Source organism: Panthera leo, chromosome D4 (assembly GCF_018350215.1).
Source record: "Panthera leo isolate Ple1 chromosome D4, P.leo_Ple1_pat1.1, whole genome shotgun sequence".
Classification (NCBI taxonomy): domain Eukaryota; kingdom Metazoa; phylum Chordata; class Mammalia; order Carnivora; family Felidae; genus Panthera; species Panthera leo.
Genome location: NC_056691.1, coordinates 50612621 through 50756799, shown reverse-complemented (window position 1 = coordinate 50756799; position 144179 = coordinate 50612621). Strand labels below are relative to the sequence as shown.

Below are 144179 nucleotides of genomic sequence, written 5' to 3'. Positions count from 1 at the left end.
AATCTCCCAGGCATAGCTTATAGAGCTAAACATTTTGGAGAAAATCCTAAAGCATGAACCATTTTTAAAGTTCTACCTTCTTTATTAACTCCTATGGCACCTTCTTCAGACTGGAGCATCTCTATCCTCTCCTTCTAGCTGAGACAATACTGTAAGAGAGGAAAATTAGTCCTCAGGAGTCTTGATTGCAACTGCCACCTTGCAGCATATTCCCTCCTCCAATGCCCCCCCTTTCAGGGCTGAAGAATATTCCATTTCCCCATTTCCCTCCCTCATAACCTACCTCAGAGAGATGTGCCTTCACTTTAACCTAGATGACATTCCAGAGTCATTTGCATTGAGGGGCACCTGGGTGACTCAGTCGGTTAAGCGTCTGACTTCAGCTCAGGTCATGATCTCCCAGTTCGTGGGTTTAAGCCCCACGTCGGGCTCTGTGCTGACTGCTTGGAGCCTGGAGCCTGCTTCCAATTCTGTGCTTCCCTCTCTCTCTGTCCCTCCCCCACTGGCACTCTGTCTCTCTCTCAAAAATAAATACACATTAAAAAAAGAATTTAAAAAAAAGTGTCATTTGCGTTGAACACTTGAAGCCCTGGATGTACAGTGTACAATGAAGGCTTCTTCCCCATAAAAAATTTGAGCTCCTGGAAAGCAGGGAAGAGGAAGATTTCTGTAAAGAGCTTTCCAGAGCCTCAAGGCATTACCCCAAGGACAATAAGGTGCTGACCCCACCTTCCAGCCTCTATCACTCTTGTCATGCACATGGCTTTGTGTGCACCTGTTCCTTCTAGGCCAGTCCAGCCGTATTGCCCAGAGGCCCTGCTTCTCTCTTCCGCCCCAGAATAGGAACGCCTGCCTCCATTACAGAAACTGCATCCCACCAGAGCTGTGAGACATTCCCGGCCCTGTTGCTTTGATCCTCTCCTTATAGTCTGCATAAATGCCTGAGAACACCTCTGCCCTATAGGGCTGTACTGAGCAATAGCATCTCAGCCTTGTCTGTTGAACGTGAAATCACAGAATGTGGGGAGAGGATGAGGAGAATGTTCTCCACACACCTACTCCAGGTTACTGCAGAGCACCCCAGGGGCCAGCTTCATTCATTCACTCAGTCAACCATTCTAGCCAAGCACTTAGCTAGATGGGGCATAAAATATGATATCCACCTTCAAGACCTTTGGATACTTAGACTGTTAATGTAAGGAGGACCTTCGAGGCCATCTGCTCGAATTCTTACCTATATCAGAAACCATCCTTCCAATATGCTGGACAGGCATTGGAAGAGAGGCAGCCAACTTCCCCCGTTGACAAGCCCAGTTCTTAGAAATTATCTTTCTGCAGTAAACCAAAGTCTGCCCATATGCCAGTCTACTTCTAATGTCTAGACAAACCCTATTCTCCATGGAAAGTCCCTTCAAATGTTTGCATGGGTCCTTCTTGACTGTTCTCACAGGCCACACCCACCTGCTGGTTCCCTCTTTCCCTACCAAGAACTATTTCTGAGCTCTTTCCCATCTCAGCCGTAATGCTAGGGACAGGCTGTGGTGTTTCAGGGCAAATACGACACACGGCAACCAGGCCTGCAGATGATTCTCTGGAAGTGGGGTACAAAGTCATCCCAGTGCACAGAGGGGCTTCTGCTGTCCCTGAGCTGCTACTAAGCTTTCATCCTTGTGCCAAGACAGGCAGGGACATAAATGGCTAAGAGAGGCAGGGCTGTGTACTGGATTAGATAACAAGGGCTCTGGACTCAGACTGACCCAGGTTCCAATAACCACTGTGTCAGTTACTAGCTGCGTGACCTTGAACAACTTCCAGAATCTCCCTAGTCCCCATTAGTCAAGTGTGAAGTTGAGATAATGCCTTCCTTATCCGGTTATTGTGAAAATTATATGAGATACTACATGTAAAAAGCATTGCACACATTAAGAGAGTCATTACTGGGAGCTATTATTGTTGTCAGTACTACACAAGTGTCCACAAAGTCCAGATTAGACTGGAAAACAAAGGTCTGTGTTGCTTTGTATGGTTTTCTGTTGGTCTCTTCTTTCCAGCAGAGTCCTAACCACCTGCACTTAAAGCTGTTCTTTTTGCTCCCTTGCTGATGAGACAGGGAAATAAATAGCATCCCTCTGGTGTGTTGGATTTATAGCCTTGGGAGAGCTCAGTACCTGCCAGTTTCTGACAGGTACGGAGACTCCCTCTGTCTACAGCCAGGATCCCAGCCGCACTCAGGAGCAGGACAACCAATCCGCAATGTTCCTCCTCCAACTGTTCCACATCCATAGCCCCTTTGTCCTATGTGTCCTATTCATAGATGATGTCACATCATGGCGTACCCTAGTGGTATGAACAGAAGTCCCACTGCTTACCTTGAGCCACTTATCCCTAGTCCATAAGCTTCTGCTAAACACTCAAATGTCAGAAGTGATGCTAGAAATGGTTTCCTGGAACCGAGAGCAGTCACTGAGATAGTGAGAAACATCACAGGCAGGTTGTCCTGAAGTGATCCACTCCCTGAGACTCTGTGCCCTCACCCGGAATTTGGGGCAAGATACAAAAAGGCCAAGAAACATAAGCAACCAAAGAAGGTCCCTTGTTCGTATTTGTCTGTCTGTCTGTCTAGAACTTTGGGAAAGAGGGAAGACATTTATTCATTCAGCACCTTCAAGTTTCTCATGAATACATTATTTTGGAGGAAATGTTCGCCCCAGAGGAGAATGATCTCCAAGTTGCTCTTCCTTCATTCTGGAACAAACCCACCTCCCTCTTGACAACACCTGTCTCTCTAGCCTCTCTCTCTCTCTCTCTCTCTCTCTCTCTCTGTCTCAGGTCAGGGCCTTGTATTTCACACCTGCTTTTCTGCCATGGCTCCTAACAGTACCATCTGCCTCTAGCTGTCCTGTGCCTCTGTCCTCAGCCTCCGACCCACTGCTCATCCCGTTCAGTGGGCTGATGCCACAGCGGTCCACGCTGACTCCCCGATAAAGTCTGAGTGCTTCCTCAAAGTGCACAAGGCCCTTTGTGCTAAGCACCAGAAGCTGTTCTCATTTCATGAGCCCATTCTGCTTTCTCATTCCTGCTGTCAAAACTGGCTTCCTAGAACCTGCCCCTCCACTGTGCCAACAGCCATCTCGGTACTGCCCTGACCAAGCAAAGACTCGCCTTTCACCGCTCCAGGCCTTCTGGGGCTTTCACCATGTCTGCGGCTCACCTTTGCACAATGCCATCCCACAGCCCAACTCAGGCTATGGAAATCCAGCCACCCAGGGCCCCTGTTCCCTGGCTCCACATTCCCAACAGAAGGCCTGCTCCTCTCGCCTGCATTCATGCTGGCCTCCTGCCTACAGTTGATCCTGGTCCCATCTGTGATTGTTTCCACCAAAAGAACAAATGGGGGCAAGGCTAAGAATAAAAAAAGAGGAAAGAAGAAAGAAAAAAGAAAGAGGAGTGTGGTGTGGGGTGGGGAGAGAAGGGGAGAGGAGAGGAGGGGAGAGGAGAGGAGAGGAGTCTTCCTTAAAGGAGTCAAAGGGGGCCAAGCCCTATTTCTGAAAACCAGTACACACCACCTTGGGTCCCAGAGGAACCCCAGACCCTAGGAGGTCAGATGAACAGCGAGAATCTTCAGGATTATATGCCAGACCACCTGGGCTGATCTTGATGTACCACTGATAGGGATGCTTGCTTATCATTTCCAACCCCACTTTCCCTAAACCTGAGCCATCAGCATTTCAGCCTTTATACTTGCAGTAGGGCCCTGATTCTGTCGCACCCTCATCCCACACTCACCACACCCAACTCCTCTCTTACCCCTTCTCCCCAGCTCACTCGGCTGCCTCCCACACCTCTAGCCTGCTTCATCCGGGGATAACACAGATCTCCATGTCCCATTCTGTCTCAAGCCCTGGCCCAATCATATCCCAGTACAATAGACCTCTGGCCAGTCTTCCTGAAACCACATTTTTAATCCAAAACCACAACTAAAGATGCCAGTCCTTACTTGTGGCTGTCAGGCTGGCACTGAAGTCTGACAGAGGCAAGCGGTCACTGGACTAGGAGTTGAGGATTTCCTTTCCTGGGACCCAACACAGCAAGAGAAAGGGCTTCTTCTCTTGTCTTTTTTTTTTTTTTGTCTTTGACTAAAAGTTCAGTTTCTTTTAAGAAGCAAAGGTGTTAAGCTGTTAAACTAGACGATCTCTAATTATCCCCTCCTTTTGGTTCCCCTAATGGGCACACCCAGTAAACCACACAAAGGGGAAGGGGTCCATCTAAATAAAGGTACATTCATGTATGTGCAGGCTGTGCACAGGTGAGCACTTGTGATATGGGAGACCCTGGAGGAGCAGCTCACAGATGTCAGGCCCTGGGTTCTCCATCAGTTCTGTGTTGCCTCGAGTGCATTGTGTGCCCTCAGGAAATACAGTAATTACACCACACCCACCCCACCCCCATGAGTGGCTTCACCCCACACCAAGGGGCCTGAGTTCTTACCAAATCCTTCTTCCTAAACATGGACCAACTCTGTCCATCCCCAGTTACACTTGCTTGAATGAAGGGGACCATTGTTCCAGGAAAGTTTCTCTCACCTTCTCTCCTTCTAGTTGTTTCTATTGTTGACAACAACTCGTGGTTGGACTGGGAACCAACCTTTCATGGATAGGTTCCTTAATGCCTAGTCTTGTCCCTGAGCTGGTATACTCTTTTAGCTCAGAGATATATCTGGCCATGACTCTCCACTAACGGGGATAACAAGATTTGTAAAATCTCCAGAGAAATCTCCACTTACATCAACCAGAGGTAGCCTTTAGTCTCAGTGCATTCGCAAGGACAGTCAAGGTCAAACACTGCAACCTTATCAATTATACTGTCCCCAGATAAAGCTGACATCTAGCAGACCATGGTATTCTCATTGACATCTCTAAGAACAAGAACAAACTTTCCCTCTGGAAAATTGCTCCTTGACCCACATTCAGTGTCTTTTTTGCAGCAATTGCATTTAAACACAAATGTTTTCTTCACTTTCCAAGAGGTTTTGTTTCTAACTCTCTGGAATTCCCCCAATAACTGGCCCCAGCCTCTTTTAAAAGATCATGGAGTTACTGACTAAACAAAATCTCAATTGGGTTGCCCTGATTAAGGAACGAGAATCACTAAAACCTTTTATTCACATATCTAACCCCTACTTTCTCCTTAGCATAGTCAAAAAAAAAAAAAAATTATAGTTGCACAGCCATTAAAGGACATTAAAGACAGAAACCAGAAAATCACCTACATTCCCATAACACACACTAAGCTGCTACTTTCGTTTTTCTAATCCTTGCGTATACAGAAAAATAAATTCTACACAGCTGGACACAACTTTGATACAGTATTTGTAGGTTTCTTTCACTGTGTGTTACAAATATTTTTTCCACTATTGCTACAAAGCCCTCAGTTATAACTCATTAGGGTTACAGGACAGTCCACTGATTACATAAGATTATTTCATGCTTTCCTAATATTGGACTTTCAGGCAATTCTCAGATTTTCTCCAAAACAGACAATGCTACAGTGAATGTGATTGTGCATAAAGCTTTGTCCCTTTATCGGATTATTTCTTTAAAAGCAATTCCCAGGAGGGAAATCCCCATGTCAAAAGCATAAACATTTTATGGCTCTTAAAATATTTTGTACTATCCCCTTCCAAGCAGGAGATGTTCTTGTTCCCTGCTGCAGTTTATAAGTATGTTGCTGGGAGAATGTCTGTGAACTTGTAAAACAGATGAAAGAACGATTTCTTTCTCCAAAGTAGTAACCAAAGATTCAAACCTAAGCTCTACAACCAAAGGCATTTTCAAACAATGTCCCTCAGTCTTCTTCCTATCCTTCCTGATGCCAGGTAATGTCTTCTCAACATTATAGCCCACGGGTCACTTTCCCTTCATGACCCAACATTAGAAAGGCAGAGGCCAGTTGCCCTTGTCACCGGCTGCATCTCTAAGACCGGCACTCTGAAGGCAATCTTCTCTGGGTCTGGGTCTCTTCTGCCCAGACTTCTCATGCTTCCAGTGTTCTCCCTTCCACTAGCATCAGTGTATTCCTCTCCTTCTTGGTCAAGCAGAGCTTCTCTTTCTCACCGCCCCGTCCATGCCATCACCTCACCAGGCTCCTGATGTCCCGAAATGGAAACTGCTCTCTTTCTCGCTTCCCTACCTTCATGCCCCAGTGCCTCCTCCCTCACCATTCATTCATAGTCTTAACACCCAGGGGGGAAAAATGAATCTTTTCCAAAGGAAACAGAGGAGGGGACTGAAGGTATTATTCAAACTCTAACTAAAAATAGAAAGCAAGAAAGGTCTTGAAGGAACAGTAACAGTGAGATTAATATCCTCCCAAGCCCCCAGCCGGGAAAAAGAAATGCCTTGCCTTCCTTCAGCAAAACTGGTATGTTTGAATATTAGGTTTCTATTTAGTAAATGTAGGTTCACATGCAGCTGAGGCAACCATTAACCAGCGATGCTTGCCAGATGCCAGAAGTCCCAGGAAGCCGACAGCCCTGGAGAGTTGGCTGAAAACATCAAGGTCACGTGAATTGAGATTCTCCACAGGTATTCTACTATATCCTAGCTGCGGGACACTCACAACATCAAAAGCTTGGAGATGTGGGAGAAGATGTCTGTCAGCTCCAAACACAAGTCAGTGCTTAGGCAGTACTCAGGATGAGGCAAAAGTCAAGACAGGCTTCTAGATGATTCCATGTCCTGGACAACACATCACCTAACTTTCAAACCTCTGGACTGCAGCTATTCAGGCGATTAAGAAAAGAAAAGACAAAGAAAGAAACCCTGATGATTATCGGTCTGTTTATTTTTACTTTTCAATTTATCGATATTAAAGATAACTACAGAAATGCATGTGCTAGGACTGAAGAGCAAAGTAAGACGATGCAAATGCAGACTTCACTAAAAAAAAAAAAAAAAAAAAAAAAAAAAAAGGCAATCTCCATTTAGGCATTTACTACCATCCTTGAGCATTTATCTCACAATCACTACTCACTGGACAAAAACACAGGTCAAGGTCAAATCTCTGCCCTCTCTGAGCATGAGTTCAATCCGCCTGACATTATATGGACACTGATCCCTTTAATTGAAGGGATCCACTTCAAGCCTAGAAATTTACAGTAGTATTTGAGGAATTTCAGAAATTTAGAAGTGAGTTTGGTTAGAAAAGGAACTGAGGAAGTAAAGGAAGAAGGAATGGGCCGTGGGGCATGAGGGGAGCAGTATTACTCTCCACCATTTTCAGTTTAATTGTCTCACTAAAAGGAAGGTGTTAGTTTCGCCATTAGCAAATAAGAAAACCAGAATGTTGGAGAAGTGAGATTTAAAGCCATGCAGGAATCGGTGGCCAAGCCACCTTTGAATTTGGGATTGGTGTTCCTCTCAACCCACATGGTGAGATTCCCATACCGGAAGTCCCCTGACATCAACTTGTGAGGTAAGCGTGGAAATTCTAGAACATAAACTCCACAGAGGAACAAAAGCATCGCAAGAGCAGGGGCTACACGCACATGCTCAGGAAATGTTGGGCTATCATTATTAACTTAATATACTGAGTTAGCACATGAAGAAATTGATTCCCAACTAATTTCACCTCATTAGAATAATAACTGCTGTTTATTTCTTTGTGTGCTCTGTGTCAGGTACTACAGTAAGTGCTTTAAATTATTTACCTTATTTAATTTCCACAACATTTCTCTGAGGCAGAATTTATTATCCCCATTTTCAAAATGGGGAAACTGGGGCTAAGAAAGAGGAAAAACTTGACTGAAGTTAGAAAACTAACCTGTGACAGAAGCGGACTTCAAACCCAGACCTCCACCACCAAGGTCTGGGCTCTTAATCATTCCACTGTCCTGCCTCCCCACCGTCCCACCCCCATGGAGCTTTGTCTACAACCTACAAAGCAGAACAGATTGTTTAAAAGAGAGTGGGGGTTGGGCACCTGGGTAGCTTAGTTGGTTAAGCATCCCACTTCAGCTCAGGTCATGATCTTGCAGTTCATGAGTTCAAGCCTCCTGTTGGGCTCTGTGCTGACAGCTCAGAGTCTGAAGCCTGCTTCAGATTCTGTGTCTCCCCTGCTCTCTCTCTCTCTCTCTCTCTCAAAAATAAATAAATTAATTAATTAATTAAAAAAAAAACCAACAGAGAGTGGGGATGGGAGTGTTACCCCATGGACCGGGATTCCCACATGAAGTTGCTCTGACAAGGTCTCAGGGGTGGGAGAGAGAACAGATATGGACTTTCAAGTCAGGCAGACCACATAGCACAGCTTGGGGTTCAAACATGTTGCTATTGATTAGAGCATAAGCCTGAGCTTGTGGGATCCTCTGGTTCAAAGGCAATGGGAGCTTGGAAAGCCTGTAGTCCGTGCAGCCAGAGATGAAGAGGGATTTGCCAAACCTGAAGGCCGGAAGCAAGCTGATTTCAAAACCATACCCTCTCATGGAAGTTTAAGGTCCACGTAAAAGGTGAACCCTTAGTCTCAAAGAAACGAAGTCTGAGTCCCACTGACCAGACAGCTTCAAAACAGATGGCTGGCCTTAAAAGTGTTAAGAATCCCAAGTTCCCAGAAAGGCAGCTTAGAAGTGAGAAGTACTCCCATGCAGGGGAGAGGGCAGGCGGGAAGGATGGGAGGAAAGGCATTCTGCAATCTCAGCGAGAACAGGACCATCTATACCACCCCGTAGTCTGGATGTCAAATATAAACACCGGCCTCCCCCAACCAAGACCTGAGCCAACAGAACAGGAAGAACATTTCAAAAGTGACAGGATGCGGACCGAATAGGCAGGGTACTCGGGCACCCCTGAAGGGTTTGCTGGAATAGCAACTGGGCTCAGGAGAGATGTGACAGCAGCGTCACTATCATCTGGCAAGAACGGGGACCCGGAAAAGCAATATTAGAAGAAGGACAGAGAGCAATGTCACAAGAGTGCCTCTGACAGGTGGTGTCCTCGGGGAAGGCAGAGAGGCCAAAGGATAAAGCATATGCTGTGGCTTAATGCCACTTGCCTCGTGCCCCATAATCACAACATCGCACCAAGGGAAGATAAAAATGCACGAAGTTTTCAGTACGGTCACTCCTCCGTTTCGCAAGCAAGCTGAGGCATTTGCCTAAAATATATAGATATATATGCTAAAAAATGTAGCAGGCCGTGACATTTAAATTTATTAGCTGACAAACACTGTGTTGCACCATCTGCTACTCTGTACTAAACTTCCTGTAACTAAAGATGTGCAAACCCTGGAGAATAAGCATTAGGTAAAATAGATTCATTTTATATAATTGAACATAATCGTGCATGTAATGTTTTAACGTAATATTACTCGACAGCTGTGCAAATAATGGAAGGGTTATTCACCACAGACCATATGCTGGCAATGAGATATGAAGGCAGTCCTCTAACCGACCAGTGAACCCACAACCTCACTGGGATGACGTGAGGGCCTGTCTCAGAAGAACATTCAGGTGAAAGGCAGGAGCGAAAACAGAGCAGCACGGAACTCAAAAGCAAAGGGGCGATGCTATCCCCTGACTCCCACGCAGACAGAGGGCAGTGGCCTTGTGTGTTTGTTAGCCTTTGCTCTTCCTTGGTTTTCTGCATGGCCTTTCTTCCTTTCCACAATTTTTGCGACACTTTCAACATTCTTTTTTTTATTTTTTATTTTTTATTTTTTATTTTATTTTTGAGAGAGAGAGAGTGAACGAGCAGGGGAGGGGCAAGAGAGAGGGAGACAGAATCCGAAGCAGGCTCCAGGCTCAGAGCTGTCAGCACAGAGCCCGACATGGGGCTTGAACTCACGGACTGCGAGATCATGACCTGAGCTGAAGTCAGATGCCCAACCGACTGAGCCACCCAGGTGCCCCTCAACGTTCTTCTTTTACAACCATATATTGACTAACCACAAGCGGACATATCCTCTCTTGCTTTACATTCTGTTTTAAAACAAACTCCCTCTCCCTATGCCCATTCCCTACCCATACTCTCTACCTCTCTCCGTCTCAAAAATAAAAGAACATTAAAAAAAAAATTTTTTTAAGTGTTGGGGGTGGGAGGTGGCGGGTGCCTGGCTCAGTCAGTTGAGCGTCCAACTTCAGCTCAGGTCTATGATCTCATGGTTCATAGGTGGGTTCAAGCCCTGAGTCAGGCTCTGTGCTGACAGATCAGAGCTGGGAGCTGCTTCAGATTCTGTGTCTCCCTCTCTCTCTGCCCCTTCCCTGCTCGTGCTCTCTCTCTCTCTCTCTCTCTCTCAAAAATAAATGAACATTTAAAAAATCTAAAAAATAAAATAGAAAAGCACGGCAAGTGAACACTAGAACCAGAATTCTAAATCCTTAAATGACTCATCTGCCCTGTCATTAAATTTTTCCAACAATCTTCATGTAAATCATAAATTTTCCCCACTCTATGGGTAGATTTTATTATTCCAATTTTAGAGATGCAAAAATCGAGGCTTGATGTTTCAGTCAATGAACAAGTGTTTACTGAGTACCTAGTATGTACCAAATTCACATAAGCCACGTGGCCAAAAGTGATACAAGTACATAATGGCAAAGTTAAGGATTAGGACATATCACTTTGTTTTTAATACTAGTTCCTGTAGTGGTTTACTACTAAGTCACTCTGAACAAGGTATTTAATATGTCACCAACTCATGTTCAACGTTTAGCAAAGAGGAACCAAAAAAATCAACTAATTGGAATGTATCCATCTATACTTTTATCAGACACAAAAATTTTTAACCTCTCACTAAACTGAGACCATAACCATTACATCAGTGTATTCCATTTTAGCCCCTGATGCTATTAATTCTATTCCACCTTCTCTTTAAAGCTTATATAGCAACCATTTTTTTTTCAAATCTGCCTTGTTACAGTAGCCATTTCAAGTCTATAGAATGAAATGAGATATATTTTTTCCGATGTATTATGCTAAGAAGTGTCTTACCTGCAGGCTAACTATTGTAAATTGCCTCAACATCCACTGTATTATTATACATTTCACATTGTTCTGCCTATAATATTAAAGCTTGGTCTCTTGGAAAATATTATAAGGGAATTTAACTGTACATAAATATTAATAGATGCAATAAAATAAGAACAGCATAAAAGTATTTCAGTACTAAAAGTTAAATGTGTTGGAGCCTGAGGAGAATCTTTTACTCTTTTCCTTTTTGTAAATGACTTTAAACTCATCTAAGATGATGAAATTATAAAAATGAAAATAACAAAATACAAAAAAAAAAATTACAATATCTTAAGGAGAGGAGCTAGTGGCTTAGAAAGCCCCAACATGACAAAGAAAAGTATAATATTCCAGAATTGAAACAAGTGATCACAATTTCTCAAATACCCTTCTCCACCATAGTGTAATGACTTTTTCACTAACACTCAGACAGATAAAATAATCTTAAAATATTTTAAGGTTGAAAGAAGGTTATGAGAAAGAGTTACTAAAGCCAATAAATATCAAACTTGGAGCTGACATTTGGTCTCAATTCCCCAGTGTTTGCAAGAATTTCGGCACAGGTGGTAAGTACAATCACCGTATGCTCAAACTAGAGACATCTGCAGAATCAGAACCAAGAGACTGTCAACTTAAATGCTTGTTCTTTTGGGTACAGAAAGTAGTTATTTTAAGTTATAGTGAGGATAATTTAGCTTAATCCCAAATCATTTGAAAAACTGAAGATTAACCCCATCTGTTAAGTGGAGTTCTGATCACCGAGTTTCTTTGCTAAATACACTCCTAAAGAATCGGTGCAGTTTGGATGAGAGATTATGGTTAAAAGCATAATTAAATTTAAAAAAGGTATTTCATAAGCCCTTCATCTCTGTGATCTTAAGTTCTCCTTTCATGAATTCAGAAAGTGGAAGTCAAATTGTATCTCTACAGCCATTCTATAATTATTTGAAAATCGTGAAAGTCCAGATAGAATGTGACCCTTCCAAGGCAGTGTTCACATCCACTTAGAAATGAATATATTGGCTTTAAAAGTAAAATCTTAGCTCTCTTACCCAGTTTCAGGAGCCCACTACAGAAGCAACTCAAATCAGCTTTCAGAAATATCCAAAATCTTACCACTTCTTTCCACCTCCACCACTGTTGTACCGACCCAAATTACAGAAATGAGCAGATAGGATAGTATTCTAATCATTTTCCATGTCTCCATTATCACTTCTTACAGCTCATTCTTTATATAGTGCCAGAAAAATCCTGGCTGTAACAGACTTTTGGAGGTGACTGCCACCCATGACTCTCTGTCTTCCATTGTACTCCTTCCTCTCTGGGCATAGTTGATTGGACCCTTGATCCAAGTTGGGTCAATGAGATTCTGTATCCCTGGAACATGCATTAGGGTTCATGGCCCCAAGTCATTCTCTGCTGGACACTTAATATAAAATCTATAAATTTGGTAGCTATAAAAGTGTTCATCTTCCACTAAAGGGACAAAAGAGAAAAGTCATCCTTTGAAAAGAGAAGATGTAACAGATGCTCACAGAGAAGCAGAGACAAAAGACCATGCTCAGAGAGAAAAGGAGAGATGGGAAGGGAAGAGAGAAGGGAGAAAGAGATGGAGAGAGACACAGAGAGAGAGAGAGAGAGAGAGAGAGACAGCAAGAGAATGCACCAGCACGTTGGTCCCTGATGACCTGCTGACTGCTGATTCCAAGCACTTGTTGGGGCCCAAAGTTCCATATGACATCTCTGTATCATTGTAATAAATGCCCTTCAGTTACTAACAGTGACTTCAAGCCCATCATTAGAGATGCAGAGGCAACAGCCTTTCTTAGACTTCACCAACTCTCACAATTGACAAAGATCTAATCTCTACAATAAATTATCTATTTCATGTCACTTGTAGTTAAGGTACTCTTGCTTCCCTGATAAAATACAACTGATACATAAAGGGTCTACAAATTAGGCCACCTGTTTTTTGTACTCACTAGCGGTGTGTCCTCAAAGAAGTCAGTTCTCTAAGCTTCAGTTTTATCATCTGTAAAGTGGGGACAGTAAATCCTTCCTCGCAGGACTCCTTAGGGTACTAAAGGAGTTACATGTAAAACACTTAGCTTATAACATCGTAGGTGCCTTTATGATCATCATCATCATTCAAACAAGGCTGTATTATAAATCTACAGTGTGTTACAAGTTGAACTTATTAATGAGAAGTTTTAATCGCCGGTATGTTCTTCCAGAGGGCACACTAGAAAACAGCCTAGCTCCTATTGTTTTTGCTTTACCTTAATTCAGACTCAGCCATAAACTGGCAAGAGACGATAGGACATTCTAACAGTATATCTTTTTACCACTTGCAAAGTCCTCTTTCGAAGTCCTGGAGAGTTAATATCCTAATGGTAACTGTGTTATGCTGTGACTTCCATCCCATTTTATTTATTATCCATTATTTGTTTTTGCTTATTCTTCCTTAATGTTTCTCTTATCAGGACACCACTGTGGCATCTGAACCAAAGGAAGCCAATGCAGTAACAATAAAAAGTGCTGATGTGACATTCTTGTGTCTAAAGCAACAGCAACAAGCCCAGGATTTAAAGAGTTCAGGCAAAGGGCAATGTTCAGCCCAGGAAGTATGCTAATCGGTGGCCAAAACTTCAGTGCCAGCACCAGATGAACCAGTGGTCTTAGCCATCGGCCCCCGAGGGAGTCCAGAGTGTATACTGAATTGCTGCCAGCAGCTAGACAGCTTTTGTGCAGCCCCTTTTTGAAGAAAGCCTGACTCTGGCATGGCTGCAACTCCACTGAGGATGTCCTCTATTTTTAAACTCATGAATTTCACTTTCTTAACCTGACAAAAGGTTCTGTATCAGATGACACATGGATGTGGGATGATTACACGGGAACCATCAGAGAGACAAGACTGTCTGCTCTTATTAGATTTGATGGCCAGGCAAGACATATGCTGCTTATCTATAAAAGCTAGGAGGACAAGAAAGCTTTAAATTGGGTTAAGGTGACTTAAGGCAGAATTTGAGATGTGAGTTGCTTCAAAAAGGAAATTGGGCTGACACTCACTCCAAAGTTACCTCCAAGGAAAGAAGGAGGGCAGGTGCTTGGACCACAAAGACATACCACACCATCATATCTGAAGACCACACAGTAACTGGAAGCCAGTGTGAAGGGAAGGAAAGGAATGACGAGGGTGAGCAAAAGGTGAAGCCTATACTCCCCAAAGAGGAAGGGAACCTAAACAGTCACCCCACTGATGGTAAAGCCACAAAGTCACTTCAGACAATCTCCACGGAAGGGTCCAATATGCTGCTACTAGGAAGACAGGAAGAAAGAAATCAGGGGTTTGTTTATTTCATTTAACAAACCTTTATTCGGGTCTTACTGTGAGTCGAGTGCTGAGTTCAGCCTTGTTGGTACCAATATGATTAAAACTCTCACATTCAAGTGTGTCCCAAAGGGATCCAAAACAAGAGTCAAAGTCGTGCCCAAAGAAGAAACCTTGAATCTGTTCTGGCAAGAAATAGAGATTCTAGAGTGTGTGCCATGCAACACAAAAGGGCTAATCTAGATCTGAAAGCACAAAGAGAATGCTTTAGAAATATACCATTTCTATCATAGGAAGTTAGTCTGGCCCTTGTCACATTATTATTCAAATAACTTACTGGTATTATAAATCTACCATGTGTTATAGGTTGAACTTATTAATGAGAAGTTTTAACTGGTGGTAAATTCTTCTGGAAAACATATTAGAAAACAGAACTTAAGTGCCATTGTGTTTGTTTTATCCCAGTGCAGATCAGCCATATCCTGGCAAGAGGTGATACAACATTTCAACATGGCATCTTTTTAACATTTGACTTTAGTTAACCTTGTATCCCTGAAGCTTTCTGAGGCTACTGAATACTTTAGCTGGAGAAGTTTGACCCTAGCTTCTTTTTCCACAATTCACATAAGCCACTCACAGCCTCGACTGAGCTCTCTGTACCTCAACAATGTGGTGCGTCCATGAGCAGTCAGCTCTGTCTGTTTTCTTCTTATCTTGCCGCCAATGGGACGTGGATCCATTAGCTTGGTGACTGTGAACCAGCTAAGACTAGCACAGTTTCGGAACACTCTCAGAAAACACTTTGGTGTTATAAGCACACATCAAATGGAAGCAGCAATTCAGCATGATTATGAGTTAAAGCATTTCTCCATAATCTATGATAAACTGTATGACGCTAAGTAAATAAATTTATGGCCTCCTTGGAGCAGTCTTGAAGGGGATTCCTTTCTTTCCAAGGCTTCTCTCTTAACTGTTGATTCTACTTTAAAAAAAAAAAAAGAGTTTGTGTTTTCACAGTTAAAATATGATCATTTGTTGCATGTGATTTTCCACAGTTGTTAAAGTTTTTCACGTATGTTTTATATATATATATATATATATATATATATATATATATATATATATGATATTTATGCATTTACATTTACAAATATTTCTAAATATTAAATAAATAATTTATATTTACATATTTTATATATATTTATATATACATATAATTTATATTTTCATTTACCATTAGATAAGTAATTGACCTTGCTCTCACATAACCTTCGTTTGTATCATTTGAAGTGCAAAACACTTCATCACTATTGTCCATTTAGAGAACTCCAGAAGTCATTACAAAGAGGGTTTTGTCTCCCTCTCTCTTTCCTCTTCCTTTTTCCTCTCCCTCCTCTCTTTTAACAACTCCCATTATTCTGTGGAGAAAGCAACCACTGTTGTGAGCCTCTGGGACAGCGTAGTTGAAACTCAGGTTCAAGGCTAAGGAGTTCTGTGATTAAAAACACAAAAACGCTTCAACCTTTCATCATGTTGGAGAAATAAACATGGATAGCTCCAATATTAAATGTTTCCTTGAGCCATGGTGTCACAGTGAGGTGACAGATGTCATTTACATTCAAGCACAGCACTCTAACATCGGCAATATACTTTGTAGGGACACAGAGATAATTTTCTCTCTGAAGTATATCATTATCACTGCAAGATAGAATTAATCTTTCCCCCCTGAGTGTTTTAACTAAACTTTGTTGTTAGCCATCCATCATTCACCTTATTCTACTCAGTTCTACCACTATTTGTGTATAGGTGATAATAATGACCTTGAGTAGAGTCATTCATTCATCCATAGAAGTACAGTTCACTTGACCATACTGACTTTATGTATGAGACATGGTGTCTGATCAGAGTAAGCAACCAATACATTTTTAAACTGTCAATAAACAAATGCTCATTAGGTGCCTACTATATACTAGGTACTAGGTTAGGTACTAGAATTAAGTCACATTTTACTCTTCCTCAGAAAAACATAGAATTGGCCCTCACCAAATACAGGTAACAGACGTGAGCTTAAAAACCCAGTGGATATACTTTATGCAGGAAGAAAACACCTACTTCAATGCTTTCTCTAACTTGGTATCTGTGTCTAATAGAGCCAATAAATTAAGCCCTGTTGGTAAGGTAAAATATCTTGAGCAAAATTCAGACCAGGGAGGTACTATTAAACAGCAAGCCATAAAATAACTGTAAACCTGTTTATGAAGTACCTTGAAAGTAATTTCAGGATAGTAGAGAAGGAGCTGATTACTAAGAACAATAGCTGCCAGGACCTTTTACACTAGTTCCTTATAAATGGGAGTCACCTTAGCAATCTTCACCAGCCTCCCACGAAGAAGAAAAGTAACTTGTATTTAAAGATTTATAATACCTACTTAAAGGTGACCTGGGATGGAATTTGCTACTTTTTTTAACACCCAACATCTCTAGGTCCATAATCACTGTCACACAGTGAATTCTACCAAGTAATCTTAAGTTGCTTTATAGGCTGTATCAATAAATGGTCTTTCAGTTTTCGAGGCCAATTCTAGTGAAAAAAAACAAAAAACAAACAAACAAACAAAAACCACTGGCCCCTGCCCTCAATAACAAGGTTTAGAAGGTTTCTAAGACACACTCCCAGTCCCTAAACATTTAGTTCACCATTTCAATGTTAATATGAAAAAGGTCTCAGCTGCATACACACCAATGCAGTGGGCCTGATGGCTAGTGAACAGCTGGGACATTCCTCGGTTAAGACAGCAGGATGGCACTACTACAGCAGTGACTTCTCCATAGGAGCCGACGTGGGTATTAATGGTTCCTTCTCAATCTCACTAACTGTAGCAAGAAAGGAGGGCAAAATCCTCTGATGGCATCCATAGCCACCATTTCCAAGACCTCTCCAGGTGGAAAAATACCCTCCAAGATTCAGATGGTCTACAGCTAATGGTAGCTTATAGCTAATTAGTGTTTCTTCAGGATTCAACAAGATATACTATTCAATCAGACATGTTGTTGATTGGGTTTTCTTTTTGTTTATAATCATGGTAGAAAGTCAAAAATACCTGTTTTATAAATTATCTAAGATAAATACACCATGATCATGCTCTAATACAGAGCAAATCACTGAGATTTCAAACTTCTGTGTTAAAATAGACATAGGACAGTTTTCTGAGAAGATTCTAGTCCTGACTATAGTCTGAAGCCCACTAAATCTATAGGATATGAGGACCCATTCAAGTGCATACCTTGGATTCCTGTTGGGGTGGATGGTGGCCATATTTCTACAGGATCTTGATTCTATCTGCTGCCCCATTGGTTGTCCAAGCACATGGATCTGCCAAACATAGTAATCACTATATCCAAGGTGCTTGTAGCACTGATGACCTTTGAACTCTGCTCTTGCTCTCTTCCAAAAAGCTTAGCTACCCAAATTCATGTTTGCTAAAGATCCTAAAGCATATTTATGTATCCATTGCTCCAAATATTCTAAAATTTGTCCTAAAGCCAATAGCTCTCTATCTTTTTAAAATGCATTTCAGAGTTGTGTCTTAAATAAATAAATACGGGAAAGGAAAATTAAATGGAGCCTGTCACTGCTAATTATGGACATCTGCTGACTTTAACATCTAGGGATCAATCCAGGCTACTCTGGCATTACATAAACCTCAATTGTTAGAAATGGCTCTAGTGGGTAAGCAGTGAAAACAACAAAAATATACACCTTAAAGTGCTCTGCCACACCACAGCTAGAATTAGTGGTAAGTTTACCCATAATGTCCCCAATGATACATAAATGGCTGATCGAATAATTGAATAACTGAATAAAAGGAATGAGTTAGGGTATTAACATTAACAGAAACATTAAGTAATGATAACTGCTCTTATTATTTTAGTATTACAAAATTATGGCCATTTGGCATACCATCTTACAAAAAATTTAGTGGTTTTGTTACTTGCTAAAATAATATGCAGATCATTTGGAACATGATGATCAAATTCACCTGTATAACAGTTATGCATTTCAGAATTCTTCAGACTGTCTTGGAAAAGTATTTTCTTTTGTATTAATATCTCTTATATATAAAAAATAACTTACAAGACCAAGTTAAATCTTGTAAAAAAGTCAGGTAAAAAAATTACATAAGATAAGTCACTGGCTATATATGTATATTTTTAATATGTATTTATTGTATTTATTTTTCTACAATAATATATTTTATGGTACATTATATATCATATAATATGTGTATTATATACAATATAATTATATTTAAATATAAATGTATTTATGTATAAATACATATTTATTGTTACTAGTTATTTATATGTTATGCAAATATACTTCCTATTGAAACATGACATTTCTACAACAAAATATTTACAGTGTTTATTCCATATAATCGAATTCTTTTCCTATTGCATTTATCTCCACTGCCTTTTCTTCTAGTAACTATCAAGGATTACTTATGCATTTAAATTAGTAAAATGATAAATAAAAGGCACTTGTTAATTCAATTTTAAAATTGTTCAAAAGACTAATTTAGCATGCATTTAGAATTCATAAAATACTCCTTTATCAGAGCATCTTTCTTTCTTTTCATTTATTTGGAAAATAAGGTTAACACAACCATACAGTCTTGGGGGCATTTATTTCCTCACCCTGTTCTCACATACTTTTTAAAAAGCAAAAACACTACCACTTAAAAACAACATTTCATTTTGATAAAGACACTGGATACATGTGGAAAGAGTCCTATTCACTTGGATCTCAGGAGAATAGGACTTATTCTCTGCAACTGTGTTTTTATATACATCTCAAATCAGCAATAATCAATTGGGCTAGGGAATACCAGTGGATTGTTACCCCCATGACCTAAGACAAAGTTCATACCACCCCTATGTCTAAAATCTAGCTCCAACCACACTATTTCTCTGAAAATGGACTGATAATCAAATGAAAAACTGCTTCCTGGCTTCCTGGAAACACACTCAACACACCGACTCAAGAAAACCATTTAGTAGTAGGAGTACTGGTAGATAATCTCTCACTGAGTACTTACCATCTGACAGAGACATGATTAGCTGGTTTAATCCTCATAAAAACTCCTGTTTTGTAGATACAGTTAATATCTCCATTTGCAGATAAGGAAAGGTGAGGCCAGAAACAGAAGTGAGTGGCCCAATGTCACACAATTAGTGATGGCATCAGGATTAGAAAGGAAATGTTGACTCTGTAACTTGCACTCTTGAGTGCTACCCTCTACTACGTCCCAACTTTACTGAAACCAACTTCACTGAAAATACAAATTACCTACGAAAGATTACCAAAGTTTCTATATACCACCAAAAATGTTTATTTTGCTTGAAAATGAGTGTTTTATATGTATACTCAACATGGTTATTTTGATGGGATATCATAAAATCTTAATATGTGACTGTTTCTCCCTAGATTTTTCTCTTTCTCTTTCAATTTGGTAACTGTTCTACCTCCTCACTTTAGAGAAGATAAAAGGTACAAGTTCTTTTAAAAGATTAAGCCTTGGGGGAGTTGGCAGATATAACACCAGATGCCCAGTTTAACTTGAATTTTAGATAAATGACAAAACATTTTTTAATATAAATATGTTCCATATTTTGCATGGGATATACTTATGCTAGAAAATGATTTGCTGTTTGTCTGAAATTCAAATTTAACTGAGCAGCCTTTATTTTTATATGGTAAACCTGGCAACTGTACCCTTGGGAAAACTTGGATAGTTTACAAAGGAAGTAAAAGGAAAGAAAATCCACACAACAGGCAGAATATCTCAGAAGACATAGGAGGGAGGATATCTAGGCAGAAGAAACCATAAGCAGCCTAGAAAAAGACTCCAATGTCCAAAGAAGGAGAAGGCTGCCAGCCCCAAAGGCTATGAGGACAGATGGCCCAGGGCCTGAGCACCTGGGTGGCTCAGTCAGTTGAGCGTCTGTGGCACAGGTCACGATTCCAGGGTTGTAGGATCACGCTAAGCATAAAGCCTACTTGAGATTCTCTCTCTCTCTCTCTCTCTCTCTCTCTCTCTCTCTCTCCCCCACTGGTGCTCTCTCTGTCTAAAATTAAAGCAAAGGAACAAACAAAACTAAGATACAACTGAGAAGCCCAAATCAGAAGGCTGGGCCAAAATGAAGGCATTGTCGACAGAGGAAAAGCTATTACATAGGAAAAAATATGGATACTCAGTGGTTTGTATTGAAGAAAATTAATACTACACTTATAAGGACTGGAACAGCTTAAGAATCCTTTTCTTCATATATGACCATCCCAGAAGCTGAAGCAGAATTACACCTGCAGGTAAAGGCTTTTATCAGACCAAATTCTGAACAATAAATTTGAAATGCTAATTGACTGCTATGTGCCCTGCCCTGTACTACAATCCAGGGATACTGAGATCAGAAGCACACAGGTCTGCCTTTCAGGCACCTATGGGCTGGTGAGCAAAAGCAACAGGTCAAGAAGTAATTTCAACACTGGAGTTTTCTATACATAACGCAAGCTGTCAGAGGAGGACAACATTAACTGTCTAGGAAATGACAGGGGAAGCTTCACAAAGGAAATGGCTCCAGAGAGAGATCTTTAAAGAACAAGCTGGTATTTGCAAAGAGGGCCATGTTGAGAAGGATAGTCCCTCTGAGGTATGTTTGATATTTCTGGAACATGCAATGGCCAGGAGAAGAAAGGAAGCAAAGAAGGCTGAAGCCAACTTGTAAGAGACATATGACACACAAGTGCTTCCCAAACTTTATTGTATGCTCCAATAATCTAGGGAACTTGTTAAAATGCAGGTTTCTAGTTTAATAGGTATGAAGTGCAGCCTCTAAGATTCTACATTTCTAACAAGCTGTCATGTGAGGTAAATGCTGCTGGTGGGAGAATCGTCCTTGGAGTCGTAAGCCTGAATGTCATGCTTTGGATCTTGAACCTTTTCTTGCAGACAACAGAGAGCCATCTTGTGGCTTCTCTAGATGAAACTGACTAGAATTCAAAAGAGCTACAAGCAGGCATGAGACTATTCCTGCAGGCCAGGACAGAAATGCCTAATCTGAAGACACTCAAGAGAAAAAGAAGAGGATGAGTTTAGTAACCTTGGAAAGCTAAAATGAACATGCATTGCTACTCAGTGTAGGTTCAGAAAAAGGAAACAGACAGAAGATGATGACTCAGCTACACCTTTTTTTCAAAGTTATAGGATATTATTTGAGGTAACACTGCCTTAGCATTTGGGATGTCCTACCATGATTAATTGTAGCACCCTTTTAAACACCAGATATGACTTTAAATGAGGAGTTAAGTTTAAAATGTATTTTGTGGATTCAGCCACGTTATTGTAAGATCACTCCTGATATATGTCCAGTCTTCCCAGGTAGAGTGTAAATACCCCCTGAGACAGGCACTGGCTTCTTTGTGCCCCCCCCCCCAACCCCAGCACAGAACATGTGCCTGGTAAATGAAGCTTCCGTTTGACTGTGTTCTATTGATATGCAGACATCCCATTCCTGATCAAACACTTTACTTTACAAATATGAAAACATGGGAAAATTCCAAAGCACTGGTCCCCAAAGAGTTTCCTCATTTATTTTCCCTCATCTCTCTTTTAAAACCTGAAATAATAAGAGATTTCAGTGCCAATACTGAAACTAAGAGCTCATTCATTTCTCAAGTTCTGGAATAACATCCTGAGGTAGAGATCCCAGTGGGCCTTCCTAATAACTGATTAGAGTTCTTTTCTCTACCTCCTACTGATGATTACTTGTTTTGATATCACAGATTGTTCGGCACATTGGCTTAGCACCTGCACTAATTGTTTTCTTCTGTTAGACTCTGATTTTCAATGTGTTAAAATGTTAAGCCAGTGGTTCTCAGCCCTGGCTACACATTAGAATCACCTGGGATCTTTTCTAAATGTCCAGGCTCCACCCACAGGGATTATAATTTAACTGGACTGATGTGGACTCCAAGCACTGGTAAGAGCTGAAAGCTTCCCGGGTGGTTCTAATGTACAGCCAAGGCTGAGAGCTACTGACTTAAGCAAACCTAAATGGGGACTTTGTTCCCATAATTCAGGATCCAAACCTGCCTCCCCAAACCATAGTCCATCCAAGAAAAAAATAAATGAAACTTTTGGTAACATTCACCTAAGTCTATCTAAAACAACTCACCTATCAGAAACACCAATAAGAATGTGGAAGGAGTTCAAACAAGGTAGTATGAAGTCAATACAGAGAGGTGCTAAAAGAGAGCCTACACTTGATGGCCAAAAACAATACAAAACAAAAAAGGACTGTATTATTCCACTGGTTACATAACAGTGCAGAAGTTATTGTCTGCATCTCAGTTTTCTCATCTATTAGTGTACATATATCTTCCTCATGAAGTTGTTAAATAGATTTAGTGAAAGCCCTATATTCATATGCTTACAAAAGAGTTTGCTCATGGTTCAACTCCCTTTGAGATTTTTAAAATTTTTTTAAGTTTATTTATTTTGAGAGAGAGAGAGACAGAGAGGGAGGGGCAGAGAAAGGAGAGAGAGAGAGAATCCAAGCAGGCTCCACACTGTCAGCGCAGAGCAGGACACAGGGCTCGAACTCACCAACCGCGAGACCATGACCTGACCAGAAATCAAGAGTCAGACGCTCAACCAACTGAGCCACCCAGGTGCCTCTCAATTCCCTTTGAGATTTTTACATCACTCTGAGTGATGCTGTTTTTCTTTTTTGCCACATTCTTAGCATTTGAAAGATTAGTTTAACCAGTTACTCTAAAATATTTGCAACTTTATTTTTCTAATGAGTACTCAGCAAACGTGTAGCATGGTATGAATGATGGCATTATTCTGTACCTTTGTGGGTATCTTTATCTCATGTATATATTTTAAATAGTTTTTTGGAGTGTGTGTGTGTGTGTGTGTGTGTGTGTGTGTGTGTGTTTGCAGCGTGTCTACATCAATGAGGAATTGCTAACCAACAAAAGAATATCCAACACATCTAACATTAGTGCCCACTTTTATGGGCCACTAATCACCAAGAGTCATTGTGCAGGCTGATCATTTGGCAAAGTGGCCTGATTACTCAGCTTTGTCCCTGAGGCAGCCAGCACCTTGCTTGAGACCCACCTGACACAGTTAGCCAGCACTCAAGTGCCTGAGCCAAGAGGCTGATCTTACAGGGCAGCTGGGTAGGGACAGCCCAATGTCCAATGGTAATGGTCAGGTCTAGTTCTCAAGAGGCCCAGGAGGGTTCTAATTAGGTGAGGGAATACAATAATTCCTCACCACCAACAACAATAACCAAGTTGTGAAATAACGTGCCTTTGTGTTTTTCTATAAAATCATTAATCCCATTCTTTGAAAATTCTTTTCAGTTCCATCCTCTTACAAACATAGGAGGTGGGTGTGATTTTGGTAGCCACAAGCTCAGATCTGCAAATACAGAACTTTTTATTTATAACTAAAATAATTTCTTTTTTAAAAAATGTTTATTATTTTTGAGAGAGAGAGAGACAGACAGACAGACAGACATAACGTGAGTGGGGGAGGGGCAAGAAAGGGAGTACACAGAACTCAAAATGGGCTCCGAGTTCTGAGCTGTCAGCATGGAGCCCTATGCGGGGCTCAAGCTCATAAACTGTAAGATCATGAACTGAGCTGAAGTCAGATGCTTAACCAACTGAGCCACCCAGGCGGCCCTTTATAACTGAAATAATTTCTATTATAAGCCCTTCATGTTTCCTGATAAATTGAATCTGGTCACTTCTAAGTAAATTCAACAACTTCAATAATTTCTTGGTATTTCATTATAATACTCAAGGGGCACCTGGGTGGCTCACTCAGTTAAGCGTTTGACTCTTGATTTCAGCTCGGGTCATGATCTTATGGTTCTTGAGATGGAGCCCCCCAGAGGGTTCTGCACTGACAGTGAGGAGCCTGCTTGGGATTCTCCCTCTCCCTCTCTCACTCTCCCTCCTTCCCTCTCTCCTCCTCCCCTGCTTGCAAGCACATGCTCTCCCCCTCTCTCTCTCAAAATACATAAACATTTAAAAAATAATAATGAGCAAATTATGGATTTGTCTCTTCTCTCAACAGTTGATTCTAACTCAAGTGTTTACATAGTAACGTAGTATCTATAAGAAAGCATCTCTGTGGATGTTCAGAGTTGACATCCACTGATATATACAATCATAAATATCTGGTCCTTAGTGCTGTCACCCTCCAAAATGTGATTCTACTCATCTGGTCTCAGACTGAATAATCCAAGCTGCCGCTTACAGTTACCTCCCTTGTTATGAGCTTGAGAACCCTTTGGGTATTTAGATTTCTCTCTTGCTAAGACATGTATCCTTGCTTGGGACATAAGAAAGGTTCAGTTGCTCCCTCACATCTCCCCTGGGACAATGGTACAGTTAGGATCGTCATCAAGCCTTCCCATGCTGAACTGCATGATAATCTTTGTAATATCTCTTCCTTCCAGCCATCCAGATGGGAAAAAGAAGACTTATCCTATTTGATACGGTAAGTCATGCTGTAGTAATAAATTACACCCAAAAGATCAACAAAATTTCATTCCTAACTCATATAAAATCCATCAAAAGTCCAGAATACTCTTCATGACATCTGTCTTTCATGTGATGGCTCAGGGTTCCAGATTATCACTAAAAAAAGCAGGCTGGAAAGTCCTGCACCAGCAATTAGGTGCTTCAATGATAAAATGATCTATATCACTTCCATTAACAATTTGTTGGCCAAAGCAAGTCACAGGGTCATGCTTATCTTCAAGGGACAGAGATAGTACAATGCTCCATACGCCCAAAGAAGAGCAGGGCACAATACCGGTGAACTATAGCAATGTCTTCTACAGCACTGGTTCCCTCTATCCTAACACTTATCTGGGGGCCTTATAGGATCCTAGTCTATTATTTGATTCATTACTTGGGACTTGACCCAAAATAGAGACTTAGTTCTAAAACCAGTGTCTATCTCTCTTTATTATATTTTAACTTTCTTCCCTCTCTCCAGTTGTAAGCATCTTTATCTAGTAAGGGAGGGGTTACAAAAAGGAGAGATCAAGGAAAAATATGGAAAGATGATCTAAGACTTTTAACTTTAAAAGTCAGGAATCTGACACCTGTTTCTCAGTCCTCTTCACAACCTCTGCTGTCCTATGGATTCCCTGACTGCACCCTCCAAGTGGGATGTCAGCCACACATCAAATGAAAGGGAGCAAAGTCATGGGATTAAAAGTCAGTAGAGGGGCGCCTGAGTGCCCCTGAGCCTGGGTGGCACAGTCAGTTAAATGTCCGACTTTGATCTTGGTTCAAGTCATGATTTCACAGTTAATGGGTTCCAGCCCCACTGGGCTCAGTGTGGAGCCTGCTTGGGATTCTGTCTCTCCCTCTCTCTGCTCCTTCCCCTCTTGCTCTCTCTCTTTCTCTGTCTCTCTCTCTCTCTCCCTCAAAATAAATAAATAAACTTAAAAAAAAAGTCAGCATAGGTAGGTGAGTAGCAATTAATACTTCATATATTGCCTTCCCACCATCAACCATGTATTGCTTTCCCCTTTAGTAGACAACACGAGGGGTTCTATGGAGGCTGGACAGAGAAATCAAATAACCTTAACTTATCAATAAGTTAAGAGAACAGATCTGGAAAAATGTGTCCTTAAGTAGTATGATAATGTGTGAAGAGGTCAGAAGTTGCACAAGCATTTTGCTGGCACTTGGTTAAAATGAAAGGAAGGAAAATGGAAGTAAAAATACATTCAGTTTCAGACTAAGAAGCTCTGTACAGAACTTTTAAAAGTAATGCCTTCTGAATAGCTTAACACTTGTATGAGGCTTTGCCTCAGCAAATCACAATGCCATGGTCATTTCTCCTTAACCACTGAAGGTGACTCAAGAGATGGGTTACCCACCAAAGGAGACTTTTCTTGCTGAAGAATCTGTTCATTTAAATATATTTAATAACACTTTAGTCATCACTTCCCTAGTCCTCTCTTGATTATGAAACTTTTTTTTTCCTATCATGTTACTTTTCAGGATCAGAAGCTCTGAGACTACTGTTCTTTAAGCCAGGTTTAAAGTCAGATGGTTATGATATCTATTGTATCTGTTTCCCATTGCTAGAAATAAAATGTCTAACAAACAACCACAAAACTTCAGAGCCACACCACAATAACTGTGTTCACAGTCTTGAGGGCCAGCTGGGTGTCCACTGGGTGGCTCTACTAATCTAGGCAGGAGTTGCGTATATATCTGGGGTCAGCTGGCCAGTGGCTGAAATGGACTGGCCTCAAATGGGAAGATGGAATGTCCCACTCTAGTCCACATGCCCCTTTCCTCTTCCTTGGAACAGCAGTCTAACGTGGAATGTTCACAGGGCATTAACAAAGGCACAAGAGTGAGAGAGCAAGCCAGTCCCAAACACAGTTTTGCTACCATCACATCTGCTGGTAACCCATGGGCCAAAGCAAGTCACAAGAATAAACCTGGAGTCAGGGCAAAGAATGGAGGCAAGGAGAGGTGAAGAATCCAAGCCATGCCGTGCTATTTACCACACCAAGGCTCTGTTCGCTGAGAATGCCTGGGCAGGGCTGAAGTCACTGACTGGCCTGGGCACTACCCAGGTGCAGACTGCAACTTAAAGTAGGGGCCAACTGCCGGGTACTCAGGCAGGGAGGCAGAGTAATGGAAATGGGGTATGAAACTGAGCAGAAATAGGAATTCAAAAACCTTCAGGTACAGAAACTAAAGGAAGAATTAAGAAGAACTGAGAATAGCCAGAGTATGTCATTCTTAGCTCTGCTTTATCTGTGTGCATAGTACCTTCTGTTTTACAGACTGCTGTGTAATTTTCAGGGTTTTAAAAGCTCATCCAATCATTCCAAGCAGCAGTCCCTGCACAGTGACAGGTGGGCATTGCTTCCCCATTTGAAATGGGAGCATATTAAGGATTGCAGAAGTACAGGGAGGTGCCCAAGGTAACAAACATTAGTAAGTGATCTGGCTGAAACGCAAACCCAAGCCTGGTTCTCTTTTTCCACTCTACATTGAAAACTTTTGAAAAATAAGGTTTGAAACAGTAACATTTAAAACACCTTCCTTATAAATCTCCAGCATAAAGGCCAAAGTGCCAAGTGTCATCCAACTTAGAAAAGGATACACAAATTGGTGGTTGCTATGGAGTCACTTCAGCACATCCTTGCTTGTGAAGTTGGGGTTGACACTGAAGGCTATTAAAAGTTAAAGGGAATCATGAGCCAAAGCTTACATATTTCCTAAGTAATGACAAAACATAACATGATTCATAGGAAACTGGGAAAAAATGACTGAAAATGCTATTAGAGAAGGTCGGGGGCAGGGATTTAGTGGGGGAACCAGAATCAATCAGCAGGTAGAGCCTTTAATGGGAAAAGATCGCTTTGAAAAATGAGGTAGAATCAAAGGTATAAATCATGAATATGGAATCAAATAACGCTTGTTACCAAGGAGAAAAACCAAATGACCAAATGTAGGTAGGTGACCTAAAAGATTAAAACTAGCCCAAAATGTAGATTATTACCAATCACAGAGAAGATGAGTCAGTCTAAAGTTTGCAGGAAAATCTAAAGCCATGGATAATTTTTCCTCAGAAATTGAAAATATGTATTCTTGAAAGAATTCTTTACTGTCTCTAGATGTAGCCCATATGACAAATTTGTTGGAAAATAAACAGGAAGACTTGCAGCTGTCCCACCCTTAATATCAGAGTTCTGTTTTTCTTTAAAATGACTTGAAAACTTGGGGAAAAGAAATTGGGGTTGACCTTACTCCTGCTACCTGTTACCTGACAAGGGCTTGACTTCTCAGAAACTACGAGGTGGGGGGTAGGGGGTTGGTTAGGTGGAATATGGGATGTGCTTCAAAAGTGGTATAAGAAGAAAACAAGTCCCAGTTAATTGGAAAGCCCATAGAATACAAGAGTACTAAAGAAGGTGGAGAGGAAATGCCATACTGTGAAACTAAGCCTCACCTCTACTGTGAAACTAAGCCTCTCAGAAATCCTGAATCAGGGACACAGCAAGGCTGTTAGTGGTTGAGAGCAACAGCTTATCTAAACATCAATATTCTCACTCCGGAGAAACAACGTCAAGAGATAAATATATACAGAGAGACACAGGCTTTGAAATCCATTTTCATAGCTGTTACCCTCTCCTGGGCCAGCCTTCATTACCAGCAATGACTTAGATAATGATCAAGAAAGAATGCTCATCAGATTATGTAAGGACATAGCAAGTATGTTAACAGAGGTACAATAATGGAGAGAAATGACCTTGAAACAGACGGAACTACCAAGACGAAATTCTGCAGGGATAAGTGTTCTACCGTGCTAAAGGTAAATCCGGGAAACCAGGTATACTAGCTGAGGGAAGATATTTAAGAACGGTATACAGGAAAACAAACTTGGTGTTTAAAATGGCTACAAGCTCAAGGTCAGTCTGCCTTTAATGCAGAGATTTAAGAACCTCTTTGGAGACAAGGACTCCTTTGAGAGCATGATAAAAATTAGTATCATCTTCACCTTAGACACAAGTATATTCTACACTTAGAAAGTTCACAGAGGGCATATGGGGCATTGGTGTATAGCTGATGGTTTAGAACATGGGACTTGCTCTAAACAAGTCAGTCCAGGGTCCAGTCATGTCTCCACACTCACTTTCTTATTATGCCTTCCAAAAAATAACATAACCCTCTCTCCACTCTGAGTTTCCTCATCTGTAAAAGGAACAGAATAACAGTGGTACCCTGCCCTCCTCTCCCCTGCAGTGTTATTGTAAGAGATTCCTAAAATAAAGCACAAAGTGCTTTTGGATTTTTTGTTATATATTTTTATTATATTTTAAATACACTAATATACTTTGTTATATGCATATTTTATTATACGTATTATATTACTAAAGTCATTTGCTACCTTATACAACTTATAGGTAACTTTTAAGTTTAGTAAACAGGGCAGAAGAGAGGATTATCCTCCTGGGGCTGCTTGCTATTTGAAATAATTACTAGAACCTTGAGTTCTGATCTGGGCGTATCAGTTTAAGAGGCACAACTGAAACACAAGCAAGGAAGGCCAGGAAGGATGGTGAGGGAGTGTACAATCTCGACATAAGAAGACACATGGAAGAACTAAGGATATTCAGTCTAGAGAACATAAGATTTAACCAAATTAAAATACTTAAAAGGTTGTATTGTGGTGAAAGAAAGGGAATTGTTCTAAATAACTCCAGGGGTCAAAATTTGGGCCACTGGAGAAGGAAATTTCAGTTGCATATAAAGAATATCTTAGCAATTACAAACTGGTATTTCTTTATCACTGAGGGGTCAACATATTCATTTATTTAGTAAACATTTATTGAGCACCTACTGTATGCCAGAGACCATGATGGCACCAGGAACTCAAAGATAAGTAAAATACAGACCTAGTTCCTTTAAAAGGCTCCCAGTTTGTTAAGAGAAACAGATAACAGATATTTTCAACATAAACAGAGACAACTGTATTACCTATAGATCAAGGCATGGCACCCACCTAGTCTAAGGGAAATGGCATTAGAGATGAGACATAATGGATGAAGAAGAACCGGCTGGGTGGCCAGGCATGCCACACAAAGTACACAGGCAAAGAGGTGAGAAACAGCACAGTGTATCCAAGGAGTGCTGGGCAAGAAGGACAAGACAAAGAGGAGAGGGAGAGAAGAACTTAGATACAATCGTACCGATGGAGCCATTAAAGGATTTTAAACAGGGAAGTGACCTGGTCAAATCTGTGCTTTAGATGTGGACATATAATTAGGAAAATGTTTGAGGTGAGAGCTAGTACAGATTCCAGTATTTATCCTGTATCTCCCTGTATCTTGTCCTGTATCTCAATCCTCATTGATTGAGTAGGCAAAGAGCTTCATGATAGTTCAACATTTTTTCAATGGGTTATTTCGTCTTATATAAAATGAGAATGTTTCAAATAGGATATTTGTTTTGGGTGCTGGAGCAAGACAGCAAACCTAAAAACCAACTAAGAGACTGTGGTAATAATCCAAGAGATACAAGGGCCTTCATCAAGTATTCAAAGGTGTGGAGGGACTGAGAAATAGAAGTGATCCCCTCATGGGCATTTCCAAAGCTTGAACTCTCTGCAGTTTGGTCTTCAAACAATCACAGAATTCTATGGTCGTAAAGGACATTGAAACCATCTTACCCAGCTTTTCTACTGGAGAAACTAAACCCGAGGAAGATAAAATGTTTTTTTCACTTCTCTGTATAATTAGTTGATGAAAGAGTTAAGAACAGGACACAAAACCCTGAAAAGCTCCATCTTTCAACCCTGATCTAGTAAGCGACCTTTTATTCTACCATGTCACTCAAATTTTCACTAAATCTGCTTTGTAGCAAATATGATTTCTTAATTAGGACTACAAAAATAGAGTTCCAAAACACAAGCTGTTTGTCAAAAGGAAAATAGTTTAGAATTTAGATGTTTCCATGGATCACCGATATGTTGTAGAACAAGAAGGGTCTTCTATTTAAATTTACCTTCAGGGTGACAGAAAGAGCTCAGGCTGATTCAAAATTGAACTCTATACTTGCCAAGAGAATGACATTGAGAGGGATACCTGGGCAGCTCAGTTGGTTAAACAACCAACTCTTGATCTTAGCTCAGGTCTTGATCTTGGGGTTGTGAGTTCAAGCCCCATGATGGGCTCCACACTGGGGGTGGAGCCTACTTAAAAAAAAAAAAAAGACAATGACATTGAGAAAGTCATTTAACCTCTGAAGCTCAGTTTTCTTATCTCTACAATGAAGAGAGAATTCTGATCTTACAGAGTTTTCCTTATATAAAGTGCCTCTACAGTGCTTGGAGTTCAACAAATGTTAAGTGGCTTCTTTCTCTTTCTGTTACCTTTCTTGTCCCCTTCCTCAGCAAGAACTATAAGAAAAAGTTACCCCTCCCCCATCTTCTCCAGCCTGGTACTTTGGTAGAAAGTACAATAAAGTGGTTAGAATTTGGCCGCTGGTGTCAGACTGACCAAGTGATAACTCATGGCCCTTTGTGAACCTGGACACACTCTTTAATCTAAGACTATTTATAAATCTGTCATAATGTGAAGATACTATTTCTACCTCATAGGGTTGCTACCAGGATTAAATAAGCTAAATACAAGGTGTTGAGAGCAGTGCCTGACATATGGTAAACAATGCAGCCATTGCTATGATGGTGTGAATTTTACTTGCAGAAAATCAGGTTACACTGCAATTTCCTTGATCTCCTTATTGTCATTGTTAACAATCTTCTTTTTCTTGCACACTTCATCTTTTCAAGAAAATAGTTGCATGCATTTCTCTTCAGACATGGAAGAAACTGAAAGGCTTCCTCTCAAAAGTAATTAAGGTAAATGTGATCAATGGATCCAACTGACTGCCAGAAATGGAGTAGTGGAACCGAATATCATCAATTCAAGGTATTGGACACCCACACATTGATCTGTGACCTGCTTTTGATTATAGGTCAGTAGCTCCCCATCCCTCATTCTATAGATCAGAGGGATGTTGAAGTACTTTCTATGGACTGAGTGGTTTGATATGTCCTGTGAAGACAGTCAGGTGAGGATTAGAATTGGCCTTTTGTACCATCCTTGATGACAAGCACAGTATACGCATTAAAAATTTCCACTGAACGAATCAATCAGTAAAACTCCCTTTGTTAAGTGCCTGGGCACTACAGGATTAACTCTAGGGGCTATAGCTCACATTGCATTTGAGAACACAGGACTAAAGTGTATGGCAGGGGCACCTGGGTGGCTCAGTTGGTTAAGTGTCTGACTCTTGGTTTCAGCTCAGGTCATGATCTCATGGTTTGTGGGATCAAGCTCCACATCAGGCTCCATGCTGAGAGTGAAGTACCCACCTGGTATTCTGTCTTTCCCTCTCCCTCTGCCCCTCCCCTGCTCATGCTCACTCTCTCTCTCAAACTAAATAAATACACTAAAAATAATAATAATATAGTGGATGGCAAACATAGTAAATAAGAGATTGGGCTCCAGGGTGGGAATATTTGACTACTGGTTCCATCAGCACTTTAAGCCTGTGCCTTAAGCCTGTCACTTAACTTCTCAAAATCTCAACTTCCTCATCCACAAAGTGAGGAAAAAATAGATGAACCTAACTAATAAGGTTCTCGCGAGATTAAGTGAGATAATGCTTGTAAAGAGTTTAGCACCAACTAGTGTTCAATAAATATAGTGATGATGATGATTACCATTTCAAGTAAGAATTACTAAATGCTATACAATATTATACTGTTTAAAACACACAGAGAAGAATTCACAAAAGGGGAGATCAATGTGGCACTAGGTTGAGTATGCATCTTAACCACAGGATGGATGTTTCTTAGAGAAGATAGGTTCTGAGTCCAACCTTAGAGAAAGGATAGGTCTAGATCTGCAAAAGTCACGTTCCATGGGCAAAGAAGAGCCAGGAGGATATGATCCCTGAATATTCAGAAGACACAGGAGTGAGTAAAACACAGAATTTTGAGTATGTGCTCCATGGGGAAGAAAAGGGGACATTTCAAAGTCTAGTGTGGAAATGGTGGACAATTTCAGAAAAACAAGCTACCTGGTGAGAAAAACCACTGGAGCAAAAGCCATGGTGTGGTAGGTGAGCACAGGCTTTAGCACAGACAGACCCAGGTATGAAGCCCTCAGACAAATTATCTAACATTTCCAAGACTCACTAGTCTCATCTTTGCTATGGGGATACTTTCACCTACCTTGCAGAATTTCGAGGAAGATTAAATGAGATACTGAAGTTAAAACAGTCATTTAAGTGTCTGACTCAATGTCAGCTTGTGTGAGCATCTAGCAATATTCTAAGATAAGCAAACACTAAAGGAGTTACACAAATTCACCTGGACAAATACTTAACCTTAGGTGAATTAGAAAAAGTTTATCTTCATTCAGGGTCCGAACTCTCATCACTGATTTCTGTTGGAATTTAAGTACTATAATAATTGCCAGGTATTATCATTATCATGGATTAGATAAAGCTATCATTATCTCAGTTAATCCTCACACAATCCAGGAGACAAAAATCATTTTTATTTGTCCCATTTTACAGATTAAAAAAGAAAACAAAAAAACAGTTTAGAGAGATTAGTCACTTGTCCAAGCTCACAATCAATGACAGAACCAGGATTGAACCAGGGCAGTCTTGCCCCAAAGATTGTGAGCTTCTGATTGTGGCAGTTGACAGACTGCAGCAGACCCATCTGAGACCCTCGGACATGTTCCTCCTGAGCCAGACCTGCTATGACAGCATGGGCCTCACTAGCTGCATTCAAGAAAGAAAAATAGTTCTGCAGGGAAAAGTGAGCATAGTTAGGTATGTGGCTGGACAGAGAAGAGGCTCCTTCTCTGTAATTTAATTCTCATTTTAATGCATAGCAAACAAATCTTTCCATCTTCGTGCACTCCAAATCTGGCCTCTGCTACAGGGAGAAGTGCCTGTTGGAGCCACTGTCCTAAAATGGCAGACACTGAATGCCTTCAAAACACAGAATCCTTAAGAAATAGGTTCAGTTGTGCCAAGTGACATTAATTGCATAGCCCAGCACTATCAATTGGAGTCTTGTCTGTAAAAAGAAAAGCTTGCCCCCACAGGCACTACTTAGAAACTATTTGCTCCTTTGCTGAGCCAAAATAACTGAAAATCAAATTCGAGAAAGTTCCAGAAAATCTGAAGAGGATTCAGTGAAGAGTGGAAAAAAAGATTAAAATATTAAACTACTGGTTCTCAATTCTGTTTTCTTCGCAATTGTCTCCATACATTCTCCTCAGGTCTCCCATAACTAATCTAACTTTCTTACCTCTAATCTCCCAAAGCAAGGGGTGGTAGAAGGAAAGAAGGAGAAAGAGATATAAGCAGGAGACAAGGGAGAGAAGGAGTGTCTTGGAAGGGAAAAGGGGAAGAAGGAGAATCATGGAAGCACTACACATTTCAGATCTTAGGTCAAAACCAGGGGTAGCTAAGATAACCAAGAAAGAGAGCATAAAATATATAAAGTTCCCGGGATTCCAGCAGAGGAGCATCCTTGTGTATTACAAAGCCAAGAGAATAATCAGGTTTCAAGTAGGCTAGAAACAAAGAAGCCAAAGAAATGTGGAGATGAAATCATCCATGCTGTTAATAGCTAACCACTCACCAAGAGACCTTGCCAGACCTCCCCAAGCCCACAGGGCATCTGGGCCTCAGGGCTCCCAGCAGTGTTTGCAATGGTGTCCTGTAAGGGGAAGGCAGACCTGGTATCTGATCACAGTGAAGGGTGTATTTATTTAGATGTTGGCCTCAGTATCTTTGGAACAGAGACTATACTCTATTCACATATGCAGACAGTTGGTATCTAATAAGGGTTTGCTGGAAAGTAGGGAAGAAAAGGAGGAGGAGGGGAAGGAAGAAAGAATGAAAGACAGAGACTTTCAGGAAACAGCTCCTCCTTATCTCAATCAGCATGAGTCAGATAGTAATTTGGGTCTCATACCAGCCATCTCATCCTTCAAATCTAGTGTCTACTTGCCCTGACAGGAAAGAGAAAAAAAGCAAAGTGATTCATTATCGTATCTTTTCACTAGAAAGTCTGAAAATTAACAGCAGCCAAAATTGCAAATAACTGAAACTCAAAGGCAGATATTATGAACTTAATAAACCATTGTCTCTAAAATAATTGTTCTGAATGAGCTTTTAAAAAATTGTATCCCTTTTACATCTCCATCTGTCTCATGCTAAAACACCCTCAACTTTTAGCATATTGCCTTTGAAAGCTTAACTAAAGATTCAGATGGATAACTAAAAAGCAAAAAGTGCAATAGTAACAATACCTTACATTCTAGCTATCAGTCTTCCTTCACCTTCAATCATCACAACGAGGCTCTGAGGTTGGTGGAACAAGGAGTATTGTCTCTAGCCATAGATGTGGAAACAGATGGGAAAATCACAGCACACAGTAGACTGAGCAAGATGAAAACCCAGGACTCTTGAGTCTGAGCTTAGCTCTCATCCTGAAGCCAGGCTTACAGTAGGGATGTTCTAGGATGTTTTCTGGGTGTGTATGTTGAGGCAGAGAGGGGAGCAAAACATTGCCCAACTTCTTACCTATCAGACATGCTCTTACCTATACTAATGTCTTCACTGTATGAGATAGACTTTTACTGTTCTCATGCAGCTGTAGTTTTCAAATTTCTTCTACCAGAAGGACCTTTTTATCAAAATTTCATGCTGAAGCCCTGTAATACCAAACAGATAAAAGTGAAGATAAAAGGCACTGGTTGGAACAGCTGGGAGACTTGCAGGAGGTTTGGTGACAGGGGCCATTGGCCTGTTTCAACACCAAACACATGAAAAACATCAGGATACTACCAAACAAAGACTGAAGACGATGTCACAGAGCATGGAGAGGACAGCAAGGACTTCACAGTCCAACTGATTCCAATTACAAGTCCACCACACGCTCCCTGCATGCACTGAGGAGGTAATCAACCTTCCTGAGCCTCTGTTGCTTCATCTCTAGAAGAGTCCTTGTAATACCTGCCAGGTGAGTCTTTTGAGGATTAACTCAGGTACCCAAAGTGACTCACAGATCGCAGTGCCCAGCACACAGTAGGTACTCAGGCAGTGTCCTTCTAGAAGTACCTTGCCAAATCTCCACATTTTTCTGATAAAATAGATGCGTTCTGGTTCCCTTAGAGGGTATAAATTCCATTTGTTCTCTTAAATCCAGCTCGTGCCTTTAACACTCGAGGGCTTGTACTACTCCCGCAAACATTTAGCATTTTCTATTCAGTTAGCACAGCACTGAGACTTTAAAAGCAGCTTGAAAACAAACTTGATTCCAAATATGATTTATAATGTCCCAAGCAACAGCTCATTTACCCAAGAAAGCTCCATCAATTATTGACAGATGTACCCTCAGAGGAGAAGTAGCATTAAGACAAGGAGACACAGGGAAAAGCGTGCTTCAACCCCTTAAGCCAATTATCCAAGGTGATTCTGAGCATTAAATCCTTAGATATGCTTAATTTACTGTCCTTGCCTGTAAGCACAGAAAGAAGTGTGAGAAGGGGAAAAAAAATGCTATGCAATTTAGAACTGCTTTTAAAAACAAAGAAAAAGAATAGCATAGAGAGGAAAAATATATAGGAAGCACTATGTGGGTGTTGAACGCATGTGGGCTTACAGATTGAACATCCCCAGCCCTCGCACACCTTGCCCTCTCATTGCAGAACCAGTTACTCCCCACCTGCCTTTGTTCAGTAAAGAAATAATTGCACTTACCTGCCTCTGACCTAATAATTACAGCAGGGCCTGATTTTATTCTCAGCATGTTTATTGTGGTCGAATTTCCATGGTGTTCAGTGCAAAGGCCTTACTAAGGATGCTAGCATTATTTGCTTTAACATCAAGCTAGCGACAAGGCTATGTAAGGTTCTGTAAAAAGCCAAGAGGCCAGTGTGAACCCAGCCTGTGGAGGCTTGTAATCTGCATTTGACATGCCAATATTAGAAAACCTTGGCAAGACCATGAGGTTCACATGCAAGGGAAGAAAGGGAGTGCATGAGGCCAAGAAATGTAAGGATGCTAATACATTTCTCCATAGTTTGCTCAAAAGGAGAAAAACAGGAGAGAGGTGGTTTTTTTTTTTCTGAAATCTAAATTATAAGGCAAGAGGTGGCCAATTATGTCCACTTAGCTTTAATTTGCCTGTACTGAGGAGTGTGTGTGTGTGTGTGTGTGTGTAAGTGAACATGCACACATAAGTACAGTGTATATATGCTGTGGACAAGCATGGGTAGATGGAAGTAAAGAAATTTGAGGGCATGGAGAAGAGGTCTAACCTATATAAAAAGTCTTGCATGGGGGCGCCTGGGTGGCTCAGTCGGTTAAGCGTCCGACTTCTGCTCAGGTCATGATCTCACGGTCTGTGAGTTCGAGCCCCGCGTTGGGCTCTGTGCTGACAGCTCGGAGCCTGGAGCCTGCTTCGGATTCTGTGTCTCCCTCTCTCTGACCCTCCCCCATTCATGCTCTGTCTCTCTCTGTCTCAAAAATAAATAAACATTAAAAAAATTTAAAAAAAAAGTCTTGCATGATGAATTGAACATTTCTATATTAAGAAAATAAATCCTGCCGTAGGAGACCTGAAAAATTACTACCCTGACTTTTAATGCAATCTGTGGTTTAAAGTACAGTTATAGAACATTCTAAAATTACCTGCTTACACCTCATGACTTGGCAGAATGATTACAGGCTACATTATTTCATCTTTTTATTCTTTTTTATTAAGAATTAAGAGATCCGCTATATTGGGTTATTAAAAGCCTGACCTCTTTTAGCATATTTTTTATCCCATTATTAAATAGTTCATATAAAATATAGTAAGCCTTGACTTTTGAAGCTTTAGCTTCTCCATTTCAGATTCACAATCAACCTGTGGGTGCTTGATATCATTCAAATGATTTCAAAGCTACTGCCTCATCTGATCGACACCTGGATTCCTAACCATGTCTTCTGATTCCAGTCTAGTATGCATCCCACCGAATCACAACCTCCTATCATTGCCTTGTCATCAAGTCTTTGAGGGATTGTGGACCAGGGATGGAAGGAGCGAAGGAGTGACAGACTCGTTGGTAATACAGAATGGTATGTCACTGGCTTGCTGTTAGAGGTATATGCTTTTATTCTTTTGGGACTCCCATTTCTCTAAACGTGAAACTGAAACAAGAGTATGGGATCTTTATTATTATTATTATTTTAGAGAGAGTGGGGGTGGGGGTAGAATCTTGAGCAGATTCCTTGCTCAGTGAGGAGCCTGATACAGGGCTCGATCCCATGACCCTGGGATCATGACCTGGGCTGCAATCAAGAGTCGGATGTTCAACCAACTGAGCCACCCAGGTGTCCCAAGAGTACAGGATTTTTAATCAACTCACAAAAATGTTATCAAGGATATTAAGTATTCTGCACCTTTTTGAGATGACTGGTTATTTTAACAATGCTACAATTGCTTCACATCTTGTGTTAGAGGAGAGAAGCAGTCTAGGCTGGGGGGAGTCCTCTTTGGGGTTACTATCATCCTTGGGACACATTCTTAACATCCTCAAAATTTCATTCTTTAAGGGCTGAACATTTTTTACCCTTAAGAAGCATATTTGAAATAGCCAAAAGTTATTCAGAGCCAAGAGTGATAAATAAAAAGATCAAACTGGATAATATCAATAGTATCATCATATAAGATGTGACTATAAGGTAAAGTAACTTATTATCTTGAGTAACATGTAAGCTGTTTTTGAACACAACTGCAAAAGAGAATTCCAAAGGGTTAAAATAGAAAGCAAATATCAAGAACATATTTCTTCCATTCACTAGATGAGAAAACTGATTTGGAAAATGAGCCTTCAGCCTGGACTATATGTGTACCCACATATACGTGTACATGCACCTGTGTGTGCCTGTACATACGTGTGCATGCATTCATACATGCACATGCCACAAATGGGGATTGCCTTCATTCACGTATCATTCTGTAAGAACTGTTACTTACTTAGTCTGTTCATGTGAGCACCTGAATCTCAAGTACAGCTGTCATGACCCCAGAGCAGACTTGTATCTTCATATTCCGGGAACAATATTACTGTTCCTGACTTAAAAAAAAAATAAGGAAATTATGTGTCATCTCTTACTTTTTAATTAGAACTATATACTTATCCAAACAGTGAAACATGAAAATATAAATAAACTGTGCATTAAATGCAAGGTTTTGGATCTTAACTTGCAAACAATACCTACTAGATACAAATAATATTTTTTGAAGTTTTTAGGAAATGGAATGAAGTAGGTTAAGCACCTTCTAGTTTGTGTATGAGAGTACTTCTTGCAAAGGTTTTCTTCTCTTGGAAACAACAGAAGCCAAAAATCATAATGATCACCATGCACATAGGGAGTATGATTTAACACAGAATTATATTATGAATTTTAAAAAATTGTGTGAACTATGAGTTCACAGCAAATTTGTTTCTCTGGAGACTGGGACAGCAATTCTGTAACCACTTTCTCTTTTACTAGGGGTTAAATAAAGTAAGTAAATATATTGTAGATAACAAGGACCAAGTTTCTCATGCTCAGGAAAGAAGTCACAAATAAGGAAAGAAGGAAGAACAATGACACCCTAGCAGCAATGAACACACCTACTGCTCAGATCTTAGTTTCTAAAAGCCATTCTCCAAAAAAAAAAAAAAAAGGACCAAAGGGTTTCTTGGAAGAAGTGGTTAATTCCAAGCCTGAGGCTAGGAAAATACAAGATGAGTCTGGAGCATCTTAAAATTCTAAAAAGTAAAGAAATGCTCAAAAAAAGGATGGGAGAGGAGCACCTAGCTGGCTCAGTCAGTAGAGCATGCAATTCTTGATCTCAGGGTCATGAGTTCAAGCCCCACACTGGGTGTAGAGATCACATACATACATACATACATACATACATAAACTTAAAAAAAAAATAAGGATGGGAGGATGTGGAAAGGCCACAGGAGCCAACCTGAAAGAGCTTACGATGACCAAAAGTAGAACAACGTGAGCAACAAAAACAAAAAAAAAATGATAGCATCGTATTATATCCCATAGAATAAAGCAAGTTAATATACATGCATCTATACTGATATAACTAATTGAATAAATAAGTAAATGGAAAAAAGATAGCTCTCTCTTCAAATGAATTCTAATTAATAAATGTGAGGGCGTGGGAAATGAGGGAATAGAAAATCACTCTTAAAACACTACAACTTGTTGCAGGCAAGATCCACAGATGAATGCTAAAATGGTGGATGAAAGATGGAGAAGAAACAAGTCATTTTCATAGTATAAAGTATCTCTGCCCAAGATATCTATTGATTACAAAGGGGAAAATAACAACAGTTGAGACACCTGGCAACTGCCACCTGAACCAAGTAACCAAAGTTCACACCACCAGTGATAAGACATCTGGCTCTGAGAAGGGCTCATCACTGTGTTATTCTTCTCGGTAATGCATACCCTCAATCTAGTCAAGGGAAAAACACCAGATAAAACCAAATTGAGGGTTAAGTCCTCACAATAACAGCTGACCAGAACTTTTCAGAAGTATCAAGTTCATGAAAGACAGGGAAAGAGAAAAACAGTTGTAGAGTGGAGGAAACTAAGCAGACATGACAACCAAATGCAGTGAGACCTGAGACAGAATCCTAGAACAGAAAAAGGACATTAGTGGAGAAACTGTTAATATCAAAATAAAATTTGTACTTGGGTTAATATTATTGTGCGAAGGTTACATTCTCCATTTTGACCACCGTACTGTGATAATAAGACTAACTGTAGAGGAAGCTGGGTGAAAAGTACATAAGAAATATCAGTACTATTTTTACAACTTTTCTGAAGTGTAAAATTAAAAATTAAAAATAACTTTAAACTGATAAAATAATCTAATCAGAAGAATATTATGATTTATTAAACTATACTTCTATGTCCTATGAAATAGTGAGTTCATTATCATTAGAGCTCTCTGAGCCTTAGGGAAAATAATCCAAAAATGCATCATCTTCCTACTTCTGATACAACAGCCATGAGGGAGAAAGACCAGAGAAAGATGGTTTTGACCTGATAAATAGGAGCACCCTTTTTTAGGGTCCCTGGTCCCTGGTCATATTCTGGGGCTAATGTGTTTGGCAGTTAGGTGACATCTGAGAACCTACCGTGTTATTCCTACTCTCCGTAGGTGGGAAAAATTGAGTCCTGATTCATGTTTATAAGAAATGATGGGCTGTTGACAATAAAAATAGCACTTTTTAAGAGCTTACTACATGCTAGAACATTCCAAACTCTTTACATATCTGATTCATCTCTCACAATAGCCCTATCAAGTAAATATTATTATCCCCTTTCTACAGATAGGCAATGGGTATAGAGAGGGGAAATCAGATAAAGAAAAGGTATGTTTCTGGGAAAACCATGGATAAAACCATGGCCCATCTCTTCTTTTCTGGTCATCTATTTACCAATCCTGCACTGGCTGGTGTTTTACCTGCCTAATTGAGATATACCCTATTTTAACTAATTGCCCAGACTGAAGTCTTTTCACACTAAAAACAGATAAAGTAGATCTATATGAAAGAGCCATACATGGGGAGACATTTCCTCTGGCTGGACCCTGAATCCCAGAGCCCACACCACCTTCCTCCTTCACCAAAAGTATGAGCATACTTTCTCTAGCCCCAGGACTCTAGTCAGCTTATGGCAGAAAACATGTTAAGAAATAATACCTCCTCTAGGCATGAAAAAGTCCTCTCTCTCTTGCTGGACTGGTCACTCAGACTGAGATTTCACCCTTGGAAATGAGTAATTACTTGTTGTCCAGCTGTATATTCATTTCCTGAGAAAATGGAAGTTGGCACATATTTTCCCTGTTTCTCTGTGCTTGTTCCGGTTATGATAGTAACTATGCTTCACATTATTTGTATAGTGCTCTTGGTTTATAAACTTCACTCACCAACTGTACCTGGTCTTCAAAATCAACCTTAGAGATTAGTTCATATATCATCAACAAATATTTATTAAGTGCTTGCTATGTGTCAGGCCCTAGGAATGAAACAGTCACCAGGAACAATGTCATCTTTGCCCACTCTCCTGGAGTTGACATTACAGTGAGGAATTCAAGCAAAAAAACCAAAACAAACAAAAAAAACCTAAACATATACTTAAAAGAAGTATAAACTATGGAGTTATTTTTAAAAAAAAAAAAGAATACTATAAAAAAATACCCAGGCATAACATGGAGAGACCTACGTCAGAGAGATTAGTCAAGGCATCTCTGAAAATATGATGTTTGATGAGAAGCAGGCAGCCCTGCAAAGTTTGGTGGGGGAGGGGGGTGCCTCCCATTCAGAGGAATCAGCATGTGCAAGGGAGGGCTGGGAAGGGTGAGAAAACAGTTTGGCACATTCTGTAAACTATCAGAAGGTAAATTCCTCTGGAAAACTGGGAACAAGAGGGATAGAGGCCTGAAATGAAGTCCCAGAGGAAAGCAAAGAGTAGGTGGCATCTAGGGCTGGTGCTTAGAGGCTTTTTCTAATGGTTTTCTTCCAAACACAATGGAAAGAGCTGGCAATACTATGGTTATTTTACAGGTGAGTAAAACTAAGCTCAGAGAAATTACGTGTCTTGTCTGAATTCTTAGCATGCATATGGCTCTATCCCAGGTCTTTCCATTCCTTTCTTCTCTCCAGAAGGGTGTCCACTGCATGCTACATGCACATTACTACTGGCTAGATAAGGTATAGTTTTAATCTCATTTAGATTAAGTCTGGAAGTGGGAAATGGCCTTGTGAACAAATGCAATAAAATATTACAGTCTCTATGTCCAGAAGTCTCCACAAAATATAGAGGAGACTTGAAGAGGGAAGAAATCAGTTCTATGTGGGTTAGGCAGAGAGAAACAGAGAGTTGGCATTGAGCTCAGCCTAGAAGATGAATATTTATAAGGAAAATGGGGGGTGGGGGATCATCAAAGCAGGTTGAACAAAGATACAGAGAATTAAACAGCCTGGTAGATGCTGGAAATAGCAAGCTACTTCTGGCATGGAGTGGGGGGGGGGGGGGGGGGGGGCGGGGAGGGCACTCAATAGTAGGGCTGAAAAAATAGAAATGGCCAAAGACCAGATCCCTGGCGTGGCAAAGAAAGAAGTCCTAACTTCATTCTCTAAGCAATCGAAGCCAGTGCATTTTCAAGTAAGGGAGCAACCTGATGGAATTTGTTTCAGATAGATCATATCAACAGAACTGTAGAGAGGAATGGGGGGGTGGAGGCAACAATGGAAAAAGGGATTTTAGAATGCTTGCAAGGTCTAGGGCAAGAGGAAATGGAGGTAAGACCACAAGTGTGGGCAGAAGAGAAGATCAAACAGAAAGGAAAGAGGAGGAAGGTGCAAAACTTAGACATGAGTGTTTGGAGTGAGGGGACTTAGGGTGAACTCTGGGTTTTTATGACTTTTGAGTCTAAATTCAGTACTTTTGAGATGGTGAGCTTCCATTCCTTCTATTTAAAAAAAAAGTATTTTATTTGTTGCAAACAGTTTAACATGTCTTCTCTGCCAGCTAAGACAAACTCACCTAAGATTATTCGTATTTTAAGTTATTTTTAAAAGAAAATATGCTTTTTTTTTTCCTGACAAACTATTGTTTAGAAGACAATGAAACTTTTTACCTAAAGTGATCAGCATAATGTCCTCTACTGAGATAAAGAACGCGTTTCCAAATTGCCTCTGGCAGGACAGATATCTATCTAAGCAGAAAATGAAGGTAGGTTGTAACGGAGTGTTTTTCTGCAGTTTAAGTTTCTAGCAAAGGAAAAATATTAGTACTCTATTTAAGAAGATAGCTCTCTCTTTGAGATCCTCAGATTCTCCTTATGTTCAGACCTGTCTTGACATGCCCTGCTACCATCAGAAACACAGCATATGGAAGTTCAATTTCTATTCTCAGATGCTCAAGAAATAACTTCAGATTCAAGTCTGAGATTTGACTTGAAAGACAGGATATTAGCACATCATTGATAGTGCCTGAAAACCAAAACATTTTAAAATTATATTTAAAGACTTCTCAAAATGATTTGGCTCTAGGGGACAACTGTCAGTGACATTTCTACATTACTTGTTCCAAGAGCCTATAAAGGATAGCTTCCATATACAGCTAGCCCTCATCTCATTTTCCTTCCCTATGCTCCCTCTCTCTTGCCCATTTCATTATTCTGATTGTTTTAGAGACATACAGAAAACCTTTAACCATACTTGGGGGAGAAGTGATCTGAGATTCTTATTCACTTAATGTTTTACATAGAATGTGCTATGTGTGGAGAACTATCAAAGAAAAGGTGTTGACCATGGACTGTCTTGGTAAAATCACCACCATTAATGGTATTTGGTAGAACTGTGCCACGTACTTTACAGATTAAAGAGATAAGTCACTATTGCCATGGCAAAGAGCCTAAAGAGGCTAGGTAACTCAATAAGTATCACACCAGTAAGTGATGGAATTGGGATTCACACACAGCTCTGTGACTCCAAAGCTGAGGAAATGGGTAGCCATTTCTAATTCTACTGAACCTCCCAACACTCCCAACACTCCCAACACAATTTGGGGGGAAATTTTACAAATGCCATTTAAGTCTTTTTTTTTTTTCACAAGCACAAATGTGGAAAAATAATTTTGATTTATATGCATGTATCCTTAATTGGCTGTCTTGCTTATTTATTTCAGGATGCAAAGGCACATTCACTCATTAAACCTCCAGGTGTTGGGGCGCCTGGGTGGCGCAGTCGGTTGAGCGTCCGACTTCAGGTCACGATCTCGCGGTCCGTGAGTTCGAGCCCCGCGTCAGGCTCTGGGCTGACGGCTCGGAGCCTGGAGCCTGTTTCCGATTCTGTGTCTCCCTCTCTCTCTGCCCCTCCCCCGTTCATGCTCTGCCTCTCTCTGTCCCAAAAATAAATAAAAAACGTTGAAAAAAAAAATTTAAAAAAAAAAATAAAAAAATAAAAAAAACCTCCAGGTGTTTCCACAAATTGGCAAAGGAAATAGAAATAATGGACATCACATGCTTCTTGCAATAGCCAGCAATTAATGGAAAGGGCTCTCACAGCCATAGTTAACTCAGCGATAAACTCATATCCTTCCCATCTAACTCCAGGAGCAAATTTCTGAGTAAACAAATGAGTTAATTTGCTCTCTGAGCTAATGTGGACCAAGGAGAGGCAATTCTCTATTGAGCAAGTAGTGCTGGAGTTTGTTAATGACAACCTTAAAGTAGCCTAACATTACAGTCTCATTCGATAAATCTCAGTCTACTAAATCTAAATTTCAGACTACTAAAAATCAATTGCTTGGAGGGAAGAGACTGTCAGCAGAAAGTATGAAGGTGGGAAGGAGATAGTGTATTTTTAAAACATATTGATATAATTCAGTCATCTTCCAGAGAAATAGGTTACTTGGATCAGATGAGTAACTTCCCCAGCCATGTTCCCTACCTTTATAGACTCATTTTGTGTATATCATAGAAGGTATAGGTTATTACAGGATGTTACAGGGATCTTATATTTATTATCAAAGTTACAGGATGCTAAAAGATGTCATAATATGTTATAGGATGCTATAGGAGTCATCGGATGGGCCAGGAGTTAGGAGAATTTAATTTAAATGGTGAGGAATAGAAGCCCAGGGAAGTAGACAGAATCTGACCAGTGGAAATACCTGAACTACATCTTAGGATATCTCAAGAATGAACATTATGTGTTTCCTGTTGAGGCTCTAACAAATCATCACAAAGTTAGTGGCTTAAAACAATACTACTGTATTATCTCACAGTCTCTAAAGGTCAAAAGTCTATTTGGGTTGGGCTGGGTCCTCTCCTTAGGGTCTCACAATACCAAAATCAAAGTTTTGATAGGGCTGCATTCCTTGCTCAAGGTGCTGGGGAAGAATCTGCTCCCAAGCTCATTTAGATTGTTGACCAAATTCAGTTCCTTGCAGTGGTAGGACTGAGGCTCCCACTTTGCTGGATAAGTCTGGGACATGTGGGGAGATGGTTATTGCTCCTAACAGCTGCCCATACTCTTTCTTATGCTCTGTTTGGTACCTCCAGATTGGATAACCTCCCTGTGTTAATAATTTTTTTTTTGTTTTTTTAAATGTTTATTTATTTTTGAGAGAGAGAATGGGGGAGGGGGCAAAGAGGGAGATGCAGAATCCGAAGCAGGCTCCAGGCTCTGAGCTGTTGGCACAGAGCCCGACATGGGGCTCAAACTCAGGAACCATGAGATCATGACCTGAGCCGAATTTGGACACCCAACCGACAGAGCCACCCAGGCACCCCTAACCTCCCTATGTCAAAGTCTTTACTGTAATTATATCTCCAAAGTCCCTTTTGCCATGTAACATAACCACAGCATGCCATCAGGAGGCAAAGTTCATGGGAATCAAAATTCTGCCTACCATCAGCATGATTTTTTCCTAGGAGACCTGGCTCACAAATACTCTATAACAGAATGGGGGATGGGCTAAATGGCGATGAGTATTTAGGAGGGCACTTGTTGCGAAGAGCACTGGGTATTGTATGTAAGTGATGAATCACAAAATTCTACACCTGAAACCAGTATTATACTATATGTTAATTAATTAGAATTTAAATAAAATTTTGAGGGAAAAAAAAAGAATGTGGATGCCAAAACCACCAGGCTGTCTTTGAAATTTTATGAGTGTGAGGAGAACCCTATGCAGAAGTGCCTCTTTCTTCAGAAAGCAACCAAATCCACTTGGTTCACACCAAACTGTTTTGAGCTATGAAAGACAGAGTACTTAAAAGCAGCGTACAAGTTAGCAGAAAACACATCGGTCTTATTTTTAAAGCAATGCTAGCAGAAAACCTAGATTGGTAGGTTTAGCAATAACAAAAGCTATGATTTGTGCCAGATATTACATAGCCTCTAATACAATGTGAATATCCCCTTTCTATCAGTTCTTTGATAGAATGGGACACAACCATTCCTTTTGGACAATGGAGAAATAGATTTCAATGCCATCAGTACTATAATGAAACATGTAGTACCAACACAATAATCCCAACCAATCTTCCCTGTGCCCCTGAAAGTTTTCTACATAGGACTATGTAAACTAAACTTATATAAGTGCAAAACGTGGAATGAGATTGTGCATGGCATGGTTCATTGATGCCACAGAATTGCAGTGCAGTGCAATCACAAACTGTTGTCACAAATCTCAAATCTGCTTTGACATCACAGTTGGCAAATTAGAGTCCATCAGCAGACACAGCTCACTGGTCTCTGCTCATTCATTTTCTTATGCAATAAAATCATTTCCCAGCAAGAATACAATTGCATGAGAGTCACTTCACAGTGAGAACTATCCAGAACAGTAGTTAAACTCCAGGGGGTTATATAAATACAAATAAAGTCAGAATTTTAAAAATTCTTTGAGTTAATATTTAAAGAACCAGGGTACTTAACATCCCTGGACAATCAAAATGGTAACTTGGTTAAGTATAGAAGTTCTTTATTACTTAGGGGATTTAACATTGATCTGAAAGGCAGTGATTTGCATTTAAAAATTTTTTTAAGTTTATTTATTTATTTATTTATTTATTTATTTATTTATTATGAGAGAGAGAGAGAGAGTGAGCACAAGTCAGATAGGGTCAGAAAGAGAGGGAGAGAGAATTCTAAGTAGGCTCTGTGTTATCAGCAGAGTCTGATGTGGGGCTCCAACTCACAAACCGTGAGATCATGACCTGAGCCAAGATCGAGAGTCAGACACTTAACCAACTGAGTCACCCAGGTGCCCCAGAAAGGCAATGATTTCTATTTTAGGTTGAGATCAATCCTAATGACAATGATTCAACTCATCAACAAATGGAAATAAATCCAGAGCAAACTGAATTAAAGCCAGTTGCAACTAACAGAGTTGAAGTGGTGTGGCCCATGTTTTGTTTTGAAGTTACCACTTAATTTTGGTACAGATACCACCTCCAGTACAATCTCCCACCCTTCTTTTAACTATTAGAGACTAGAAAATGGTAGCCATAATAACCCATTCTGTATCTTTTCATGCTTTCTATTCTTTCCATGTAATTGACAACTGCTCTTTGGAGGCTAATACTCCCTGAACTTTAGAATGAACTTTGAATGCTTGTATTTTTATTAATATCCTTCAGAACATTTCCCTGTGCTACACTCTTCCTTTAAAAAGAAATAATTAATTAGATGATTTAGGATATAAAATATTTATGCAGCTTTCATTGTGACTAAAATTAGGAAAAATTAGGGTTTTTGTAATTTTTAGCATGTTACACGACAGATATAAATACAAGAAAGCATATTTACTTATAAACATAGATTTAAATAGTAGATAAAGCATATTATTTTGTATCAGAAAACAAAAGAAGAGTTTTAATCACTCCAACTTTAAGTCACTTTACTATCTTAGTTAAAAACAAATTCCGTAAGAATACAATCAACTTTCACATAAAATCTGCCAAATGGAAGATATCTAATGGAAAACTGTATGACCTTTAACACAGTTTAACCCAACAATAAAATCTTATTTTCATTCTCTGTTCTACATATTACTTCATGTATTATCAGCCTCAGAAAATTTTCAATGACAATAATTTCATTGAAAGTGTCCTAATATAACCTATATTCAAATTCACTGAATGTCATGTATCACTTGTATAGCCTCTTTCTTGACATTATTTTCAAAATATTGTTTGCATCCAATCCTTCTTTTCTGCACACACTCAAATTCATACTATGGCTGTTACAGAAATTGCTAATTTACATATAGATTAAAAATTACCTTGAAACCCATTTACACCCTGATGAGTTAAAGACAAAGTAACTCAAAGCTGATAGCTGGCTTCCATTAAATTCACGTATTATGAAACATTACACTAGTACAAATACAGGTTTCAGCTCCATGGGTTGGATCCTAAACTGTCGGAGACGATGAGGGCAGCTCAGCAGACACAGCCAAATTCAGATATTTTCTTTATTATTATTGCACTTCGTGAGACACTACCCCTTAAATTGACTCACTTCTTTTTTATTCTTTATGTTTCATCCAATGCTCATTAATAGTAGTCATTTTAAGTCAAGTCAGTTAGCAGGCATTGGCAATCTAACCAATTTTAATTAGTCTCGAGGAAAGAACGTTCTTTGAAAATGCCTGAGAAGTTTGAAGTCTGACTGCCTAGTGTGATAGCTCTGGTCTCCTGGCCTGCCTGCCTGTCCATCTGCTGGACTTCAGCATTACATGATTGCTGCCTAATAGGACAGGTTTTCTAGCATTTCCAGTAAGTACAAGTCCACTCACAGTGGACATCTCATTCAATGTGCCTGCTTTGCCCAAGTCTCCCTTAAGCTGCCTCACTCGTGGTCCCTATTTAAAGGGGAAGAGCTTGATGGCCAAAGAACACTGTGACACAAGTACTGGACAAAAAATGGACAGCTTTCTCTAGCCTGTAAATCTACTGGCCTGTTACCAGTTAGATTCTACCTCTCTGGAGAATTTAAACTCCTATTCATACAGATTGTGGTCAAGAAAAGCTGAAAGGTCACAGAGGGATGAGATCAGAGTTGGTGTCAAGGAAAGCCATGTTAGTAAGAAGCAGAGGCTATGAATCAGCAGGTTAAACTATCCAGGAGAGAAGAGAATGAAGGAGACTTGCAGGGAATGACAGAGTGGAAAGAACATACTGTACTACAGAGACAGGAGAAAGGAGAAATAAAAACAGCGCAAGATCCAGAGAGGCAAAATCAGAGACAGAGAACTCGTGAGTTCCCACTGGCTTTCTATCTCCTGATCCACTTCCCATGAAGCTTGGCCATATTTCTTACCTCAATTTAGTGATGTAGCCTTCTATCATCTCCATGTACCTCTTTTTAACTTGAACTGATTTGAATAACTGTTCTTTTTAAGACAACAAACCGATTAAAACACCACATTTAAAGGATGTTTTTTCAAGATACGGTGGCAGATCAACTAGCTTATATCTGGATTTAAGAGAAGCAAAGAAAACAAAAATGTGTTTGGTAGAAAAGGGAACAATTTCTGAGCATCCTGATATGAAAGGATTCTCTGACCTAACACCCAACATACTGCACTATTAAAAAACAAACACCCATGTCTGCTTTCTCTTCATGAGAAAGTACTACATACCTAAACGTTTTTACCTCTGAACGTTTTTAAAGAACTCAGAATAAGTGACATGTTTGTCTTTTAAAAGTTGGAAAGTCTTGAAGATGGTTGGTTTCGAAGCTTGTTCTGTGCTCAGCATTTATACTTTGGTGTTTATTCAAGAAATTTTAAGCCTCCTTCCTCTCTGTCCATCTGACTCCTTTAGCCTAACTGTGTCTTTCCACCCAATTCATATGCTGATGATCCTGACTCTTAATTGTCCTTCTGTCTCCAGTTCTTTTTTTGCTAAATGTTACCAGAGAGAGTATTTCCTCTTATCCCTTTATAAACTGAGACAAGTTTCCAGTTTCCAGAAATATAGGCAACACTACAAAAGAAACGGCAGTGGATCTGGACTACTGCCAGAGTCTAACAATTTAAAAATCAACCAGATAAAAAGAAAATGAGACAATGGCTCCTTTCTACCAGAAGAACTTTGATCAAATGGTTGTTTTACAAATGGGGAGGTATTTATTTGAGGCGAAAATAGAACAAATCACCAAACAAACAAGCGCTTTAAAACAAATACAACAAAGAAATTTTAAAAGAAAAATCTTTAACCAGCAATTCCACTTCTACACGTTTATCCCAAAGAAATAAAAACGCAGGCCCATACAAAGACTTGTACGAGAATCTTCATGAAAGCGTTATTCATAATAGCTCCAAAATGGAAACAGTGCCAAAGTCCATCAGTAACAGAATACAAAAACAAATTGTGGATATCGACACAATGGATAATACTCAGGAGTAGAAATGAATGAAGTTATGATTTATGCAACAACAGATGAATACCAATAATATTACGGTGAAAGAAAGAAATTAGACACAAAAGCATATATACTGTATGATTCAACTTATATGAAATCCTCCAGAAAGCAAAACTAAGCTATAGTAACAGAAAGCAGACCAGTGTTTGAGGCCAGAGATGGTGGTGGTAGGGGGGTGTAGACTACAAAGAAGCATGAGGTAGCTCCTTGGGAAAATGGGAAGGTCTTGATGATGGTGGTGGTCACACACTCACATACATTTGCAAAAGATCACTGAACTGAACACTTTTTATTCATTCATTTATTTTTATTTTGAGAGGGGGGGGGAGCAGGGGAGGGGCAAAGAGAAAGGGTGAGAGAGACACCCAGGCAGGCTCTGCACTCTCAGCGTGGAGCCTGAGGCAGGGCTCCGTCTTGTGAGCCGCAAGATCATGATCTGAGCCGAAATCAAGAGTTGAATGCTCAACCGACTGAGCCACTGGGGTGCCCCTGAACTGAACACTTTTTAAATGAGTGCATTTTACTGCATATTAATTAGACAGCAATAATGCTGATTTTAAAACAAAAACTTTACCATAAAGCTGGACCCCATCCCCAACCTTTACTGAAACATAAGTGACCTTATGTGAAGCCATTATATATATAAATGCTCAAACTATTTTTTATTTAACATACTTCAACAGAGATTCTTCATGCAGCTACCTAAATTCACTTAGTCACCATTTAATGGAATCTAGTTATTCAATATGTTCTTATGGCATAGCTGTAGCAGGAAAACATTTACTATTTTCATCTTTATAAAAGAAAAGGTTTGGGGCACCTGAGTGGCTCAGTCGGTTGAGCGTCCGACTTCGGCTCAGGTCATGATCTCACAGTTAGTGAGTTCGAGCCCCATATCGGGCTCTGTGCTGACAGCTCGGAGCCTGGAGCCTACTTCGGATTCTGTGTCTCCCCCTCTCTCTACCCCTCCCCTGCTCATGCTCTGTGTCTGTCTCTCAATAATAAATAAATGTTAAAAAATTTTTAAAAAGGTTGATCATTCTTAATTATACAGTTTTTGAGTAAGAGTGATAAAAGTCTGAGAGTCTTTGAGGAGACAGAATAAAAGGTATAACTTCCATTTTTCTCCCCTAACTTAAACTACTAAGCATTTTGTGTGTGTACATATAATTTAGAATATATTTTTTTGTTTATGACTGGGCCTCCCTTGGTGCTAAGTGTAGTTATCCCTACTTTGAAAGCCAAAGAGTCATTTTTTAAAAGTAAAGAATGTCCTGGGGGCCATATTAGCCCATTCTCTCTATCAGACATAAATCACTGATATACATAACAGTAGAAGCAAAGCCATAATCCACCACGGGAATCTTTTCTTGGCCTCTAGGAAACCTTCAAGAAAACTGTAATGGTTCAATGACTATAATAAATTGGTATGGTTATCACTTAAGGGTAACAGGCATCTATAGACGCGCAACCACACCCCTCCATGCCACCTAATCCATTAGTGAAGCCACTAAAACAAAAATGATCCAAGGTGTCTCTAGTGAAAAAGGCTGGGGTGGGGGGCAGGGAGGAGGAAGATGTGTATCAAATAAGTTGCATTCTTCCAAAGTCAAAAGCTTGGAGACTTACAAATTTTCTGCTCTTCTTATGATCTCTCATAGCACAAGGATTTTTTTTTCTATATTTTGAATATATTATTTGTCATTACTTCCAGGTAATTCATTGTCTCAATTGATCTATAATGTTAATCGAATGCTTCAGAATTGAGCTTAATTATTGAATTTTGGTGACTGGTGTAAAGAGCTCCTGTGTGCCACCTGCAGCCATGACACTAGAGGCTTCTGATTGGCTGAAGTCACCCGGGACTTGTGGTTAAAATGTCAGTCACTGATGCACCTCCTCAAGGATCCAGATGTGGTAAATCCTCTTGCAGTGAAATAACATCACCCACACTTTATACAGTACCTGACAATTTTTAATTGTCCTAAGTGAATGTCTAACAATGTCTAGTACAATGACATCTCCTAAAATAGATAAAAAAGAAATACCTGTGTTCATAGAATATGAGGCCCAAATATCTCCAGCTTTAATAGGCCTAGCTGGTATAATTAGAAGAACTTAACCTTCCCCTCTGGCTGTCCCATTATTATCTTTAAGAGTCTCCAAGGAAGTCCTTCAAATATTCTCCAAATAGGGACAGTCCCCACTCAGAGCTCAGACTCTCCTCCTGGTCCTGATCCAGTCCGATTACCCGTATCACCTTTCCACAGTCAGCTAAGAAAATCTCAGTAGCCACGTTAGCCATCCTAAGAACAGCACTGCTCTCACAAAGGATGTCTCTGGGTCCTCCCAGAGTTTCCAATTAAAGGCAGCCAGAATGCAGAGGACAAGGCATGCTTTGTCACTGAGCTCTGTGGGGCTCACTGCGCTAAGAATCTCACAACGTGAGCTCCTGACATTACCTCCTGCCTTCATGGTGTTCCAAAACCAGTTTAAGGAACCTGGCCCTGGAAAGGTGCCATCCATCCACATGATTGTCTTAACTCCTCCAACCAATACCACACGGGTTGTTGTCTGAATTATGGTAGGAACAAGGGCATCTGCACTAATGACAAGCTTTGCTACACTGACTCTTATATACATGAACACAATCAAGGGACAGACCTAGTTTGTTTTTTTCAGTGTGTGTGGTCCCCTGAAGACCTAAGAACACTGGAATGCTTGTTGACAATACACATTCTTCCTCTGGATTCCACTCCTCAAATACTACGTCAACAAACTAGAGAGGTGAACAGATTCTGAATTTTCTTAACAAGATCATGAGAAGATTTTTGCACAGATCTGGGCCTGAGACCCATTGCTAGGTAATCTGAGATAAACACTGGTACTATTTAAATTGGCCAAGACAGGTGAAATATGGGATTGTGGAGGTCCCTGTACCCTGGAGGTTCTTCCTTAGTAAAGAGAATGCAACCAAATCAGTATTATTGACATTTTGCTGAAATGGGGGTCATCTGAGGATTCAGACCCTAAAACAATGGAGACCATGAAGGCTATGCTTTAGATATCCACAGACTTCACATGGGTAGTTCTCACAAAAGAAGTATAAGTTTTGGAAATTTTGAAATGATGATGAGGACACTGGGTATTTAATTTTTGCTTTTAAGGGAAAAATAATAAAATGGCAGGAAAAAATTACATATGTGTGTGTGTGTGTTTGTGTGTGTGTATACATATATATATATATACATATATATATATATATATATATATGTATATATATATATGTTTATTTATGAGAGAGAGGTGGGGGGGAAGAAAGAGAGGGAAACAGAGACTCCAAAGTGGGCTCTACACTGTCAGCAGAGAGCCCAATGCAGGTCTCAAACTCATGAACCATGAAATCATGATGTGAGCCAAAGTTGGATGCTCAACCGACTAAGCCACCTAGGTGCCCCAAGATATTTTTTAATCACTCTATTGATGTAAACATAGATTGGTCTGTTTAACAGGAAGATAAAGAATATGTTATGTTTAATTCACTTTGCTCTTAGAATTATCATATTCAGTATGTTAAAATTTAGAAGTACAGTTTGCATAAAGAATAATTAACAATGTACTCACTGAATTTATCATTAGATGATTTAGGGATGCCAGCATCTTATCTCCATCCCTTTCAGTAATGAATAGCAAGCAAATACCTGAGGGACAAGAGAAGGGAACTTGTATTTACCGAGTAGTTCCCACACGCTAATATTTAAGTAGCATATAGGCCATGTCTAAGAAGAGAATAACATGTAAAAAGTATTTTTTTTCAATACACAAGAAAAATTATGTTTTCAGAACGTAGTAGCCCTGATTGGGCCAGGAGCTAGAGAAACCATTCATGTCCTGAAGAGCAAATGAGGGAGGAGTAAAAAAGATAATTCACTGAATCCAATATTTGCCAATAGTAGCTTAATCAAACTCAGGAGTTCTCCAACCTTATAAAACTTGATAAAGCATAACTGCTGACACCCCAAGTTCCTGATTCTATAAGTCTGAAGTGAGTCTACAGAATGTACATTTCTAAGTTCCCAAGTGATGCTGACACACAATGTTAGAACTGTTGGTCTCACTAATTTCATTTCCTCAGCTGTGGCTGATCCTGTAGTCTTGTCCCAACATCACAGGAGGTAGATCAAGGGCATAATACCAGATGCATCCTGGAACTAATACTCCAAGGCCGTCCAGGTTCTGCAATTGTTTTTGTCTGTTTGTTTTTCATAAGAAGGGGTAAGGATTCTGATTTCAAAAGTATAGTTTGCACAAGTTCGAAATATTGGAGAAAAACAGAAAAGTGATCTTGTAACAGCTAAAATTCCTTTCCAAAACCAAGTCTTAAATTGACACCTGGCTTTGTAATCCGATCAAATGCAGAGTTTGACTTACATTTCTGCCTTTGAAACATGGCTACAGCAAAAGATTAGTGAAATCATAAAATGGCTAACAATAAAATTTGCCTTGTTTCCTAACTTTATTTTTGCTTTCTTTTGTACTTTTCAACAAATGATGCACCTTGAATCTCAAATCTGTTTTCCCCCAAGGCTATTTGGTAAAAAGGCATTCAGCAGCAGTGTCTCTTGAAGAAATTGGTTTTATAACCCACAAGGAGTTCTGCAGGATTCAACACCATTAAGTATCACACTCCTCACATTTCCAGATACTTGAAGATCCCCAATTACTAATTTTCTTAAAGAGCTTCAGTGTTTTCTAGTAAAAAGTATATTACCATTTCACACAGAATTTAATCCATAAACTTTATGACAATGTATTGTTTCCTGCATCCTTTCTTTCTGGAAGGCAGTTGCTATAAGGAAGGGACTCCTGTTATCTTGTGTAATTTTTGTTTTCTTCTCTAGATATTTTCTTTTTTTAATGTTTTATTTATTTTTGAGACAGAGAGACAGAGCAGAGAGAGAGGGAGACACAGAATCCAAAGCAGGCTCCAGGCTCTGAGCTGTCAGCACAGAGCCCGATGTGGGGCTCGAACTCACGAACCTCGAGATCATGACCTGAGCCGAAGTCGGATGCTTAACCAACTGAGCCACCAAAGCACCCCTCTTCTCTAGATACTTTCAAGAGTGATTAGCATCATGACATCAAGAACTAAATCTGCTCCATGGAATGCATTACTCACTCAAGTCATGGGATAGTTGTCTAACATGAGTTTTCTGGCTTCATTCATCTTATTGATGCCATTAATCAACAAATAAATGTAGCTAATCCTTATTATTTGATATAATTGGTGGCCATTTTCACACAAACACAAATATCTGTCACTTTGTGTTAGAGAATTTCAACAATTAGTAAGGATAAAAGATGATTAAAAAAACAAACAAACTCATGATTTGAGGTGTCAGAGCATAAGCAACAGGAGGAAGATTGGCACAGGGGTGTGGCTCAGATTGATTGTTGAAGCATAGGGGAGTTGACAAGGGCACTCTTGGCTGGGGGGAGGAGAGGTGTGTTGCAGGATAATGGCAGCCCAGCTAGGGATGTCAGAGTCTTGGGTAAGAAGGGTATCCTCACGGGATACTGCAGCAGCAATGGAAGATGGGTCACATACAGAGCAACTGATCAAATAATACATATAAAGCTAATGAGAGCCAGCTTTCTCACCGTCAGAGAAGGGAATTACAAATATGGATAGGGAAAACAACAGAATAGACTTTGGACTGAAATTAGAAGTACTGGTGTGAACTCATTACTTTTAATAGAGATAGCGAATTACAGATGTAAATGTGAGGATAGACAGACAAATAGACAAATATTCCCTAACTCTGGCCACTAAGAGGGCCTCAGATCAAGACCCCAATACCAATGAGATTAACTAACCTCCAGATCTTGGCTTGTCCAGGGCTCCATGAAGTAATGAGTGATTTCAGCACTGGGCCAAGGAAAGTACATGAGCCTAGAGTACTTTATTGCTCCTGAAAGGAAGTGCTCAAAGAATGATAGAGATATGTCAAAAGAACACAGAAGGCATTTTGAAGGGACTTCTGAAGGAAAAATCTGGAATAACTTAAGGATCAAAGTAATTATAGTAATGGGCTATAACCCATTGAATTAAATAGGAAATTGTAAATCCATTCTGAATAAATGATTGAGTGACTTATTCAAAGGACAATGAGGAATGGGCCATTTATATGGTCTTAAAGTACCTCTACACCAAACACTTATACTTTATAAAAGGAAAAAGCAACTTTACAGCGGAGAAGCCCTAGTAGACATCACTGAATTCAAATAATCAAAGTTAACATAAGTAAAGGGGCAAACTGAAATTATGAGCCACCAGATATAATGCAATGAGAATAATTCAAAATCATACCTGTAATATTCAGTAAAAAGATTTTTTTAACTTGCTTATTCTAATCATGAAGAGCTAGCAAACACTAATTGAGGAACTTCTATACAGTTATCTCTGAAAGCATCAAAGTCATTGTGGCAGACAGACTTTAAACTGAACACCAAGAATCCCTGTCCCTTGGTGTTTATGCCCTTGAGTTTGGGCAGAACCAATGGAATATAGCAAAGGTGATGGGGTGTCACTTCCCCAACTGCATTAAAATATGTATAAGACCATCTTGCTAGCAGAGGTGCTGGTAACTTCACTGTTCTGGAAGAAGAAAGCCAGCATGGAGTAAGTGGTCACCCTGGAGAAAACCACGTGGCAAGGAACTGCAAGAGCTCAGGGTGATCTCCAGCAATAAACTGAAGCCTTGATGCTGCAGCAGCAAGGAAATTAATTCTGCCAACAATGTGAGGGAGTTAAGAAGCAGATATTTCCCCAGTCAAACCTCTAATGGGACCATAGCACTGGCTGACATGTGGATTACAGCCTGATAGGACTGGGAAGCAGAGGATACAACCTAGCCATGTCTAGACTCCTGACCTCCAACAACTGAGATAATAAACATATGTTGCTTCAAGCTGCTAAATCTGTGATATTTCTTATGCAACACAGAAAACTAAAACAGTCATTAAAACTGATGAAAGGGGCACCTGGGTGGTTCTGTTGGTTAAGCATCTGACTTCAGTTCAGGTCATGATCTCACGGTTCGTGGGTTCGAGCCCTACGTCGGGCTCTGTGCTGACAGCTCAGAGGGTGGACCCTGCTTCAGATTCTGTGTCTCCCTCTCTCTCTGCCCCTCCCCCACTCACACTCTGTGTCTCTCTCTCAAAAATAAACTTAAAAAAAAAAAAGGTAATGAAAGACTGAGAAACTCTTCCAGACTAAACAAGACAAAAGAAATAGGACAACCAAACACTGCATGACTCTGCACTGGATATTTAAAAAAAAATTTTTAATGTGTTTATTTTTTATTTTTGAAGGAGAGAGAGAGAGAGACAGAGCATGAGTTGGGGAGGAGCAGAGAGAGGGAGATGCAGAATCCGAAGCAGGCTTCAGGCTCTGAGCTGTCAGCACAGAGCCCAGTGCGGAGCTTGAACTCACCAACTGTGAGATCATGACCTGAGCTGAAGTCGGGCACATAACCGACAGAGCCACCCAGCCACCCCTGAACTGGATATTTTTAGACATTGTTGGAACAACTGGAAAACATGAACGTGGTCTGGGAATTAGATGGTAGAAGAAAATCAACGTTAGCTTCCTCAGCTTGGTGTTTTACAGTTGTACAGGAGACTATCCTTGTTAGTAAGAATAGTAACTAAACCCTAATAAATACTTTGAATATAAACAGATTGAATAGTCAGTAAATGCTTTGCATACAGAAGTACAGACGACTCGCATATTCAACAGTGGTGGGGCATCTAGTTGTAAGAACAAAAGAAAAAGTTCCTGAACTATTTGTAAGTGGGCAACTTACAAATAGTTCAGGAAAAAAAGTTACTTGTATTACATTCATGGGTATTTTGTAAATATATTTACAAAAAAATATTTCAAAGATGGGGCACCTGGGTGGCTCAGTTGGTTGAGTGTCCGACTTCAGCTCAGGTCATGATCTCACAGTTTGTGAGTTCAAGCTCTGCACTGGGCTCTGTGCTGACAGCTCAGAGCCTGGATCCTGCTTTAGATTCTGTCTCTCCCTCTCACTTCCCTTCCTGTGCTCATGCTCTGTCTCTCTCTGTCTCTCAACAATAAATAAACATTAAAAACATTTTTTTTTAAATATTTCAAAGACAACAACAAAAACTGTTTCTACGTAGTCTTCTTCATCTCAAGAAATGATATCTCTAGTTTCCCAGTTGCCTGGGTCAAAAGCCTAAACATCATCTTTGATTCCTTTATTTCCTGCCACGAATCACATCATTTGCCATATGGTCTAAGTAATTATCACCACCTCCACTATTATTACCTAAGCCAACATCTTCTTCTGCCTGTTCTACTTCAATACTCCTAACTGGTCTCCCTGATCACTCTTGTTTACAACTCTCCCTCCCCCAGTCAATTCTCTACATCGTAGTCAGAGTGATTTATTAAATTTTAGTTCAGATCCTGTCTTGCCCCTGCTTAAAATATCCAATAGCTGCCCTGGGCATTCTTTTCTGTGGACTACCAGCTCCCCTGTGATCTGGCCCCCACTTATCTCTCTGACTTACCTCCCACCACTCTCCATGATCATTACCCTTCAGTTACAGCCTCTGGCTACTTTTGAACTCAAGCTTTTGCATTTTCTGTTCCTTCTGTCTAGGTTCCCCCAGATAGTAACATGGCTTACTCCCTCCCATCAGTCTTGTTTTTGTCAAATGCCACCACCTCTTTAGGGAACTCTTCTCTGACCATCATAATAAAAATACACCCTCCTTTCCATCCTAATGTGTATTTATCCCTCATTCCACTTAATTTTTCTTTATGGTACTTACCACTACCTGAGATTAAATTATTTATTTTTTTTATTTACTTGTTTATTATCTGTCTCCTTGATGAGGGCAAAGTTTATTAATTTCTGAATCTCCAGGACTAGAATACAATCTGATGAATGAATGAACACAGATCAGATGCTAAACAGTCAGCGAGGCTTACTCACCAGTTACAGGCTTTTGCCCACAAGCCTCACAGTACTTGCAGTTGAAGTTCCTATCTCAGAAAAGTAAACTACTACTTCTGCAGGAACACTAGGGTTGCACAAGTTAGGCAAAACCAAAACCCTTAAATTATAAGGGCTCTTTAAACTTTACCTTTCTCTATCCTGGAGAATGCCAGAGAATGACAGAGATGCATTCTGCAGCACGTTCGTCATTCCTGTTTTATGTGTCCATTAACTATTATTTGTTGAGTAGAAAGTCCTGGATAAAAAGCAGATCCATGAAACAGGAAGAGAAAAGGCATCATAAAATTAACAAATTAAAGAGATGTAAAACTTGAGGACAAGTCAAACACAATGGGAAGAGAAAAAACAACAACAACAAAGAGAGAAAATAGGACTACAGAATTATCTGCATTCTTTTGACTACCAGAGAAAGTGTAGCCAACAACACAGGAGTCTTAACTACGTGGAGTTAAAAATCTTTGTCAAACTCTTCTGCACATATTCCATTCGCAGTTACACTGGAAACGGTTCCCTGTCTTATGGAAATCACATTACAATGAAGAAGGAAAAACTTCATATGAATGAAGGAAATAGTAATCAGAGGACAGCCATTCTAGGTCTGGTTAACTTTGCATTCAGAAAATGAGGGCTGTCTGGGGGCGCCTGGGTAGCTGAGTCAGTTAAGCGTCCAACTTCAGCTCAGGTCATGATCTCATGGTTCATGAGTTCAAGCCCCACATCAGGCTCTGTGCTGACAGCTCACAGCCTGGAGCCTGCTTCCGGTTCTGTGTGTCCGGCTCTCTCTGCCCCTCCCCTGCTCGCTCTCTGACTCTCTCTCTCTCTCTCTCTCAAAAAGAAATAAACATTAAAATTTTTTTATAAAAAAAAGAAGAAAATGAGGACTGTCTGCATAGAAATATTTGGGAGGTGTGTAAGCTGCAAAGAATGAGGTCATAAGGAGAAAGGATATTAAGATCGTAAAAGGAGTACATTGGGCATGAGCATATGGGAGAGCTTCTGGGTACCACCCACCACTGTTTCTTCTACCAACTTTGTTTAAGTCAGTGGTAGGTAGTAAGTCCTGGCCTTGCAGCTCCATGTTATCCTAACTGGTCTACTCCTCATTGTCTCTGCTTGGAAGGAAACTCCAGGTGAGAGTTGCCAGGTAAAAGACAGGATACCAAATTAAATCTGAATTTCACATAGGCAACAATGTTTTGTGCAGCATAAATACATCCCATACAATATTTGGGACATACTTATACTAAAAAATACTTGTTGTTTATCTGATATCTATGTTGTTTATCTGTAATCTAACCAGGGCCCTGTATTTGTATTTTCTAAATCTGGGAACCCAGCTCCACATCAGGGACCCAGAAGTAAGAAAGGGTAGATTTTGACTTTTCTAGGGCCTAAATAAGGAGTTCGGAGCAATTTAAAGTTCCACTGCTTTGATGGCTCGCCCTGCTGCCTTCACCATGACAGAGGGCTAGACCCTCCCAGGAAAAGGTAGAACACTGAAGTTTATATGTCTTTCTGGGTTCATGTTTGCCCATCTATCTCTATTCATTCATTCTTGCCATTGCTGAATCTTCTCTCAATCAGACATATTCTGATTCTAGAAGTAGTCTGCTCATAAAAGGTGTCCTGGTGCAATGGCCTGCTTGTCTTACTTACAAATTTCCTGCTAGCATGCATTCTCATTATTGACAATCATGTTGCAGAAGAATTTTTTTGCAAATGCTGGCCAATTCTTCCCTGAATCCTGGATGACCCCTTATCTATAAATGCCACTGAGGTTTTTTTTGTGGTTTTTTTCTGCCATTAATTACTCATGTAACCACAGAAAGAAAAAAACCAAAATGCTAGAATGAAAACTCCAATATTAAAAACTCTTGCAAAGAGGAAAACAGTTAGCAGTATGAAGTCTGATAGATGGTACCATTTGCACAGAGCAGAGCACAGTAATGGACACTGGGAACAATCATTCTTCAGCTGTCTAGGCGAGCAAGAAGGCAGACAGCCTTCTGAAGATCTTTCATTCTTCTAATAAACATTAAGGTTTGGGATAGGGAGTTGTAGGAATGGAGGCTTTGTGAATTGGGCAAGAATCCAGATATCACACCTGAAATATGCTACTAGAATCTCAACAGCACCAGCTGGAGGGGAACTTGACACAGAGCCCTGGGGTCCGCCTAGATCAGAGTTTCTAAACCTTGGCACTTCGGACATTGTGAGCCAGGTGACTCTTCACTGTGGAGACTGTCCTAGGTATCACAGGAGCTCAGCAGTCAGTCCAGGCCTCTACTCACTAGATGCCAGTAGCGCCATCCCTGCTGTGGCAACCAAAAAGGTCTCTAGACATGGACAAATGTTCCCTGGAAGGCAAAAATCACCCCTAGTAGGGAGCCAATACTCTAGAAGAATGGTATTTAACCCTGGTGGAAAATTAGAAGAAGCTGGGGTCTTTTAAAAAGATTCCCCAGGGGGCACCTGGGTGGTTCAGTCAGTTGAACAGTTGAGCATCTGACCCTTGATTTTGGCTCAAGTCATGATCCCAGGGTCATGGGATCCATCCCTGTGTAAGGCTCCACACTGAGCGTGGAGCCTGCTTAAGATTCTTCCTCTCTCAAGGGGCCCTGGGTGGCTCAGTCGGTTAAGCATACGACTTCGGCTCAGGTCATGATCTCACGGTCCGTGAGTTCGAGTTGGGCTCTGTGCTGACAGTGCAGAGCCTGGAGCATGTTTCAGATTCTGTGTCTCCCTCTCTCTCTCTGACCCTCCCCGACTCATGCTCGGTCTCAAAAATAAATAAATGTTTTTAAAAAATTTAAAAAAAAAGATTCTTCCTCTCTCTTTCTCTCTCTCCCCTTGTCCCACTTCCCCATTTGTGCTCTGTCTAAATAAATAAAAAATAAAAAGATTCTCTACCCACAAAAAGTCTGTCTTAATTGGTGTAGTAGTGAGCTTAAGCACTGATATGTTGTAGAAGTTCCTTACCTGTTGTTCCTACACAGCTAGGGTTGAGGACCATTGCTCTAGACTTATTTAAAAAAAAAAAAATGTGTCTTCAATACTCAATACTTCAATACGATTACTCTTAGAAAACTGGGAACAGGACTCAGGACTGAGTCCACAGATATGAATCAAATGGCCTCAGCTGTTGAAGAGTCAAGGAGACTAGGCTTGGCAAAGCCTGTGCTTGGTAGATCCCATTCACTTACCCTAGTTTAACATGTTTTAACTCCATTTTTTAAAAAACAATCTTAGAATTCTAGGCTATGGTTATATTAATAAGGCTGCAAAAAAGGAAAAGGAACAGAAAAAAATGAGAAATTGCAGACCTCTCATTTTTTAAACTCATTTGTTGAATAAAAAAGGGGGAAGTTTTCATTCACTGGTTCCTTTTTCTTAAAAAAAAAAAAAAGTCTGTTACCGTTTATCTTACGAGATTTCCAGTTACTGCTTGGGAACTTTAGTAGTTACTAAGAGGAACTTTGTGGTGCTCCTCAAATATTTGAAGACCGTACCATGCCTGCCTTTCCTAAATCCTACACAGAGGGGACAGTAGAAAGTTCAAGGTCAGCTTGCTGCCCAGCTCTGGAGTTTCAAGGAAGGCAAGCCTTGGCTTCTGTAGGGCTCTCCTGAGAGAGATAACCTGGAGGTAGTCTAGAGAAAGGGTTTACTTTGCTTACTTACACTGATCTTCCCAGAAACATTCTCCAAGGCATAAAACATCCCTTTTACTGTGCAAAAGGGACGTGTGGCCAGAGTATGCAAATTTAGTGCCCAGACAGGTAGCAGCAAGAGGGCATTTAAAATTAGTGATGCTTGCTAATGGCTGAGCTCCAGCCACACTGCTCTCTATCCTACAATATTTGAGCAATCCTCATATTTTATTTTTATGTCACCAAGTCCTGTTGAAATAAATGCTGGATAATAAAGTAGGACTTCATAATGAGTGATTGGTAAGAGGCTCGCTGGTCTTCAAGGGGTAAGGGTTAGTGATCACACCTGGCTTGGCCCATTTACACTAACACTCTCAGGTGGACTCTCACGTAGGGACAACACTTTCCTTTCTCTTCTGCTACAGAAATCTTTAACATCCACTTTCATTCCACCAATGGGAAAGAATTCTAGAATGAAAACTTAGATCTCAAAGGTCTTTGAGTCCTTTTCAACTCAATAAAAGTGAGAATCAGCTGACAAAGGGTGAGGGCAGTCAGGGCTCAGGGAGAAGTCCCGGGGAGACCTAAGCCAAGGCAGTAGAGACACAGACCCCTGCAAATGCCCAATGTGCAGCCACAGGAGAGCATGTGGGCAGGAGAAAGATATTGGGGGGGGGGGGGGGAACAGAATATGATGCAAAGTCTGGTGAGAAAGAAAATTCGATCATAAGAATTTGGACCCAACAGGGCCAAGCCCCAGCCATGGAATACTGGAGATGATCAGTAAAGGGAGTCATACTTACTGGAATGAAAGAATGGGTTTTCTTAAATATTTCCCCTCCCTCTTTATGGAGCCTGGCAACAATTAAACGGGAGCCATTTGTCATATAACTCAACCCTGAAGAAAACACTCTGTTAGCACAATAAGCTGGAGATTACACCTCATGGTCTAAAAGGTCTGAGTGCATGTGTTAGATATTTCAATACTTCCCTGAAGCCCAGGAAAGAGGCGCCACTCTTATGTGCCTTGTGCTTTAGAGCACCTGGCATATCACAGACTTAAACAAATTCTCCAGGGAACACACAGGTGGCTCTGTCACTAGAGATCCAACGCTCAGCACCAGCATAGCAGGATCCACAACCACAAACACCTGCTTCCATGACTCACCATTCGAGGCCCCCAAGAAATGCTTCTCACATATCTTAACCCTATGACTTCAGATCAAAAGGCAAATGTACCCGAATTCTGTGAAGGTTTGTGGGTTGTTGAAATCAGAGACAAATACTGACTTAGGTAGGGAGCGTCTGAGTGGCAGAAGTGCTCAAATAAGAAAAAAGACTAATTAACTTGTCAAATCCTTCCTCTCGGATAATCCAAATACAATAGGTTCCTGAATAATGAAATACAGTTTCCCCAGGAGTACCACGAACCTGTTTTCTTGCTTCTCTTCACGTTCCGATTCATAGGTCTGGAGGTATTTATGAATTAGATCAGCTTTTGAAAATGAAACATGGTGGTTTAAGAACCTTTATAATACTGAGTGTTTCATAAATTTGTGTATGTGTAGGCTTAGGCGTAATGTGATTGAAGTATTGGCAATTAGATGGACAGTGAACATGAAAAGCCCAAAAACTTTATCATCATGAAAATACTTAAGACTTTATTAAATATATAAATACTAAACTAAAATAATTCAAAACTTTATTTAAATAATTTTATTTTAAATGATTAGATTTATTATGATTTGTATGTTTTCTTTTAATTATGTTAGATAAGTTTGTCATCCAACATTTAATAAGTATATGAGGTTTTTGGAAAGACTACATGAAAAATTATTTTAGCTTAAAATTTTTATATTTAATTTTTAGATGAAAATGTCTAAATTTTATGCACATTAAATGTAATTGCATTTGATGGTTTGATCCTTTAGTATTAGCTTTCCATTGTTACTGTAACAAATTACCACAGCTCAGTGGCTTAAAACAATATAAATTTATTATCTTGCCATTCCATAGGCCAGATGTCCAACACAGCTAAGTTCAAGAACTGCATTCCTTTCTGGAGGCTCCAGGGAAGAATCCATTCCTTGCCTTTTCCAGCTTCTAGAGTCTACCCACATTCCTTGGCCCATGGCTTCCTTCCTCCATATTCAAAACCAGCAACTGCAAGTTAATTCCTCACCTCCTATCTTATTGACTGTTATTCTATGGCTTTATCTTCCTCTCTGACTGCAGCTGGGGAAGATTCCCCTTAAGGACTCATAGGATTAGATGAACCCACCTGGATACTACATCCTTAACCATAATCACATAGGCAATGTCCTATGCATGGCAAAAGGATCCAAGGTTTAGACATGGAGATCTTTAGGGGGCAATTATTCTACCTACCAAAATAATTGAGAATGAGCACAAGTCAAGATTATAATAGCAATAGAATATATGAACATGAAGCTCAAAAAAGAAAAGTGAAATAAAAAATTACTGTAAATCTTTAAAGAGACAGCCTGCTTAAATTTTTAACAATTGAAAACAATGGGAGTGAATAGACATCTCTTGAGTATGACACACATTACAAATTCTTATATAATGGATATTTAATTACTGATCGAAACTATACCAACAGGCAATAGAATTATTCTTATCAAATCCATAACATGAAAAGGTCAAAATTCCAACTTCACATTCTTAACTAAAGGAAGACTTTCAATCCACATCAGAGACTATGTGAGACTATCCATGTGCACTCCTGCTGGGAATCTGAAAATATTGGAGGTAGGTCAGCTTCACCCTAAGGCCAGCCCTCTCCTCTCCTCCACACCCTCTCCAGCATCAGAACTGGACTCAAAGAAGGACAAAACTTAGAGAAGGGAGCAAATAGATGAAAAAGGAGCTGGCAGGGGTAGCAGGGAGGATGCAAGCAAGAAGGTGTTGGAGATAACTCTGCTCTTGGAAGGGTGGACACAGGGAATGGAGAACAAACTGAAGAGCCAAAGAGAAGCCACAGCTAATCAATGCTGTTCTGTTAAGAAATATCACCTGTCAAAAGTTCTTCTAGAATATTCTACCTGATTCCATGTAGGTGTTCGACCAGTGAATGGTAATGCCATTTTGGGGGTGTTTTTTGTTTGTTTCTGGGGTGGTTTTGTTTTGTTTTGTTTTGTTTTTGTGTGTGTGCTGTGTGTGTGTGTGTTTGCCATTTTTAGATTGTACCATCCCCTGCTCCAAAACAAAGGGAGAAGTGATGGGTTTATAGTGTAAATTTCCCACCTTATTAAACATGGGAAAGTGGAAAACTAAGCCAAGAGAAGAGGAGACTTTTATTCTAATTATCCTTGTCCACAGAATGTTTGCTTATTCCTTCTCAAGGAGTAAATGACAAAGCTACCTCACTTTTTGTAGGATGTGTTTAGTTACACTTTAAAATATAAGTGTTATGGGGGCTCCTGGGTGGCTCAGTCGGTTAAGCATTCCACTCTTGATATCAGGTCAGGTCTTGATCTCAGGGTTGTGAGCTGGGCTCCATGCTGCATTGGACTCCACACTAGGCATGAAACTTACTTTTAAAAAGTCTATGTATCTATATATCTATGTATCTAATCTCCATGTGTGTGTGTGTGTGTGTACAAAATCAGTTAATTATTCACTTGTAGTGGAAAATGGGCCATTCTAAGGTTAATCACTTGTTATTAAAAATTCCAGGTAAGAATCATAAAAGAACATTTATTACAGCAAAAATAACTACATCTGGATAGGACTCTAATCACCAGCTATTAATCAATGCTCAGAGAAGGATAGTTCATCTTTTATTCTAGGCTTCATTAAAAGAAGCAGCAGAAGTGCCTGTTCACATCTCTAGATCATTTGCTATTGACTTGTTTTCTTTTTGTTGAGTTTTTATAAAAGCTTTTTATATATTCTGGATACAAAACCTTTATCAGATATGCAAATATCAGATATTTTGCAAACATTTTCTCTCAGTCTGTGGTTTATCTTTTCATCTTCTTTAATTTTTTTAATGTTTATTTATTATTTTTGAGAGAGACAGAGACAGAATGCGAGTGGGTTAGGGGCAGAGAGAGAGGGAGACACAGAATCCAAAGCAGGCTCCAGGCTCCGAGCTGTCAGCACAGAGCCCAATGCAGGGCTTGAATTCACAAACTGTGAGATCATGACCTGAGCTGAAGTCGGATGCTCAACCAACTGAGCCACCCAGGCGCCTCTATCTTTTCATGTTCTTGATAGTGTCTTTCAAAGACCAGTTTGTAAATTTTTATGAAGCCCAATTTATAAGAGTTTTTTTTTTCTTTCATAGGTTTGTGGGATTTTTTTTGTCCTAAGAAATCTTTGCTTACTTCAGGCTAAGTACACTAATCAAAAAGATTAGTTCATACATTTTCTTCCAGAAGATTTATAGTTTTAGGTTTTGATTTTAGGTCACTGATTCATTTCAGATTGCAAATAAGCACAAAAAAAAATGTTTAAAATCATTAGTCATTAGGGGAAATGCATATTAAAATCACAAGGAAATACCACTTTACACATATTAGAAAGCCTAAATTTAAGGGGAAAAAACCCTGACCATAACAAGTACTGAAAGGGATGAAAAGCAACTGAAATTCTCATATAGTGATAGTAGAAATACAAAACGGCACAACCATTTTGGAAAACACTTTGGAAGCAGCTGTAAAGACATGGAATTTTGAGCTGGAAAAATCTTAGAAAATAAATGTATTTCACCCCCTCTCCCATCTCTCCACCCTGAGGAACTTTCAGATGAGGAATATGTGCCTCAAGGAAAAACCTGTCTGTATCTTCCACCACAATTATTACCCTGAACATACCATAATCACACTCCTTACTATCATCTGTCTGGTGTGGGTATTTTTCTCTCTTCATTGGTTTTCTTATTGCACAATTATTATACATATTCTCACTGTAAAGATTTAAACAACATAAAGATAATAGAATAAATTATTAAGGTTCCTCTTCATCCTTCCCTGGCCAACTCCTGCTTCCTCATGAAAATAATTCATTATTTTAGTTTGATAAATGTTCTAGCTCTTTTTCAATGTTTTTACATATGTGCACGCATGTATATACAGAAAGACAGATGTGATTTTTGCAACATAAATGGAACTGCACTATAAATATTCTTCTATGACCTACTTTTTCAACCAAGTTACATGTCTGAGATATATATGTGTGTGTGTGTGTGTGTGTGTGTGTGTATACATACATATATATATGTGCACACACACACACACACACACACACACATATAAAATGAGGCCCAGGGAAGAACTTGTCTATAACCTCTAGTACACCTTCTTTTCTCTATATATACATATAATCCATTCTTTATAAAATTGTAGAATATTCTAAAATATGCATGGGTCATAATTTATTCTACTTATTTTCCTATTTATAAGCATAAAAGTTAGATTTTTTCCCTAACTTTTCATAATTAAAAACTATACTACAATTAACACACATATATCTTTGTGCATCTTTGTGCAACGTGTATATTTCCTTAGTACGGGCTTCCAGAAAGGCAATGGCCAAGAGATCAAAGGGTTTTAATATTTTTATTTTGAGAAGTACAGTTACACTTAATGATCTACCAAAAATCTGTAATGGTTTACATCCATATCAACAGTGTAAGAACGTGTCTATTTCACTGCTTTATTACCCTCACTGGTTATAGCCAATACTTTTAATTAATGCCAATCTGAGGGATGCAAGATACTATCACATTGTTGTTTTAATCTGCATTTTCCCAATTTCTAGTGAAGTTGAACATTCTTTTGTTTTATGGATCGCTGGCTTTTCTTCTGTGAATTGACTGTTCATATCCTTTGGTTTTATACTGTTAGGTTTTTTTTTTCCTTTTCATTTATATGAGCTCTATATTTATTCAGAATGTTAATCATTTGTCTTTTATATGTGTGGCAAATATTTTCTCCCAGACGAAATGCTTGTCTTTTTATCTTTGTTTTTGGTATCTTTCATCTTATAGATATTTTAATTTTTATCATAATGTTGCTTTACTCTCTTATTATACACATCTTAATCATACCTGTTACTTTAAGGTCCTTAAAGCCAAACTGTAGACACACGTATGTTTCATTTCCATTCCCTGAGAAACACATTAAAAAAAAGAACTCTGAAACTTTGTCTAGTCCTTTATAGGATAATAGGTGATAATCAATCATTGGAGAATTTCAAAAAATCATTTAAAAGGAATTCTTCACATTAGTAACTGGCTTGAAAATGTTTCTTGGGTGAGAGTATGGACTAGTTAACATCAGGAGCAGTAGACTGGGTGGGCAGGCACTGGGTGGATGGTGGTACAGGTACTGGAAGACATTCCAGTTGGCTACGTACATAGTTCCTGAAAATGATCAAGGCAGACAACTGAAGGCAACACCAGCTTTGGGCCACCTGAGAGAACGATAACAAAGTACCGAAAGAGCTAAGCCCAATACAGTGATGGCCAATCTGGGAGCAGGCAGTACTGACAAGACAGATAAGCAGGTGGACTGGCAACCTTCATCAGGGAGATGTGTTCCCCAGGGAGGGGTTCAAGGTCACTAGGGGGGAAAGAGCAGGAACTGGGTTCTCTACCAATGCTTCTCAAACATCAGTAGGTAGATGAGTCACATGGGAGTCTGGTCAAAATGCAGATTTGGGTTCAGTGGGTCTGAGGCAGGATGTTAGATTCTACATTTCCCAACAAGATCACAGATGATGCTGACACTATTGGTCCCTGAACCATGCTCTGGGTAGCAGAGTTCTAGGAGGCCTATATCAACTAGGCATTGAGAAGCCTCACATTTCAGTGGCAAAATGGGATAAGAATGTGAAGAGTAATGTAATGCAGACATCAGAATGTGAGACAGCTACTTACGTCACTCCTGGTGGCATTTGGGATGGCTTCCTACAATGGGGTAGGGCTGATCCTGTACAGGAGCCTTAGGCTATGGGAAGGGTAGGACAACAGGCTCCAAGATAGGCAGGGACTGAGCAGTGACATCTAATGCTTTGGAATCTGCACATGAAGAGCTACTCATTATCTGTGTTCTGAGCACCTTGAAGCCCTTTCACATATTGCTAGTTCCATTAATGCAGCTCTTTGCTATTTCTACTTTCCCTTCCAGCTGTCCACATTTTGGCTTTTCACACCTCCATCAGAAGACGGCCAGAGGAAACAAAATATTAGAATAAAAACATGCTCATTTGTCTACCTGTTGCCAAGCCTGGACAGGGTAGAAATTGAAAGTATTGAAAGTATTTTTATGAGAAAAAATTCCAAACTTTTTTTTCCATGTGGCCCATTTAGGTAAACAAAAAGATCAAAGACCCACCTACAATTTGAGCTTCTACTTTTCAGCAGAGAAAGAACTCAGTGCTTTAAAAAATTAAATTAAATTGTAAGAAGAGCAAGACAAAAATAATGAAGACAGTACCAAATTTTTGTGTCTACAACACACAAATCAATCATGATGAAGTCGCTTTCAATGACACACAGGGAAAATTAAAATCTACAGAGTTCTGTATTATTTTCTTATAAAATGATTGTTTCACAGCCTGCCAGGAAGAAGACCTCATGCTAGGGGGACTGCTGGGCTCAGCTGGAAGCTTCAGGACTGCTCTGAGAAGCCTTGAAACTCCTTGGGGAGCCTTGCAGCCTAGATAAGAGGAGTCTCCGCCTTCCAGCCCTCTTTTTAACGACAGAAGCTCTGTTTTCATCAGCCCACTGCACAACATTAATGACTGGTTTCCAAGGCTAATACAGAGTCTGACAATCACCAATTCAGAGCTACGATTCTATGTATTATCTCTGAATTTGACTTACACTATACCATCACTCATAAATATAGGCAATGCAGAGTTAACTATATAAGTTTATGGAGGGAATATTCTCAAATTCTTTTATGAGATAAACTTGTGCTGCACACTACTTGGATCAAGAACTACTACATAAACGCTGAGCACAGTGTAATTGGGAATAATAAAGATACTCTAATGAAGCATCTTGAAAGGGAAGAGCCTCAGGTATGCTGAGAGGTTAGGTATTTAAGTGTAATGCTCCTGGCTTTGATGGTTATTTTTAAATACAATTTCATTGCTGTGCATCTATAAATTAGTATCCAGGAGTAGGAAATGATTCTATAGTAAGAATGAGATGCTATAGATAATGGTACTGAATGAGATACTATAGGCAATGACATAGACTTTCACATCCTATTATTCATGGGAAGAGGTCAATAATGCACGGCATCATATACTAGAGCAACCGAGTTATTGAATGTTTTCCAGACTTACTTATATAATCAGCCACAATGTCAAACAAAGGATAGGTTCTCATAGTAAAATGATCCAAGTACAGTAACGGTAAAGGTGAATCTTGAAGGATTTTCCTCCCTCTTTTCTGCAGTGCAAGAGCCTAAATAGCAACTTTTGGCAGAAAGCTGGTGCTTACTAAGTTTTCATAAGGTATCATTTTCCAAGTAAATTTATTTCACAAAGACCTACATCGCTGCCATCCTTCATAGCAAACAGTTGATTCAGCCCTGCTCTAATGGCAACAGTAAGTGAGGTTCTCACCCTCAGAATCAGCTGAGCCTTCCTGAGATCATTTTATTTTAGCTTTACTTGGTGATTATCATTTCATGCCTATCTCTCCATCAGATTGTTAGTTTGAAGAGAACTGAATTAAATCTGTCTTCACCACTGTATACTCATTACCAACACAGTGCCTAGAGCACGGTCACTGAATAAATATTTATTGAGACAATGAATGTACTTACCAGGAAAACATGTGACCTCTAAGGCCCAGTTCAAGGTCTTTAATAGCTTCGGCAGCAAAGGATCCTTCTCTATTATACATTTCCTTATTTGTGTTGTGTCTCCTTCTGGCCCTCAAAATTTGTTAGGACCTTTTTGTGTGTGAATGAATATAAACTTTAAAGCACCTAAGATGACACTTTTCACATAATAATACTCAATAAATATTTATTAAATAAACAGATGAATGAGATTACTGGATTTTCTTTTTATATATAATTTTTTTAAGTTTTCATTTATTTATTTTGAGAGAGTGACAGAGAATGAGCAGGGGAGAGGCAGAGAAAGAGGGGGACAGATGATCCAAAGCATGTGCTGACAGGAGAGAGCCTGATGCTGGGCTCAAACTCACAAACCATGAGATCATGACCCCAGCCAAAGTCAGACCCAGGTGCCCCCAGGTGCCCCCAGGTTCCCCCAGATTATTGATGTTACAACTAAGATGTTACAACTCTTATGAAGCTACTTAGCACATTATTTGATATAATAAAACTCTGGTTAATTATGGAGGCCTGTGTAGAAAGTTGTAGTTTCATAATTTTTATTAAAAAATAATAAGCATGCATGTGTGTATCACTGTGCACAATTCACAGTGTGTGTCCGTTTTGCTTCTTGGCACATAAACCATGGAAATCCTGAAAACCAAACTGCCACCTCACAGCCACTGCCAAGCATAGGCATTTTTTAATCCTTGAGGTTTTTCAACACCTTAAGTAATGCTTTTTCAAATGCAGTAACACTGATATGCAGACCTACTTATTGTCCATGCACAAAGCCATTCCACAATACGATTACGATATGCCCTCCTGGATGTCATTAAAAATCAGTGCCTTATTTTTCTAGGAAAGGTTAGCTGAAGTCCTGCATGAAAGCAAGTGATGGAAAATACAATTCTTCAAGCCTCCTTTGGCTTCTTGGGTCCATACAACAACCTTGACAGTCCACTTCCAAAGTCAAGGTATGCTTCTTACAAAACCCACACATCTTTGAGTAACTTGTTTTGTTCTTAACACATGTTCCCAGGAGCTTAATAAATACTATCTTTACAATTGTTCAGTGGCAAAATAATGAATCCTTGGTGTACGCTCATCCTCTGCTTTGCTATTAGAGGAGACACATGCAGACCCTTTTAACCAAAACCCAATTCAAGGGCAGAAAGCAGTTCTAAAAACTGTTAAAATTCAAATACTTAGTAATTGTATGTGCAGCACGTGCGTTGCAGAAAGGGCTATTATTTTGAAAGATAAATTGCACCTTGTTGAGGAATTTCAAATATCATCTGAATATATTTATAACTGAAATGCTCCCAAGTTTACGAAGAGCTCTCAGTGAAACTGCAACCTTGTATAGACAAGTGTCCATGGAGGAACAATTTCAAAACCATCTCTTTTTTTTATTTCCTTGTGAGGTCTCTAACAATCTAGGGCATTAAAGTTGATGAGTAGGTCAGACTTCAACTCCTCCTGCCTCTCTTGCCTTTCATTTGTCCATATTTCAAGCTTCACAGAAATGACAGCTTTTACACTTTACCTCATATTGCTTCCCTTAGCCCCTCCTTTTCCTAGCGAATCTCTGTTTTACTGTTTACTTAAAAAGGTCATTATTCAGAAGGGAAATTAGTCAGCACATAATCCGAATAAGAGGAAACAATTTTAAGTTAACCCAATAAGAAGTTTGTATTTAGAGACCATTTGGTGGTTTTATCTTCACCTAACTTTTATAGATCCTGTTTTTAACTAGTTAAATGACTGTTGAGATCACCTAATTTCACTGAGCTTTCACTTCTTTGTATTGGACAAGACTGGATTGTGTGTTCCAGCTCTTAAGACTTAGATATCAATCAACCACCCTGGAAAAGTGAATTCATGCAAAGCCCATTATTATTATGTCTAGAAGGTCAACCTTCCTTCAAGCGTTCTCATGTATGCAGTGACCAGAGGCCAGCCTTGATCAACTGATGGAAGAAGTACCACTAAAAGTGCCACTAAAAGATCAGAACCATCTGGTGCTGGGTAAGAGTATTAATGGAAAAACGTTTACTGAAAGAACCTTACCAAAATAGCCAATTACCTGGTGTCTGCTCAAATAAGGAATCAATTAGCAGTCAAAATCTGTAAAAACAACAATGGCTTTGGCAGGGGCAAATCTACTGGACTTCTTCATGTCTGGAAGCAAACGGACTCAGCAATAAGCCTTCAGATTTTGGGTCCAAAAGTAAGTAACAATTCACAGGAATAATTAAGGACAAAAACGAGAGCATATTTGTGAGAATTAATATAAGTCTAGGGAAAATTCATATTAAAGAAGCTTTACAGAAAACTAATATTTATACCCAATACAAGGGCATCATACTATCAAATAAAACTCTCTGGTTCTGTCCTCTCCCTTCTTCCTATTTTTTTTTCCATTTTTGAAAGAGAGAGAGAGAGAGGGAGAGAGCCCATATAAGCAGCGGAGAGGGGAAGAGAGAGAGAGAGGGGTGGGGGAGAAAGGGGGAGAGAGGGAGACAGAGAGAGAGAAAGAGAGAGAGAGAGAGAGAGAGACAATCTCAAGCAGGTTCCACACTGAGCATGGAGCCTGACGCATGGCTTGGTTCCACAACCCTGGGATCATGACCTGAGCCGAAATCAAGAGGTGGACACTCAACCAACTGAGCCACCAAGGCACACTGGTTCTTCCTATTGTTTGATTCCTGGGCCTCAAAATTCAATATGGAGCACCTGGAAAACTAGAATAGTTGTAGATATTCAAATCCAAGTGAATATACTGGCAGTACTATATATCATCAAATATAATATAAAGACAAAGATTCCTAACATCCCCCAGCCAAACTTTCTTAAAGACTGTTTGGGGAGATAAAAATATAACAGTAATGAGAAAGGATGGATCTTTGAGAAGATTGGGAAAGATAATGTGAGATATCACCTAGAAAAGCTCTGTATACATTACTTTTGTTCAGATTTAAGATTTAGCTTACTCCTGCTTTGTCACGAGGCATCATAAAATCTTCAAAGATTCTTCAAGCCAGACATATCTCTGTCTCTTCTGTTATCCTGGATCCTAAGTTATTCCACCTTTTATACTACTATTTCATCATATATAATACTACACTCTTAATATTTCAAGTATGAGTGATGACTTATTTCCCAAAGATACTGCAAAATTCGTGAGTTAAATTTTGGAGATTTTTGTTTTTATATCATTATATTTTAGTCAGATTTTAGACAGTTAGATTCTCTGATTTCTCTAACAAGATCTCTGTCTTTTGTATTTTAAGAAATCTTTCTCTATTAAAGACAATATAAGGTAGATCAGAAGAGAACTTGACCTCAAAATATATAGAATGTGGAATGGCCACAGAAGCATTTGGAGACCCTATAGAAAGCAGGGTCTTATTATTACCTCTATTGTTAGAGGTATTGATGATAGGGTTTATGCCACAAAAAATCAGATGGTCTCTATTACAATTACTCCTTGGAATAGCAAATTAAGGGCAGAACACCCTTTGTAAATTTCTTCATAGAATCTACTGAAATAAGCTTGTATTTGCTTAAACTTTGTCTCTTTAGTAGTCTTGGTTCCTACTACCTTGGAAGAAATAAAACTGCTTAAAACATTAACAGAAACTATACACTTCTGTGGCAGAGATAATACTGTGTATTCAACAACACATTTCTTTTCCTTCCTGGATACTCAGAAAGATCTAATTTACCCTCCCTCTTGCATCTAATCAAAGTGCTGTGAGTACTTCTAGACAGGTAATGTCTAGAAGGAATGTGGTAAGGATGGTTGGGTGCCAAGTTAAAAGAGCCCAGATTTCTGATTCACTGTTTTTGAAAAGAGCTCACAAGAAGAACAGCCTGACCAAGAACATCTATCTGCATTGCATTCTATGAGAGCAAAAACTGAAGTTCTATTTTATGAGCCATGAGATGTCAATGTTCTGGTTATAGTGTCTAGCATTAATTATCCTGACTAGAACAACTTGCTTGTATCCACCAGGTAGAGTACTAAATAAATGCTTATTGAGTTTATGACATTTTTCATATTCTAATGCTTGCTAATTCCACTTTAATTCATTTCACGAGGTGACCAAGGCCTAAAGTAGTCTACCCAACACAAACCAAACATCAAAATCATCCCAAACCTTCTAAAATACAGCTTCAGAGATGCCACGCACAGAGATATTGAATCAGTAGGTTTTCAGATGGAGCCCAGAAATCTATACTTGTCATATAGAGAATCCCATGTGATTCTGAGGTACAGCAGCCAAGTTTGGAAAGCCTAGACTACAGCTTTACAAGAGGAAGATAAGGACATACACCATGTCTTTCAGCACCGAGGACAATGACTTTACCACAGAATACATTCTACATTCAATACAAGCTTGTAGTAGATTTGTTAACAGATGCAGGGGCTAACTCTGACAAAATAATGAAGGCAACAATGATTTACACTGAAACAATTTTTCTTTTTCTTTTATTCTACAGGTGTCTAGAGCTCTGTGTTTACTTTCTCCTATCTCCTATCAAAATCCACTCTATCGGGTGGGGGGGAGGGAGTGGATTCCTTCACTACTTTATACACTAAATAATAATATTGGTGTTGCTCAAACTATCCATGAAAAGGGGCCCACTGAAGCTAATACGTTCATAAAATGCAATAGAAACAAATTATGAGAAAATAAAATTTAAAAATCAAAGATATACAAAATACAAGTCCTAATTTTTTTATTATTGGCTTCAAGAGACTTAAAATTACATTTCAAAATATAAAATCAAAGCAAATATAACACAAGAGAAAATAAGTATCATGGACTGGCCCAGTCTAAAGACTAAACTTTACTGAACACTACAAATTATTAAAAAGCAAAATCTTCTACTTGTGGACATTTCCATTTCCACTGACAAAATATGTACACTGCCTTTATTTTAGAAAGCCAGCCATTGGCTAGCTACTGGTTTGGGATAGGGGTATTGAGACAGAGGTGTTTCCCAGGCCCTTCAGAAGTCAGGATAAAGACATCTAGGCCTGTGCTCAGGATTAGGGAGTTGGCTGGGGCATGGGAAGCAAGCATAGGTCCTGAGAGAAAACAGATCAGCAGCAAAATCTTAACAGAATTTTCACACTTTGGCTATGGTGAACTCCCAAGCTCCTCATTCGAAGCAATGTGGGCCCTGACTTGTACCTTTGCTTTCGTTGAGCCAGCTATTAATATCCTGTTGTCAAAATTCTACTAACATGTGAAGGTACCAAACTTTTAAAATGCGGAAATTTTGTAAATGTAAAATTAAGCTAAGTGAAGTAATTTTGTTCAGTAGGGGACATATTTGCTATCATATGGGGAGAAAGTTAACAGGAACTGAGATTGATAATACCAACAAGAAACAGAAACAATATTTTAAAATTAAATAAATGGGTCATTTAGGGACCAACTGACAGATTCTTAATAAAGACTATAGAATGCATTAAACATTAGACTGTATGGAGAGAATGTTTGTAACTTTAATATGACAATTTTACGTGATGAGAAAAACTATGGACTTTGATTTATTGTTTATTGGCACAGTTCTAGAATTATATTCCAGCATTCTGTCTCTGAGACCTTGGACTTGAATTAAGTTGGTGACAGAGTAGAAATAGTACACATATTAGTACACTGTTCATTAAATTGTGGAATAGTTGACAATTTGCATTCCCTCCTGCTTCCCCCCCATATTGGTGCCCTTGACACAGTTTGGAAGCCTCCTCATCTTATCCTCTACTTCAGGTCGTCTGTTTGTCCCCATTCTCTCTAGGGTCTCCTTCCCTACCCCACCACTTTACCTCCCTGCAATTTTGCAAGCTATCTCTATCCTCGTGATTTGGTTTCAGCTTGTAAAACTGTGTCTTTTCCATAATGCAATCAAACCAGAGAGCCTCTGCTTCACAGGTGGGTCTTGTGATCTGCAGACTCTTGTGAGTCTTTGTCCAGTCTCTGTTAAGAAAGTAAAAAAGAACAATGGAAGCAATTATCCTATTGATTTCAGCTATAAATCCTATTTTGCCCAAGTTGTACGAATGATGAGTATTATGTGAAAATGCTGCTCTCTAGTGCAACAAAACTGCAAATAATGTACATCTATTTCTTACAATCCCATCCAACATATCCCAAAAGGTTCAAATCGAACAAAACAGAGGTAATATGGTAGCTGAATCATAACGTAAGTATGGAGAAGAAAAGGGAAATTCCAAGCATAAAGAAGCTGTAGTGGGAATAAATGTGCTTAAGGAAATATTATTTTAGTTACTTAAACAGGGGTCACAGATAAGAACATTACCAATCCATCAATAGACAATTACTTACAGCTTACTATACACTCAGGAATAAAGTGTGAAAACAGAAGAAGTATCAACATGGGCTCCAACTTCAAATAGTTGTTTGCAATTAGGTCCAGGTGAAAAGATAAGAAACACAAAAGTACATATTTGAGAGCTGGGGAATGTGGTACAGATTCAGTAGTCATATGCCACATTGAGCACTTGAAATGTGGTTAATCCAAATTGGGATATGCTGTAAGTATAAAATATAAACCAGATTTCTGAAGCTTAGAATGAAATAACAACATCTCATGAATAATCTCAACCTGATTGCATGTAGAAATGAAAATATCTTTAAAATAACAGATGAAATAAAATATATCATTAAAATTCATTTTACCTGTTTCTAGAAAATGTAAAATTACATATATGCCTGTATTTTATTTGTTAGAGAGCATGGCTTAAAAAACTGTATTTCAAAGGAATGGGAACTTAATAGAGAAGGGAATAATCTGGGTCCCCTAGAAGAAATGGCCCTTGAATATGTTTTGCTGAACTTGGAGAGAGCAGAGAGAATAAAAGGTGTGTCAGATCTGGGAAATGGGTGCTGGGATAAAAGAGAAGGTAAGAAAAGAACAGAGAGAGAAGACCCAGTTTGGGGGCAGGGGCGGGGATTACAGAGAACACCCTGATGAGGATGGAAGAAGAACAAGATAGAGGGAGGGCAGAGAGACGGAGTCGTTAAGGCCAGCCAGAGGCTTAGAGCACCTCAGAAGTAAGGCACCCCTTGAAAGGGTTTGAGTAAGGGAATTTTTGGATAAAAGCTGAAATTAAAAAAGAAAACTCTAGCAGTGAGTTATTTAAACTCTCATCCTATTAGAAGGTTCTTATATCATTATTAAATTCAGATCCCCAAATAATAACACAAAACTAATACCACAAAAGCTCAGCCACCCGATTCAATATGAAATAACACATTCTCACATGTCCAATTAACCTTGCCCTTCAAAGTTTGGTGGTGTGTGTGTGTGTGTGTGTGTGTGTGTGTGTGTGTGTGTAAGTGAGAGAGAAAGAGAGAGAGAGATTTTCAAAGGCTATCACACACAGGTGCTGTGATCTCTAACAGGGAGGGCAATAAGAGAATGGAAAGTAAATAGGAGGCCTGGAAACACTTTCAGATGATGCACCTGAATTAACAGTCCCTTCTTTCATTGTCTATAAAAGAAGCTGTCTTTTCCTGAAAGCCCTTGGAAATGATGAAGTGCTCATCGATAAATATCACTTCCCTTTAAATCATAATGTTTGCCAGTCTGTCTTCCCCTATCTCACTCTTTATGTTGGTCCAGAATGTGACTGTCACAACTATCTGGGTGAACAAGATTGTGAAATGTGGTCATAAAATAAGCGATTATTTTTAAACTCATCTTTGTCACATTGTGATGCTCCACAAAACACCTTTCCCTGGGCTACGATTCATTTTAATTGATCCCATCAGCACCATATCTATATCCTGAGTGCCTTCACAATACCCTCTATTTCCAGAGAAGCCCATCAGGTTATGGGTTTGTTAGTAATAAAAATTACCAAGAAGCAGTCTGTGGACGATAAGAGCAATACAAATTCTAAGGAGAGGTAATAAGAGAAATAATGAGCATCCTTCTCACTCCTTGGAAGTGAACAATTCCGAGCTCCCCGAAGCAACACTTAACCTATTGTATTAAACAGTAATGGACAAATATTAAAAATGCTGATGTCAGCATTTAGAATCTGTTGGCTTCAAAATGTCATTTAAAAGTTAAGTTCTCCTAAGTATTGTTTATCACGTTTCTTTCTACAGTGTTCTTTTCTTACTAGGACAGAGCCTTAAACCCCAGAAGAATAATTTTCCTCCTGTTTTAATGATTTGTTTACTGGTTCACTCCAGAGTGTGAGCTGGAAAAAAGGGAAGTGTCATAAAGTCTTTTATGTACCAGGATTTTCAACAATGTCACAGTGGTAGCACTTCCCATTGCCAAAACTATTTGCAGAGCTGGACAAATAAGCATCCAGCGAGCTGTTATGGGGACCTGATCGCTAACCAGACCACAGGCTGCACACATTTCACCTTCTCCCAATCTTCTTGGGGTGTGTACCCGCTAATCCTTTATGATATATAAGAGAGCGAGGAAAGTGATAGAACAGCCCCAATGACACAGACAGCTCTTTTTCTCTCTAAACAAGAAGAATTAGTTGGACTGAAAGGTGGGCTATTCTAGGGGAGTGAGAAAGAGGTGACAGAATCAGAAGGGCCTGAGAGGGCCATCATTTTAGACTATTTCAGGAAGGAAAATAAGTATAATGTGCTTGAAGTGACTTTGAAGCTCTCTTCTGAAGAAGTCCATGCTGAACTGGGGGCACCTTGCAAGATGCAGATTCTGGAAAGCTAAGAAGACTTGGCAAAAAGGAGGCAGGAGTTAATGTTGTCAAATAGGGAGTACCAGTCTTCTGCCCTCCCATGTTTAGGGCATACAGCCAGCATTACTCAATCACAGCACTGCTATCACAACCCTTGTCAATAAAGGGATCCAGGCACGAACTACTGATAAATGGGCATTTGCACTTGAGGTGAACTCCATTTACCATACTGTTTGGACTTTAGGCTTAAAAGTGAAAGGAACCACCATTTTCCTTTGCAACTTGATTTATCCCATGTCACTTGGAGAAAGGCAGGCAGGCAAAGCTTCAGAGCAGAGCAAAGATAAGTTGATATACAAATACCAAAGACATAATTATTAAAAAAAAATTGTCAACTTCTGAGTCCCCACACTTAAAACGTGCCAGGTATTCTAAGTGTCATTTCTAATCCCCATGATAACTCTTTTCAGGGGGCATTATTATCATTCCCACCAACCCCTCCTTTCTGTGGAGGAGACTGGGACTTGGAGAAGGGACCTTCCCCAAACCAGAGCACTCATAAGTAGCAGAGCTGAGATGAGAACTCTGATTCTCTGATCCCAAGTCCCAAATTTACTATTCTAAGCCATTTCACAAAGTGGGAAGTGGTTTTAGAGTTATGAACTTATTTAACATTTATCTTTTATTTATAGGAAGTGATAGTAGATGTCTATTTATAGAAGTGATATAAAATCTTCCCTTAAAATACATTATATTTATGGGGCACCTGGGTGGCTCAGTCAGTTAAGTGTGTGACTCTTGATTTTGTCTCGGGTCATGATCTCACAGTTCGTGAGTTCGAGTCCTGCACCGGGCTCAGCACTGACAGTGCAGAGCCTGCTTGGAATTCTCCCTCTCCCCTCTCTCTACCCCTACTCTGCTCATGCTCTATCTCAAAATTAGTAAGTAAATTTTTTAAAAAATTAAATAACAAAATAAAATGAATTACATTTCAAAAACCAACACTGATTTAAAGAAAAATATAAGAAAGTTATCTCAGATATTTACAAGGATATGGCAAAAGGCACTGTGTTAATACATCCATTTACTAGGAAATCAAAGTAAAATGGCTTGAAATAGTGATTTTTACTGATCACTTCTTAAAGCTCACACAAAAGAGTACTCAAACCTGGATACACAGGGTGAACAAATAGCTTGCTGGCCTACTGGGCTTCCTCTTCTACACTCTTGGGAAACTCCTATGTTAATCAAGCACTCACAGCCTGGGAAGGAGTTTCTATTCTCAGTAAACTGAAGCTGCCGTCAGGAAATTAAGAGGTATCTATTTTGCACTTTATTCCCTTAAGGTCAGGATCTGTGCTTTTAATAGTGACAATTAGCTAACATATATAATTAAGCCATGCAAGTGAATGAAGGGAAAGCAAGGGGAGGAACCTAGGAGCTAGTTTCCTTCTCCAGACATCTTACATAAACAGTACTCAAAGACTGACCCCCAAAGGTGATTTCTTAAAGTGTCAGGAAGGAAGTGCCGACAATAGGGCAAATGTTTTGAGGACAAGTAGAGTTTCTGTAGAACTCCTGAAATAACATGATGTACAAATGTTCTCATTACCTCCAAAGGGTAACCCATTCATAACTCCAGTAACAGCTGATGTTTGTCAATATAAATTTCCAGAGTGACTTCCTAATTTTTTTTCCATTTTGTTTATTTTGAGAGAAAACTCTTAACAACATCAAACCACCTCTGGCCAATATCATCCACTGGTATCAGCAAATAGCACTAATATGACTCCTCAATTCTAATTCCCCCCCACATTTCAACATTTCTGAAATTACATTATACCTTACACCTGAGTGACTATACATTCAGTGTGGTCTTTCTTTTTCCTTCCTCATCACATCTCACACTTCATTTTCCCCTTGGCATTGAGTAAATATAATGCGTTAGTGGGAATTAGGCTCAGTCATAATTTTAGAAGTATGTCTAGACAAATATAAGCCTCTCTACATATTACTGGCTTTGAAGTCATTTCTTTTTTAAACCATTAAACACTAAAACACGTTGTTAGGGAAAACGCATTTGAACAAGAGACCAACCTGGTAGAAAGAAAGAAAAAATTATATAATCAAAAGAATGCCACTATGTCCCAAAGGTTAGAGTCACCTTACTATCAAGAAAGTCTAGAGCAAGGAGAACCACATAATTCACAAATTAAAATTTCCAGTACTCATTTATCTTTATTTTTAATAATTCCATTTGTGTTCATGTGTTAGATCACAAGGTCATGTGTTACTCTTCATCCTGGCTTCTCATGTAAACTACAAGTAAGTTTTTATGATAATGATGTGTGGGGTTAGCTATTTATCTTCCCGACAAAGAGATACCTACAAAGAAAAACTTATTCTGCCTCTGAGATGGGATGGCATTAAAGGAATGTTTTCCAGATGCTTTTATAAAAAAAAAAAAAGCTTAAAGAATATATGCAACATAAAATTTCAATGTAGGCAAAAAACTGTCAAAAAAAAACCAGTCAAAACAAAGGCTACTTTTGGTGGGAAGGGAGGGGATTGTGATAGAGAAGGGGCTTGAAGATTTCTTCTAGGCACAGGGAGGCTGGCAATGTACTTTTTCTTGACTTGGATGGTGATTACACAGGTGTGTTTACTTTTTGATAATTCACTGAGCTGTGCCTTCTTCCATATATGTGCCATATTCTTCAAATGAAAAAGAAGTTTACAAAATAAATGCAACAGATACAGGATTTCCTATAATATATTATTTGTTGACCAAAAAAAAGGGGAGAGGATTTATTCTGCCTTCAGGTAAACTGAACTAGGGGCTTTAATATTACATTGACTACAGGGTAAATGTTGACACTAAGGACATTAATCTTGATGCTCTCCCAAGTCATTATCTGTTCCCTAGCATTATCAGAATAAAATATATCTCTATAGAAATAACAATTTCTGGTCAATCTCAAAGAGTAACACTAAGCATGGAAATCAGAAATATTGATCTTGTGTTGGTATAAAGATGTTTCTATTGAAGTGAAATCATTTCTGTAAAATTGTACACTTGCTGTTCTAACACACATAACTGGTCCTGGAATTGCATTGTTCAGGAGACACTCACAAGTGAAAATGACTTCTTTCAATAAGCAGGTTCCAACAGGATCGTTTTGGGGTGTGGATGCTAGATTCCTCTATCTCAGGTTACCCAGGTTACTGAGGACTGAGAGTGGCTCAGTAAGTACTAACTCTTCCTGCCCCCAGCACAAAACAGGAATGATTCCATGAATGGGTGCGGCTTTGGACAGGGGTGATGACAAAAGGATGGAGCACAAGAGGTCTTATGTCCCTGGGGACCAAAACTGGAAGCACCAAAAACATGTGTCTATTCTAACCACCAACAATACGTATGGGACATTAAATTGATTCACATGCCAAATTTGCTGGCTCCATCACTGACTTTGGGTGGTGTCTGTTACAGAGCAAACAAAGACATTGAGGGCACAGTGTCTCTTCCCACTCCCAGCCTGACTCATGTTAGAGGGAAAGGGTTGGAATTTCCCCTGAAGGTTTTGCACTCCTGTTGAATAATGCCCCCGCAAAAGGTGCATCCATGTCCAAATTTCTAGAAGCTACGAAAGTCACTCTATTTGAAAAAAGGGTCTTTGCAGATGTAATTAAGGATCTTGAGAGGAGATTATCCTGGATTACGGAAGTGGACCGTAAATTCAACGACAAATGTCCTTATAAGAGACAGAAGAAGAGAAGGAAAGGTGAGACTGGTGTGGCAGAGGTTGTAGTGACATGGCCGGGAGCCAAGGAAGCCAAGGAATGCACCCAGCCACCTGAAGTTGGGAAAGACAAGAAAGGCCTCTCCCCTTGAGCCTTCAGAGGGAATAGAGCCCTGCATTCTGGGCTTCTGCCCTCCAGAACTAGGAGGAAATAGCGTTCTGTTACTTTAAGTCATCCAGGTTGTGGTACTTCGTTATGGCAGCCCTAGAAAACTAACCCAACTCCCAAATACGCACCTAGAGACGCTGCTCGTCAAGAAGCACACAATTCCCTCCTGAATGAAAAATACTCATCCTTTGGTAACTTGCAGGCATTTAGTGTTTCTCTGGGTGGCAAGTGGTAGAATATCTTCCCAGAGGAACCCAAGAGACAGGGTGTACCAGGGACAAGTCACCGCCCCCGCTCTCCTCGTGCACGGATGCCTCTGATGGACAGGGTGTGAGTGCACGCTTGCACTTTTTTATGTCTAAACTATTTCACTGGATGAATCATTATGCAAATCTAATCAATTCAAATACCCAAGAGTAGATGATAACTGTTTTCTGGCTGCTGAAAGGAGCCTAGCTATTACTGGCAGTTACCAAGTAATGTCTTTCAACTCAGTTTTACTGAAAAAAATAATTAATTATCAGGAATTAGGTGCTTTCGGCATCTGCATCATTCTTACTCACTTATCTCAGGCAACACCTGCAGGCTCTTCCCTGTTTCTCTGTTCACTCAGCTCATTCTGGTCCTTATCACTCATAGAAACTTCTGCATCTGCTAGGTACCTGGAAAGGTTAAGCCTGTATCTCTCTTCTCTCCCTGCTTGACTGGGCCCATGCCTTTCCCATCCCCTCCTCAATACTGCCTGAGTCCCACTCATCTCCCTTACCCTAGTTCACAGCATAAAACCTTTTCAAAAAGATACAGAAGCAGCAGGTAAATACAAATGCAAACAATGAGATATCACTTTACATACATCAGAATAGCTACTATCCAACAAAAAAAAAAAAAAAAAAAAAAAAAAAACCCAGAAAATAACAAGCATTGGCAAAAATACAGAGAAACTGGAACCCTTGTCCACTATTGGTGGGAATGTAAAATGATGCAGACATAGCAGAATACAAAAAAAAAATTTGAAAATAGAATTACCATATGATCCAGCAATTTTCTGGGGATATACCCAGGATAATTGAAAGCAAGGTCTCAAAGAGATCTTTAAGCCATGTTCATACCAGCATTGTTCACAACAGCCCAAAGGAGGAGGCAGCACAATGTCCATCAATGGATGAATGGATAAACAATGTATGGTTTACACATACAATGGAGTACTATTCAGCCTTCAAAAGGAAACAAATTCTACATGCTACAACATACATGAACCTTGAGAAGTGACTAAGTGCTAAATGAAATAAGCCAGTCATAAAAAGGCAAATAGGTATGATTCCACTTACACGAGGTATCTAGAGTAATTAATAGAAACAGAAGGTAGAATGATGGCTGGGAAGAATGGCAAGTGGGGAGCTGTGGTTTAATGTGTACAGAGTTTCAGTTGCACAAGATGAAAAGATTCTGGAGATTGGTTGCACAGCAATATGAATATACTCAATGATACTGAATTGTACACTTAACAGTGGTAAATTTTGTTATGAGTATTTTACCACAAATAAAAATTAGAAGAGATATAAAATATTTCAATTAGATAATAATACAAGCACCTACCCAGACTTGGAGCTCTTCTCCCACTGTCTGTATCCCTATCCCTTCCACCTTCCAAAGTTGGTGTGCATCTGGGTCAAGCATTATTTCTCTACTTTTACTTTCCTTCTACTTACCCCCAACCCATATGTAGTATCATCCTGATACATCTCAAAAACACAATGTTGCCTGGAAAACAGCAAGTTGCAAAATACCACTAATGTAAATGTTAAAGTCACACAAACACAAAAGGTAACTTTGAGAAGAAGTGACTGTCCCCACACCTACAGACTAGACACTACTAGAGCGAACTTTCCTCAGACTTAACTTTCTAAAACATTTGAAACAATCTGCCTGCTTCTTGATGAGCAGTGTCTGTACCTCACATTCAAGGTCCTATTTTTGTTCCCTTGCCTACTTGGTCAGATCGCTCACTGGATGCCCCTCCCATTTAGCCTGGCTAAGACCTCAGTCTTTCCAGTTATGGCTTCACCTCCTGGGCAACACCGTCATAGACAACTTATCATGGATTCAATACCTAGCCCTGGGATCCTCCTGCCTGTGTGTTCATTGCCACACATGCCCCTACCAGATCCCAATGGGTGGGCCTCAGAAGCTTCAGTGATTAACAGATGATGTTGAAAATATGCATTTTTATTTTAGGTTTATGTTAAGATTGGCTTTATGCATTATGGAAATACCTGAACAATTAATTAAACTATCAGAGAAAAAAATCGAATCAAACACTGACGCCGAGACACAAAGCTGAGTGTTTGAGCCCTTCTTATGGCAAGAAACTAGCAAGTTATCTGATCATAAACACTTTACTTTTTCATATTCATCCTCAAGTCCATGTGTGACTTGGATGACCCACTCCCAGGGATGGAAAAATTATTTCACTTTTGTATAGAAAAGATCTTCGGTTTTTAATGAAGGCTTCATGGTCCAGTAATCTGACCTAAAAATCAGAAAGCCAGAAAGATGTGTGACAAGCTTAAATGCTTTCGCTCTTTACTTTTCTGCATAAGGTAAGTAATTTTTATAAGAGACTACAGTGCACTCTGTATATCAGCATTTTTGGTTTTGCAATTGAACTACATGAATGCAATGGCGCTGGTAAGCAAAAGCAGGGCTGATGTGGTTTTATAAGTGTCTAACAAATCCATCATTTTGCTCCCAAGTGTCCTTATTTCCCTTACATAGATCTCAGACAATGTAGTTCACTGTCTTCAGAAACTATGAAGACCTCTGACTTTATAATCTTACACCTGAATCAAAACTCTGCTCCAACACTCTTTAGTAATGGGCCCTGAGAAAATTGCTTTACTTCTCTGAGGCTTGATGTGTCACGGTATACGTATAATGAGGTTAATAAAAGCCACCTGACACGGACTGACCACATTAGTGGTAACCTAGCTGAAGCATGTAGCACAGTGTCAGGCATATCATATCATGACCAAGGTTTAACACAACTCTTTTGACGCCATTTCATGAAGATCAAATAAAGGTTAAGGATAAATGCAAAGAATCTGTTAATTTGGTTTTTTGTTGCTTTTGTGCGTGTTCATTGGTTTGTTCCTGTTGTGGCTGATTTGATCAGTTGTTTCTCTAAATTAGTGAAATCGATCTACTGGTTTGGCTATTAACGTGAATCACAGCCATTTACAATTAATCCATATTTACAGTATCGCGATGGAAAAAATTCCCTTTCTTCCCTCTAGGTTCTGTGGCTGACCTAATAATTAAATTGACATAGGACAGATTACCAGGGGAAAAACAAATTTAATTTCATATGTACTGGAGCCACAAAGATATGAGACCCAAGGGCAAGTCAGGCCGTTGAGGAGGCTTATACGCCATCCTAAGCTGGGAAATCAGGTAGGGGCCTGGGACTTCAAAAGGGAGAAGGGTATTCACAGAACGGCAAGAAGAGAAGGTGTTTGGTAACTGATGTTTGCCCTGCCATCTCGAGAGGTCATTCAGATAAAAAGCTATCTCTGGTAATAGCTCTTTCTAGGCCAGACCCCCTATCTAAATTCTTTTAGGTAGTTAAGGGAGAAGTAAAGGTTTTTCTTAAGTCTGCTCAGTCTTGATGGACTTCGGTTCAAGATAATCCTCATACCAAAGTGGTGGATTTGGGGGTGGCAATACCTGCTCCCCTTCAATGGGTTACTACTAGATAACTTTCTAGGGAAAAAAAAGATGGCAGCTGGATCCCCAGTTCACACGTACACCAGGATAAACTCCAAATGGATCAAACACTTATAATGAAACAAGAAAGAACTACAAGAAATATGGAGAATTTTTTATAAACTTAGAGTAGAGAAGGCCTTTCCAACTATGACTCACAATTAAGGTGTCATAAAACAAAAAAAGATCAACCAAACAACTACAAAAAAAAATACCAAAGCAAAAACAAAAACAAAAACCATGTGGCAAAATCAAAAGACAAATATAATACTAGAAATTAATTGCAACTCATTCTCCAAAGGGCTAATCTCCATAGTTGTAATAAATTGCTAGAAATAAAAAAAAAAAAAAACCACAGACCAATAATCCAGTAGAAAAAACTGGGCAAAATATAAATCAGGGGGAACAAGGAAATACAAATGATCCTGGGGAAACATATTAAAAGATTTCAGTTGTAATCACAATAAAAGGCAATGCAAATAAAAACAAAGCAACAATATAGCACACCAAGTTACAATATTTTGCCTATCACATCCTCAAATATCCAAGCTCAGTTAAACATCTGGCGAATTTGTGGGAAATAGGGACTCTTCATTCACTATCAGGGGGAGTGAAATAATACAACACCTACAGAGGGAAAATTGGGAATCTATTTAAAAATTATAATTGCATTTATTCTAGCAACCCTACTTTTGGGGATTTATCTTAAGGATATACCTGTGCACTTAGAAAATCATGTACATTATTCACTTTGTAGTAAAATTGTAAAAGCATGAAGCAATTCGTACAGCCATCTAAAGGTGACTGGTTATATAACTATCATTCAGCCACAGAATGGAATATTCTGCAGCTCTTACATGAGGAAGACCTCTGTACACTGACATGGAAGAAAAACAGATGGTTGAATGAAAAAAATACAAAACTGGCCACAGAGTATGAGAATGTTGTCTAAGAAAGGAAGGTGATATGGAAACATATGTATATTTTCCTGCATTTTCATAATGAGATACCAGATGAACACAAAAAAATGAATAGAAGAAAGTGGTTTCCTACAAAGGGCAGGAGGAACAGAGCAGATGAGGACTAGGGTGGAGCAAGATTTGCCAGTGTATTAATTTTAACATCATTTGGATTTTTTAACATGTGAATATGTTATCTATTCATAAGATTAATCTTGATTTATTGACTGATTACCCGCTACATAGAAAGCCTGGTGAGTGGCACTATAGTCACACTTTCAAACCAGCTAGCATGAATATTTGTAAGCATCTATGTGCTAGACATGATGTGCTGTACACACTCGTGGGAGGTTGGGGAGGAAGAGAACTCATGGTTTATAAATTACATGCGAGTAAAGGTCCCATCCTTGACTTTGTACTGCTTTTCCTCAGGGCCTACCATGGATATCATCTGAGGTGACACAAAACATATATAAGGATAACTATCAACAGTACGGAACAGTGCTAAACAAATACCGAAGGAAAAATGTTCTAGACCAGAAGAGGGAAAAGTCCCAGTGGCCGAACTGGTCCAGAAAGGCTTCAGAGGAAGAAAAACTTGAAGTGGGCCTTGTGTATCATATAAATTAAATCTTTCTCACAAAAGTTCTTCAGTAGAAAAAGTTTTTTTCAGAACCGTTCTGAGTATGTTGATTTTCCTGAAGCAGGTGAGAGAGGAGCAAGGAGATAGGAAGCACATGCCCCATCATTTCTACTCAGTTCTCAAAAAAGTGAGTAACATTGCAACATTCGCTTTTCCTGGTCATGTTAGTCCTTCCTCAAAACGAAATTAGTACACGGAAATGAGAGTTGGATTGCAAGTCACAATTTTAAAAATCTCACTTCTTCATTTTATTCCTTTCCAATTTAAAAGTTTCCATCATCTCAGGGAAGCTTTTCTCCTTGACAGCTTTCACAGTCATTTTCTCTGAATGGGTTGGCCAGAATCAAGAGAGGAATCTTAAGTTTCCATTCCTGTCCTACACCTACAAAGTGGTTTTACTTTGTAAATGCTCTTCAAGCTGCAGCAATTAAAAGAGGGAATGCCATCTTGAAGGAGTCATTTGTCAAGACTCTCAGGATCATACTGTCCATCTATTACCTGAATGGCCTCTTTGGCACAGCTTAGCTCACCCCTGAATGCTTCCCAGGAGAGGAACTCTCTACCAATGTCATCTTGGTGCAACTCTGTCAGAAGTTCTTATGCTGAGATGGAAAAACTCTCCTTTCTTCAACTGCCTGGTTCTACTGCTAGCCCCAGAACCCTACAGACAAGACAGATTCATCTCACAGGAGTTAAACTAGGCACGCCAGAAGAATCACCCCTCTTACATTAGCCTGGAGTCAGCGTATTGAGGTGGCATAGGGAAGGGCAGTAAATAATGTCTTGTTGTAGGGGCACCTGGGTGGCTCAGTCGGTTAAGCATCCGACTTCAGCTCAGGTCATGATTTCACTGTTCGTGGGTTCAAGACCCTGTCTGTGCTGACAGCTCAGAGCCTGAAGCGTGCTTCGGATTCTATGTCTCCCTCTCTCTCTCTGCCCCTCTCCTGCTTGTACTCTGTCTCTCAAAAATAAATAAATGTTCAAAAACAATTTTTTTAATTAAAAAAACAATAATAATGTCTTGTTGCTGTTGTTCCTGTATGGTTCTAAACAAACCTGTATCGGGTATGCATTTAAGTTAATTAGGTAACAATATTTTGATTAATTGCAAAATAGGGTATGTTGAATGTACTAGTTAGTCATCTAGTTAACCAAATTCACTTGAAAAATAATGTTTTCAGAAGTGTATCTTAAACATGTAAAATAAGTAGAATAAATGTCTTCCGAGCACACACTCCCAAATATTTCAGTAGTTCCCCGTTAGTTTAGGTCCAAGGTACTCAAGGAAACAATTCAGAAGTGATAATCAACAGACAAGCCGCCTTCTCTTCCACCAAAGTAACGGCCACATAGAAATGAGGTCTTTGAACACATTCCTGGAGAAGAAGACTTATTTTGAATAAAGTGCTATCACCTAGGTTAGTAATACCCCAAGCAAGTTTTATGGCTCTCTAAGGAAAGAATTAGCCTACTCATTTGGGAATTTAGTGGTGTTTGGAATGCAGAAAGTGACAAGGAGGTTGGAAATGGATTGGCTTTGGGGCTTGTTCTGCTATATAAATAATAATGAACCTTTTCCGACATGAAGTAATATGAAATGAAAAAAAATAAAATAAAATCTGTCCCTAGAGTATAAAATTACCTCATAACCCAATTTGCATTTCTCTACTCCAAGCATATTTTCTGGGAGTTCTACTTAGAGAGAGAAAGCTGCTGAATGATAATTAATTTTAACAAGCACTTGGCACACAGAGCTGGACAGTACACAGGCTGCCTGCCCTAGAGCGAGTAGGAATTTGAACTCTACTTTTTACGGTGTTTTTTTTTTTTCCATAATGACAATATTTAGGCATGAAAATGATCAGGACTTCAACTTTACTTTGTTCTTTCTTTTTTTTCTTCATTTGGATTTGTCATCCATTTAATTCAACTTAAATGCACAAGCAGTTTGTAAACACTGTTAAGAAATGTGGGAGATAATTGGATCATGGTGCAGCAACACCAGAAGGGCATTAGGTATTTGCTACTCATCAAAGAGACCATTCGTTTTTCTTTTCTTTTTCCCCCTGTGTTCAGAAAAGAAGGAAAAAAAAGTGCACATCTCCTGACTTATAACTTATAGTTCATTGGTGAAAAAAGTACTTTAGAATGAGATCTTTATATCATTTCCCATGCAGTATTTTCATTCTTTCCTGAAGCACTATTTGGTAAAAGCAAGTGATAGTCTTGAGATGTGATCATCAATGTTCCAGCACTATTTCTCGTTTATACCCCTGCACGTGGAATACTGGCAAGCAAATAAGGAGTCGTTTCTGAAGAGGATATTAATTTTGAGAGAACTAACACTTTGATTTGATAGTAATAACTCACCTCTCATCTATCCATCTAGCTTACTGTTCTATACTAAATTACGCATGTCTACAGGTTTATAATGTATATGAAAAATTGCAAAATCTTAATTTTGACAGAAAAGACATTCTTTAATTTCCCAGGCAAGCTACTAAAAAGATGAATATCTCTCTATGTATTTTCAGATGAAAAATAATGACATACTAATCCATGCCTTCTTATAGTTTCGAAAACAGACTCACTACCTGTGACTCAGTTCCTTGCTCTCACAAAGGGAACTAATTAACCTTCATGATTAACAACTCATCAAATTCCATTGCTTCTATAAAGGCAATATTTTTTATCTTTCATAATCACATTTAAACTCATAATTAGTGCCATGGATAAAACTGTAGGTTAAAAATAATGTCTGAATTTCTTAACCTCTTCCTTTGGAAGTTCATGAAATGTTTATCTAGAAATCTTGACGCTTAAGTGGTCTGTTATTTTTGTCACCTACAAACACAATAATGTTCAAATTAAGCTTTTCCTTATCAGGATCCCTTGATCTTGTGCCATATTTGGAGCTTAGCAAAATTCTGCAAAGTCAAATCTATGTATAGATTAAAACAATTTTCTTAATTTATTCTTGATTCTGATGGGAACTTTCTTAAATTGCACTCAATATTCACTGAGAATCTAATACAATCAAGGCACTATGCCTAGAAACAAGGGGAAGACAAAGGTGAATAAGAAAAGGTCCCCGCCCTCAGGAAGATTTCAATCTGGTGAGGACATAGATTATATTCATTTTACATTGTTAGTTATAGATCTGCCCCAAACTAAAGGTATGACCTTGAGAGAGGCCTTCTTGTTCTTGCCTTCTCAATCTCTTCATCTATAAACTAGGGATCAGGCTTAGATTTATTCTAGAAACACCAACTGAGCATCTACCATGGGATAATAGTGGCTAACCCTAATGAGCAATTACCATGGGGCAGGTTGCAGGGTAAACATTTTATGTGTATTATCTCATTTAATCTTCAAAGCAATCCCAGTTTTCAAGGGGAGGAAATTGAGGCTCAAAGATGTTAAGTGACTTGCCCAAAGATACAAAGTAGCTAAGCCAGGATTCAAACCTAGGCTAGCCTGACTTCAAAGCTGATGATGCCTTTAAACAGTATATTGTGTTTTTGCCACTATCTTTAATGGTTTCTAATTTCTTTACTGTTAAGTTTTTTATTTTAATTTCACTGTAGCTAACATACAGTGTTACGTTAGTTTCAGTTGTGCAATAAGTGATTCAACAATTCTATACATTACTCAGTACTCATCATGATAAGTGTGCAAATAGTGTCTAATTTGAATATTATATGATCATTATTTGCCCTAAAATTGTAAAATGTAAATACAAAGAGTTTGATTTTAATATTAATAGCAAGAGGAGTGGAGGTTAAGGGTGCATAACTGAATGTCACATTGATTCCAACCAAGGAAATCCAAGGAGACTTCCTGGAGGAGGCAACATGTGGCTGCAATTTCCTCTCACACACACACACAGAATGAACTGGAGCAGTAAGGGCATTCCAGGCCAGTGTATTATGTGAGTGGTCACAAAGCTGTAAACGCTCATGGATCTGCAAGCAACTAGTAGAAAGGGCAGTAAGAATGAGGCCTTGAAAACTCAGCTAGAGACAGACTGTGGACAGCCTTTAGTCATGCTAAGGACCCTGAACACTATGGGAAATAGGGAGCAACTGAAAGTTGTGCATGAGAGTGAAATGATTGATACCTTTTTGTTTTGAGTTTATTTCTTTGGTTTGTTGTTTTCAAATATTTACACCCAATAAGAACAGTGAGCAAAACTGCCAAACACAAAATGAACATCCAAAACTAGTGATACTAAACACTAGCAACAAAATATTTAAAATGTCATTTTCAGGGGCACCTGGGTGGCTCAGTCGGTTAAGTATCCAACTCTTGATTTTGGCTCAGGCCATGATCTCACAGTGGCAAGATTGGGCTCTGTGCTGGGCATAAGGCCTGCTTAAGACTTTCTTTCTCTCTCTCTCTCTCTCTCTCTTTCTCTCTTTCTGTCTCTCCCTCTCCTCTTCCCCTACTTGCTCACTCTCTCTCTAAAAAAAAAAGTAAATAAAAAAGTAAAATGTCATTTCCAGAAGAAAAAATTTTAATAGCAACACAAAATATAACTTGGGGAAAATGTCAAAAAATATGTGAAGCATCTTTTCCATGAAACTTATATAACCTCATTAAAGAATATATGAGGAGTTGTAAGTAGAGCGATACGCCATGCTTATAAATGTAAGGACAATAAATTGACCTATAAGTTCAGTACAACTCCAATGAAAACCTCACAAAGGTTACTTGTGGAAGGTTAGAGGCCAGTCATTACAGTCATATGGAAAACAAAGGGTCAAGTTTGTCAAGAAAATTTTGAAGAAGAAAAAGGGTAGATGTTAAAACTTCACAGATGTCTGATTAAGAGGTACAAATTTCCACTTATAAAACAAATAAGTCACAGAGATGAAAAGTACAGCAGAGGGAACATGGTCAACAATATTGTAATAACTCTGTAAAGCGACAGATGGTGACTGCATTTATCGTGGTCAGCAATGAGTAATATATACAATTGTCCAATCACTATGGTGTACTCCTAAAACTAATATAGCATTGTATGCCAACTGGACTTCAATTAAAAAAAAAAAAAAAAAAAAAAGATGTCAAAACATTTTAAAACTAAGTGACCTGAGATTGCTCCCAAGGACAGTTATTGTTTTGTTTCTTTTTTGTGCTAACAAAATTGTGTGGGAAAGGAGGTAGGAAAGATGACATTGATGACACAAAAGACATGAACTCTGGAGCGCCTGGGTGGCTCTGTAGGTTAAGCATCTGACTTTGGCTCAGGTCATGATCTTGTGGTTCGTGGGTCTGAGACATGCATCGGACTTTGTGCTGACAGCTCAGAGCCTGGAGCCTGCTTCAGATTTTGTCTCTGTTCCTCCCCCACTCATGCTCTGTCTCCCTCTCTCAAAAAATGAGTAAATGTTAAAAAAAATTAAGAACAAAAAAACGACATGAGCTCCTCACCCACTTCAAATCAAAGTGATCCTGAACCTGAAACACTATCACTCTGGCCCTTGAATAAGGACAAAGGCCTTTTTCAAAAGAAGCCCTTGCCTGACAGGAGCCTGGCCTAAGGATAACAATTCTTAGTAGGAATCAAGTTGCAGTTAGCCAGCTGGCATTTATATCTGATATGTACCAAAAACAAAGGAGTCATAAGATGAAATTGTAAGCCCACCTATGGGCCTGGGTCATATAGCCTGTGACAAAGTTGAGAGGCAGAAGCCACACATGAAGTAACTAAAGAACTTACTTAAAAGCAACATACGAGTAAGCGTAGTGAAGTACAAGCATAAATGAAAAAAATGCTGAGAGCTGCAAGTGAGGGTTCCGACAGGCAGATGGACTCAGGGAGACATTCTGAAATGGGCCTGGGAAGGGTCTGGCTATAGAGGGAGTCACTGCCACTTATCTGCCACTACTCCACTGTGACTCAGGCATTACAGGACAGCACCAAAACTATCCCCCTGCACTATCCACTGCATCTAAATTCTGTCAAATTATGACAACTTACCAAGATATAACTTCAAAATCTGTCTTCCTCTACAAGAAATTGGCTAATGAACTTGTCTAAGATTTTTTTAAATGTTTATTTTTGAGAGAGAAAGTGCAAGTGGGGGAGGGGCAGAGAGGGAGACACAGAATCTGAAGCAGGCTCCAGGCTCTGAGCTGTGCGCACAGAACCCTGCATGGGGCTCAAACCCACCAACTGTGAGATCATGACCTGAGCAAGAGTCAGATGCTTAATCAACTGAGCCCCCCGGGGGCACCTTATCTAAGATTTAAGAAATCAGTAGGCTTGTCTTCCAACTTGTTCTCTTTCTTGTTATGGGTTCTAGGATGCTGCAATTAACTAGGAATTTCTTCTCCCTGGGGACTCTTTATTTTGGGCCTTAGATCTTTCACACCTGTTGCTTGTGAGGTGCACAGCACCAGCACAGAAGGAACAGAGGTTAGTACCTCGTGGAGGATGTGATTCTCCTCATTGAGAAGTTTATCATTTATACAATGGTGAATCCCAGAAGGACATGAAAATACACATGGGATCCTAATGTTCTCTCACAGGGTGTTGCCTACAATGTGCATCATTAGAGCCGTTGTGGACCCATTAGAGCTTTCTAAACCATTTATATCACACTAGATCACAGAACTAACTTAATAGATCGTAACTGGAAGTACCTCGGCTGGGTGCTGGCTCATTTATATTGCAACCAAAAGGCAATGCACCATAAAGTACATATTGATAAGTCTGCAATGAATAAGGCAACCACATAAAATCTCATTACTTAAAAGAAATTAAACTCACTGTGGTTTATATAGCAATATTCCTCATCCATGTCGACATCAGATAGTTCCCATGCCAGTCACAGTTAAATCTAATTTGCTGTAATCCTGGTAAATGGGAGGTAATCAACAAATCCTCAGCTCCGGCTCCAAAGCAGCACATAAGACATTTCTGAAATACATTAGTAAAGAGAGGATGGGGAGGCTTCCTGCCAATAACTGACATTTGTTATGTACCAATAATATTCCCTGGGTTCTGATACTCTATTTATTGGAATTATAAATATGTACACAGTTTAAGAGATTTACAAGTCATTTCTTATTTCTTCTGTTATCCTTGCATGATTACTAAAACCAAAATTAAAGCCACCCTTGTGTGAATGTGCTATTCTAAATTCTTAGCTTACTTGATCTCAGGTTAGCCTCACAACAACCTGGTGAGAAATTATTCTGCTTGCCATTTTGTAGCTAAGGAAACTGAGGTAAGAGAAGGTACATACCTCAAAAAACAACCAAACAAACAAAAGAGAGAGAGGGAGAAGTTACATGCTGCCCAGTCTCACAACTGATCAAAGGCAAAGACAGAATTTATACCAGATCTGATTCTAGAGCCCAACCTCTTAACATCTGCTTCACTGCTCTCCTAGTTGAGCCTTTTTGTATGATTGCTAATTAATTACACGTGGATAGGAGGATAGCTCAAAATTTCTAAACAGGATCTTGGAATATTAGTCGAATTGGAAATGGAGGACTAAGTCTCTTACTTGAAGAAACATTTCAATAACAAAACGTATTTTCACTAGATGGCTGAGTTATTTGGGGTGGTTTATTTGGGCTGATTGACAGAGTCTGGAGGAAATAAGGGTTAAAGCCAGATTCCCAAGCCATCCTTCGGTTCTGCTAACATGGATCACATTACTATGTATTTAGTATCATTTTCTCTTTGGTTCCCTGAAGAAGGAATGGACGCTAGGATATCTGTCCTATTTTACACCTTCCAATGTAAAATTTTACACCATACAAGTACTGTGGATCACAGTACTAAGTCACAACTACCTTCTCCCTCTTGAGTTTTTTGCTCTAATCCACTGAAACACATTGACTAAGGAGCACAGTACCGAACACACAATAGGAACTAAATGAATGGTACTTATTTGGTGCTATGATATAAGCATACAGCACTGACTGGGTAAGGGATCTAATTCTGCAAAGGGTGTTAAGTTTGAGGGAGTCATTTGTGTATTTATTCCTTCTTTTCTTCCTCAATGATAAAGATGTGCTGTATGCTTTTTTAAATATTTTTTTAATATTTATTTATTTTTGACAGAGAGAGAGAGAGAGAGAGCGAGAGAGAGAGAGCGCATGAGTTGGGCAGGGGCAGAGAGAGAGGGAGGCACAGAATCCAAAGCAGGCTCCAGGCTCTGAGCTGTCAGCACAGAGTCCAACGCGGGGCTCAAACTCACAGGCCGTGAGATCATGACCTCAGCCCAAGTCGGACGCTCAACGGACTGAGCCACCCCAGGCGCCTCTGTGCTGTATGCTTTTTAAAGATGAAAAATGTTAAGTGCTGTTCCTCTGTACCATGGATATATACACCTGCATACCAAAGGCTAATCAACTCGAGGCTTAGAAACAAATCATACGGCACATCAAATAGAATGGTGAAGTACATTATCGAAGGCCAAAAAACCCCAACATCTCCACGTTGCGCAACTAGCAAAAATGACGTTTAAAAGTGTGAAAATCAAGCTTAAGAAAATGCTTGTACGTAAGGAAGACAAAACTGTGGTGACTAGGTTTTGCGGGAAAAGGAAATTACCTAATCAGACTTGAAGTGAAGTTACAGCACACTTAATAGTGTCATAAGGAAAAAATAAATCCATTAATTCAACACACTTATTGAGCGCCCACTACCTGTCAAAGCACAAACCATTCACAACTATCAACTCTGCTTTCTCGGGTCTAAGCAGCTTTCCTCACTAATGACACCACTATCTCGGCTAACACCTTACCCCCCATTTTCACCGCACGCGTCATCGAACAAAGGCAGGGAACAAATGGAGCCCGCCCTCTTCCACATGCCTCCCGCCTTCACGTAAATGCAAATCGAAAACTTCAAGACGCACCTACGGCGTCCCACGAGGAAAACGAAATTAAGCAGCGACTTCTTCCGCCCACGTAAAAGATGGCGTTTGAAGCGTCAACCGTCCCCGCTGCCCGGTTTCTTCCCTTCGGGGGCGGGGTCCAGGGAGATCAGGAGGTGTGTGCTTCGGGGGTGTGTGCTTTTGTTTTCCTCATCCTTTCTCCCCTCCGCTTGCTTTCACAATATTCGCTGAAGATGACGAGCGAAAGATTGGGTAAAATCTACTCAGAGGAGCACCAGGCGGGAAACAACTGCGGCGTGAAGGGGTTTTTGGGGCCGGAACGCGAGCGAGGGGCCGGGCCCTGGGGCGGGGCCGGGGGCGGGGCGGGGCGGAGGCCTGGCTGCGGTTGCGGTCCCTGCGCCCGCGGCGGCTGAGTCGATGGTGGTGGCGAGTGGGTGAGTGAGAAGCCGGCGGGCCGGCGATTGTTTGGGGTCCGGGTCCTGGGACCGCGCGGGGGCGGTCGCGGCGGCACCTATCCTCCGGGCTCGGTTGGTCCTCCCTGACCGAAACCCGGCATCAGGTTTTCCAGCTGGTGACTAGTGGAGTTGCCTCCATCCGGGCCCCCGCCTTCCCGGCAGCGGCGGCAGGGAGACCAGGGCTGCAGACCGGGCCTCTAGCCGGCTTTCCCGCTCGCAGCTCCCGAGCCGGCCCCTTTCCGGAATCCTATGTGAGACCCAGAGGGGCCCGCCGCACCACCTGCACCGCGGGTTCTAGGGAAAGGCGCCTCCGGCACTGGGAGGCCTGGTCCTGGGAAAGGCCAGGGGCAGGTGGTGCGCGGTGAACCCCGAGTCGGGGTCCGAGAGGAGATAACTGCGGGGTGGGATGGTGGCCCGGGTTATACCACATAGCTACCCAATTCGAATCGAAGTTTCTAGAGATTGCTGATGCCTTGTAAATTTGGGGAGCGATTCTAGACTGGGCTGTGCTCCCACTGTGTGGGTCATGACTTGCTTCACAGCTCCGAGGTTACACAGACTTACTTAAAGGAAGTGACCTTTGACTTGAGCATCACTTGGCTGATGGTATCTTTTGCAGAAAGAAGTGCCCTGATTACATGACTACTGTGCCCACACGGGGTCTGAGTCACCCCGTGAACTCACCAGTCTTCTGTATTCAGCAGAGGGAGGTCATGAACTTGCCCAAGAGAGATGGCCCTTTGAGAAACACTGGAGATTGCTAGCTGGGCTCTAGCAAAGTAACAGCCTGGTTGTGGCCAGTGGATAATTTTCGATTCCGACTGTTCCCATCCCTCACCTGTGATGCAAAGCAAGGGGACACAACACGTATGGCATTACTTTTAATTTGTACTTTTAACTTGAAAAATACTGATACCATCTTTCTCAGGCTTAAGGAAACTTTTAACATAATGGGAAGAAATATCACAGAAGCTAGAGTATATTATATGAAAGCTTAATAATACAGAGTCAGAATACTTGGAATACGATGGTGTTATGTGATGCAGATACCTTTGGCCAGCACCTCCGCCAAACCCTGCTGCTTTGGGAAAGCCCTCAATTAGTTGGAAAATCACCTGGTGATGTCTGCTTTTTATACATCCAAAACAAAAATGAGAGAAATTCTAGACAACGTTGCTGATGGTGCACTAAGCCAGCACTAACCTGCTCCAGGAAACAGTGCATTGGAGCTAAAGATTTTTTTTTTTCCCCTCTTTATAAAGTTGATAAAATAGTCTCTTTATTTGGCTCTGTTAGCAGTCCAAAATTTGCTTTGGGGGGGAAAGAACTTAAAAAAACAAAAAACAAAAAACAAAAAAAAAAAACAATGAAGACTCCTGTCTTTCAAGCCTGCCCTAGGGCCCTATGGTAATTAAGTAGTTCTAAGGAGCTGTGTGGGTTAGGCTTCCTATTATGTGAGAAACTTGGATCTGTCAGAGATAGCCTGATAGTGATATCCTAAACTTCATTTACGCGTCTAGCCTGATAAAAGTTTAGAAAGTGTTGCCCACAGTCTGGTGTTAACAAACAGTTCTCTGTCATTAAAGCTGGCCTGAGCATCATCTGTTTTAGGAAGTGGGCTGGCTAAGGATCCTGCTTCTTTTAGGGCTGGGAGAAAATAAACTGAAAGCATGGTCACAAGAAATGTGAGCCTTATGATGGCACAATTCTGATTTACAACAGCAGTGGGCCAGCCAACTTTGTAAATACCAGTGAGAGAAGAGACGGCTGATTTTTAGCAAAAGTTTAAGAAAAAGCAAAGCTTCAAACCTACTACTCTGCCAGAAGTTTTACAGATGGTAATTAATATAATCTTTATGCCTGCATATGTTGGATGATTTTCAGTAAGTATATTGGTACATCCTCATGAACCCTATTCTTTGTTTACAGGAGTGGCAAGCCACCGTGTCACCCAATTTGGATCCTGGCTTCCCTCAAAAGACTCTTATGGCTATTGCTTGATTACCTTCTGGAGTAGCCAACTACATATAGATATATAGATAAAAGACTATTGGTTTGGCCTGATTTTTTGCAGCCACCTTTATATATATGGATTTTCCTTACCAAGGATGATGACTTTAAGTGTTAGTAAAAGTATTTTTACAGCTCTCCTAACTATTCTCTGTAACATTTCATTTCTCAAAATTATTAATTTTGAAAGGATTTTAAGCTAAACAATTCAGCATGGACCTTGGCCTTTCTTTTCTTTCTAATGAGACTAGCAATGAGACTAAATGTAATTAATGGTCTGTGATAGTTGAATTTTCACAATCTGGTAAAAATCTCCCCATCCCCATAATCCAACCAGATTTTGCTCTAGGGCTCAGTTCAGTTTTAGGAAATGCTTCTATTTTCAACGTAACGATGAAATGTTTGAGGTAAAGGTTTGTTCTTATGATTATTCATCTTTTTAAAAAAAATTTTTTTAAGGTTTATTTATTTTGGGGAGAGTGTGAGAGGGGGAGGAGCAGAGAGAGGAGGGGGGAAGACATAGAATCTGAAGCAGGCTCCAGGCTCTGAGCTGTCAGCACAGACAGGGTCTTGAACCCACGAACATGGGATCATGACCTGCACTGAAGTCAGATGCTTAACAGACTGAGCCCGGGGTTCACGTGCCCCAAATATTCACCTTTTTTATTCAAAACAGAAGAACAAAAGAAAAATGTTACAATACAATTTTGTGGCAATGTGTTAACCCATCTCCTTGGCCTCCAGTTTGTTGTTACTAATGATGACAAATAACATCATTACAGTTTTAATTCAAATTACATTCCTGTATTCTGTCATTGTAAACTGTTGAAATTGTATCCAAAACAGTAGATATTGTAAATAAACTAGACAGTGTATGTCCAGTATAGTCTTTTGAGACTATTAAGTTGATATGACACATTAAAAAGTAAACATTGCCTAAATGAATTACGGAACTAAAAGATACATACATAAACTGCCTATTTGTTAAATCATTTCTACACATGCATACAATAAAGTGTTTTTGCAAAGATCCGTATACCTATCCTTGACATGCATGATAAAAATGTTCGTCTAATACTCTAAAAATAGAAGCTACTGCTTTTCAACAGTCTCTGAACTCTCTTGACAAGATGCAGATAAAATTCTTTAAGTAAATGAATTGTAGTTACAGATCAAATGTACCTCCCAAAGCAGTCCTGCAATCAAAGATAGGTATATCATAACTAACCTATTAATTGCTATCCTTTATCATTATGATGAACACATTCCACAATTTTAGACTTGCTTAAATGGTTCTTTTGGTTTAAATGGTTTCTTATGGTTCTTTTCATTTTGGGTCTTTAAATATATGCATTCAATTGTTTTTAAAGATTTTGTTTTTAGGGGTGCCTGGGTGGCTCAGTTGGTTGGGCAACTGACGTCGGCTCAGGTTATGATCTCAAAGATCGTGAGTTCGAGCCCCACATCGGGCTCTGTGCTGACAGCTCAGAGCCTGGAGCCTACTTCACATTCTGTGCCTCCCCCTCTCTCTACCACTCCCCTGCTCACTCTCTGTGTCTCTCTGTCTCTCAATAATAAATAAATGTAAAAAAAAAAAAAAAATTTGTTTTTAAGTAATTTCTTTACCTGGGATTCAGACCCACAACCTCAAGATCAAAAGTCACATGCTCCACCAACTGAGCCAGCCAGGTACCCCTCAGTTTTAATATTAGGCAAGAATTATTCATTTTACACTAATATCACATAGAGTATATACTTTAAGAGTGTTATATTTCAGTGGGTTAAGATGTATGAGACCTCGATTCTTGCCTGACTCTGTGACCTTGGGCAGTTTGCTTTTGTCTCTGTGTGTATTATCTCAGTGGTTTGAAAGGCTTGGCCAGTATCCCATCCAGTCACTGTGCTCTTTACATGTTCTAAATAGCTAAAGTTTTTTTTTTTTTTTTTTTAAATTTTAGCCATTTAGCATAGAACTCTCTTTGTAATGGACTCAGTGCAATGCTATGCTGCTTCCTTAAATTTAAGTAGCATATTAAATGTATTTATCTTCCTCTTGATGTTTCAGTGTCATGTTAAACACTGAATTGGGCTTCAGTACCCTGAGAGCTTGTTGAGAATAACAGGACTTTTTGCTCATTTTTGTTATGGTCCCAGATTGTTGTGTTTTTGTTTCTTGTTTGCTTTCCTTCCTCCCTTCTTCCCTGTCCCCCCTGCCTCCAACAGCTTTAGGATGTTTTTATTGACAGGTGTCTTTACTTGTTTCTAAGACTGCCATAACAAAGTACCACAAACTGGGTAATATAAAACAACAACAATTTATTCTCACAGTATTGGAAGCTGGAAGCCCAAAATAAGGTGTCTGTAGGGACATGCCCCTCTGAAGGCTGTGGGGAAGTATCCTTCCTTGCCCCTTAGCTCATAGCAGTTACCAGCCATGTTTGGCTTTCCTTGGCTTGTAGCCATATCACTCCAATTCCTACATCTGTCTTTACACAGCCCCATTTCCTCTTTGTCTGTGTGTCTCTAAATCTTTCTCTCTAAGGACACCAATCATTGGATTAGGATCCACCCTCATCCAATATGACCCCATCTTAATTTGATTACATTTATTTTCAAATAAGGTCACACTTACAAATACAGAGGGGTAGGACTTGAACATATATTTTGTGGCAGACATGGTTCAACCCACAACAAGTGTGGTGGTCTGTAGCAGAACCCTCCCCTGCCCAATTTGCTCCTCTTTAGTTGCTGTGGTTTAGGGAGCAAATATCCAGTGATAATAGAATTGCACATAGACTAGATATTTGGGAACAGTGAGAGTCTATTCCATTAGCTGTAGTGTATAGTATTTCATATTAATGTTCAAAGGCCCTTTTTTTTAGGTCATTATTATTTTGGATATCTAAGTATATTCTCTGAACATAGGTGACAATTTACTATGTATCAAGGTTATCATATTCACAGGCATTTAATGTGCACTTGCCATGCTAGCTGGTGGGACATGTTTTCAAATCCTTTTTGACCGAAGAGGAGAAAACCACATAGGCCTTTATCATTTGAGTTTCTGAGCTATGACTTTAAAATTGCTGAACCTAATTATTGGTTTTGTATGTCATTGTTTAGATATCCCTGGAGCATTTGGATAATGTGATAGTTGGGATGCAGTGATGTCGAATCTCTGTCCACCACCATCTCCAGCTGTTGCCAAGACAGAGATTGCTCTAAGTGGTGAATCACCTCTATTAGCAGCTACCTTTGCTTACTGGGACAATATTCTTGGTCCTAGAGTAAGACACATTTGGGCTCCTAAGACAGAACAGCTACTTCTCAGCGATGGAGAAATAACTTTTCTTGCCAACCACACCTTAAATGGAGAAATCCTTCGAAACGCAGAGAGTGGGGCTATAGATGTGAAGTTTTTTGTCCTTTCTGAAAAAGGAGTCATTATTGTTTCATTGATCTTTGATGGAAACTGGAATGGAGATAGGAGCACATATGGTCTATCAATTATACTTCCACAGACCGAACTTAGCTTCTACCTCCCGCTTCACAGAGTGTGTGTTGATAGACTAACACATATTATCAGAAAAGGAAGGATATGGATGCACAAGGTGAGTGATTTTTGAGCGTATTAATCATGCTAATCTAGCCATTGAATGTTTATCTTCTGATACATTTATATCTAATTTTTAGAAATTATATGCAATTAATTTCAAACAGTAGCTATTATTTGCATCTGCCCTATTAAATTTTTTTTTAATGTTTATTTATTTTTGAGAGAGAGAAAGAGACAGAGCATGAACAGAGGAGGGGCAGAGAGAGATGGAGACACAGAATCTAAAGCAGGCTCAAGGCTCTGAGCCATCAGCACAGAGCTCGACGTGGGGCTTGAACCCACAAGCCGTGAGATCATGACATGAGCTGAAGTCCGATGCTTAACCCACTGAGCCACCCAGGTGCCCCTGCATCTGCCCTATTAGATAGATACGTCTAGTGTTCTGACGTCAGTGATCTTCATAATAACCCTTAAAGGCAGGGGATGATAGCTCTCTGTTATAAGTAAAAAGCGAAAACAGAGAAATTAAGAATATCGTAATAAGTTTTAGAGTATGGGTTTGTCTTGGGAACCTTTAACCATAAAACCTTTTTTTCTTTTTGCGTTGCATGACCCTGTTTTTCACTTAGTACTGTGTACAAGCAGTTCAAAACAAGTGTTTCATAAGCAGCCCGCCATGTAGCCTTTGGTCTCTTTAACTTTACCAAGTTCTGAAATTTGTAAAATGAGATTGGACGAAATGGTTTCTAGGAGATGCTCCTTTTAATTTTGCAGATTGAGCCAGAGGAAATTACTGTCATCCCCTAAATCCTGCAGTTTAATATTTAGTGGTATTTATATTTTCGTGTATTTTTGGCAGATCCGAAGAATAAGTTTAACTCTCTTCTGCTCTACGGTTTTGATACTATTATGGAAGTCTGTTAAAGCATTATTAATCTTCCAAGGCTTTTACCAAATAGTGAAGAGAAATAGCGTCTTTCAAAAGAATAGTGTTTTACTATGTTTGCATACATGTTTTCTTATTTTAAATGTTCATGAAAATCATTTAAAATCAGGAAGCCCCAGATTCAACTTGATCTTATTTAATTTGAAAAGTACAAATCATTAGTTTCCTTTGTGAAACTATGCAGATGTTACATTGACTGTTTTCTGACAATTTATCTTTTTTTAACTGCAGAAAAAAGGGTGTTTTTATTTTATTTTGTATTGTTTATAAGAGAAGGAATTTGTTGGATTAATTTCCTGCCCCCTCCCTTTTTTTCCTGCCCTAATGTGGAAAGTATTTTTCCCATGAACTAAATTACACAACAGCATGTCTGCCATTTAACTGTATTGTGAAAACTAAACAAGTATCAAGATGGTTTTTTTAATTTTAACTTTAATAAATTTTCTCTTGCTTAGGAAAGGCAAGAAAATGTCCAGAAAATAGTCTTAGAAGGCACAGAAAGAATGGAAGATCAGGTAAGATACAGAATGCTTACTATCAAAAAGTACAACCTCATGACATGTATCTATATAAGGCTGAGGGCTACTTTTCTTTTTTCTTTCTTTTTAATTTTTTTTTTAATGTTTATAAATTTTTGAGAAAGAGAGAGAATGTGAGCAGAGGAGGGGCAGAGAGAGTGGGAGACCCAGAACCCGAAGCAGGCTCCAGGCTTTGAGCTGTGAGCATAGATGCAGGCTTGAACTCATGAACCACAGGATCATGACCTAAGCTGAAGTCAGACACTTAACTGACTGAGCCACCCAGGCACCCCTGAGGGCTACTTTTCTTAAGGCCTTGAAGCCATACTATTTTGACAGAGTGAATCTGAAAATGAACAGAGCCTTTGTGGAATTATATGGAATAAACTAAATGAAAATTTCCATATCTTAGATCTGAAGAGTTAAATAAGTGGAGAATAATAGCAATTTTGCTACCTTTTTTCTGTTTGTATAGAGTAAGTTTTGAATAACTTGTTCATACTAAAAATTTTAAGTTTTATATGAGATTTTCTTTAAGGCGTTGCTTCTCAGACATTTCCACAGAAGTTATTATAACGGGAGGGAAGTGAGTATACTCCTAAGATATCTGGGGGTACAGGCACAGTTCTAAGCATAATATTTATTTGAAGTCTCACATTGTATTTTTAAAAGTCATGCAGTTTATATTTTATATCTATTTAATATTACAGTCTGCCAGTGATATTCCTCACCTTATTCTGGTAATAAGTCTCTAGGGAAGCATGCCATGTTTATCCCATGGCTTTTAATGTCCTTAGGGCACAGGCACCAGTATTTGAGATATTTGATTGCAAGGGTACGCTTTCCCTTATGGAAATTAAATGCAAACCATTTTAGTGCAGGGCAGAGATGTTCTGAAGGGGAATCTCTAATGGAGAAAGGGTTCTTTGCTTTTACTCCCATTGCTGCTGGCTGGCCACCCTCAGTGTTCCTTCTGTTTGAACTCCAGTCTGTGGCTGGGTTGTCCTTACTGTGGTTTTCCTTAGCATACCTAAGACATAATAGTACTTTGAACAGTAACTTTTCTAAAAATTTGAATATATAGGGATTTAAACCAGGAAAATACAAAACCCTGTAGAATGACCTACTTTACAAAATTGTTATGTCTGTACTTTTGTAAATAGCTTCCCAGGCCAGAGGAGAGGTAATCCTGGGGAAAGATCTGACACTTAGAAGATGTTTCCGTTTACCCAGAAAAACCTGGCCTTTACTTACTGGTATTGAGCAGGGTGCCAAGTGCTGGGGGGACTTTTACCAACCTGTAGATGTACCTGCTAGTTATGGAGTAGTTAGTAGGGTTTCCTCAAGATAAAGATATTTAGGACCCAGTAAAATTCTGCTTTTCCTGGGATTTTTTTTTTCAAACTAGAAACCTATACTTAAGAAATTTACCACTATTAATTTTTAAGTTTTATTTCTTTTTTTAAAAAAGTTTGTTTATAAATTTGTTTATTTATTTGCACTCTTGTTACATGCAAACGCAAGTAGGGGAGGGGCAGAGATGGAGAGAGAAAGAATCCCAAGCAGGCTCCACAGTGTCAGCACAGAGCCCTATGGGGGGCTTGATCCCATGCACCAAGATCATGACCTGAGCTGAGATCCAAGTCAGATCTGAGTTGAAGTCAACCGAGTCACCCAGGTGCCCCAGTTTTATTTCTCTCTTAAGGGCTCTTCTTGAAAATGTTATTGTGTCCCTTCTGTGTATTTGGACCAACAGAAGGTTTTTAAAGGGGAAACATTCTTCTGCTGAGAAGTTCAAGTTAGAGAAGTCAAAGGAGGAAAAGAAACTTGAGGGATTTACTTTAGAGTCTCTTCTGCGTTCAGGCTCGTAGAATTTTTTTTGTTAAGCTTTGATGAAGATATCCATTCACTTAGGATAAATATCTGAGATACGGTTTATGGCACTATATATATGCCTACACTGAAGGGAAAGTATTTTCCTACAGTTTTCCTTTCTGAAAAGAAGCTGCTTGATAACTGAATCCCTGTGAATCTCCCATCATGTGCTTAAAATGACTTTATTTTGAACAAATAAATACTATTTGGGGATGACACATGAGTCTGGAATCAATCACTGACTTCATTCAGTGCAAGTTTTGGATACTTATAGCTATCATCTGATAAAATCACTTTATGAGAAAATCCCTTTATAGCTTGTCATTATTCTTGTTGAATTGCCTGTGTTGATTGTAATTGTAAACAAGAATTTTAAAAATTCTTTTAAAAAACAGAAACAGTGAGTGGTTATGTTTGGAGGCTACTACAGGATGAATTCTTTTTTTTTTTTTTTAAATAAAACCTATATCTTGCAAGGAGGCTTAGGACTTAGCATAAAATTCCCACAGACAGCATCACATTTAAAGCCCAAGTTTCTGAAAAACTGGGTATAGTCACTCAAAAAATGACTCTTGGAATGACTGAGATTTAAAGACACATTTGAAAAGTTTGAGTAAGATAGTTTCATGAGATGTGAGTGAGGAAAAAGCTGTTAGATTGATCTTATTTATGTGTTTTGAAAACATATTTAGCTAAAATTTAATGGACATGTGACAGTTTATCTACCTCTCTAAAAGTTTACATATTCAGGATGGTCCAGAAATTTGGGGGCAGGGGTGATGGTAATGAATAAATGAGAGATCATCCATTTGAGACACTCTGCGTTTGTGATGTTCTATATTGAACTTGGAATTTCACTCTAGAAACTACAGATTTCAAAATTGCATTTTTGATACATAATTCAAATTTTATCTTGAATTCTAAAGGAAACTTGTCTGTTTTATTGATTGTTAAAATATATGTGATGATTTCAGTTTGCATTTGAGTACTAAACCTTATTGTGAATGTAGACGTTGAGTGTTGAGTTATTTGCTATTTCTAAGCCTTTTTGTGCTTGTTTTTCCTCATTTTTTTTAATGTTTATTTATTTTTGAGACAGAGACAGAGCATGAGCAGGGGAGGGGCAGAGATAGAGAGGGAGACACAGAATCTGAAACAGGCTCCAGGCTCTGAGCTGTCAGCACAGAGCCCGACGCAGGGCTCAAATCCACAAACTGTGAGATCATGACCTGAGCCGAAGTCAGACGCTTAACCAACTGAGCCACCCAGGCTCCAAGTTTTTCCTCATTTTTAAATATAAAATGCATCAATGACCTTTAATTAACAAGAATTTTTATATCTCAAATAAATATCAAAGGAAATCCTTTCTAAATTTGGCATGGCAATTTAATTATAGCATGTAACAGTAAATGATAAGCCAGTGATTCCACTCTGACTAAAGAAAGTCATTCCCAGAAGAATGAAAATGAGTTTATTTATTTTTTCCTATCAAGCAAATCTTTTATTAATTTATCAATTTCTTATAAACTACTTTACTCTTATTTTTTAAGTTGTGGTAAAGGACCCTCCCCTGCTAATGCTCTGTCTCTCTCTCAAAAATAAATAAACCTTAAAAAAAAAAGTTTAAAAAATAAAGTGGGGGGTGCCTGGGTGACTCAGTCAGTTAAGCATCCGACTTTGGCTCAGGTCATGATTTCTTGGTCTGTGCATTCAAGCCCCACGTTGGGCTCTGTGCCGACAGCTCAGAGCCTGGAGCCTGCTTTGGATTCTGTGTCTTCCTCTCTCTCTGACCCTCCCCTGCTCATGTTCTGTCTCTGTCTCTGTCTCTCTCTCAAAAATAAATAAACATTAAAAAAAGTTTAAAAAAATAAATTGTGGAAAAGGACACTTAACATGAAATCTATCCTCAACAAAACTTGAAGTGTACTGTGTAATATTGCTAACTACATGTACATTATCATACAGCAGATCTCTACAGCTTCTTCATCTTGTATGACTGAAACCATATACCCATTGAACAGTAACCTCCCATTTTTCCCTCCCTCCAGCCTCTAGCAACCACCGTTATTCGTTTGACTTCTGTGGGTTTGACTACTTAGATACCTCATATAAATGGAATAATGCACTATTTATCCTTCTGTGACTGGCATATTTCATTTAGCATAGTGTCCTCAAGATTTATCCATGTTGTGTATGGCAGCATTTCCTTCTTTTTAAGGTCCGTTGTATGTATACACCAAATCTTCTTCATGCATGCTCCCATAGATGGACATTTAGGTTGTTTCCATACCTTGGGTATTATGAATAATGCTGCATTGAACACGGAAGTACAAATATCTCTTTGAGAGCCTGTCTCCAATTCTTTTGGATAAATATACAGAAGTAGGATTTCTGGATTATATGCTAGTTCTATTTTTAATTTTTTGAAGAACCGCCAGAGTGTTTTGGGTAATCGCTGCACCATTTTATATTTCTTCCAACAGTGCACAGGGATCCAATTTCTCCATATCTTCACCAATACTTGTTATTTTCTGGGTTTTCTTTTTGTTTTTGTTTTATATTGGCCATCCTAACAGGTATGAGGTGATATCTCATAGTAATTGTGATTTGCATTTTCCCGATGATGAGTGATGAAAATCAGTTTTAAATAGTACATACATCTTTTAGAAATGCTTTGAAATAGTAGACATGTTTGGGGTTGTGTTCTAACAAGCTATCGAGTGTTTCTATCAAAGGGTGTCATTCTTGGTTTCGGTTCTTAATATTTTATTGTCCTGTTGGTCCTATACAGGTTTTCCCCGCTATCCAAAAGTAGAGTCTTCCTATAGAACATTTCATACACTGAAATGGCCGTAAAGTGAGGAAGCAATTACCATTAATTTACATGGAAAAGTTCTTGAGCATTCCCAGACCCAAAACATAACCCGTCTTACACATCTCAGATACCTTAGAACACACCCTGCTAAGGAATGCACAAAATAAATCGAGACAGATGCTCACCACCGTCCAAAGCTAAGGCAGCTTGATGCTGAGATGCCTAGGGTAGTTCCTGGGGAAGGAGCTTGGCAGGGCCTCTCCTGCGCTCAGGGTATGTGCTGCCTCTTAGAGGGGTTCATTGCAAAACAGGTGCTCAACCCCTTTTAGCTTTTTACCTTTTTTTTTGGTGAAAGCAAAAATCTTCTTTGGATTCCTTTTGGTTACTGAAAACAGGTACTAATGTAGGTCTTTGATAAAAGCAAAGTGGTGTAACTCGAACTTTGGAAAAGCAGGGGATACCTTCATTGTGTAATTTTTTTTTTTTTTTTTCCGCTTCATTTTGCTTTTTTTGTACAGGGTCAGAGTATTATTCCAATGCTTACTGGTGAAGTAATTCCTGTAATGGAGCTGCTTTCATCCATGAAATCACACAGTGTTCCTGAAGAAATAGATGTAAGCCATGACTTGTATTATTAAATAAGAACAATGGTACCACCTCTTATCAATTCCCTTGAGTTCTATTACTATTATGTATATTAGTAGCATTCTAATTTTACTAGTGTGCATTTTTTGTCATACATGCTATTCCTATGAAGTGTTAACCACTTTAATAACACACACATAAAATACTAAGTTTTATGGCCAAAAAGAGGCTTTTTTGGTCAGTGACAGTTGTGACAGAATTACACCTATTTAGTTTAGAAGTAGGAGAATTCCAGACCTTAAAGAAGCAGTCAGTATTTAATGCAGTACTTTTGGTAAAAAAGCAGTGTACAAGTCAGTGGTGATAAACACAAGTTTACTTATATTCCATAATCTAGTTTCTTAATCACATGTTGACATTTTGAATCACACGGTAAGAGTGCGTAGAGAAATCTTTAGGAAACTTTTCTGGTTTCTTTCTGACTGTGTCATTAAGATTCGTCTCCTGATTCTGACAGCAAAGAATAGGAAGTTGTTCTCATAAAAATTGTTGTTTAACCTGCCTGACAAGTTTTCACATTTGTTCTCCTGAAAGTTTATAGAAGCGCAGAGATGGCTTTATTGGGATTCTTGATGCTTAGAAATGAGGGCAATGTTTTCATTTGAACTGAGACTTGAGAGTGTTATTTCACTGCCGTATTATAACCAGAATAACTTCTTTTTTTTGTGGTACATTTTAGATAGCTGATACAGTTCTCAATGATGATGACATTGGTGACAGTTGTCATGAAGGCTTCCTTCTCAAGTAAGAATTTTGTTTCCTTCATAAAAGGTGGATAAAGGACATAGAAATCTTATGCTCACCAATGACATGATTTGGAAGGAAGAAAGTAATAGAATAGCTACCCAAACTATTCTAGGAACATTGGTTCATATTTGAACTATTACTTAGCTTTGTGTTATTTTTTCATTTGTTACATGTCTGTGATATATTTGATGTTACTCTTTTTAATACTGAAAGAAGCCGAGTTTCCATAGTGCCCAGACAGAAAATCTTGTTGGTTCTGGTTTCTTGTTTTACTTCTCATTAAATCTGAAACTAAGAACAAAAGGGGTTCTTAGACCCATTTCTAATGTTGGTGGGGTTCCTCACACCAACAAACAATGCTTTAGATACCAAGTGGGTCCTACGATTTAATTCATTTCTGGCACTTTCTGCCTAGAGATAATGTCAGATTCCCCAGATTAAGGGTTCAATCCCACAAGACTGTGTCCCACCTACCCTCCAGACACTAGTCACAAGCCCAAGTTTTCACGTGTGCTTCTGACTGGCTAGATATTAGAGATCCCAACCACCCATCCGTGGACTTCAGACATCAGTGACAAGTCCAGGATGTTACCTGTTCTTCTCACCAACTGGCTATAAATCCTATGACTCTCTCCTTGTGTTCCATTAATTTACTGGAGCAGCTCACAGAACTCAGAGAAACATTTTATTTACTGGATTACTGGTTTATTGTAAAGAATAGAATCTAACATACAGATGAACATCTATATGGAAGAGATGCATAGGATAAGGTTTGGGGAAAGGGTGAAGAGCTTCCATAGCATCTCTGAGCACACATCTTTCCCCAGATCTCCACGTGTTCACCAACCCAGAAGCTCTCCAAATCCCTTCCTTTTGGGTTTTCATGGAGGCTTCGTTACATAGGCATGGTTGATCAAATCATTGGCCGTTGGTGATAACTTCCATCCCCTCTCCCCTACCCAGAAGTCAGCGGGAGGGACTGAAAGTTCTAATCTTTAGTGGTTGGCTCCATTGGCAATCAGCCCCCATCCTTAGATGTTTTCCAAAAGTCGCTCCATTAACATAACAAAAGGCATCTTTATCTTTTCCTGCACTTAGGAAATTCTAAGTGTTATGGGAGCTGTGAGCCAGGAAATGTGGATAAAAAACAAATACGTATTTCTTAAAATCACAGTATCACAGAACCCTTACAAATTGAATTGCATTGTGGATGCATTTAAGTTGTTTAGGCCTAGAAAAGAAAATTATTTGTTATTTTTACTTATCCTTTCCATCTTATAGTAGATTTTAGTACTTAAGAGTGTGGGCTCTAAAACCAGACTTCCTGGGTTATTGCTGTGTGTAAACTGGGGCAAGATACCTGAAGCCTCTGTGCCCCCATCTCCTCATCTGTAAAATGGGAATAATAGTAGTACCTACTTAATAGGATTGTTGTAAGAATTGAGTGAGATAAATCATACCAAGCCCTTAAAACAGCACCCGGAACGTATAAGCACGCAAGAGCTAATGGCTAACATTTTCTACTTCTGTCTCTTCTAAGGAAAATGTTAATGACTGTTAATGACAGTAATATCAGCCAACATTTATCCCTCTCCTAAGTGCGCTCTCTGCACTTAGAATCTCATCTTCTACCTCAGTGATTCTTTATGATTGCAGATTATCGTGAAGTTTTATTTTGTTTTTGATGAGAAGTGACAGGATAAAGTATTTGCTTTTATGTCCGTAGTCTTTTCCTTTAGGTTCATGATGGAAACTCAGAGGTGTGAGTGTTTTGAACCCGGAAGCTTTACATAGTATGAATCAGAAGGACTTTAGTCCCCCTTCCACTCACTGTCAGCCGTTCATATCCTTGTTTTTAATCCCATTTGACTTTAAGTAAATCACTTAACCTCTCAACACCTCAGTTTCTTTCATTATAAAATGGTGATATTTTACTAACTGGGTTTTAAGTTCAAATGGGAGGATCTGTGTGAAAGGCCTGTGGAAAAAAGGTAAAGTACCGTGGAAATAAAAGGTGGCATTTTACTTACAGTTTGTCATTCATCATGTAAAGCTAGTCTGTTACTTGAAGTTCGCATGCCCTTTTTTTGTTTAGTTTGTGGAATTGCTTTACAGCCAATGTTTTTCGTCTTTTTTCTCCACCTTGCAGTGCCATTAGCTCACACCTGCAGACCTGTGGCTGTTCAGTCGTAGTAGGTAGCAGTGCAGAGAAAGTAAATAAGGTAATTTATCTTATAATCCAACACATAATCTCACTTCTTAATACTGCTAACATATCATGGATTGTGATTTAAAAGTTAGGTTGTAGTCAAGCAAAATTACTGTGACACCCTGTGCAGAAGTAAGTCGAAGTAAACTGCTTAAATAGGAAATATTTATCAGTTTCATTTTGATAATTCATTAATAATATTCATAAATATGATACAGTTCTCAGTATTGTATAAATGGTTTTGAGAATTTCATTAAAATAAGGTATTTTTTAAAAAATTTGTCTTCTATTTTCTGATGTCACTTAATAAGTATGAAGATAACCATGTACTTGTGATACTAATTCCAAAGAAATGTTATCTAATTATTCATTTTGATTTCTTACATTATTTTCCTCCTAAATCTGTTTCTTTTAGGGACCTATCGCTGTTCAGTGGTCAGTGGAAATTATGTTTTACTCAGTAACGTCTGTGACCACTTCCTTCAGTGCTCTATGAGTTACTAAAGAATTAATGAAGTTAACTTACTTTTCCAAACGTTAGGCACTAAACTAAGGGATTTTGTACTTTACTTCACTGACTGTTAACTAGAAAGAGAGAAATTGCACATATCTATCAGTTTAAGCAAACCTGACTTCTCTTTTTATGTTTTATATAGGAAATATGTTAGCAATAATTATTTCCTTGACAAATAATATTTGTAATTTTTTTCTCACGTTACCTACCCTGTATGCTTGCATGACCCTTAATTTACCAAAATTATATTTTTCCATACATCCATTTGTGAAAGGTTAATGCATCTCTGTTGTTATGCTGGTCTAGTGATTTATTATTACATCTGTTACCCCAAGAAGGTAACTTTCCCTCTGTGTCACCCAGAGCCTTCAGGGTCACAGAAGGACTTCCCAGTAGCTTTCTGGAAGGAGAGAGGCTCTGTGGTTGGGGCCCTGTGTATTTTAAAACATTTTTTCCATTCCACATCCTCTTCTGACATGATCACTTCTCTTTTATCTTTTTAATTTGAGAAAAGGGATGCCATCACTCTATATTGAAAGCTAGTACTTTAATCTAAAAACTCTGAATATAGTCTGAATTCCAACATACTTACATGGCTTTTTACTTTTCCTAATAGAGCTATAGATCAAATCCTGTTAGAATCCTAGATTTCTAAACCCCAACCAAAGTTTTGCTTATTTTAAATCAAATTTGATAGAATTAATTCTCATTCTGTTGAAGGATTTGGACACTCCTGATATTCATTATAATGAGATTTCATATGTCGAACTGTTCAACCGAAGCCATAATTCTGCCTAATTCAACTGCATTTAGTTTTCTTATCCAAAATTGTTTATTTTCATTTGAAAAATACTTGCTGCTGGGTGGAGGTAGAATTAATAATTATATTAAGTCATTAGTTCTTACTGAAATATAAAAGTTCCATGGTCAAAGAGTTGGATAAAGTATGCATATTATATCAACACCTGGAAAGTCAATATGTATTCCAATGCTAAAGGTTTTGAGATACCATACATTTACCACCATTTGCCAAACTTACTTGACCACAGGATTCCTATTTTAGGCAACAACTGTTATGTCCCATGGACTACTCCAGGTGACTAAGGAAAACTTTTTTCTTAGGATGTATTTTATCGACAGTAATGGTTGAAGTTTCTTTTCAGATTTCTTTCATAAGCAGACCAGTGGCCTTTTAATTTCCTATTTTAATGCTAAAATATTTTCTCTTACAGATAGTGAGAACATTATGCCTTTTTCTGACTCCAGCAGAGAGAAAATGTTCCAGATTATGTGAAGCAGAATCATCATTTAAATACGAGTCAGGGCTCTTTGTACAAGGCCTGCTAAAGGTATAGTTTCTATTTGTCACATGTGAAAGCAATTTTTTAAAATCATTTTTGACATTCTGTATAAATACACTGTGAATATTAGCATGTGGTGCATCTCATGTTTGTATGCCAAGGAGCTGACTGTTATGCACAAGTCTGAGCACAGAGTATATATCTTACAGATTTATAATTAGTATGAGTGAAACAGCTTAGAGTATCTTTTTGTGTGTGTGTCTGTTTGGTTTCCTATAGCTGCCTGTCTGGCTCCAGGATTATTTGTTTTTTAATATGTGGTTGTATCTGGGGTGCCTGGGTGGCTCAGTCGGATAAGCATCTGACTTCAGCTCAGGTCCTGTTCTCGTGGTTCCTGCATTCGAGCCCCATGCGTCGGGCTCTGTGCTGACAGCTCAGAGCCTGGAGTCTGCTTCGGATTCTGTGTCTCTCTCTCTCTCTGCTCCTTCCCCGCTTGCACTCTGTCTCTCTCTCAAAAATAAATAAAACATTTAAAAAAATATATGTGGTTGAATCAGATTGCACATCTAAAATAGTTACTTTTTTTTCTGAAAAGGATTTGAATTTTTGTGTTAGCATTTTTTATGTACTGTATTCATTTATTGAAAAAAAATTTGAAGCTGCTTCCTGTCTTCAAAATTGTGTATAGGATTTGAACAATGCATATATATTTTCACATGTAGGTAATTTTAAATTATTTTACATTTTTCTTTTATTTATTTTCTTTTTCTTTTTAATTCCAGTATGGTTAACATACAGCTTTATATTTGTTTCAGGTGTATAATACAGTGTTCCAGTAATTCTGTACATTCAGTGTTCATCGTGATAGGTGTACTCTTAATCCCCATCACCTGTTTTACCCATCCTCCCATCCCCTTCTAATAACCATAAGTTTGTTCTCTATAGTTTTTGTTCATTTGTTTTGTTTCTTAAATTCTTAGACGGGTGAAATCATATGGTACTTGTCTTTCTCTGACTGCTTGAATCTGCTTTTCAAGGAGCAAGGCAGATAAATGTAAATTAGAAATTGTTTTCAATAATTACAGGGAAGACAGTTTATTCATTTTACTGAAATTATCATTGATGTTTCAATTACAGTCAAAAGATGGGAGAAGGTAGATTTCCTAATGGTTATGTGATTCTCATAGCGAATGCTTTCTTGAGGATCTATGCATAGCAAAATGAAACAAAACATATTAAAAGTTGTGGCAAATAAAAATTATATTCAGCTTTTGCATTTTTAACAGTGTGCATGCTTTGAGCTCAGAATAATACAGAAACTACTTAAGGGATGTAACTATTTCCAATTTGAATTTTACAAGTCTGAAAATTAGAACTTCTTTTTATCAAAGGCATGATAAGGTACTTAGTACTTTTATTTTCTTAGTACCCTCTCATTTAGTTATGTAATTTTATCCCTAAAAGGGACCTATACCAGATGCATAGAGGAAAACTTGAAACTATAATCTAATGAAAAATATTTGTTAAGAGTTTTCCATATAAGTATAAATTGTTAAGCCTTTCAGAAATATTTTAACATTCTTTGTCAAGAGCCTTAAAGATGTTCAAAAATTGGGGTGCCTGGATGGCTTAGTCAGTTGAGTGTCTGACTCTTGATTTCAGCTCAGATCATGATCTGAGGGTTGTGGGATTAAGCCCTGCATCCAGTTCCACACTGAGCATGGATCCTGCTTAAGATTCTGTCTCTGTCTCTGTCTCTCTCCCCCTTCCTCTCCCCCCTCCCCCACTCAAGTGCATGCATGTGTGCAGGCACTCTCCCTCTCTCTTGGTCTCTAAAATAAAAAATAAAAATGTTCAAAGACTTAGCTTACTATCTATATTTCTGGAAATCTTAGGGAAGCAGTTGTATAAGAAGAAAGATTTACTTGTGAAAGTGTTTATTATAGCATTATAAGAGTGAAAAATTGAAAGTAGCCTCTATATTGTATTCATAACATATACCAGTGTTTCATACACAGATATTTGTTACATGGCAGTTGACTACCCAACTGACAATACTTGGAAAGAAGTACATTTTTTTACTTACAAAAATTGTATATTCATTGAGATTTAAAAGAACATTAGGAATAATCAAGAACAAAATAAAAAGTTACCCATACTCATAATCCAATGTATAACCACCGTTAATATTTGGCATCTATCTTTCTGGTCTTTTTTTCTTCTGTATGTATCTTTTACATAGTTCCCTGTCCCTATCCCTGCATATTTTAACCTCCTTTTTCCATAATATGTTGTGAATATCTTTCTGTATCAACACAAATTGATAGCTTCAGTTGTTCTGCAAATTCATTTTTAGTAGCTAAATAATAAGCCATTTTTTGTTTAATCAGTTCTCGTTTTGGATGCTTACTTGTTTTCTAGTGTTCACTGTTTCAGCCAGTGCTTTAGTGCACACATCACTAAAACTTCGTATACGATGGATTTGTTAAAGCCAGTTTTTCGGGTTAAAAAATAATTCTTCGTGTCTTTTGACATATAAGACAATGAATTTTCTTTTCATTATGACAGGATTCAACCGGAAGCTTTGTGCTCCCGTTCCGGCAAGTCATGTACGCTCCCTATCCCACCACACACATAGATGTGGACGTCAACACTGTCAAGCAGATGCCACCATGTCACGAGCATATTTACAATCAGCGCAGATACATGAGATCTGAGCTGACAGCATTCTGGAGAGCCACTTCAGAAGAAGACATGGCTCAGGATACAATCATCTATACAGACGAAAGCTTCACTCCTGATTTGTACGTAATAATGTTATTGTTAAACAGTATTGTGCAGTTGTATCTTTTATGAGTAAAATCAAGTGTGTATTTGAAAGGAATGAACTATTACTAAGAGAATTATGCTTGAAGAAAAATTTGGTTAGTCATACCTTTTTTCTTAAATGTCTGTTTTTCTTAATGTAATTATGTTTTGCATAGAGAGATTAGATTAGTCCTTAAAAGTAAATATTTAAGGGGCACCTGGGTGGCTCAGTGGATTAAGCGTCCAACTTCGGCTCAGGTCATGATCTGTGCTGACAGCTCCGAGCCTGGAGCCTGCTTCAGATTCTGTGCCTCCCTCTCTCTCTGCCCCTCCCCCTCTCATAGTCTGTCTCTCTCAAAAATAAACAAAAAAAAATTTTTTTAAGTAACTATTTAAGTATTTATTTAACAAATATATATTGAGGCCCTAGGCACCGTAATAGGTGCTAAGGCTGGTAGTGACCAACTGGGGGCACCTTTGTGGCTCAGTCAGTTAAGCGTCCGATTCTTGATTTTGGCTCAGGTCATGATCTCACAGTTCATGGGATTGAGCCCTGTTGCATTATGCACTGACAGCACAGAGCCTGCTTGGGATTCTCTCTCTCTGCTTCATCCTGCTCACACTCTCTCTTTCTCTCTCAAAATAAATATTTAAAAAAAATAGTGACCAACCAGATAGCCCCAACCCTTGGCATTGCTTATTAGTCTAGTGTATAAGACTCATTAGAAGGCATTTTAACTTAACTAAAGAAGTAATTCTAAGTCTTTTTTTCTTGATATGTGAATATAAAATACAGTAGAACTACAAAAATACATTTACAGAGCATTCTTTTATTTGCATTTCACATTGTGTTACTCATTTTTTACTAAAAATAAAAAGTGTGATCACTAAATAAAAAAAGAGGAAAAGTAGTGATAAAATGTTGAAAGTGGACCTAATGAGAGGAGAAAAAATTATAAATTTGTATTATAAACCCCAAGAAAATACTTAAGTTCTACATCAGGAAAAGAAATGGAGTATAGTATAACGGTTCTCTTTAATCAGTGTAAAGTACCTGGCATATATAATGTGCTCAATATGTTAACTGTGATAATCCAGTTCTGAGTGTACAAAGCAGCAGTAAAATTGGAGCATGCAACTCTATCCTGTGTTTCTAAGAAAGATTTTGAGCTGAGACAGGGGACATGTGGAGCACCAGTAGTCACACAGAAGATGGTGACCAAAGCAGAGAAAAGGAGCACCCATGTCCAAGGGATCCCCAGCCTCACGTGTCTCTAAAAGATGGCATCATTAGGACCCATCTTTTCTCAGCTGTGCGTGCACTGATCTTGTTGGTTCCTTAGAAAGTTTTAAGAGAATTGGTTTAGAAAATGAATTGGTCAAGGGGCACGTGGGTGACTCCATCCGTCAAGCGTCCGACTTTTGGTTTTGACCCAGGTCATGATCTCACGGTTTGTGAGATGGAACCCGCATCCGGCTCTGCACTGACAGCACAGAGCCTGCTTGGGATTCTCTCTCTCCCTCCCTTCAGGCCTCTCTTCAGCAGGCCCCAGCCCTGCTCATTCACTCTGTCTCTTCCAAAATAAATAAAATAAACTTTCAAAAGAAAAAAGAAGGAAAATGAATTGGTCAAAATCGGAATTCCAGGTGATGACTATGTTTTCAAGTATTGGTAATTTTGGTACATGTGTAGTAATTCTCAAAATTAATCTGTGCTTTCAAGCATTTTCTTCTTAACTAAAGTGTTTAGTATTTTTTCTGTTTTGTTTTTTTGGGGGTTTTTTTGTTGTTTTTTTTTTTTTGTTACTTCAGATATCCTTTTTGGGGAATTTAGTGAACTTTAGGATGGATTTACCACCTATATTTTTATTTTTATTTTTTTAGAGAAAGTGTATATATGCTTTTAACATTTCTTACTCATTTTAGCCAGTTATATTTGAATGCTTCACTGATTTGACAGATGTTGATTAGCCATCTAGTCTTATTTTTGTTGGTGATAAAATAAAAAACCATAATGTCATGAATTTTTAAAATTTGTTTACAACTCTAAGTAAATTTTCTGAGCATCAAATGGGCCCAAAATGATATTTTCTACCATTAGATTGTGTATTAACTTTTATATGTTACAGATACTGTATTTTTTAGTTTTCTTTAAATAATATTATTTAATTTTAAGATATTTTTAATTTTAATTCTTTTTTTTTAATTTTTATTTTTTTAACGTTTATTTACTTTTTTGAGACAGGCTCCGAGCTGTCAGCACAAGCCCAACGCGGGTCTTGAACTCAGACCGTGAGATCATGACCTGAGCCGAAGTTGGATGCTCAACCGACTGAGCCACCCAGGCGCCCCTATTAAAAATAGTTACACTCTAGGGGCGCCTGGGTGGCGCAGTTGGTTAAGCGTCTGACTTCAGCTCAGGTCACGATCTCACAGATCTCGTGGTCCGTGAGTTCGAGCCCCGCGTCAGGCTCTGGGCTGATGGCTCAGAGCCTGGAGCCTGCTTCCGATTCTGTGTCTCCTTCTCTCTCTGCCCCTCCCCCCTTCATGCTCTGTCTCTCTCTGTCTCAAAAATAAATAAAAAAAACGTTAAAAAAAAAAAATAAAAATAGTTACACTCTTAAAAATAGTTACACTCACTGCCACTACGTGAAAAATCAGTCACTAGAAATATTCTTTTTTAACACTTGCTTCATCTGATTTACTTATTACTGAGACAGTCAGTGAAACAGTATATTCAGAACACTAGACTTACATAATTTAGCCTTATTCTCTCTCCAAAGCCAGAAAAGGGGTACTGTTACTACCAAATTGGACACCAGTTGGACAGCCAGTAATGACGAAATGCTGATTTTTTTTTTTTCCTTCTGAATTTCCTTCTTCTGTAATTTGGTATACCCATCTCCTTAACTAGGAAATTTTAGGTACTTTCCTATTTATTTATGCATACACACCTCTTTGCCAGTCTTGTCAGTTCAATGATGATCCCTACTATTTTCAGTTAAAAATTGCTTACTTTATGGTATGTTAGATATACACTATCTCAAGTGTGCACATTATCTCAAGTGTGAGTTAACGTCTTAGTTTCTTACTCCGATCATTACCAAGTAGCTTATACTTTCCTAAGTAATTGGTTCTTGTTACTTGCCTGATGATAGGTTTGTTGATGCAACTCAGTGGTCAAGATGTTCATTAATCCCATTTGAATGTTTCTTAGTGTTCACCCTTTTACCTTTTTCTTCCTGAACAGCTTATTACAAGTTATTATAAGGTTAACCTTTTATTTTATTTTGGGTTTTGATGGTAGTAATATGTGTTTATTTTTGTTGCTTTTATTTTTTTGACATGGCAGGAATTGGTATTTATTAATTCTCTGAGGCTCTCAAAGGTGAGGGTACAAAAATAGATTGATAGGTACTTACATGCCCTTGGGACTGCTTATATCTTTAAGAGAAAAATAATTACATACTGTCTTGACAAACTCCAGTAATATACAAGTGTATCCTTGCGTTAAAATGAATATGTATTTTATATCTCCAAATATATACATCTAATTTTTATAAATATGTTTATATGTAATATTCCATTTCTAAGAATTAATTTGACTGGAGTGAGGGATTTGGGAAAGTAGCGTTGTACAGACATTTCAACATTTGGACTGTTTTCTTTGTAGGAATATTTTTCAAGATGTCTTACACAGAGACACTCTAGTAAAAGCCTTCCTGGATCAGGTAAATGTTAAACCTAAGATTGTCAAAATGAATAGTATGACATATTATCTTTTTTAATATATACTACATTGCCTGTGCGCATGCGCTCTCTCGCGCTCTCTCTCTCTCTCTCTCTCTATATATATATATCATCATAGAATTAAGTTACTATCTTTTCGTAGTGTCTCATGTTTTTCCAAAGTGTCTACATGATTTTTCTTTTGAATTGTTAATGGCCATGGGCTGTATATTAACAATTAAAGATGCAGTATTCCCCAGTTAAAATAATAAATGTTTTAATTCCAACCACTAACATATAACTCCAGGTGTTTTCTTTTGGGGAGGGGAAAATGGTTTTTATTTGCCTTAATTGGGCCAAAATATCTTTAAAACTTGTATACTTCTACTGAAATAATAACATCTTTATTGTCTTATTCTTTTCAAAAATAATCTGCTTAATTAACATTTTAAGAAAATTATAGATTACATGGGACTTATTTCCTAATATAACAGAGCTGTGTCATAATATCATTCTGGGGATCAGGCCAGGAACAGGGTCATAGAAGTAGCTTTGAAATAATGAGGTCCTTAAGTTAACTCAAAATTTTGGAACCAGATCTGTGTGGTCTGTGACATATTGCAAAGTTCAGAGATAATTCACAATCATGCAATGAATTCCATGCTTCTCAAGCTGAATAAAATCATTCTATCATTACACATGTACCCTCAACACCCCAAGAGTAGAGAGAGAGAAGAAGACCTCAAAACCCTAGCCTATAAGCGTGGCTCAACTTCTGAGAGCTTGGATTTTATTTGGAGATGTGGGCAGAAAAAGTTAAGTACACATCAGGATGCACATTACATCATGGTTCTTAATAAAGTAAATAGGGATATATATTTGAGGTAGAATGCAAAATTAGAGTCCATTTTCAAAGATAAAATAGAAAACTTCAGAAAAACATGATCACCTCTAAATTCAGTACTTCCTGTCTGTTAGGGGCATCAGTAGGAATGGTTGTGGAGAGCTGCTCTAATGTGTGTTAGCTGCCAGACGTTGTCAACACTGTGATAGAAATATGCTGTATAAGAAGATTTGGAGCAAATTATTTATTAAAATGTTTGATTTTCCTGTAGGTCTTTCATTTGAAGCCTGGTTTATCTCTCAGGAGTACTTTCCTGGCACAGTTTCTACTCGTCCTTCACAGAAAAGCCTTGACGCTAATAAAGTATATAGAAGATGATACGTAAGTAAAGCTATATGGAATAAAAACCTTTGTGCATTGTGCTTTGTTTTGTTCCTTTTGGACGTTTTCTATATATTTTTATGTATTTATATGTAAAAAGGTTTTTTCTTCATTATTTATAGGCAGAAGGGGAAAAAGCCCTTTAAGTCTCTTCGGAACCTGAAGATAGACCTTGATTTAACAGCAGAGGGCGACCTTAACATAATAATGGCTCTAGCTGAGAAAATTAAACCAGGCCTCCACTCATTTATCTTTGGAAGACCTTTCTATACTAGTGTACAAGAACGAGATGTTCTAATGACTTTTTAAATGTGTAACTTATTAAATATATTTTGTCACCATGATGATTGCTGCTGAAGTAGCTCAGTGGTGTAGGAAACATCATTCCCTTGGGTCATGTCCCAGACTCCTACTTGGCAATGCAGTTAAAGTTAGTTACACTACACTTGTCACAAGTCTGTCAAGGGATGTCCGGTGCATTGTTACAATGGATGCATCTTTTCCTAGGTGTGCTGTCTTGAGATACAGACTTATGTTTACAGTTAGAGTAAATGTTCCTGCTATCTTTTAAAGATACAATAATAAGATATGAACTTGACCACAACTACTGTTTTTGAAATTTACAATTCATGGTTTACATGTATCAAAGTGAAATCTGAGTTACTTTTCACAGATATAATACTAGTTGACTTTTCATCTCTTGGTATTCCTTGGTATGTAAGATTACTGTAATACTTTTATAATCAGCTGAAAATTAGAGCATCTGAATCATTTCAGTTCCACAAAAGGAACTTAGTTGGAACATAGGTTAAGTATTAGAAAGAATGTATTGATCAAGCAGATGTTTAATTCAAATTAATTATTAGATCCTCCTTTGTAGACTGGGCAGTCCTTAGGGTTCAGTCTGTGTAGAAATATCACGCAGTATGTATAGTCCGGATTATGGCAAACCAGTCAGGGTATTTGTGTGTGTGTGTGTGTGTGTGTGTGTGTGTGTGTGTGTGTGTTGAGCTCTGTCAAAGACAATAGAGGAAATTGGATTTTATGTTTTAGTAGTTATTGCAAACTATTTAAATTAATTTTTATTATTTTTGAGCCAAATTGAAATGTGTACCTCCTGTGCCTTTTTTTTTCTTGGAAAATATAATTACTTGGAAGAAGTTCAGATTACACTAGTCAGTCATTTTTATCTTGTTTTCCTCCTGCGTAGTCTTACCCTCATTTGGCAGTTGTAACTCCAAGATTATGAAATGCAATGGAGAATATACTAACTAGTAAGATCCTTTTACAGGAACAGAGAACAATATCTTGTCCTTTTCCTTCTCAAATTTCTGCCCTTACTTTTGAGGTTATTGCCAGGTCTATTTGCCTCTGCATCACGTGAGGAAAACAGGAGAAACTTTATTGATGTGCTGTTTTACTAGGTGCTACTTTGGCGGAACTAAGTGGTCAATTTCTTTTGTTTCCTTAATGTCTTTGGACCATTGTGCTAGCTGTAAACTGATTAATATAATTCTTTGCTAGAACCGTTTTGACATAATAGTATATACAAGCATAAAAATTATTTTTATTTAAAACTGTGGAAGTTACACAAAAGGGAAAAGTATTTATAAGAAAGGGATAAAAGTGACAGAGCCCCTCTGCCATTGCTCACCAAATGGAACCAAAACTAACATGTTATGTTCTGAAAGGTCCTAATTACCTTTCACATCACTAATAAGAAGAGTGTAGACATCTTGATTTTTAGACACAAACCGAATGAGATGACTGGTGCTCTGTGGTGCACTCATGAAAGAATTTACAGATACCACCTTATTGTACCCCTTACTCAGTGCTTCTTATGTGATTGATTATTAAAGAGTGCTGACTGATTATTTTCTTTTGCTGGTTTATTGTACTGTTACATGGAATGCAAGTTGTACAGTGAACTAAGTTATTAAAGCATGTGTAAACATTGTTATATATCTTTTCTCCTAGGTGGAGAATTTTGAATAAACTGTCTTTGAAATTTTGTGTCCAACATTTATTTGTTCAGAAAAGCAGTATTATGACAATGAAGACTGATTGGTTTCCTGTTTAGCTGACAGTCTGTGTTGTATCTAAATTGTTTTTTTAATTGTTGTCTCTTTTGAAAGAAAATGAATTTGAAGGTTCTATATAATGCTGGAATCTTATTGTTGTTTTTATTACTTTTTTAACTTTCTGCTTAACTCCCAGGATTGCATTTTGATTTTTAAAGTCATGTATTAATATTTCAAATGTAAGGTAATGCTTGAGTAATTTTTCTAATTCTTTTCTAAGATGAAGTTATTTCTTGTAGGTGTCCAAAATGAAAACACAAGGAATCTAAATTTTGTAATCTGGAGAAAAAGTGACATTGACAGTTTTACTCCGGGGGGGGAGAAAAAAAAGGATTTGATAAACATAATAGTTGAGTTGGAAGTTTCCTTTAAAAGAAGGCTGATTCATTGCACGCTAAGATTCTCAAAGAAAAATCGTCAAGTTCATATAATGCTGTAAAGTAAAAATGAGACAGTAACTCCTATGCTCTATTTCTGTAATGCTGCAGGTTGAGCAGGAGGGTAGTGATGGTTACTCTTAGCAAGCACTGTTTTGGTTTTGAAGTGGAATTGTACAATTGATGTTTGTCTTGTGATCTGCAGGGGATGGCCTAAAGTATCAGGACCATCCCCAGTTAATACACACTGCCCACTGGACTTTCTCAGTGTATCGTCACAACACTCTAAGGCGGCTATTATTATTTCTACTTTACAAATGAGGAAACATATCTTTTTTTTTTTAATATATGAAATTTATTGTCAAATTGGTTTCCATACAACACCCAGTGCTCATCCCAAAAGGTGCCCTCCTCAATACCCATCACCCACCCCGCCCTCCCTCCCACCCCCCATCAACCCTCAGTTTGTTCTCAGTTTTTAACAGTCTCTTATGCTTTGGCTCTCTCCCACTCTAACCTCTTTTTTTTTTTGTTTTCCTTCCCCTCCCCCATGGGTTTCTGTTAAGTTTCTCAGGATCCACATAAGAGTGAAACCATATGGTATCTGTCTTTCTCTGTATGGCTTATTTCACTTAGCATCACACTCTCCAGTTCCATCCACGTTGCTACAAAAGGCCATATTTCATTCTTTCTCATTGCCACGTAGTATTCCATTGTGTATATAAACCACAATTTCTGTATCCATTCATCAGTTGATGGACATTTAGGCTCTTTCCATAATTTGGCTATTGTTGAGAGTGCTGCTATAAACATTAGGGTACAAGTGCCATATCTTAAAGAAATATATGCAGCCCATGGTCATCAGCTAGTTAAGTTGGATTTCATCCTAAACAGTACATATTGCCATGCAGCACAGCACCTAATGCAGTTCCCCTGCATTGAAGGGAAGGGAAGGAAGCAAGTACTATGGGCGTCCCAGCCCTCCGCAGTGCCCAAGAGTGATTACCTGCTGGGTTGCTTGGAAAAGTTACATAACCTCTCTGAGGATCATTTTTTTTTTTTAAATATTTGAAATTGAAGGCATGATTGATACCTCCTGATTGTTACAAGAGGATTTAACGAGATTATCTAAGGTGCTTAGGTCAGTACCTGACCAGAGCTCCAGTGCTTTTTTATCTAATCTGAAAATCTCTACCTTTTAATTACCTAATTAATCATGTTTTAGAACATTTACATTTAACATGATTTTGATATGGTTTAGGTTAAATCTATCATCTTTGTTTATTTTTTTAAATTTTGATCCATTTGTTCTTTGTCTTTTTTTTTCTGTTTTGTGTTATTTTTTATGATTCCTTTTTATCTCTTCTTGGCTTATTGTAACTCTGCTTTTAAGTGATTGCTAGTGTAGTATACTAACCTATATATACACATATATATGGATGTATATAAAGGTCTATACTATACTATACATACATTTTTAACTTCTTTTTTTTTTTTTATTTTTTATTATTTAAAATTTACATCCAAATTAGCATATAAGTGCAACAATGATTTCAGGAGTAGATTCCTTAGTGCCCTTTACCCATTTAGCGCATCCCCCTCCCACAACCCCTCTAGTAACCCTCAGTTTGTATTCTGTATTTATGAGTCTCTTATGTTTTGTCCCCTCCCTGTTTTTATATTATTTTTGTTTCCCTTCCCTTATGTTCATCTGTTTTGTCTCTTAAAGTCCTCATATGAGTGAAGTCATAGGATTTTTCTCTTCTCTGACTGACTAATTTCACTTAGCATAATACCCTCCAGTTCCATCCACATAGTTGCAAATGGCAAAATGTCATTCTTTTTGATTGCCGAGTAATACTCCATTGTATATATATACCATATCTTCTTTATCCATTCATCCACAGATGGACATTTGGGCTCTTTCCATACTTTGGCTATTGTTGATAGTGCTGCTGTAAACATGGGGGTGCATGTGTCCCTTCGAAACAGCACACCAATATCCCTTGGATAAATACTTAGTAGTGCAGTTGCTGGGTCATAGGGTAGTTCTCTATTTTTAGTTTTTTGAGGAAGCTCCATACTGTTTTCCAGAGTGGCTACACCAGCTTGCATTCCCACATTAATGCAAAAGAGATCCTCTTTTTCCGCATCCTTGCCAGCATCTTTTGTTGCATGAGTTGTTGATGTTAGCCATTCTGACAGGTGTAAGGTGGTATCTCATTGTGGTTTTGATTTGTAATTCTCTGATGAGTGATGTTGAGCATTTTCTCATGTGTCAGTTGACCATCTGGATGTCTTTGGAGAAGTGTCTATTCATGTCTTTTGCCCATTTCTTCAGTGGATTATTTGTTTTTTGGGTGTTGAGTTTGATAAGTTCTTTATAGATTTTGGATACTAACCCTTTATCTGATAATGTCATTTACAAATATCATCTCCCATTCTGTTGGTTGCCTTTTAGTTTTGCTGATTGTTTCCTTTGCTGTGCAAAAGCTTTTTATTTTGATGAGGTCCCAGTAGTTCATTTTTGCTTTTGTTTCCCTTGCCTACGGAGACGTGTTGAGTAAGAAGTTGCTGTGGCCAAGATCAGAGACGTTTTTGCCTGCTTTCTCCTCAAGGATTTTGATGGCTTCCTGTCTTACATTGAGGTCTTTCATCCATTTTGAGTTTATTTTTGTGTATGGTGTGAGAAAGTGGTCCAAGTTCATTCTTCTGCATGTCGCTGTCCAGTTTTCCCAGCACCACTTGCTGAAGAGACTGTCTTTATTCCATTGGATATTCTTTCCTGCTTTGTCAAAGATTAGTTGGCCATACGTTTGTGGGTCCAATTCAGGGTTCTCTATTCTGTTCCATTGATCTGAGTGTCTGTACTTATGCCAGTACCATACTGTATTGATGATTACAGCCTTGTAGTGTAGCTTGAAGTCTGATTGTGGTGCCTCCTGCTTTGGTTTTCTTTTTCAAGATCGCTTTGGCTATTCGGGGTCTTTTCTGGTTCCATACAAATTTTAGGATTATTTGTTCTAGCTCTGTGAAGAATGCTAGTGTTATTTTGATAGGGATTGCATTGAGTATGTAGATTGCTTTGGGTAGTATTGACATTTTAACAATATTTGTTCTTCCTATCCAGGAGCATAGAATCTTTTTCCATTTTTTTGTGTCTTCAATTTCTTTCATAAGCTTTCTATCGTTTTCAGTGTATAGATTTTTCACCTCTTTGGTTAGATTTATTCCTAGGTATTGTATGGTTTTTTGTGCAACTGTAAATGGGATCGATTCCTTGATTTCTCTTTCTGTCACTTCATTGTTGGCCTATAGGAATGCAACCAATTTCTGTGCATTGATTTTATATCCTGCAACTTTGCTGAATTCATGAATCAATTCTAGCAGTTTTTTGGTGGAATCTTTTGGGTTTTAGATAGAGAGTATCATGTCATCTGCAAAGAGTGAAAGTTTGACCTCCTCCTGGCCGATTTCGATGCCTTTTATTTCTTTGTGTTGTCTGATTGCAGAGGCTAAGACGTCCAATACTATGTTGAATAACAGTGGCAAGAGTAGACATCCCTGTGTTGTTCCTGACATTAGGGAGAAAGCTCTCAGTTTTTCCCCATTGAGGATGATATTAGAGTGGGTCATTCATATATGGCTTTTATGATCTCTAGGTATGCTCCTTCTATCCCTACTTTCTTGAGGGTTTTTATCAAGAAAGGATGTTATATTTTGTCAAATGCTTTCTCTACATCTATTGAAAGGACCATATGGTTCTTGTCCTTTCTTTTATTGATGTGATGAATCACGTCAATTGTTTTGCGGATATTGAACCATCCCTGCATCCCATGTATAAATCCCATTTGGTCGTGGTGAATGATTTTTTTAATGTATTGTTGGATCCTATTGGCTAATATCCTGTTGAGGATTTTTGCATCCATGTTCATCAGGGAAATTGGTCTATAGTTCTCCTTAGTGGGTTCTCTGTCTGGTTTTGGAATTAAGGTAATGCTGACTTCATAGAAAGAGTTTGGAAGTTTTCCTTCCATTTCTATTTTTTGGAACACCTTCAAGAGAATAGGTGTTAACTTTTCCGTAAATGTTTGGTAGAATTCCCCTGGAAAGCCATCTGGCCCTGAGTCTTGTCTTTTGGCAGATTTTTGATTACTAATTCCGTTTCCTTACTGGTTATGGGTCTGTTCAAATTTTCTATTTCTTCCTGTTTCAGTTTTGGTAGTATATATGTTTCTAGGAACTTGTCTGTTTCTTCCAGATTGCTCATTTTATTGGCGTATAATTGCTCATAATATTCTCTTATTATTGTTTTTATTTCTGCTGTGTTGGTTGTGATCCCTCCTCTTTCATTCTTGATTTTATTTATTTGGGTCCTTTCCTTTTTCTTTTTGATCAAACTGGCTAGTGGTTTATCAATTTTGTTAATTCTTTCAAAGAACCAGCTCCTGGTTTCATTGATCTGTTCTACTGTTTTTTTGGTTTTGACAGCCTTAATTTATGCTCTAATCTTTATTATTTCCTGTCTTCTGCTGGCTTTGGGTTTTATTTGCTGTTCTTTCCCAGCTCCCTAAGGCATAAGGTTAGGTTGTGTATCTGAGATCTTTCTTCCTTCTTTAGGAAGGCCTGGATTGCTATATACTTTCCTCTTGTGATTGCCTTTGCTGTGTCCCAGAGGTTTTGGGTTGTGGTGTTATCATTTTCATTGACTTCCCTATACTTTTTAATTTCCTCTTTAACTGCTTGGTTAGCCCATTCATTCTTTAGTAGGATGTTCTTCAGTCTTCAAGTGTTTGTTACCTTTCCAAATTTTTTCTTGTGGTTGATTTCGAGTTTCATAGCGTTGTGGTCTGAAAATATACACAGTATGATCTTGATCTTTTTGTACTTACTTAGGATTAATTTGTGTCCCAGTATATGGTCTATTCTGGAGAACGTTCCATGTGTACTGGAGAAGAATGTGTAATCTGCTACTTTACGATGAAATGTTCTGAATATATCTGTTAAGTCCATCAGGTCCAGTGTGTCATTCAAAGCCATTGTTTCCTTGTTGATTTTTTGATTAGATGATCTGTCCATTGTTGTGAGTGGGGTGTTGAAGTCTCCTACTATTATGGTATTACTATCGATGAGTTTATGTTTGTGATTAATTGATTTATGTATTTGTGTGCTACCACATTTGGCGCATAAATCTTTATAACTGTTAGGTCTTCTTGGTAGATAGATCCCTTGATTATGATATAATGCCCGTCTGCATCCCTTGATACAGTCTTTATTTTAAAGTCTAGATTGTCTGATATAAGTATGGCTACTCCGGCTTTCTTTTCTTGACCATTAGCATGATAGATGTTCTCCATCCCCTTATTTTCAATCTGAAAGTGTCTTTAGGTCTAAAGTGGGTCTCTTGTAAACAGCATATAGATGGATCTTGTTTTCTTATCCATTCTCCTACCCTGTGTCTTTTGATTGGAGCATTGAGTCCATTGACGTTTAGAGTGAGTACTGAAAGATATGAATTTAATGCCATTATGATGCTTATAGAGTTGGAGTTTTGGGTGGTGTTCTCTGATCCTTTCTAATCTTTGTTGCTTTTGGTATTTATTTGTTTTTATCCATATATTTTCATCTTTTCTCCCCTCAGAAAGTCCCCCTTAAAATTTCTCGCAGGGCTGGTTTCGTGGTCACAAACTCCTTTAATTTTTGTTTGTCTGGGAAACTTTTTATTTTTCCTATTTTGAATGACAGCCTTGCTGGATAAAGAATTCTTGGCTGCATATTTTTCTGATTCAGCACATTGAATATATCCTGCCACTCCTTTCTGACCTGCCAAGTTTCTGTGAATAGGTCTGCTACAAACCTATCTGTCTTCCCTTGTAGGTTAAGGACTTTTTTTCCCTTGCTGCTTTCATGATTCTCTCCTTGCCTGTGTATTTTGTGAATTTGACTATAATATGCCTTGTTGATGCTCGGTTTTTCTTGAATCTAATGGGAGTCCACTGTGCTTCCTGGATTTTGATGTCTGTGTCTCTCCCCAGGTTAGGAAAGTTTTCTGCTTTGATTTGCTCACATAACCCTTCTATCCCTATTTCTCTGTCTTCCTCTTCTGGGACCCCTGTGATTCTGATGTTGTTCCTTTTTAATGAGTCACTGATTTCTCTAATTCTTAAATCATGCTCTTTTGCCTTAATCTCCCTCTTTTTTTCTGCTTCATTATTCTCTATAAGTTTGTCCTCTATATCACTGATTTGCTGTTCTGCCTCATCCACCCTTGCCGCCGCTGCATCCATCCGAGATTGCAGCTCAGTTACAATTTTAATTTTTCAATTTTTTACTTTTTTTATCTCTGTAGAAAGGGATTCTAACCTATTTTCAACACCACCTAGTATTCTTATTATCATAATTCTAAATTCTGGTTCAGACATCATGCTTGTATCTGTGTTGGTTAAGTCCCTGGCTATCGTTTCTTCCTGCTCTTTCCTTTCAGGTGAATTCCTTTGTTTTGTCATTTTGAAGGGAGAAAAGGAATTAATGAGGTAAAAAAATTAAAATTAAATAAAAGTAAAATTTTTAAAATATTAAAATTTAAAAATTAAAAACGCACACAAAAGATAATCAAATAAATGATGCTATATCCTAGGTGTGTTTTGGTCTGGGTGTTGAAAGTGGCTTGATAGATGAGAGAAAAAGGGAAAATAAAAAAAGAAATCATTTAAAAATTTGAGAAAATGAATACACTGAAGTAGACGAAAATGGAATTATGGAAGTAAAATAGAATTTGAAAAAATTTACACAAAAGTAAAAAATATAGTAGAAAAAAATTAAAAATATTCTTAATAAAAACTGAAAATAAAAATGACTTTTTCCTCTTTCTGTATTCAAGAAAAAAACAAAACAAAAAAGAGAAAAAAGAAAGAAAATTGAATAGATGGACTGGCTAACAGACTGAAATACGACTGAAATTACTTCGTTTTCCCCTAGAAGTCAAACTATGAAGCACTTTATAGTCCAGAAACTAAGCAGGCTGTGAGACTTGTATTCTTGAAGAGTGAGGTTGGCCCATTTGGGCAGGGCTTAGTGTAACGACTCCGTTCTCCACTGGATGGTGCTGCTTAGCTTACTGGGGTGGATTTTTGTGGCACTTGTAGGTGGGTATACGCATAAGTGGAAGTGGTGAAAGTGGTGTCACCCAGCTACCCAGTCTCTAGTATCAGAACTCTGTTCTCCCCAGTCAGTAAACGCACACCTGTCCTTTGTCTTCGGCTTCCATCCACTCCCCACTTTTACACAGTCCGTGACCAAGCCCCATGCAGCACCTCCCTCCCGAGTTTTGTCTCAGATGCGGCTGTTTTTCCCGGTACGTTACTTCTGAGGGACTGCGGCCTTGACCCGTTCCGCCCCTTTGTGGAGGATCTCACCAAGCAATGGCTTAGTGCTGGCCACACCTAGGAACGTTTGTGGGACCATGCTGCTGCTGATGCCCAGAGACCGGCCAGCTGCCAGCCCTCCCCAGAAAAAGTTCGCAAGATAGTGTAGGAGCAGCATTTCAGGGATTATGGAAAATCACAACACACATCTGGCACCAGGCTTCACCCTTAATGACGTTGTTCCAGCACCAGCGTATGTGGTTGTTCTCTGGGGTCTGCTGGGACCACGTGGCCTCACAGCCTCTACCAAATGTCCTTCCAGCAGTGGAACCACTTATCCTGGTGTGGACCAAGAACCCCTTGGACCCCACTCTGCTCCTGGGGATTCGCCCTTCCCACCAGAGCACCTCCAGGTATTGGGCTGCAGAGTTTGAGACTCTGCACTCCCCCTGTTTATAGTCTTAATGGAATTTAAACCTTCTCCTTTCTCCTTTCTCCTTTTTTAGTTTAGTCCCTGCGGCTGTTTCCAATTTTCCACTTTCTCTGCAGCTGCTTTTGGGGAGGGGTGCTTTTCCCGTATTCTCCCCCCACCCCCAGTCTCCATCCTCTCTCTGCTCGCAAAAGCACCTCCCTTCCCACACCTTCTTGCTCCCCGAGTTCACCTCTCTGTGCCACGTACCTGATGAATTCTGTGGTTCAGGTTGTGCAGATTGTTGTGTTAATCCTCCAACCAGTTTTCTAGGCGTGCAGGATGATTTAGTGTTGGTTTGGCTTTATTTCATGGACACGAGACACACAAAAAAACTTCCATGCTGTTCTGCCATCTTGGCTCCTCCCTCCATACATTTTTAACTTCTCAGTCTATATTCAAGTAATATACTACACAACATATAGTTTAAGAACTTTTCAGTAGTATAATTCCATTTCTCCCTTCCCACCTTTGGTGCTATTGTGGCCTCAGATTTTAGTTCTACATATGCTATAAGCTCAATGCTTTATTGTTAATAGTTTTACTTAATTATCTTTTAAAGAGATTTAAGTGTAAATATTCTAAGTTAAAAGGTAGAAAGTGTCAAATTGGATTAAAAAAAAAAACAAGATCCAACTGTATGCTAACAAGACCCATGTTTTTTTTAATGTTTATTAATTTCTGAGAAAGAGAAAGAGACAGCATGAGTGGGGTAGGGTCAGAAAGAGAGGGGGACAGAACCCGCAGCAGGCTCCAAGCTGTCAGCACAGAGCCTGATGTGGGGCTTGAACCCACAGACCAAGATCATGACCTGAGCCGAAGTCAGGCACTCAACTGACTGAGCCACCCAAGTGCCCCCCAACAAGACACATCTTAAAAATAAAGGACAGATTAAAAATAAAAAGATTGAAAAAGATATACCATACCAATACTAATAAAAAGAAAGCAGGAGTGACTGTAATTAGTATCACAAAAGCATATTTTAGAGCAAAGAATATTACCAGAAAGAAAGAATATTTTGTAATACTAAAGGAGTCAGTTCAGCAAGAGGACATAACAACCCTTAGTGCTTGTTTACCTAGTAACAGCTTCAAAATACACAAAGCAAGAACTGTAAGGAGAAGTAAACAAATCTATAATTATAGCTAGAGATTTAAAGACTCTCAATGTTTGATGGAACAAGAAAACAAATTTTAGAACTAGATTGTGCATAGACTCCATTTTAATGAAAGACTTTAAAGAAGAAAATCTATATCCAAATCAGGATATAACGACTTGAATAAGACTATCAACCAACTTGATGTGACATTTATAGAACACAGCTGTACTCAACAACAGTAGATTATATGTTATTTTCAGGAGCACATGGAACACCAAGATAGACCATATTCTGGGCCATTAAACAAATCTCAATAAGTTAAAAGGATTCAAGTCATACAAAGTTTGTTCTTTGACCACAACGGAATTACTACTTGGAAATTAGCACTTATAATACAAGATTAGATGATCTCTAAATTGTGTGTGTTTGGGGGACGAGGGGTAATGGATTGGAAAGCAAAAAGGGAGGTATCAGAATGTTGTGGAATGATTTTTATGAATAGTGGAACTCACACAAGCTATGCTGGAGAAGATCTATACAATGCACATATTTGACATAGATCTTGTAGCCAGAACATAATTCTGAAATTATGAAAACTACTTTTCATATATAATAAAACTACTTGTCAATATCAAGAAGACAACCCAATGTTTTTAATGCCCAAAAGATTCAAGCATATATTTCACACTAATACGTAAATGGCCAATCATTACCTAAAATCATGCCAAATATTGTCATGAAATGAAAATTAAAACTAACATAGTTAAAGGTTGATAATTATTAGGCTGTGGAGCAACTGAAATTCTCATACAAAGTATTAAAACCACTTTTGACTATTTTTGAACAGTCTTGTGAAGTTCAATACATATTGCCATATAAGCCAGCAATTTCACTCCTAAATATTTCCCCAAGAGAAATGAAAAAAACGTCCACAGAAATATTTGCACACAACTGTTCATAGAAGCTATATTCATAAAAGTACCAAAATGGAAACAGCCCAGATGACCATCAATGTAGAAGTGGATAAACAAATTATAATATATTTATAACATGGAATAAATACACTGGAATAAAAAGGAATGAACTGCTGAAATACGTAACAAAATCTCAAAAACAGTACACTGAGCAAAAACATACAAAAGAGCATGGTACAGGGTGCGTTGTAGGGGCTATGCTACCATGAAACTGAGAGTGAATGTCTGTTCCAGTTTGCATCTTAGGACCTCCCTAGTGCCAGCCTGAGAGTACTTATTGTATAACTGTAAACCTCAACAGGCAAAACTAATCTGTTGTGACGTGGGCCAAGAATGGATGGTATTTACTGCAAAGGGCCCAAGGGATCTCTTGGGAGTGATGAAAATGTTCGGTATCTTGATTGGGGTGATGGTTACATAGGTGTAAACATTTATCAAAATCTAGTAAACTTGAAAAAAGTGGAACTCATCCTGCCTTGAATGTCTCCCCATCTCAACCCATTCTTCACATTGACAACAGCATGATCCTTGTACAATCTCATGGTCATTTCTGTTTAATAACTCTGCATCATTTACAAAATCAAATCCAAAATCTTTGCCACACACTTTCTATTCAACTCTAACCTCACTTCTCACTTGCTAATGCATTCTCTTTTGTTGGATCTATCACACTATTCCTTTGCTTCTCTGTTTCCATGGCTAGGCTAGAGAACAAAACCTATCTTTTCATTTTTGTATCTCAGTGCATAGCATGGTATCAGGCACAGGGCATGCTTCCCAAAAAACGTTAGCTAAATAAATATAATGAGTATATTAAATATGATTTTCTTTGTCTTCTCCAAAAGAATCTGTCCCTGCAAATTAAGGAAACTGTTCTTTACATAATCAGAAACATTCCCCCCCCACCCCGAAAGACCTTCGTTAAAATTGAACCTATGCTGGGGCACCTGGGTGGCTCAGTCAGTTAAGCACCCGACTTTGGCTCAGGTCATGATCTCACGGTTCATGAGTTCGAGCCCAGTGTTGGGGCTCTGTGCTGACGGCTCAGAGCCTGTAACCTGCTTTGGATTCTGTGTCTCCCTCTCTCTCTGCTCCTTCCCCTGCTCACACTCTCTTTCTCTCTCTCTCTCTCTCTCTCTCTCTCTCTCAAAAATAAATGTTAAAAAAAAAAACATTAAAATTGAGCCCATGCACAATGTAGCCCTAAAATTTCAAAGACCTTAAGGATGTTCAATCTTTTCAAAGTAGTAATATCCTATCATTTGCTGTTGCTGCATTTGTGCCTCGCTATCTCCTCTCTTGCTGAAATTTTCTTTTTGAATTAATAGCTTGATAAATGGCTAAGCAGTTTTCATCAGACCAATTAGGACAGTGGTAAGTATTTATCTGTGGAGTATGGATATTTAAGAAATCTGATCCATTACTTAGAAAATCACTCCTGAGCTCAGAGTTGGCTCAAACTGGCACCTTCTGGCATTTGCTTGTGGGTGGGGGATATGGAATGCTTTGAAAGCTGAATGGATTTGTCAAGTTTTAAAACTCCCTTATGGTTAGAGGAAAACAACATTCATTGTTTAAAAACACCATTGTTTGTTTTTTCTGCTTTTCTGTTCTTTGGAGCCTGAATCTGCAAAAACATTCACGCCCAGAATTTTGCTTCATGTACGTCTCCAAATCTGTTTCTGGAGACGTTAGAATGTGGAAACCTTTTTATCGTGTGATTATTCAGAATGTTCAGGACAAATTGAAAAAGTCCATTTAATGCTCATACTGTATTCTATGGAGAAAGACTAGATTCTGTCATAGGCAGAGTAGAGTTCATAGGAGTGTGGGTCCTGGAGCTGAGACATCTAAAACTCAAATCTCTGTTTTTCTACTTCATGTCTGTGTGACCTTGGACAAGGTATTTAACCCCTCTGTCCTGCTTCAACATTCTCGTCTATTCAATAGGCATGAGAATAGAGTAGGTCCAGGACAGCCACAGATAATGCTGTCACAATAGTTAGGTTTGCCTGTTGTAGAGTTTCACGTGAATGGAATTCTATAGCAAGTACTTGTCTTATATATCCTTGCATCCCCAGCTTCCAGCATGGGACTGGGGGGGGGGGGGGGGGTCCTAAGATGCAAACAAGAACAGACATTCGCTCTCAGTTGTTTGACGAATAAGTGGGTTAATACATGCAGAATGCTTGGAAGGGCAGTGGGCACAGAGTAATTAATCAATAAAATTGAGTTGCAGCTATTACCATCATTATCCTCATCATTAAGGAACTGAATGTAGAATGCCCACATCTGATTATTCAACTGCAACTTACAGCGTGATTCCAGGAGATATCACTTCAGTAGCAACATTATTTTATTAATGTTAAATAATAAACATTATTAACACTGACTGTTAATAGTCACTACCTCACTGCATAGAACACAACACTACCTCACTGCATAGAACAGAGAGCATTGCCTGAGGACAAAGTCAGTCTAGGGCATGAAAGAGTGTGTGTGAGGTACTATCCAGAAGCCTCATCCTGTTTTTCAACTCTGTCCCCACCATTGCCACTGCCACTATCAGGACCTCTCATTTCCCATTCACATTAACTCAACAGCTTCCTCCCTTCTGGTCTTTTCACACAGACCCCACCCGCCTCGATCAATCCATTTTCTCCACAGAAGGCCAAAAGTGATCTTTCTAATAGAATCTCCTCCTTGTTCTTATTCATTTGCTTTAAAAAAAAAAACCCTCAGCGACAACCTTGGACACAACATAAAGCCCGCACTCCATGGTGAAGCACAAGGACCTTTGGGATCTGACCCAGAGAGCCCCTCCACCCTTTGCTGTCACCACTCCTGCTCTCTCCTTCCTCTGAGGAGCTGTTTGTAGTTCCCCAACTCTGGTCACTCCCATTGTTGACTAGTGCACATGCTGCCCCCGCTGCCAGGCATACACATGTCTTCCCCCTGATGAACTTTACTTGCCAATCTGGATTCGCCTATGGTTGAGATCATGTCTGTGCACTAGCTCATTCCCAATCACCTGGCACATAGTATATGTGTTGAACTAATTACCTTCCCTTCAGGACTCCTTTAAGTCTCTCTGCTTAGAGTTCTAGCATGGCACTTAAGTCATTATTATGCATCATTCTTATGGATTTGTCTTCCATCATACTGAACTTCACAAGGTTGGTCCTTGTCTTATACATTCTTGCATCCCCAGCTTCCAGCATAGTGCCTGCCATGAAGCAGAAACTTAGAAATTTCTAAAAGAATGAATAGTATTCATAGACCATTAATCTCAGGTTTAAAGTTCATTCCAATTCTGAAGTGAGGGAATGTGTGGACCTTCTTGGCCATTCTTGGATATTATCCCGATAATACTACTGACATTTTAAGCAAAAGTTTGCACATTTGTGCATTTTTCTGGGGAGTGGGTCCATAGCCTCAATCAGATTCTCAATGGGGTTTCTGATCCCCCTAAAAGTTAAGAATATATGCCCTTGGGGCACCTGGGTGGCTGAGTCAGTTAAGTGTCTGACTTCAGCTCACGTTGCGATCTCAGGGTTTGTGAATTTGGGCCCCACATCAGGCTCTCTGCTGTGAGCGCGGAGCCCCCTTCAGATCCTCTGTCTCCCTCTCTGTCCCTCCCCTGTTCTCATGCACTCTATCTCTCTCTCAAAAATAAACAGTTGAAAAAGAAAGATTTATATAAAGAACACATGTCTTTAAGAGTTGTTTTTAAAAACCAGTTGTGAAATACAAAGTTTGCAAGGTAGTTTGATGAGTCAGCCCATTTAACTCAGATGAGGTAGAGGGTTGTGCCCCTACACATTGCCTCCAGCAATCTCTCTGCTGCTGGACCGTGTGGTGGTTCCAATTGACTGCAGCGGGTGTTCTCCTGGATGAATATCCATCTGTGGTGTCTCCTCCTACACACACCTGTAGAAGCAGTTTGACACTCATTTGCATGGCCTCCGTGGTTCTAGAAGCATCAAGCATTTCAGCTCCTGGGCCCAGCAGCACAGTGTTTTAACCCAGCATTCAGTGTATAGAGGCTGTTCTGTTCAAAGCCGAGAACCATCTTTGACCCTCTTTGACTAGACATTTTCTCGGGCTTCCATCAAGAGATTGGCAGTGTTTTCTGACGCAGACGCACACAAAGAAGAGACGAGAGCTTCTCTAAGAAGCTAAGAAAAAGCACATTTTAAAAATAACTTGAGCAAATGAATTCATTCTGGCAAAAGCAAACTCGCTCTGTAAAATAAACTTCTTTAGAGTTTCTCAATAGCAGGTCCTGAAAACATAAACAACCCCGGGGTCCACATGAGCTAAGACACTCACTGAACAAAGTTCCTGGCCCAAATTCTGTCAAAATAAAGAACACCTTATAAAACTAGGAGTCCATGACCATCATGTGAGAACAAGATGAGGGGGTGGGGGGATGACTCAGCCCAAGGACAGTGAGAAAGTCTCATGATTAGATCCTCAAAATGCTGGCTTTCCAAGACCAAACCTGAAGTGATGAGGGACAGGGGACTACAGCTCATGACTCAGGCCCCTGCTCAGATCCTACCAGGCCCCTGCCGTCCCTAGGGAAAACCAGAGTCTACCAACTCTCATGAAGTCAGAGGCAGCCCCTGAGAGTTTTACCATGTGTTCTGTTGACAAGATAATGGTTCCATTGAAATTGTAATAGCATACTTAGCTGAAGGAGCCCAGACCCTTATAATAACTTCATGTCCAGCCATAGTTTTTCGAGCATAATAATATGTTCTTTCTAATGAGACCCATACTGTTCTAATGAACTTAAGCTGAATCTATCTGCACAAGAATAGCACTTGTTATAAACAATAAATACAGTGATTATCATTTTATATATGTGTAGCTCTCCTTCAAAACAAAGTATTTTCTCATTGCGTGATTGTAGTCTAGTCCTTTCTATGTGGGGAGCACTGTGCTAGAATCCATATCTTAAAACTTGGAGAAATTCAGAGAAGAGGCACCAGGATCATTTTTAAAGGCTGGAAAATAAAATTTATGGAGAAGCATTCTCTAAAAATTGCTGTTATTTAATTGCAGAGATTTGGGAAATATTAGGATAAGTCTGAACATTATATTTCAGGTGTACAAAGGATCATGGTCAGATTAGCAGAGTTTATTGAGTAATGACTACGTTCCCCGTGCTTGAGCAGTTTCTCAGGCAACCCTCACAACAACCTCATAAAGTAAACTTCCCCATGTACATGAGGAGGACACTGATGCCTAGGTTAAATGATTGTCCAGACATGATAGATATTTTTCACAAATATCCTGCTTTTCTCTCTCTTTTCTCACCTGGAAGTTCAGTTGTACTTTCTCTTTCGGTGGAACCCAGGCATGACCACACAACTCTCTTCAGCCAATGAACAAAACAAGCAAATGTTGTTTTCAGACAGAAGGCTGGAGAGCTTTGCCCTCTTTAACTCTACCACAGTGACTATTAACATTCTGGAACATGGCAGCTCCACAGCCTGGGTCCTTCAGTGGGAGATACAGGAGCAGAGACCCCTTACCACCCCCATCAACCCAAGATAAGCATGTTGCACAAGCACGACATTAACCTTTGTGGTTTTAAGCCCCTGAATTCGCACCATTGTTTATGTAGCAAAACTTGACAATACTAAGTCACCCAGCTGACTGGAGCTTGACCTATTACCCACAGCTTATTCTGAACTAACAAGCTGTGCTGCCTTCTAGGTAGAGAATGATCGCTAAGTGTGTTATTCTACCTAGTTTGAGGAGAGGTAAAAAATGGTCATTATCTCCAGTGACAGGGGATGGAGATTCCCCAGGGGGGAAGTCAAGACATAAATAAATACAAGTGAGGAAGATCAGAGGAACTTCCATTGAAGATTTACTCAGAAGAGAAAACCAGTTAATGTTTTGATGTTATTTCCTTCTGGGCAGTTTAATGACACTTTGCATATATTTTCTCAAAGAGTTCTACTTAAGGGAACATTTTTTAGAGTTCCCGGCTTGGAACTGTGTTCTCTGCTTCAGGACCTCTCTCTAGTTTAGTCCGGCTTATTTTCCTATAGGACTCATAACAGTAACTTTCTCCTTTATTCTATGGTACTTGTGGTGGACCTTATTGCCACCTACCAGGACCCCAAATATTGCTTTTGACTCCCCCCCCCCCCACATCAGAGCCTGAGGCAAAGACTTGATGCAGATAGTTTATCTAGCCCAGGAAGCAGGAATGAGAAAAGGATGAGTGGGAGAAGAAGCAGGAAAAGCCAATATAAGGATGAAATATCAACTGGCCACTTGGGACTTGGATCTCTGTCATGTAAAGAATGCCTTCCGTCATTGTCCATCTCAAGGATAAGAGGACGGAGCATTTATTCACTGGCTCTCATTCACTGTTCATTGTCCCTAGGGGCCTTAAGTAGCCTCCCTGCAGCACAGACACTGGCATCACTCCTGGGCTGAGCAAGCTCCCACAGCTGTGGGAAGTCTTGAGGCAGACAGTGAAATTACACCTAATGTGTGCTTAAGATATGGGAAGCCAGCCACTATAAATGCACTGGAACCGAGGGAACCAGGGATGCTTTCTATACCAAACTCCATCCTTAAACACTAATCTCAGTTCTTACACAGAGCTGATGGATGCAGGGTGATGACAAATGGGGACTGAGAATAAGATAGGCAGCCTGTATGAGTCCTGCACAAGTTTCCCAATGTCTAAAATGGGGGGGCGGGTGGTAATCATACCAAGGTCATTGTAAATATTTGGTCATTGTAAGTATTTGGTCCCAGCATCATTCCTAGCACATTCCAAGTGCCTGATAAATATGAGTTCCCTGCCGTCCATCTCCAGTAAATGCTGTAGGGCTATGCAAGCCACTGAGACAAAGGTCTTGGGGGTCCTTCCAACTCTTCACTTGTGCTTTCATTTTGTTTTTTGATGTTGACTCTGCCTACAATTTGAGCAGCCAGGAGGAGCAACTTCAAATGGAAACCTATGGAAACCTAGTTTAGCATCTGCTGAGATCAACAGAACACAGGAACGCAACAAGACAAGGAAAAGGGATGAAAGTGTAAT

At 39.0% G+C, this 144179-nt stretch overlaps 1 protein-coding gene and 2 long non-coding RNA genes across 15 annotated transcripts; 2 read left to right on the top strand and 1 right to left on the bottom strand.

The window, feature by feature from the left end:
• Window positions 1-35741: 35741 nt before the first annotated feature.
• LOC122204631 lies at window positions 35742-44839 on the top strand. 2 transcript variants are annotated; one of them, XR_006195714.1, is made up of 4 exons: window positions 35742-36020; window positions 38001-38122; window positions 43687-43801; window positions 44759-44839. It is a non-coding gene; the product is annotated as an uncharacterized LOC122204631 (long non-coding RNA). The 2 variants fall into 2 exon arrangements; XR_006195715.1 differs by having other exon boundaries at window positions 38001-38147.
• Window positions 44840-78044: 33205 nt separating this feature from the next.
• LOC122204630 lies at window positions 78045-99494 on the bottom strand. 2 transcript variants are annotated; one of them, XR_006195712.1, is made up of 3 exons: window positions 99409-99494; window positions 97305-97454; window positions 78045-78536 (listed from the first exon to the last, which is right to left on the bottom strand). It is a non-coding gene; the product is annotated as an uncharacterized LOC122204630 (long non-coding RNA). The 2 variants fall into 2 exon arrangements; XR_006195713.1 differs by lacking the exon at window positions 99409-99494 and adding an exon at window positions 99295-99396.
• C9orf72 (C9orf72-SMCR8 complex subunit) lies at window positions 99470-126748 on the top strand. Of its 11 annotated transcripts, none has more exons than XM_042912148.1 (13): window positions 99470-99557; window positions 100544-101680; window positions 101772-101965; window positions 104976-105463; window positions 106810-106869; window positions 112081-112176; window positions 112887-112951; window positions 115104-115176; window positions 116910-117026; window positions 119547-119782; window positions 123460-123517; window positions 124631-124740; window positions 124863-126748. In XM_042912148.1, exons 4-13 carry the CDS (start codon window positions 105020-105022, stop codon window positions 125047-125049), a joined length of 1446 nt encoding a protein of 481 aa, XP_042768082.1. In that variant the 5' UTR covers window positions 99470-99557; window positions 100544-101680; window positions 101772-101965; window positions 104976-105019; the 3' UTR covers window positions 125050-126748. The 11 variants fall into 11 exon arrangements, with proteins under 11 accessions (XP_042768082.1, XP_042768085.1, XP_042768078.1 ...); XM_042912144.1 differs by lacking the exon at window positions 99470-99557 and adding an exon at window positions 99562-99639 and having other exon boundaries at window positions 100462-101680; XM_042912149.1 differs by lacking the exon at window positions 99470-99557 and adding an exon at window positions 99570-99639.
• The last annotated feature ends 17431 nt before the right edge of the window (window positions 126749-144179 follow it).

Coding starts and splice junctions, on each gene's coding strand:
- C9orf72 (XM_042912151.1), top strand. CDS start 105,020: ATGTCGAATCTCTGTCCACCACCATCTCCAGCTGTTGCCAAGACAGAG. Junction 112,952..115,103: donor CATGAAGGCTTCCTTCTCAA/GTAAGAATTTTG, acceptor TCCACCTTGCAG/TGCCATTAGCTCACACCTGC. Junction 115,177..116,909: donor GTGCAGAGAAAGTAAATAAG/GTAATTTATCTT, acceptor TTTCTCTTACAG/ATAGTGAGAACATTATGCCT.